The 109,629-nt window shown below is 41.4% G+C and overlaps 9 protein-coding genes and 2 non-coding genes across 22 annotated transcripts; 2 read left to right on the top strand and 9 right to left on the bottom strand.

Moving 5' to 3' along the window:
* Positions 1-11,109: 11,109 nt before the first annotated feature.
* Positions 11,110-43,734, bottom strand: rhbdf1b (rhomboid 5 homolog 1b (Drosophila)). Of its 5 annotated transcripts, none has more exons than XM_046377772.1 (20): positions 43,400-43,733; positions 26,302-26,443; positions 26,026-26,159; positions 25,533-25,679; positions 20,148-20,376; positions 19,377-19,583; positions 18,264-18,386; positions 17,877-18,019; positions 17,469-17,723; positions 17,234-17,345; positions 17,024-17,098; positions 16,711-16,872; positions 15,254-15,354; positions 14,998-15,061; positions 14,460-14,554; positions 13,864-13,939; positions 13,375-13,475; positions 13,037-13,190; positions 12,671-12,894; positions 11,110-12,116 (listed from the first exon to the last, which is right to left on the bottom strand). In XM_046377772.1, exons 2-20 carry the CDS (start codon positions 26,413-26,415, stop codon positions 11,921-11,923), a joined length of 2,712 nt encoding a protein of 903 aa, XP_046233728.1. In that variant the 5' UTR covers positions 26,416-26,443; positions 43,400-43,733; the 3' UTR covers positions 11,110-11,920. The 5 variants fall into 5 exon arrangements, with proteins under 5 accessions (XP_046233728.1, XP_046233729.1, XP_046233731.1 ...); XM_046377773.1 differs by lacking the exon at positions 43,400-43,733 and adding an exon at positions 29,998-30,221; XM_046377775.1 differs by lacking the exon at positions 19,377-19,583 and having other exon boundaries at positions 43,400-43,734.
* On the top strand, positions 13,620-13,713 carry trnai-uau. Its single transcript has 2 exons — positions 13,620-13,657; positions 13,678-13,713. It is a non-coding gene; the product is annotated as a tRNA-Ile (tRNA).
* Positions 43,735-47,866: 4,132 nt separating the features above from the next.
* Positions 47,867-49,421, bottom strand: LOC124052559 (transmembrane protein 238-like). The gene has a single exon (XM_046376965.1). It carries the CDS (start codon positions 49,113-49,115, stop codon positions 48,624-48,626), a length of 492 nt encoding a protein of 163 aa, XP_046232921.1. The 5' UTR covers positions 49,116-49,421; the 3' UTR covers positions 47,867-48,623.
* A 1,448-nt stretch (positions 49,422-50,869) lies between these two features.
* Positions 50,870-54,144, bottom strand: rsl1d1 (ribosomal L1 domain containing 1). The gene is made up of 9 exons (XM_046376964.1): positions 53,992-54,144; positions 53,582-53,721; positions 53,339-53,477; positions 52,970-53,118; positions 52,454-52,555; positions 51,966-52,059; positions 51,559-51,690; positions 51,310-51,480; positions 50,870-51,154 (listed from the first exon to the last, which is right to left on the bottom strand). The coding sequence occupies exons 1-9, from the start codon at positions 54,028-54,030 to the stop codon at positions 51,014-51,016; spliced, it is 1,107 nt and encodes a 368-aa protein (XP_046232920.1). The 5' UTR covers positions 54,031-54,144; the 3' UTR covers positions 50,870-51,013.
* LOC124053301 lies at positions 52,164-52,295 on the bottom strand. The gene has a single exon (XR_006842131.1). It is a non-coding gene; the product is annotated as a small nucleolar RNA SNORA55 (small nucleolar RNA).
* A 346-nt stretch (positions 54,145-54,490) lies between the features above and the next one.
* gspt1 (G1 to S phase transition 1) lies at positions 54,491-63,594 on the bottom strand. Its single transcript, XM_046376963.1, has 14 exons — positions 63,216-63,594; positions 62,872-62,916; positions 60,764-61,027; positions 60,633-60,666; positions 60,110-60,187; positions 59,459-59,639; positions 58,968-59,122; positions 58,636-58,776; positions 58,105-58,198; positions 56,486-56,566; positions 56,082-56,255; positions 55,669-55,758; positions 55,409-55,577; positions 54,491-55,216 (listed from the first exon to the last, which is right to left on the bottom strand). The coding sequence occupies exons 1-14, from the start codon at positions 63,409-63,411 to the stop codon at positions 55,164-55,166; spliced, it is 1,755 nt and encodes a 584-aa protein (XP_046232919.1). The 5' UTR covers positions 63,412-63,594; the 3' UTR covers positions 54,491-55,163.
* Positions 63,595-65,650: 2,056 nt separating this feature from the next.
* dmc1 (DNA meiotic recombinase 1) lies at positions 65,651-70,230 on the bottom strand. Its single transcript, XM_046378175.1, has 13 exons — positions 69,551-70,230; positions 69,208-69,252; positions 68,867-69,013; positions 68,620-68,702; positions 68,043-68,095; positions 67,898-67,939; positions 67,725-67,797; positions 67,357-67,448; positions 67,178-67,251; positions 66,843-66,957; positions 66,529-66,589; positions 66,296-66,412; positions 65,651-65,953 (listed from the first exon to the last, which is right to left on the bottom strand). Exons 1-13 carry the CDS (start codon positions 69,605-69,607, stop codon positions 65,884-65,886), a joined length of 1,029 nt encoding a protein of 342 aa, XP_046234131.1. The 5' UTR covers positions 69,608-70,230; the 3' UTR covers positions 65,651-65,883.
* Positions 70,231-71,937: 1,707 nt separating this feature from the next.
* Positions 71,938-77,698, bottom strand: tomm22 (translocase of outer mitochondrial membrane 22 homolog (yeast)). 3 transcript variants are annotated; one of them, XM_046376513.1, is made up of 6 exons: positions 77,583-77,698; positions 77,408-77,448; positions 73,910-74,062; positions 73,062-73,180; positions 72,674-72,791; positions 71,938-72,438 (listed from the first exon to the last, which is right to left on the bottom strand). In XM_046376513.1, the coding sequence occupies exons 3-6, from the start codon at positions 73,997-73,999 to the stop codon at positions 72,364-72,366; spliced, it is 402 nt and encodes a 133-aa protein (XP_046232469.1). In that variant the 5' UTR covers positions 74,000-74,062; positions 77,408-77,448; positions 77,583-77,698; the 3' UTR covers positions 71,938-72,363. The 3 variants fall into 3 exon arrangements, with proteins under 3 accessions (XP_046232469.1, XP_046232468.1, XP_046232471.1); XM_046376512.1 differs by lacking the exons at positions 77,408-77,448; positions 77,583-77,698 and adding an exon at positions 75,914-76,053; XM_046376515.1 differs by lacking the exons at positions 77,408-77,448; positions 77,583-77,698 and adding an exon at positions 75,730-75,850.
* On the top strand, positions 75,053-81,376 carry maff (v-maf avian musculoaponeurotic fibrosarcoma oncogene homolog F). Of its 2 annotated transcripts, none has more exons than XM_046376511.1 (3): positions 75,053-75,184; positions 78,143-78,226; positions 78,416-81,376. In XM_046376511.1, the coding sequence occupies exons 2-3, from the start codon at positions 78,194-78,196 to the stop codon at positions 78,857-78,859; spliced, it is 477 nt and encodes a 158-aa protein (XP_046232467.1). In that variant the 5' UTR covers positions 75,053-75,184; positions 78,143-78,193; the 3' UTR covers positions 78,860-81,376. The 2 variants fall into 2 exon arrangements, with proteins under 2 accessions (XP_046232467.1, XP_046232466.1); XM_046376510.1 differs by lacking the exon at positions 75,053-75,184 and adding an exon at positions 77,824-78,043.
* Positions 81,377-81,944: 568 nt separating this feature from the next.
* tmem184ba (transmembrane protein 184ba) lies at positions 81,945-96,760 on the bottom strand. Of its 5 annotated transcripts, none has more exons than XM_046376509.1 (9): positions 96,380-96,760; positions 96,244-96,258; positions 93,997-94,230; positions 91,618-91,783; positions 87,214-87,304; positions 86,855-87,022; positions 86,541-86,710; positions 86,255-86,449; positions 81,945-85,207 (listed from the first exon to the last, which is right to left on the bottom strand). In XM_046376509.1, exons 3-9 carry the CDS (start codon positions 94,228-94,230, stop codon positions 84,978-84,980), a joined length of 1,254 nt encoding a protein of 417 aa, XP_046232465.1. In that variant the 5' UTR covers positions 96,244-96,258; positions 96,380-96,760; the 3' UTR covers positions 81,945-84,977. The 5 variants fall into 5 exon arrangements, with proteins under 5 accessions (XP_046232465.1, XP_046232463.1, XP_046232462.1 ...); XM_046376507.1 differs by having other exon boundaries at positions 96,244-96,310; positions 96,380-96,759; XM_046376506.1 differs by having other exon boundaries at positions 96,244-96,290; positions 96,380-96,759.
* Positions 96,761-98,357: 1,597 nt separating this feature from the next.
* csnk1e (casein kinase 1, epsilon) lies at positions 98,358-109,397 on the bottom strand. Its single transcript, XM_046376425.1, has 11 exons — positions 108,778-109,397; positions 107,325-107,422; positions 107,017-107,127; positions 105,434-105,582; positions 103,201-103,429; positions 102,791-102,961; positions 102,497-102,645; positions 102,106-102,304; positions 101,847-101,992; positions 100,521-100,586; positions 98,358-99,843 (listed from the first exon to the last, which is right to left on the bottom strand). The coding sequence occupies exons 2-10, from the start codon at positions 107,398-107,400 to the stop codon at positions 100,554-100,556; spliced, it is 1,263 nt and encodes a 420-aa protein (XP_046232381.1). The 5' UTR covers positions 107,401-107,422; positions 108,778-109,397; the 3' UTR covers positions 98,358-99,843; positions 100,521-100,553.
* Positions 109,398-109,629: the final 232 nt, after the last annotated feature.

Below are 109,629 nucleotides of genomic sequence, written 5' to 3'. Positions count from 1 at the left end.
AGTTATCTGCTTTATATACTGATAATTATTACTTAATTATTACAAATAACGGTCAATAGCCTCTTCTTCTTATCAGCCAAATCAACATTGCCACCTTAGTTACTATTAGTCAATAAGATAGTAATTTTTGATAGTGGCTATTATTATCAGTACATGAGCAACCTTTCTAAATATAGCGAAAAATAAAAGTGTATTTCCATTAGTAGGGTTGAAACAGAAATAAGCTTCATTAATATCAGTGCTTCAAAGCTCAAAGCTTTCTGATACAATAACACAGAAATGCACTCGATTTTGTAATGCACCAACTAATGGCTTTGCAGTTGGAGCTGTCCTTTGTGTAATTATATCTGGTCTGATGTTTGATGCCATGGTGGTCAAATATGTTATATTTTGTGATCTCTAAAGAAATTTAGATGAGGAATGAAACTAAAATGCAGAAACGTGAAATACGTTCTGTTTCAAGGGCATATTTATCCCTGCTTCTGTACTGACAAGATATTGTCTGCCTCCTGAAGCAATTATGTCACATTTTCCGCACCTTTAAAGCTTTCATAACTTGATGGATTAAAATTTCCAACAGTAACAATAACACAGTTAGCTTTAATTTGTCCCATTAGCTTTCTTTAGTGTTAGTGACAATAACTTGTTGATTTCCATGTCAGGGGTCACTGGCAAAAATTGCTTATGTGGGTTGGAGGATGCTACACAAAACCAGGGTCGTTCATGCCGATCATCTCTTTGGAAGAATAGTTAAAGGTTGTCCCTTGGCTTTATTTGAGCAAGTTGATTTGGAGTACAAACTGTGAATAATAGAATGAATACATAATGTAATATACGCCTGAAGTCCCTCGTGAAGGCAGCTCTGCTAGCTTATACATATGTGTGCCATCTCTGAGGTGGTCGGGTATTTGTCTCTTTTCTCCCCCTCTGCTCCTCATGTTTTCCTCTGTTTTATGTGTGTGTCCTGCCCATCCTCTTCCATTCAATCCCCTGTTTACCATGACAATAGCTGCCTGCCGAGACCTTCTCCCATGTATAGCCCCGACCACCGCTGGCTACTGGCAGGGGCCCATTCATTTCTGCAACCCACCCCGGACCATAAAGAGCCTGGCAGGATCGCGAGGCCCCCTTGTAAACAGCCAACACCACACTTGTTGTGTCTGTCAGCTATACTATCAGGGAAGGAGGCAGGAGAGCTGTTCGGTTTATGTACTTGGTTTTGTCAGGGGTGAAAGAGGAGGGGTCTGGTTTTATGTACCTAATAGCATAGAGTAGCAGCTTCAATAGACAGGAAAACTGTTAAGGACAAAATGTTTGGTGTTTAACTTGAAAGGAAGAATAAAGAGAATGGTGGAAGACCAGATTGTTTCAAGACCAGACATGCTAATAGCAGGCTGAGTGCTTTTCACTTAGAGATCAGTTCACTGGATTGTTGCTCGTTATGACGTATTTGGTCAAAATTGCATTGTTTATCAAAAAACAAATATAAGATTTGTTTGTTTCTCCAGGGTGTGTGAATTGATTAGACTTGCATTCTTGGGACTTTCATTGTTTGGTCCTGTTTATCACAGTGTAACATACAGACTGCAGGATTATTCATCGATGTGACAAACACAACACAGGAGCCACTGATGACACTGCATGTGCTGAAATAACATGGACGATAAGTAACACCTAAAGGGTGCTAACTCCAGCAAGCTACGCTAACTCCACTCAGAAAGTGGAAGCTCCTTAGCATAACTCACATTCTTCTGCTTTCCAAGTGAAATACAAACTTAACAGTGTGACAGGTCCTTTGTTTGATGTGGTAAAGGAACAGACTGCTTAACCAATGTTTCCTGAGCTTCGGAGCCTTCGAAGGCTACCGGGTTATGGTCAAAGTTAACAGAACTGCAGCACACCTGCTCTCAGGTGTGAGAAACACCCACTGAAAGGACCTGAAACTTGGCACAGTTAAAGGAATAAAAGGATTTTTTCTATTTTTTTAAACCTAAAACATGCATGATAACTGCATAATCGTTATAGTTTACATTTGCCTACACAAAAAGCAAGGAGAATTCAAATTTCGGTTCCACTAAACTACCACACCACTTCATAACTATAATGATGGCCCCACAACCAGGAGATGATTATGTCTTGTGCTGATGATTGCAAAATTAGGACAAAAATGCTACCCCCCCTCTCCTTGACGATGGCTGGAGGTCAGACCGGTTAGCAGGCGACTGTAGCCTCTTTAACAGAAGCCACATATGATTGGCCTCTTCTGAAGAGCTGCATTCTCGCCAAAATCAGCAATTTAGTTGTGGGGCATTCACACGGTCTCAATTTGATTGGAGGAGAGGTTGTGTTTGTATGAATATGTGTGTGTGTGTGTGTGTGTGTGTATGTGTGTGTGTGTGTGTGTGTGTGTGTGTGTGTGTGTGTGTGCATGCCTCAGACCTTGGGAGGGCTAACTGTGCAAGCCCAAGCTTGCCCTGCCGATGCCACAAAGCCTGTCAGAAATGAAAAATGATGGCTGCTCAGAGCCAACAAGCAAAGGAGGATATTCACCAGTGATTCTTACAAGAACGAACACACATCCAACCGCCACGCAAAAGCTGTGATATATGATACAACCACGCTTATAGGCATTTCACTTTTACAAAATCTACACTTTAATTGCTCCATTGCACAGAGAGTGAGAAGAACAAAGAACATGGTGCTTATCTTGAGGAAGAGCTACATCCAACTGTTATTGACGCAGGTGACCCACAGTAAATAGACTGAAGAGTTTAAGATAAAACAGCTGACTAGTACAAGTTGCATTGGGAGTGTGTGTGTGTTCTCTCTACCTCACAAAAGCAGAACTCCCAGTAAGAAAAACTGATTAAAGAACAAACTGAAGTGGAGTTTACAGATAAGCAATGGGAGTAGAGCTGTTGATTTAACCACAATCAGCAATTTTAAACATATTGACAGAAGCTGTTGCAGAGGTAGTGATCTATTGGAGGCGTGAGGTCGCCGCTTGGGATTTTCCACAGGTTTAACCCAGCAAACATGAGGCTTTTTCTCTCCTACAAAGTCTTCCTATAGGCTGTCAGACATTTGACTGACTTGACTGATTCATCTCAGTTATCAGACAATGATTAGTTGATCGCTGAAGTTCAAGATCAATTCTAAACTCCCTGCGAAATGGCTTTTTCACAACGGAATGGGTCAATCAATACTGTAGCGCATTAACATTAGAATTTTCAAGCAACATCCAGAAATGGAAAGTGAGGGAGAAAATTGCACATTATGTGGAGTTTTGAAGATTATGGCGATAACCTTGATGACAGTGTTTAGTCTGAGCTCATCTGGGACACAATGCCTTCTAAAATTATTCATGAGACATTGATTTGGTTGTCAAATTGTATCTTGAACAGGGGAGGCTCTGATTTGCTGCTCTGGACAAGAGAGATGGGATGTTGAGACATTTAGAGAACTTAAATCACCACTGAAGTTGCATTTGCATTGTGATCAGCATAAAAGAAAAGCAGGGTGAATACTTTCTCTTTGCATGAATTTGATATATATATTAAACAAAACAAGCATACAGTATCTGATTTTTAGAAGTTTCAGAATGTGAGCCTATTTCACGGCTGTCTTATTATGGAAAACAGTGATGATTGACCAACAAAAATGTCCCTCAGCTACGCTCGGGGAAGTGGAACACTATGTCCTGCTGTGAAACGTGAAGGTCTTTGGAACTTAGTTAATATACTGTAAGCTGCACAGTCTGTCGTTCTTTAGTTAATATAATTCATTACAGGGCAAGAGGATTTCTGAGTGCATGTGTATATTTGTGTTTGTCAATGTGTACAAAAGTGCAAAGTATGGTATGCTGCATACTGTTATACCACAATGATGGAGTTTTATTTAAATTTCTTTTAATAGCTCACACATTCTGTCTCTCTCTCTCTATGACTCTCAATTTGCTGGTAGTTTGTCTGCTTGTATTTGTTTTCTAAAGTTGCAGTACATATTGAGCTTTCAGGGCCACCATAAACAGCCAATCATGCAGTCTTAATATTTTTGCTGTAAGGTGGCTGCAATAGCCCTAAACGTGGTGTTATGTAGGATTATCCTCCATAAGAAAAGCCAGTCTGTCAATCAGACAAATAAATAAAGGTAGTAAAGTACAAATATAAAAAGGCAGTAAACTCAACTGCTCAACACCGGTTGCAAAGAAAACTAACTACACAGTAATTCCAATTTCACCTTTACTGTGTGCATGTCCTTTTCATGCACCTTTACTGAGGATGGCCCATCATCACACCATCTCAACTGATATGTAACAGCCAGCAGCCACTTTTCTGTGCGGGCAGGCCCAGACTTGCCTTGTACAATGATTAGTCCTGCTTGTCTTACACCGGACACAATGGTCCCCTCCTCACACATATGCATCACTATTGACCCATTGCTAAATAACTGAAACAGAAGGAAACGAAGAAGGTGAACAAGACCGTTTCATTTTGAACAATAAAACAAGAACAATGTGGGAGAGCTACATTCCACTTATGACTCTAATGACCGTGTACCATACTGGAAATGTGACGCTGCTCATTCACTTTCACATTAAACTATCAACTGTCACCGTAAGGATTATATGTGTAACTGGGATTTGCTTATATTCAGATAAAAGTAGGTGGATGATGAAGTCATTTTGTAGGATATTGAGTCCTACAAAAAAAAAGAAAAAAAAGAGAAAAGTGCATTAAAACGATCTCAGCCTGTATTCAATACATCTGAATTTTTTGCTCCAGCAATATCTTGATATTCTAGAAAAAAATGACTTATTTAGGAGACAGGAGATGGTTTTATAGTACTCTCCAAGTGACAGGCAGTTCACATCATGGAGGGCAAGTCATTTAAAATATTCAACACTAGATACAAATGTTGAAAATAAACTAAAAATCTTTCTTCAGTTTCTTCAGTACCCTACAATGCTATATTACACTGGTTCCCAAATAAATAAATATCATTGCTGCATCTATAGAAAGTTTCTAATTTGTCTAAAAAGTTTTACCATTCTTTGATACGTTTCTCAAGATTTGATTTCATTTTTAGACCAAGATATATTTGTCAGTGTTCAAACTGTTTTAGGACTGACCAAGCAACTGTGTACTCAGCTGTTTTTGCATGTGTGTATATGATTGTGTCATCAGCACATATTTATAATTCTATGCCGTGACACTGGTGACAGATCATAAAAAACTGTATATTAACTAAATAATAGTGGGGCTCATATTGCCCCTTGAGGTACACCTTTCATGTTAGTGCATCATTAACTTAAACACACTCGGGGCATCTCAGAGGCCGGTTGGATCTGGATGGAGACAGTGCAAACCTTGCATTTTCTTTCATCTTTTTTTTTTTTTTGATATTTTCTTCTCTTTTTGTTCAGTTTCCTTTATGGTTCACGTGTGCGCTGTGTGAATATCAGATAACAATTCCGTGAAAATGAATCCAGTGAGACATAACCCACACAGAGGGGGGAGGGGGGAGGAGGGAGGAGGTCGCGTGCACTTACATACACCCAGTGAGATAGAGCACAAGAGAGTTACCAACCATCAGAGAGATTCTCAGAGGGCATTCAGGAAAAGAGTATTGTTAGAGTGATCACTAATGAGTGTGTGTGTGTGTGTGTGTGTGTGTGTGTGTATAATTAGTGACTCGGAGCCAATGAGTGGAGGATAAGAGCAGGTCTTCAGCACGACTGGAAGACACATGGAGAGGAATAGGAGGATTGTCCTCTGGAGATGACAGGGAAATGTGTGCATGGACGAGGAGGGCACTTAGGGAGTAAGTCGCGTAACAGTACTATATAAGATCTGGTTGTTGCCCCTGTCGTTCCCCCTGATGATGCACAATCTCCAAAGAATTCAGTGCAACTTGATGTTGGAGTTTCTTATACATAGTAGTTACTATCTGTCAAACCATAAACTGCACAAGTAGTGGAGAGAGATTCCAAGTCTGAAAAGTGAAGCCAATGCACAAATACCTTAAACCTGCTTTCTTTGTAATTGCCAGAGTGAGGCTTTTCTGCCTGCAAAAAAAAAAAAAACAACCAACCAAACAACAACAAAAAAAAACACAAAACAAAACAGTCCAATTGTATGTAAGCCTATGAGAAACTGACCCTATTTTGCACTTCATTTATTTCCTCAGTAAACAGTTTCCTACTTGTCTGTGGTCTCAGTAAAGAGTTTCAAGTCTTCTTGGATCCAGCATGATGTTCATTTGGTAAATCCAGGTCCTATTTAGAGTAAAATGATCAGGATAGAGGTGTAACAGTGTGCATCTTCTTCAGCTCCACCCTCTCATCCAAATATGATAACTTCCAGCTCTAAAAACACAAGGTAGCAATGCCAAACTAGAGGTTTCATAAGTCCACAAACCAATGGCTGACGATATTATTAGTTTAAATCTTAGCAAGAGGTTAATCACACCAATAATGTTATAACCATGTGATCCGTATGTGTTCAAAGACATTCATTTTTTAAAAAGTTTAAATTAAAATGACAATATCTAATAATAAAGTTTTCCAAAGATGAATTGGTACAACTATCTTTTCATTATTTTTTTGCCGGCACTAGTTCTTACAGAAGTGACAAAGTGAGCACTAAAGTCAAGGTGAGATTTTCATTTTGATTTTAAGCAGGAGTTTAAATAGCAAACGTACCTGTTATGTCATCTATATCTAAATAAACTATGTTATTGCAGCCAAACAAGCCAAAATTTAAATGCATTCATTTTCTGAGAAGTATGAAGGGAACTACGTTAATACTTGCAATAACAAAAATGTCATCAGACTTAAACACACACGCAGGCAGAAGAGGCTTGTCAGAGTCAGTCCAGGTGGTATACAGGACCCTGTGGTTTCAGGGGGGCCTATAACATTACTCTCCATCAACTCTGCCATAGGTGGGATCATCAGACAGGTGTGTGTTTGGCCTGCCTCCTCCCTTCCCCCTTCACTCTCTCTCTCTCTCTCTCACACACACACACACACACAATCTCCTCATGCTCAGCACCCAGGGCATCAGGTGAAGGAGGCCAACTAAGAGGGGTAAGAGGTTGTGTGTGTGTGTGTGTGTGTTGGTTGTTTCAGGCACAATAAAGACAGAGAATCTGTCATTGGCCACCTGTTGGCCAGCTGTCAGGGTCTCATTTCAGAGTCGCCTTTCCATGCAGACACAACAACAGCTACATCTATCTGTCTATCTATTGGTCTGTCGGGCTGTCGGTCTATCTGTCTGTTTTAGCCTCACAGTCACTCATTTTCTCATCTTCACTGTAAATGTCAGCCATCGATGTGGGAAACATGATTTTTAATGTGCTCCCAAAAAACAACCATCCATTACAAGATAAGATGAGGTGGGGAGGAACAGAGGGAAGAGGGGGAGGTCTAGGGAGTATCTATGTGCTATCTAAGTGTGCCTCGTTGATGCTGATCAATGGCTCGTAGATACCATCCTCTTCATGTGCCATTACCATTTCTATAGGAGCAGTGATGGAGAGTCGGGGGTGCAGCAAAAGTGTGTGCATTTGTGTGTGTGGGTTGGAAAACAAAATGATGAATGAGTGATAGAAATTGGGAGGCATGAAATGGACAGGAGGAGGAGGACGTGATGGGATAGAGTTGGATTGGAGAAAGGAGAGGTGTGTGTGTGTGAGGAGTGGGGTGGGGGAGTAGGAGGAGAGTGGAGAGATAATTTCCTATGAGGAGTCTGCAGGGGATGAGGGGTTTTTGTGAGCGGGGGAGGGGGGTCTAATGGCTTTGGAGGCTGCCTCCATTAGGCCAAACACACACACACACTAGGTGATGGAATAAGACAAGTCGTGAGATGATTTTTCAGGGTCTGTATGTCGGCAGGGTCATTAATTTGTCACTATGAGCTGCTCCACCAGATTTTATAGGGGCAAAAATGAGAGCATACCAACTCATGTGGTGTTGTATGTAATATGACATTTAGATCAGGCTACAAACTGTATTTTTCTAATAATGTATCACATAACAATGTAAGTGATGAATACAGAGGATTATCACCAGTGCCTTTGTAGTGTCTTTCAGCCCATTTCCTTTGGGAATCGGTTCAAGAGTGAATACTGGACTTACATTCACCAAATTGCCAGAAACAATTCACGACTCCAAAATAAATGCTAATTGTTAAACAGATGCTGGCTGTAGCTTCAAACAAAACTGGTATTTATCCTCTCATCGAACTCTTGTGTCTTTTCTCTCTCTGATTTGTCACCTCAGTCAATAAACAGCGTAGGCTTTACCCTTTTTAGCACACACGAATGTCAAGACTTCACAAAAAAGGTCACGACAAAAGCTGGACAGAAATGCCCTCAAATAACCTGATGACCAAAATGTCAAATGATCTGACAATCAATAACACTGGCTAGCCGTAACAAAGGTCTCTCATCGCTCTCTCTCTCTCTTTTTCTGTGTAGAGAAAGAAAAGGAAACGCTGCAGTCAGGGGCGAGTTCACAATCAGGCCTTTAGGGAGGCTCAGCTCTCTTACATGTAAAATTCTTTAGTAAATGAAATGTTTTTTCCCCTCTCAGTTCCTCTATTGCCACTATAACCATATTGACTTCACTACCTGTCCACTTCCTCACCTGGTTCCTCCTGCTTTCTCTCTGTCAACTCCATCCTGCTCTCTCCTTCTCTTCCCGTCAACCAAATGGCAAACACAGCAACCAGACTATTTATGACTGATGATAGGAAGATGGGGGGGGGGGGGGGGGGGTTGATATCAATTTAGACATTATTGTAAATGAATACTACAATACAGTACTGTGATCAGTGTAGTCAGGTAACATCAACACCTGATTCTCACCTGAACCTGACTGTTTTGATTTTTGATGAGGTGTATTTGTGGAAAAGCTAACATTCCTGTATGGTCATATGTGAAGTTAAAAAAGCCAACGTCTTTTCCGCTTCCACATTCATGCTGCATCTTAAACAGAGCAAAACAAAGAAAGAATTAACGAGCGTAAGAACAACTCAAGAAACATTAGATTCACCTGTCTCTCCCGTGCTCTGTTCCCTGTGCGTGGAGGAGGACTAACCCTAAGCCCCGCCCCCAGGGGAGAGGAAACACAGCATGGCCGTAAATGACAGCAAAACGCAGCACAGACGCTCACACTGAGCTGAAATGAAATGAGTGCACAGAAATTAGGCAACCAACATAGATATTATATCTAGTTTCTTTCAAGGGCTAGAAATAATAAAGACAATTATTAAAATTATTATTAGCACTAATAATAATAATGATAATATTAATGATGATAATAACATATTTTTTTGCGATGTTGAGATAAAATGTAGGTGTGTTTGAGTGCCCCTAAAACGAGTCTAAAATCACATATGATTGTAGCATTGTTGCAATGTTAAAAAGTGAGTTGAAGCATCTCCCAGAATTTTTACTTAGTGTATTTTTATTCAAACATACTGAGTGTGAGACCTCTGACCCCCATGTGTAGGAGAGACTGGAACAAAACAGAAACAACTTAATGCAGTATGAAGTGCAAAGAAAAAGCCTGAGTCCTACTGCTGTATTTTGTATGCAGACCAGTGTTGTCTGTGTTTGTGCTCTCAGAGATCCTCTCTAACATAAGTACACTCTTATTTAGACTCAATTACAGACAAGACTTAATGAATGCCAGAGCAATCATGAGTGTGTGTGTGTGTGTGTGTGTGCGTGTGTGTAAAAGAAAAAGGAAGGGCAGGGACTGAGTGAACAAGTCCAGTGGTATAATGCATAGAGAGCATCAGGGAGTGCTAATAAGAGTTCTGCACGCTAATAAACCTTCTGCTCGATTTAATGACATTCAAATCCCAAAGAACAACACAGCGATGTCGCAGTAATTCAAGCTGTGTACTCTCAGCAGCATCATGTTGTGTGTGTTATTGGGTTTGGGTTGCCATCTAGTGGGCGTTCACAAAACACAACTATCCTTTAACCAACTAACCAGGCTTTATGAGAACTTAAAACATAATTGTGTGTGACCTGTAGAGGCCTGGGTGATACACAGTTTAGGTGTTTAACCTTGGCATTTGGCTAGGTACTACTGGGAGAAGAGAAAAGGAAAGAAAAGTTTGACTGCAGCTTTACCTCCTCTTAAAGCCACTTTCACACATAAGGATATTGAGTGTTTGATATTCGGAAAGATGCTCCAGACATGGATTGTTACTTTACCCAAACTAGAACTGAGCAGGTAAAACTGCACAACTAGAGCCCATCACTGCTGCTAAAACTGTCTTGGCAAAGTACCTTCAAAAATGAATCAGTATTTTCAGTAGTAGCAGTAGTGCAACATAATGAGATAGTTCTAAAGCAGTTTCGCCTTAATGTTTTTTTTTGTGGATTTGACCGTTTCAACTGGTGGTGTATATATTTTCAGTATGATATGATTGCATAGATTATTAGGAATCTTGTTATACTTTGAGCATCAAAGGTCAACAGTCGGCAGTTTGTTGAAAAGGACACACATGCACAGCTTTACTTTAATCAAAGCAGCTGCAGCACGATGGCCAAGGCCTGTAGTCATTAAGAAGTTTAGCCACTCTAACAATCAGGTTTAAGTCTTAAGTGTTAGTCTAAAGCTACAAGACTAGAGGCTACTGTCTGCAAGTGTTTTTATTGGTTCTCCATTAACAGAGTAAACTTCTCTGCTTCAGGTGAGGCTCAAACACCCAACCTGATCATTTCACTGCAGGCTACTAACGTACAAGCACTGTGTAATGACCCATTAGGAAACAATGCTTCAGTCATTGAGTCTTACTGTCAAACCAGTGATTAACAAGACAAAAGTATTATGCATCATAGCTGCTGTAATGTTTTGGGAGGTTTGTACTCAAAACCTAAAACTTGTTGCATCTTGTAAGTTCAGCAGTTCCAGAGATTTTCATGTGAGAGTCCCAAGTGAAAATCAAAACACCTTCAAACACAGGTCAACATACATGTAGAGGGTGCATGTGCCTGTTTTGTTTTGAATTTGAGCCCCACCTGGAGTAGAGAAGCTTTGTTTTCTGTATGCATCCTCTGTGATGAGGCAACGAACACACATAAAAATGACTTTGGATCTCATCATGTTTATTTTCAGGTGGCTAAAACGCCACCACATTGAACGAAGTAACACAAATTCACCTCCATAACAGCTATTAACTACAGAACAGACGTGTGCTCTCTACTGATGTAACACAGGGTGAATATAAAAATCTATTTGTGAATGAAGTGCATTGTAGGTTTCCAGGGTAGTAAAAAAAAGTGGAATGGCATTCAAGCAATCGAAGTATAAAAACATATTTTTATGATTGCGTGGAATGCAGTTCCTTCAGTTTTACGAACAGCAACTAAAATGTCATAAACTGCGATCATAAACTGATAATTGGCACAAAAATACATTGTGTGTCTGGTTTTGTGTCAATAAGGCACATTTAAGCATTTTAGAGTCTCATTTCTTGGACAGTTTCAAATCCATAATGAAATAGTCAATAAAAAAGTACAAAAAGTTCCATTGAAGGTGTCCACTGAGGGGTGCTGTTGAGTCAGTTTTACCACAAAAAAGAGGTAAGTGATTTGGCAGGGGAAAAAAACTGTCTTTGTAACTCCTCTGTGTGACTGGTCATTGATTAGTCCAGTTGTTTACATTTTTAGTTTGGTGTGTGAATGTTTTTAATAAAATGCCTGAAGGCTGTCATGCATAGCCTTTACTCAGAATGGGCCTGTCGTACCTTTAGAAACAGTCAAACAAACAGGTCCACATGAAATCCTGAACTGCTCATCACTCCAGACGAAATGTTCTTGCTCAGTCACAAGTTGCATTGTGGCGCCACATCCAACTTACAGCTTCATCAACATCCAGCGTTTGCAAAAGTTTCATTCAAAGGAGGTGTGCATTCAGGTCATACTTCTCACAAAACTTGTCTGTGATGGGGATGCAGGTGAGGTACTCGCACCAGTCACACTTCACAGGGTAGACATAGAAGAGGACGGCTAGGGCCGAGACAAGACCCAGGAAGATTAACAGGAAGACACAGATCTGGACCCGCTTCCGGTACATGTCAGAACGCCCAAAGCTGAGGAGAAAAAATTCTGTGTTATTCATTTCATTATGGAGAATAATGATAATCAGTGCAAAAATGTTGATTATGTTGAATTACTGTAAGCTTATTTGCTTACTTTCCACAAGTTTGATGAGAACATTGATACTGTTTTCACATATGTTCATAAAGTATGAAGCTACAGCCAGGTGAAGGTTGGCTTAGCATAAAGACTGGAGGCTGAAGGAAACAGCTGGCCAAAGGTGAAGAACATGCTGGTAGACAGATTTTCTTTGTTTTGGACAGAGCCAGTGTTTCCAGTCTAAATCCTAAGCTAAGCTAACCAGCTGAGTACAAATATAAGAGTGGCATCGATCTTGCCATCCCGCTCTGGGGTTAGGAAAGCAAATAAGTGCATTTCCCCAAAATTCAAACTATACCTTTAGATCTAGCCATGTGCTCTTTAGTTATAGCACAAGAATAACCATCTGCCTTCTTTTCTATACCACTATTTCATGCCAGAGAGGTCACAGATGCATTCTCTCCTTGAGCTAATCTCAATAACAACACACATCTCTGTCTACAAATACCTGATGTAAGGCAGAAAGGCGAAGGACAGGAAGAATCCCGACACAAAACCACAGATGTGGGCAAAGTTGTCGATCCAAGGAAGAAAACCAAATGAGAAGAAGAAGATCGAGATGGCCAGCAGCTTGGCAAAAGCTCGCCACGGCCGCTCGAGGATCTGCCAGCTCTGAAACAGCTCAACAAACAGACAGGCGAGGATGCCGAACTGGCAGCCTGCAGGACCCACCTGAGATGAAAAAGAGGAATCAGGTTGTTGGTTTAAGATTAGTATTTCACAAAACACCCATGGTTTACAGTATAGTTGCAGTACCGATCTTCATAACAGCTAGAAAATGCTCCTGGGGTTTTTAGTTTCAGATATACTGCACCTCTGCTCTGTAGGGCAGGAAGATGGATGAGGCCAAGTTGCCTGTGATGCCGCTTAGCATGTAGATGATAGAGATTCTCAGCCAGCCAGCCAGCTTCTCAATGTCCCTCAACACCGTCATCTGGAAAAACACTGACACCAGACAGTGCAGGATCCTACAGACATGGAGAAGATGGTTATTTTTAATGTGGCCCAGATCCACCTGATATTTTACAATTTACTGTTTTCACTGATTTCTGATTTAGACAGATATATCTGTTCTATTTTCACATAAACCATCTTTTTTAGTTCTGCTTTAAAAACTGAGGCCTGTTGATCAGATGAAGCACGTTCAGTCACCCAGCATGAAGAAAGAGAGACAGCCAGAGTCTGGAGAACTGGTCTGGGACTTCCGGGTTGAGAAAAGGAAGCAAACCACACACGTCGTCCATGCAGGCCACCTGGGAGAGAGATCAACAGTCAGGAGAAAAGAAAACCAGTTTGAAAGTGCTGTCAGGCAGCCTGAAGATCCACTGCCACCTTGTGGAGGGAAATAAAAATGTTGCACTCTGTCCAAAGTCCTTTCCATTCAGTGCTCATCACAAGCTCCAGTGGCGCAATCGGTCAGCGCGCGGTACTTATAAGACAGTGACCTGCAGAGCAATGCCGAGGTTGTGAGTTCGAGCCTCACCTGGAGCAGTAGCGTTTTAAAATCAAATACGTATGCATGCATTGCAACACTGTTTGGACAAAAAAAAGCTACTATTGTACGAGGTTGATGAATGAAAAGCAGTCTGTCAGACTGATGTGAGGAAGGGAAAATGTTACAGATATAGAGATGAGTCCCACCTGTGAGCAGAGAGTAGCCTCCTCGTGGAAGTAGCCGCGCATGAAGTCACAGTACTCCCTTGAAGTGATTTCACATCTACAACATGAAACGCTTAATCAGCATCATGTGCGAAATTTTACTTAACCTGATAAAAATGTCAGTTGCTTTTTTGGAGGGGCTTTTGGCCTTTATTTGATAGGTCAGCTTTTGTACTGACAGGAAATGGGGGAGGGGACACACACTCTGCCATGTGAGCTATCAGTGTTCTTGTGTAATATTCTTTTCAGATAAATACTCGTCAACAAAAATATTATGGATTTTCTATATGATATAAAATCACTTAGAATTGCTTTGGTCCTAACTTCAGTGTTGTCTCACTTGTGATTGTGCACGTTTTGTTTCAAAGGCATTTTTGTCAGACCAATTAAAAGGATAGTCAACACAAACTGTTTAACATTTAAGCATTAAGACAGTAAAAGTGAGTATAGTTAATATTGGCAAATATTTATCAGCTTCAGTGTTAAATTACTGGTATTACTGTCATATATAGGCCAAGACACATCCTGACTACGGACTCGTCCTGACTCCTGTGGCGTTCAGTGGCAGTGATGCTTACCGCCCCTTGGTTCCGATGCAGCACGGCCGACCTGTGATGGTGCAGTCTATGTGGGGGAGGTTGGTGTGATTCCCGGAGTTGTACCTCGTACAAATCTACAAATCATAACCAGAGGGAAAGCTTTTCTTCTGAACATTTAATCTGGACATCTAGCTATTATGTGAGAACAAGGTGCTGCATGCAGACCTCACACTGAGGGTGGACTCGTACTTAATTTCACCTTTATGACGATGATGAGGAGATGATAGTAAGACTGAGCCGAACTATAAGTAAGGATCTGATAGGCTTCAGTGCTGTTTTCAACAAATTAGTGCAATACTTCAGACTACATTTTTACACTGGAAATGGGAAAAGGTGCAGCAACACAGCACCTGCTCATCTCAGTATGCCCCTTCATATATAAATTCATGTAGAACTACAACAGGCCTCCTTTTCAACTAAATTCTCCAGTATTACCCCCACATATCAGCTGGTAGCTGTAGTTTCCATGATCAAAGGATGTAATGTTTAAATTGTTGAAACATGCAAATGTACTTACTGGCCACTTGGTGATGTCATCAGGCCACTCGTGAGGCGAAACTGAAGCTGGCTCCAGACAAATTCTATAAAATCAAAAACAAAAGTTCAAACATAAAAATATCAGAACATAAAATAGTAATATTTATTTTTTAACAACAACACAATCTAAATGTGGAGTAAATATGTGATCCCTGCAGCGGTAGTGTACTCCATTAAAACACAAGGACACCAGCCACACACACACACAGTTTTTTGGTCACAGCCCTTTAAGTTACCTGGGGTCCTGATGGCAGACTGAACCATGTTGGCGTAGCGTACCGTTCAGATATGGAGCACTGGGGTGCTGAGGCCACTTCACCCACACTGCCAGGGTGCTCTGAAGACAGAAGGATGGAAAAAAAATCTGTTATTCTGTATTCATTTTGCTTGTTCTCTGGAGACTACAACTAAATGATGCAACAAAACAGTGCTTCTCAATTATTTTCTGTTGCGCCCCCCCCCCCCCAGCAAGTAGAAAACAATTCGCGCCCCCCCCCCCCGCCGCGACTATAAATAATAGTAATAATAATATGTAATAATATTTAATAATATGTAATAATAGGATGCTAACAATTCTCGCTGGTTTACTGAAGTAGCATTCACAAAGCGGGATGATTGTTGGCAATATTCGGCACGTTTTGGCTGAAATAACTCCAGCGGCTTATCAGCATGATTGGGATGTAATGTCTTCAAGTGGCGCCTTAATTTATTTGGCTTCATGCTGTCCGCTGCCAACATTTTTAGACAGTAAACACACTGGTCTTTCCTCGTCTCCCACTGTAGTCACAGTGAAGCCAAGCGCTACATATGCTTCGTCATATTTCCTCGTCTTAGCTTTCGGGTGAGTTACTTTTGTCTCATTATCTTCGTCTCTCTCCGCCTTTCTTCTCATCCCTGTTAAAAATGTCTTCATGTTGTCTCTTAAGGGTTCGCTTACTGCACTTCATATCGCCTGCTCGGTGCAAAAAAGCCGCTACACCATAGAGCTAATACTCCCTGCGCACACTCTGACAATGAGAGCGCCACTGCCAACTACTGTAGTGGATGTGCAATTACACTTTATTCTAGTACGGCAAAAAAAAGCATGTTCCCCAGGGTCACACGCGCCCCCCCCCCACTATTTGAGAAGCACTGCAACAAAAGAATGCTACGTGCAACATTTCTATTCAGCATAGTCCCATTTTGCATGATACAATGGCAGACAACAATCAAGGCAGCTCTGATGGCATGTCAATAACGCTTCAATAAGCCATTAATAGGTATAAGGTTTCACTTTGCTCTGTGTCCTATACTTAATTAGTTCATCGTTGGCTTACCAACGATGAACTAATTGGGTTACCACAGTTACATGCGTACAGCTGGCACAGAAGTGATGTGATATGCCCTGAGCAGTACGTCCAAAAACACACGTACCACTGTTGACTCACACAAAAGTATAGTGAACAACACACATACTGAGTACGTAGTACATAGTATGTGATCCAGGATTGAATGGGTTCTTCTTTAGTCTATGCTACACCTTTCCACCAAGTTTCATAAAAATGGGGCCAGCAGTTTTTCCATAATTCTGCTGACAAACAGACAAACCAACAAACCAAACCAAAAATATACGACCTCCTTGACAGAGGTAATGATAAAATACGAGTTAAAGAGCCACATCACAGTCGGCTTTGTGACTGTTGGTTCCACTGACCGAACATTCCTCTTGTAAAGTCTGCAGGCAGCCAGAGCGATCGTTCCTCACACAGCAGCCCGATTCTCGCTCTCTCGCTCTCTTCTCCTGGATCAGTTTGTGAATCTCTTGGTCTTGACGCATGCAGGGGGAAAACTTGGCTCCCAGGTGGATCAGTGCCTCCTGCATGACAGTGGGGGATGATGTTATGGCTTGGTGAGGTTAAATTACCTGCCCAGCTCTCACACGTGTTTACATGACCCGTCATCGACAGCATCCTTCAAGGGTTCCAGATGCATACATACGAATGGGTTATGAGATAGAAAATACTTACTGAACTTGGACCAACCCAGAAGTTTTGCTGTTGCACAAATTTAACGTTTTCATAAACTCCCTTGTTTCTTAACACCTAAAAATAAAAAAGTAGCATTACTAATATTGTTGGGTCATATACAGTATATTCCAAGGAAATTTAACGCCAGTTCACTGACAATATACCAATCTATCTGATCTAATCATAATAAAAGATGTAAAATACACTCACAGAGTCAACGGTTTCATGTTGTGAGAAGCCGAAAGGGGCAACACCGTAGATAGTGACAGCCAGAACGGTGATGAGCAAATGGACAAATGTGATCCAGTAGGTAAAAAAAGGCCTAAGGAGGACAGAGGGACAATTTAATTTATGGCTTTATTTACTGGGGCACTGGCCAAAACTCTATTTAGTTTCACATCAGAGGACAGTCATCCTCAGAAGAAAACAAGATCTGTTGTCTTACCTGTGATCATCCATGTCCTCAATCTGCCTTTTGACAAAGCTGTCAATGCGCTTGCGGTACGTCCGGTTTGTGAGACGACCGACCATGCCGAGCCCGTAGGGCCTCTTCTCTCTGGCAAACAGCTTCTTAACGGGGACCGCAATCCTCTGTCCCCGCTGGCCATGGCTGTTGACACTCACTACTTCCTGTTTCAGACGCACCTTAGGGTGGACCACAGAGCCATCTTTTGCCTTCCTCCATCCTCGCTCTAAGGGCCTGGATTGGGGAAGAAAACATTGTAAAGTAATGTGCCAGATGGAGAATGTTTCAGTCAGAGCATGACAGTATAATATGTAATATGGCACTTTCTCCCCTGCAGCATGTCAGATTGTACATGTATGAATGTAAATAACGCTGTAAAAAGCGTACAGCATGAGGTGAGTCCTCTCCAGTTCATTCTTGTCCAGCGCACTTCCTGTGAGCTCGCTCTCATCCAGCTGTTTGAGGGCAGCCTCTGATGGTGTCTCAAAAACTTCATCAGCGTAGCTGGACAACTCATCCGGCAGGCCGTCCTACAAAGACATAAACTAAGTAAATTCTCTGAATTCTAAATTAAATAAAATCCATTAAACTAAATTAAACAAAATTTGTTAATAACAGCTGTACAATAACAAATAAGAATGTCCCGAAAAACATTTTATCTGACTGAGCACTTTGAACAAAGGTGGAGATCATTTTGAATTTGATATTGTTAATTTAAGTGACAGCAAATTTAAGGTAAGCTTGGCATTGAGTGGAAGTGTGTCCACTGCTCACTCTGGTGAAGAAGGACGTGTCCAGCTCATCAGGCAAGTCCAGAGTGTCGTCATCAAAGAAACTAGGAGGCATGAAACTCCGTCTGCGACACCGCCCAGAGGTGCTGTCACCTAATGTCCGGCCCTAACAAACAGAGTCATATCATCAGTTACAGTATTGTAGAAGAGGGCAGAAGGTGTCCAACACATTAAGTATGTCCTGGGCCTGACAGTTTGTTTGGAGGAATCCCCAACTGCAATTTCTTAATGATTGTGTCTGACGGTTACATAGCAGCAGTGACCTTTGTGTGTCTGTGGATTAGCTCTGCAGTTCTGGACTATTCTGACTGCAATCCAGCAAATGGCTGAGCATTCGACGTGTATTATCACTGACCATCTGCTGGTGAAACTCCCCTAGTAACCTTTACCCAAGTCACACTAACAGATACTTTCACTGAACCTCCATCCATTCTTTTATATGTGTTCGTCTGCAGCCAAAGGGTCAGATTGAGAGACTCATCTGTACTCGACTGTAAGAGATTCCGCATGAGCTTAATCTGCAATAAGACAAGCTGATCTCATGCTTTACATAACACAAACGAGTGCACAGACAAATCCTTACAAACCCATCCATTCATATCTGCAGAAGAAAGGGATACGTCAGAATATAACAGTACTTTTCCTAGGAATCTTTTTACAGAAACATAACATAATGGAGATTTAAGATTGTACATGTAAACATACATGTTTCTTTAAAAGTTTTTAAATGTGTAAATTTAAGGCTGACTATATTCTTGGTCTTTTGAAGACTCGTTACAAAATATGTCATAAAAATGTAAAGCATTCATATATCCTGAGTTCAATTTCCTTTTTAGAGAAAAACATGACAGTCTATTAGACTGAAGATCATGATTTACTCCTGTTTGCTGTTTGTTTGCGCTGTAACCATTAAGGGTATTAGTGGGTCACAGTTACATCTGGTCCTAATGTGTGTTCACATTGTTTAGAAAAGACAAACAATGTCAGTTTGAGAACAACATGGGCTGGCAGTAGCTCTGAAGAGTGTGAAGCACATGTTTTGCAAAGCACAGAATATTTGGCGATTGAAAAAATAGTTAAACAAAAAATTAAGCACCTTCATTAAAGCTGCTGCAGCTTTGAGACTCATGACTGCAACAGACTCCCGTTTGCGTCGTCGTGGCAACCGGTTGAGTACGGAGCGGGAGCTGGAAAAGGAGCAGAGGGAAGCGGTGCCGGGCGTGATGGGAGTTTGCGGGACACTGAAGCCGTCTACCTCTTCTACCATTCGGAAGGCACGACCCCGGGCCAGGGGGTCTACAATCTGTGCACGCATACACAAACACACACACACACACACATATTTGTTGCTTCAAAGCTTTTTCATACTCAATTGCCAAGCCACAAACAGTAAACACAGTGACAGACTACAGAACAGCAGGAAAGCACATATCTAAACCAGGGTTAGATTGATGTAACAAAGAAAAGCTAAAAAATGCTTTAATGACAGAGAATTAATATTTGACAAATTTTATTCAGCAACTTTCAAGATCCAGTAATAAACATTATGTTTTATTGGCTAACCTAGGCTTCACGATGATGTGCGATGACATATTGATCAGTAACTGGAAGTGATTTTAATGTATATTTTGATCAGATTACAGAGAGTATCATGTATTGTCACTGTTGTTATCATTATTAATACTGTGTATTATTCTTCAAAAAGCCATCAGTCCAACCCTGGGCAAGATGACAGAGCACAAAGGTAAAGCAAGCACTAACATGGTGAAATGGAGCGAAGGAGAAAAAATTGGCTGAATAAAAATTTGTCTCAAAACTGTCCCATCGCTTCCTCTATTCCTTTAATGTGCCCCAGAAGCTGGCCTACCCTCTGTATGCCATAGTGATGGTGACTGGGGTGGTGGGGTGGGAGGTAGAGGGGAGGAGGGGTCTCAGTGCTGGCCAGGGAAAGGTTGTCTTGGCTGCGTAACTCCATCTCCCGTATCACCTGTGCCTTTAGACCCCCGTACAGATGGCTGCAGTGCTGCAGGCTCTTCCTCCTCCATCGCTGGGTGTTGTCGCTGTCTTTGCTCACCCCAAACCAGTCTGCTGTGCCCCTGAAGAGAAGATGCTGTAGTTAGTAAATAAGTCAAAACTGAATATATTTGTTTGATTTAGGCGTGAGATATTAGAAAAGTTCATGACAGAGAGCAACTCAGTATTTTCAGTAACAGTGGCTGAAATGTTTTGACTCATATTAGAAGGACTTGAAATTTGACCATTACGTAAAATAAATAATTATCAATTTTAAATTTGTGTGCAAGACGAAGAGTCGACAGCAATGCTAATGTCAGCATGCAGGTATAAATGTCGACCATCTTAGTTGAGCATGCTAGCATGCCAACATGCTATTGTGCATTTAAATGTACTTTATGTAGTTTCTGCTGCTAGCAGTCTCTCAAGAAAAACAAAGGTTAAGTTAAGCATGGGTTAACTGTAGTTGTTGTCTTCATTGTTAAACAACCACCATTTCCGATGAAAAGCTATCTGGCGTGACTCAGGCATAAATGTTCACAGATGACGTAATGTTTTTACTAGTGTTACATTTAGTCACGCTTTCATTTCACTGTACTGCTCCAAGGAAACAACACTACCTTATCTTAAAAAACATCTAAGTTTTACTGCATGACAATGGACTGGGCTTCAATGTCCACAATCTGCTTTAACGTTAAAGGCCCACACTGAATACCCTTTGATAGACTGAGCCCCACATCCCTCCTTATTAGTAGAACAATATCCTCATTAGTTGTTTGATTGCAGCTGGTTGTTGCGGATTAGTTGATGGGTTAATTGGTTCTTTTCTTGATTGCTTATGTGTCTATAATGATGAAGGGAATAATAAAAGTGAAAAACGGAGCATCTGGTTTTGCACTCTTTGAATATGGAGGCTCACACTTTTTCTTTTGTACCACAAATATTAAACAGAAAGCCTAAATGTATATTTAATATAAATATAGTTAATAAAAACAAATGTAACTGCAAATGCAAGACAGAAAGTTGAGAAAGAAAAAGAGACATGTGGTGCATGTAGGGTGAATGGAAACTGACCTTTCTCTCCAACACAACAAGACAATTTACTAAATTACATTTACCTAATTAGCACAACTCAGCTTAAAATTTATTCTGGATGAGAGTTAAGTGATTTGACATTGAAAACTGCTAAGATATCTTTATAGCTGCAGTACACAGTGAGGACTATAATCAGGTCACAGCAGGTCAGTGTATTAAACAAAGGTCTTTTGGATAACATAGTAACATATCACACAGGAGAAATCCTTACAAATTCAGTTCTGCTGTAGTATTTTCCTCTTTCCATCATCTTCTTAGTCCCTTTATCTTTCTCTGTGTATATGTGCAGCTTAGAGTGGGTGCAGGAAAAACAGTCCTTACACGACCTACTGCACTCTGTTCTGTCAGCAGTAAAGCAGATGTTGCTCGATAGGCTGAAGGTCTGACTCAACAGTGGGTGTCCCTCATTTAAACTCAAATGTGCATTTGGTGTGTGCATCAAGCTCCATTTTTTACCCCACAAAACAGTGCATGCACTCCAGGCTCCATGTGCAGGAGGGGGAGGCCAATCTGGGGAGACTGTTTGGAGAGCAGAGCGCTCAGTAATAAACACTTAAGCCTCATCATCAAGAAAGACGCCAGCTGGGGAAGCCTTTTAAGGCTGCACAGGGGCAAGGAGTGGGTGGTGCAGCGCTGATTGTTGCCTCTCAAGAGACTTAGAAAGAACACAGGTTTGGTTTCAGACTGGGCCACTCTGAGCAGGAGGTGTAAACAAAGGAGGCCAGAATATGAAAATAACTGAAAAACACATTACAGATAAGTTATGGTAATCTTACAGATAACAATCAAGATCTGCAAATGGTAAAACCAGTGCAAACACCAGCCCACATTATGAATGAATGAATGAAGATGAATGAATTCAAGGCCTGTTTGCAGAAAGACATTTGTTTGTGTGTGTTTGTTTAGGTAAGCAGGTATTTGTCTGTGTGCACACATGCACTGACAAGCCTGCAGGTCATATTCGCCCACATAAATCCATAAATGAAATATTTCATGACTGACGACAGCATAATTCCATCACCCATCATAGATTAAAGTGAGGTTTAGCCACATGAATTAGCTTTTATATCCTCAAGGTAAGGCTGGTACACATGAAGCAGGTACTGATTGTGCTGTAATTATAGGTTTGGACAGCAATCACTTCGTGAGGGAGAAAAGGCCAAGGGGCAATCTAAACAACTACCATAACTGAACAAACAGAGAACAGAACAAATAGAGAGTATAAAGGCAATAAAAGGCATTGACTCAACACTTGTTGAGCAAATCCATCAACAACAGAAGAGTTTTTGTGTTACTTCTCTATAAGAAAACTAGGAGTAATTGAACCTGCAAGAACATTTTGTCTTGTTGTTTGTCAAGTCTTGTTGAAATGGTCATTTCAGTGCTGTTTCTGATTAAAAAAAATATAAAAAGTAATAAAAATTGATAAAAAAAAAATTAACCAAAATAAAATTTCCATTCTGCTCCAATTTATTTTGACAGGCAATTTTTCGCTTCACTTAATAACCAACAGCTTCAGTTTCTATTTACTTTGCAGTTCCAGACAGTACAGAAAACATTGTAAAATACAATAAATATATTTAAAAAAATGAATTTTTACACTATCAGACAATATATATGAGTAGTTAAAATTAGCTCCACCTTGACCACCTACAGCATTGTGTCCTTAAGTACATTTTGCTGCTGTAATACTGCTAATACTGATATTAAACTTTACTTGGATTAAATTGCAGGACTTTCACACTTTTTGTCTAAAGTAGCAAAATCCACCTAGCAGCATTATGCACTTCGGTTTTTGCATAGATAAGACAAAGTTTTCTAGCTGCTTGTAGGCAGATTTCAGGCTAGCTGAAACCCCCCAACACACACACACACACACACATCCCTTTACCAAAGATAAGCTAAGTAATTGCAGGCTGCAGCTTCCTATTCTCTGAACAGACAAGAGATTGGTATCAGCTTTCTGATCTAAATCTTTGTATTCCCAAAATGTCAAACTTTGTATCTAAATACTACCTTCCCCACCGCAAATAGTATTATGTGTAGATGTTAGCAATTAGAAGATAAATTAAAAAATAAGTCCCAAACTAAGAGCTATTACAATATGAGCTGCCAGTTTCAGCTAAATTTTATATTTTATTTTAAGAAAATCCTCTCCTCATCTTCTTCTCCTGTTTGCCCCATTAAGCAAAATCACAGTGGACTCACCTGTCCAGAGAGCTCCGGGAGGGGTTCAGGGTCTGGGTCATACCTAATCGGGACAGGGACTGTGTAGCTGTATAGCCTTCATCATGGGCACCACCAACAAACTGTCCCTGCTTACCCCCTGACCAGTACTAAAGCCTGACCCTCCGAACGCAAACAGATCCTCCGCGGATTGCACATACAGGGCTCCATAAGGGGATTTTCTGATATCCAGGCCAGCAGTACCTTTTACACCCACTGTTATGCCAAGACAGGATGATCACCACATGTCCAGACTCTGTGTAACACCCCTGTCCTACTCAGTGAGATCCTGGTTAATCAAACGTTAGAGGAAAAGCCAGCGTTGATCTCCTCATTCAGCTGGGAATCTGAGCCCTCCAGCAAGTGCCCCGATGTTAGGACATCCACAGAGGACTTCCAGCTTCCACCAGCTGGACTTGGTTATTCAGCACACTGATGTGCGGGAGGCTCTTCAACTTTCTGACCCTCTGTCTCCAGCACACAACACAAGTTTCCATATGGCTGCGTATGTGTGAGGGAGTGTGTGAATGCGTCAGCCTTCCAGTATCCTTCCTCAAGAGTTCGCATAAAAGGATGTGACCTACTGGGCAAGGAAGACAGCCGCTCTGGTCCTTGTCAGACTGAATATTCCCCCCATCCAAAGCCCCAACGATCTCAATGAGCTCCCCTTCCCTCTCTCTCTCTCTCTCTCTCTCTCTATCTCTGCCTGGTTGAGCAGGGGTGTGTGTAAACACCAGTTTAAACACCAGTTGTACCTCAAACACACCAGTGCTCCACAGGAAATAGGAGATTAGAAGGAGGGAGAGACAGGACACCATACACATGAGGAAGGAGGGAAGGGCACTAGGACATGCTTGGACATGACACACACACACACACACACACTCTCTGACTGATAGCACCAGAGGGATTTAGCTTGAACAAGCATTACAGCAGTATATTTGTGTCAGCATTTAGGAGAAGAGTTAATATAAGAGCGGGTGAAGTTCAGTTCAAACGCCTATCGTTACAAGCATCAGTATGACTGAGATAAATTATTGTCCATGTAAATCTGTGGCCTTATCTTTCAAAAAATTTATGGCTCCATAACTTGAAAAATGACTTGCTTTTTCTTCTTTTGCCCCCAGGATAAACAAACATCAGGGCGTCCTTCCAGTCACCCTCCAAGCCACAAGTCTGCAGCAAATCACACACTGACACACACTTTGTTTGAAGAGTAAAGATTTATCGCGTATTTGTGCACTCTTTTGAGGAGGAGGCACCTCAGCTAACCTCCAGCAAGTCATGCACACAAACAAACCTCCTCTCAATCCCATTAATTCTCTCATAAACATCAAACGCATTAATTCTGTTTCTCTCACACATACACACACACACGGGGCAAGTAAACCTTGGCATGACAAAGTTAAGACATTAATGCACTCCTTTGAAGAAGTGTCTCAAGGTTTTTGTTTTGTCGCCGTGTTCAAACATTTACATTCAACGTGGTGGGAAGAGCTGCTTTCATGTGGTCCACATGCTGTGTGAGGTACATAGATAGCCGGTATGAGTAATTGCATTACTTTGTCTGCCTCAAAACAAGTGGTCCTGAATGCCACCTGGACTGACAATGATACAGCGCGTGTGTGAGAGGAGAGCTTATGTGCAGCCTTCATGTATTGCAGACATCATTCAAAGCACCACATCTGTGGCACAAAGAGGACTATTAGGACTTCTGTGCATAACTCAAAAGCTTTAGGATGTGAAAAAACATCTTATTGACTCATTTGAGCCTCGTATATATCTTTGGACACGTCTGGCTGATTCCTAGAATTTGAAATAAAGTACAGTGGGTTTGAAATGACTGGCCCACCGTTTGGTCAACACTGGCGTTCAACAGCTTCAGACTGGTGTTACCCCCTCCCTCCCTCGCCTGTACCTGATTATCTGTTTGGGTATAGATGAACGCCGTCGGGTCAGTATTTTGGGGATGCAGGAGCGCCTTCGGATGGTTGACACCCTCCTTGGGCCCCTCTGGCCCTTTGGGGGAACTGTGTTGACCCGCTGGAAGCGCACCCTTTTCTCACTTAATGCAAATTGTTGCAAGAAGAGAAGAAGGACAGGCAGGCAGTGGGGGGGAGGAGGAAAGCAGATGATAAGGTAAAAGCAAAGGGAGGAGAAGAGAGAGGAAAAGAGAGCAAGATGAATTTGTGTTAAATCAGAAAGGAGGCTGTAGCTTCAGTTAGTTTTGTTAAAGATTTATTAGCAGAGAAGAATTAATAGAATTAGAAAGTGCACAACAAGCTGAAAGAAATTAGCAGCTGGAGAAAATTAGTTGAGACGGAAGAAGAGCTCTTGTGAATGTGTCCTTGTTTGTGTGTGTGTGTGTGTGTGTGTGTGTGTGTGTGTGTGTGTGTGTGTGTATGTCTGACCTCTTGATGGACTGTGTGAAGGAGGGCAGTCTCTCCAAAGGAGGTCTGAGGTAGTTGTTGGATGTCTCCACAGCAGCGATACAGGTCTGGGGGTTTTCCCCTGGCATGCTGACACTGCGCAGGCGCTTTACTGGCTATAACACACACACACACACACACACAAGCATTGAGTAAACTCAGCAACTCAGAAAGAATTTTGGTAACACTGATTATTTCTTCTACTTGTCTAAACTGCTATTGGGAATACAGTTGTATTATTCTGACTCGTATTTTCACCTGAGTGTGTGTGGGTGTGTCGTCTGGTGTAAGCTGGATGGTTGGGATGTCCAATTTGAGCCATGGGGGCTTTTTCCTCTGCAGGCTGCTGTTCCTGCTGCCTGGCTCATCCATGCTCACTAGCTCCCTCTACGCCTGCCAGCTGGAAGACACAAACAAAGGAAATAGGTTTGTAAGACAACACATACAGTCATCTGTCAAAACACGAAAACTAAAACTGACCAACTCAACGTTGAGTCATTGCACGCGCTGAACCGAATGTGCACAAAATCAACAGCAATCCAAATGTAATCCAAATGTTTACAGCCACACATCTGCCAGGAACCACAGCATCTTATTCAAACAACATGTATCACCAGGCAGAGGGACACTGAACTTGTCCAATTTAACTCTGTGGATCAGATGCTTCATGCCACTTGATCCTCCAGTCATTACAAAGTAAATGCTGATTGCACAGTGAAAGATGATGCCATCAGTGTTAGAAACTCACTTTAGTCCTGTGTTGTCAAGCAATCTGGTTATCTTTGAAAGACTAAAACCAATTGGAAGTGCTGGGAATCCATGCGTGTAACAAGCAATAGCAGTGCATTGAAAGATGACGAATGAAGTTCTGTCGGCTCTGATTTATACAAAATAATCTCATATATTTAACTGCTCTTGACAAATCAAACTCACAGTCTCAGCTGGATGCTGTCCTATAAGTGCTGCGCACAGACCGTCTGCGCTACCGGAGCCTCTGTAGTGCAATTCAGTTGTGTTTTGTAAGAGCAGCAGTGCAGCTGTGGTACACCACAAGATGGTGCTAGGTTTCTCAAAGGAAACGCTCTCTTCTTATACTCAGACAGGCACACGTTCGGTATGCCTTCAATTAGCAGAGACAGAGTGTTAAGAGAGGCCACATAATAGCAGACAGTGTCAGACAGAGAAAGCCCGATAGATCGAACAACTGAGGAACACAAACAGAGGGAAAGCCACAGACCAGTAAGCCAAAGCCTCAACTTGTCCTGTTGTTGCTGGTTAATGGGTTTATGGGGAAAGGAAGGCATTTGGAGAGTAAAAAGGGTTTTCCCACTTAACTGTTTCAGTAAGTAGAAACAAGACGTCACCCCATCTTCTATGAAAGCTAGTTTTATAGTGGTGACCTTTTTAATATGCAGTGCTAACAAAAGCAATGATCATTTGCTTTCCTGTTGATTTTTTTCATTTTAAAGGTGCGCGCACAAATCCAGTACCAATCTACAACTTACTGTGTCACTGAGACCACATAAAGGCCTCAATTGGTAGCTTTCCTCTGTCATCGTCTTTATTTCTTTATTTCCCTGTTCACTTCTCTAACATGATAATATATGTGAAAAAAATGTCTCTTGGGCCAAGGGGAAGTCATTGAGCAGGAGTGGAAGAACGATTACTGGATAATAGGACATCTGTACTGAGCGGCCACCAATCAGAAGCTACTGTAGACCTCAGCTGTGAATCATTATATGAATCACTGCTGTGATTGAAATCACAGCCTCATGCCCACTGCCATAAAGCCATTAGTCCAACAATGATCCCCGCCATCATAACATGGTGCTGATATAGATGACATTCAATCTTCTGGCCAAAGTCTAACAAGCTGAAAGACATTCCAAGTGGGCAGCTGGAGGACTGCGTGATTCCAGCATAAACAAAAGCAATCACAGTTGCACTTCCTTCTGAATGGAGAAATCCCCCTTTGGATACTCGTACTTACATCAAAAACAATTAGTTTACCCAGTGATCTCCTGCATCTCCCAGGTGACTGTGCAGCAGTTCCTACAGAACAGGTGTGAACTTGTGGCTCTCAGTAACAGGTGGGACAAATACAAAATGTGATTACTCAGCTATTAGAGGGTGAATGCAACAAGAACATGAACTGAGCATGTGTTCCCATGCAGTTCAACAATGCAGGCAAACACATCACGGCTTGTTCCATCACATACTGATCTCCTGAGGTTAGCGGGGGTGTGGATATTTGTATTTGACAATGTGTTACTCCTTAATGTCAGTCCAAAGCTGTAAATTTACATGTAGAGTTTCACACTGGATCTCTTTAATCTCAAGAGAAAATCATTTTAATTTCCTTCTCTTCATCAGATTTTACAAATAACTGTTGTAATTCTCCAATATAGAAAATAGTTATAGAGTTAATTATGAAAGGTACTTAGGGTATAAAAGTTTCAGCCCAACACATAATCAAATTTTCACCAGGACTAAAAACTTGCCTCACTACTAACTGACTACCCTAACCATTTGGCTACACTGAACATGTATGAGAATGTTTCTTCTTATGGCTCCGAAGGCAATACGTTTCAGGTCTGTCCCAAAGCTAACCATTTTTAGCCATAACTCGAGAATCCATAGGCTAAATTACACAAAAGATAAAAATAATGATGGCATTTTATATCCAAAAGATCAAAACATCAACTTCACTGTGGCACTGTAATGTTTTCTGTCTGTAATTCAGCACCATAACTCAGGAACAGGGGGGCAGATTGTGACCATGACTCACATTTGGTCAGACACTAAATTGGTGACACTAATTTTGGGTGTCCACCATGAAGCATTTCAGACAATATAGATCTTCTGTGCTGCCGTGTTGAACATGTGGGTGAATCAGCCATGTTTTCTGTCAAGATCAGCTATTGGCCAAGTATGTGAATGCAAGAAATCTGACGTTGTCTTATTTCTCTCAGTGAACTGAATGAACTTGACTTTCAGGTCATTGTCAGTACACCATGGGATGAAGCTGTTGATCAGTCCTCTGTACTCATCTGTAAAGATAGTCTCTAAGGGACACAGCATGTTTCCCCCTGAAATGATTCACAACACTTCTGGACAGACGTGGATGTAAACTGCAACTTAAGTGGTGTACGGAGACCTAAAACGGTAAGGTTTCTATCTACCACAGCAGCACACAAACAGCGTAGGCTTGTGTGAGTCACAGGGAAAACAAGATGGGGAGCTTTTGGTTTGAGGTTGAGTGGAGGTTTGTCTCCAGTCTTCAGTTTCTGAACTGTGCATAATGCTGTCAATTTGTTGTCAAGAGTTTTTATTATGTGGGTCAGTCAACATCTGGTACCGGCACAATAACTGCATAGAAGGGTGATCAAGACCCCAAAGTTGAAGTCCTGTTTTAAATCCTTATTTACAAATCCTTAATTACAAACCAGTTTGCTGTCTCTTTTCCACAATTCTGATAGCCCAGTGTTGCAGCAGCTGCATACGTAGGCTAAGGTGATAACATCTAGTGCTCAACATTAGCTTGCTGGTATGGTGTTATGCTTTCATGACTGAATCATCATTTTTAGGACAGATATATTGATACACTGTACATAATGTATTAGAAATTAGAAATCAAATTAGATGAGCAGGTTACACAAAGTTGAATTCTTTTTTTATTCCTTTTGCCTCTCAGCTGCCCGTGTCAGTGTTTTGGTCTCTCTGTGGTCATATGTGGAAGGCTGTGTGTTTTCTTACGGTCACAGGGAATAAACACACCCCTGCAAATAGAAGCCACCACCAGAACAATCCATAACTACATCCCTTGCTTATTCTGTGGTCATGATGCTCACAGTGTGTTTGTGAGCGCAAACACACTCAGATGCACTTACACAATGTAGCATCCTGCACACACACATACACACTCTCGCATACACACATCATATAAACACTTACTCGACAGCCTTTGCTTCAGCTTCACGTGTCACGTTTTTGCAGTTCTCCATCCAAAATCAATCTCCTCTTTTATCATCTTATTTCCAACATCCGCCATTTGTTACTCCGTGATCATGACCGCTCTCTTTTTTTTTTATCTAGTTGGGTTTTCATGACAGGCAGATTAGGAGCTGTAATCCCTCCGCTGTACGCCACATGACATCGCCCTGCTGTCAGGCCACAGACGCCATGATTGAACAGCGATTTTGCTGTGATGGTGTCATCAGCACCCAGCAGGAAGTGGTGTCTCAGACACCAAGAAAGTCATTCTCAAAGTGGAAGAAGGGAAAGTTCAAATGGTCACAAAATTGTCTTATTGGGACTCAGCTAGTGGGATTGGTGTCATCTAAACAATGTCATTTTTATTCTACCTGAGGTGAGATTTATCAGCCAAAGATTAGAAAGTTGTCATACACATGTTTGAAGCTCACAGTCTGAGAACTTGAGAACCTCACCCTTCCTCTCAGATTTATATCAGCAACACACATGGAAGATTCAACAAATCTCACTTTGATGTGAATTTCTCAAGCGTCCAAGTTCATAATAAAACACTCCATTATCTATCTACAATAATCTCATTTACACCACCAACAGTGTCGAGTGATAGCTATTACATTTGGAGAACCACAGGAAATATACCTATAGGGGACTGCAGCAGAGCGGCGGTGTAATTGGATCCTTTTTGAATGAGGTGACATTTCCTGACATGCCGAGACAGAATACAACAGGCATCCCATCAGCACTCAAACAAGGCTTGTCCTGACACTGCTACTTTAACATTCACTTGATCTTTACGGTGGGTAGCCCAAAACCTGTGACCTTTAATTGTCTAAACCTCTCCCCCTCCTACACTTTCTCTCTTCTTTCTTTCTCTTTCTGTCTCCTCTCTACACTTTCATTTACTCAGAAATCTGATTGACATTGTTTTTTGTTATTTTTTTTAGTTTTTGCAAGACAGTATAATTTTTTATATTGCTATATTATAGAATACATAATAATGAAATAAGTACATCAAATCATTTCATATTTGGTTCTAGCAACTTGACAACATAGTGACTGCTCACAGGACTTGTCAGTGAAGTATTGTAGCGAGCTAACTGCGAACATGCTTGCCAGCCAGGTCATTGCTGTCAGTCACAACAGCTTTTCAAGCTTTTCTGTTTCCCTTTTTTCTGATCCATTTACTCTTCACTCTGGCATTTTGCTCACCATAAAACACAATTTCACTTAGAAAGGGGAAAATAAAACTGGCGGAGGTCATTTAAAAGCTTTGTTAGCGCTAATGGGCTAATGAGTTAAATTACTTAAATGTAATTGGACAATCAGCTCCTGTCTCACAACCGTCTGCAAAACATTGCTCTTTTATGTGTTAGGTTAAACACCATTTATAGACAGTGCAACACAGGTGAAAAGTTACAGTCGCTTCCTTCATTTCGAACTCGCCAAGTATCTGTTGCCTCAGAGGTCAGCATTGTCTGTGCGTCAGATTTCAGGACACAGTCAGAGTAGCAGTCAACATAAAAAAATAAATTTATTACTGTCTACCTGCTGAATTTCAGGTCCAAAAGATATTTCTTTTTATTTGGCCATTAATTTGTGTACAGAGTGAAGTGCCATGCTCTGTTCTTTGCTTTGTTAGAGGAAGGTACTCTAAAACTAATAATCACCAGTGCACATCCAAGTTAATTGGTTGGGGATTCAGCAGCAGATTAATGCTCAGGCAGTCCAGGTAAGCTGGAATTTTAATATGCTGGCCTTGTTTTGCTCTAAGAGGCACGGCAACCTGGCCGACAGCACCACTGGGTCCATTGCAATCTTCAGGTTAATGCAGTTTATTCAGGATGGTGCTTGTTGTGTCATCTTAAAGGAATAGTCTCACATTTTGAGAAATACTACACACTTTCCACTCTCCAGTACCTCTGAAGTTCACTTATTAACATGTTATATCTTTTTTGTCTAAAGTGAGACTGATTCATTTTTTTCTTTTACAAACAAAAAGTCAAATTCATGAGCACTAAAAATCACCTTTGCTCATTTCAATACAGTCAGGGATTTTTTTTGCTACAGCCTTACTTGTGACTTGTGGACACTAATGTTAGCTACTGTTAGCAAACATTAGCTGGTATTGCTGATATTGCTGTTTACTGACTTCATGATTTTCTCTTTTTACTTTTGCTAAATTATGTTATGTATTAGAATTTATCATTATCTGCTAATCATCACATGTAGCCACAGTTGCAACTCATTTGTAAAGGTTACACAGTCTTCCTTTAACCTACAATATATTTTACACTCTCAAACTTTGGATTTTGTGCACATTAAACCAACAAGATCTAACTCAAAACAACAATAACTGTGACCTCTCACATTTACTGTAAATCTGTTATTTCAACTTCCAGTACCTGGAAAATCCTGCACCATGTAAACTGCACACAACACACTCACACACATGTTTTCTGCTCTTGTAGTCTGTGATGCTTTGTACCAAAGGTTATGAGAGGAAAAAAGCTCTAATACTGGTCAGGCAGCATTCACATACAGGACCTGCTTGCTGCTTTTCAGAAGACAGTTAGTATTTTCCTCTTAAATCTAAATTAATTACTTCCTGTGGGCAGAAAAGTGACCTTAAAACTCATCTGGGCATATAGAGATAAATCTAAAGCTCGGAAAATGACGCATTCATCTGTCCTGCAGATCCTACACATCCCTGTCCTCATGCGAATCTTCCACAAGCTTCTAAAAAATGTACATCATCCTGTTTGCTCTGATGTAACAAAGCATCAGTAGGTCACACACACACACACACACACACACACACACACACACACACACACACACAGATTAACTCTGAGTTATGCTGTGTGCTTTTACCATCCACCCCCCACCATAGGACCATGTATGCTCTGAGCTCTCATCTGTGCCAGATGTTATAGTCGTAACACAGCAGATCATTTCTATTTGCATAGTCCTGCTGTAGTATGAGTGAGTGTGTGTGTGTGTGTGTGTGTGTGTGTGTGTGTGTGTGTGTGTGTGTGTGTGTAATCTGCTGCTACCTAAACAAGAAAACACTAAATGATTAAACATCTTCTGTAGCAGAGCAGTATCTTAGTTATGGAAATTGTCATCTCATCGAGCAAAACAATAAATGGTAAATCAACATTCATATGCAGAAAAATTCAATCAGGCAGCTAATGTCTAATTCTAAATAAAGACCTGGACCCAAACTCAGGAACTCAGGAAAAGGGCACAATTAAACTTTATCTCTGGTTCAAAATAAGAAATTCCTTCACATGTTAAAACACAACAGCCACTGACTGCACAAAACTAATTCAAAACGCCAACACTAATCTGTACTTTCAAGGGTTTGATTTTTCTCAGACAGTCTCACACTTGGAGTCACAGTGACTTGATCCCATCGCTCTTAACGCTGCTTTAGTTGTCTCGTGGCGTCTCGCCTTTCATCTTGTTACCACTGATCATGCGAGAGTGAGCAGTTCATTAGTCAGTCACTTACACACACGCAAAACCACCAGCTGCTTAAAACTATTGTATATCCAGCATTTTTCATTTGTGCATAAACATACTGTCAAATGTGAGACTTGGGTATAATGGATGCAAAATAAATAAAAAGAGAAGTCAGGTTGATTTCGAGTTTCGTACAAGCCACCATCTTTGTCACTGCTCACGTTTCTGAAATTTACAACCACATTTCTCCAGTCACAAAAAGGATCTCCAACCCATTTCCTAGTTACCCAGCAGTGGTTTTTTTTATCTGCTATTATGAGATACTCTCAAAAGCTTCAAATCTATTTTAGCTGAAAAGCAGTGCCCTCACCCTGTTTTATAAAGCAAACTCTGTGCCATAAGGCAGTCTGGCAAATTCAAATACAGTCCAGTCTTTTCATTGGTAATATCATTTGTTTCCAGTAAATATGAATGTAATGATGTTTAAACTATGTGGCTCCACTGTAGATAGGAAATACCTCACATTCCTGTGAAGTGCCCAAGCACCTTGCATCCCCCTTCACCCCAATCTCTACTGCCTGCTGCAGAAGCACAGACATCGTGGGGATCAGGCTAGTTAATAGAGATTCTTGATACCATTTCTACCATATCAGTGACTTTATCTCATGAACGTGAGGGATCTCATTTTGATTATGTGGCCAAGAGTGTGTTGTTAAGGTTGTTTCTGAAGCCACATAATGTTGTAACATAGGGGTCCCTCTGTTATGCTTGCCAGTGAATAATGAATGTTGAAAAGTACATGAAATATTTACACCAAGAGAGAATGACATATTACATAGTAGCAAACAGTACCGTGTATGTATAAATATTTGCAAACAGCTGCCTCAGGAAAGCGCATGCATAATTCAGTTAGTTCAGTTAATCTATTAGAGTGAGCAGTGGTGAAATGTTCAGGCCATGAAGCCAATTTAACATAGGGACCAAACCGTGCAATTACAGCATCACATGGCACACACAGGCCCAAAAAGACTTTTTACTTACAGTACATTGTGAAAGAAGCGCATGTAAAAGGGTGAATCCATTTTTTTTTAAAGGCCACAGCCCCCCATGAAATGACTCCTTTCACTGTAAGAATCTGTTCCATATGGTCTGATAACATTGGAAGTCTAGGAGAAAAGCATGATTAAATCATTTTATTCACGTTCAAATTAGTGAAAGGTTGATATAATAATGATGGACTGGAACAGGAAAAGCTGACATATGAGAAGTTGACCGGTGGAGGCTGTGCAGCCATCCCACGCTGTCGGAGCTGTTGGACTCTGCAATGGACTCCATAATACCTCACACTGATAATTAATAAACTAATAAATTGAGAACTTTGAATTTAAAGTGAAGTTTCCAGATCAAGTATTTACTATTTTTCCTTTACAAAAAGTGGTTCAAATTTATGTGGCTGGCTAGATGCAAGTAGAGATGAGAGGAGGAACTTCAAGCTCCTCAAATGTGACATCTTTCTGCTTTGCTTTGTCTCATTTCAAAATAAATCAAATCCCTGTGGGTTTTGGTTTGGTGTTCGGACAAAACAAGAAACATGATGACATCCCCTTGGGCTCTAGGAAATTGTGATAGACATTTTTCATTACTTTGTGATGTTTTATAGATCAAACAATTAATCCAGAATATAATGTTAGACTGAAGCATAATGAAAATAATCTTAAACTGCAGTGGTAAATATGTGATTTTTAAAATCTGGGTGAATGTGAAGCTTGTCCACTTAAGAAAGACGTTTTTGTCTTGTGGCAGAATGTCTTTTGGCCTTAATAAATAAGGGAACAGCATGAAAAAGCTGCTTAACAATACAGAGATCAGAGGCTAGGCCGACAGGCTTTGTCTGCCTTTAAGCGCAATTATTTCTCTACTCAGCTGTCCAAGTAAAAGAGACTTAACCTTCAACCTGAAGCTGGGGGAAAAGCAGAGAAAGTTCAAATCCACGGCTAGACTTCCTCCATTCCTGGTTATGCATAGTCAAAAGACTCAGATCTTTCTAACAGTGAGAAACATCTCCCCTGGAAGTAATTAAAAGATTATTAAAGGACTGGCATAGGCTGCTGCTGTCAAATGTTTCCTACTGTGGATTGACATGTGGCCTGTGGGAAAGCAGCTTTTGAATCTCACAGCATTCGAACCCTGAACCACTGCACGTCACTTCGCACCCACACATTTCTGACAAAGTAGTCTACACAGGAACACATATCATTTTGCAGGCCTTGCTATGACATTTGCAATGATCTTAACACATCAAATGACAGTCAGGTCTGCTAGCATTAAAAAAATATTCAAAGGTTCTGTATGTATTTGTTATGACTGGAAATGTCCTGCCAAAGTGTTAACATGACAAGAAGCTGTGGGCTCTGACCGCCTCTCTCTGCAGCTGACCTGGTACGTATCGACACAGACAGCAGGAGAGTACAACAGATGGACAGAGACGGAAAAAGAAAGCAGAGAAAGGACTTTATGTCATGTTGAGAGAAGATGAAAGGAGTCAAGAGCAAAGAAAACAACAGGAAATCCATAGCAGCAAAGCAGAGAACAAACAGCATGACACTGAAGAGGGAATGATGGAAGTGGAGGAGACACTTTCTTTCTCAGTTAAAAACAGTTGGCAACCTGCTACGTGCATGCCAAACAATGTCACTCCCATTTGCATAGTTTGACTGCATGGTTAAAAAATGTAGGACTATGCATGCATATGTGTGTTTAGGCATGAATGTTTACCCTTATTAATTCATACCCATACCTACATCCTACATGATGTCCATGTCTGCTCTGTCAAACAGCTGCAGTAGTCCACCTGTCTCTGAGCCATGAGATTGGTTTTGGTGAAGCTGCAGCGACAGTAGTGCATGTAGCTCTCCACCTGTCTGTGTAACATTACCCAAACGTGTGATGACACACATTACGCCAACATATTTGCTGTTAAACAGCAGCCTGCAACCTGAATTAACTGCCTTTCTGTCCATATATTAGTAGTGGAAACAAGCTGTATGAATTTTTTGGTTTATATTCTACTCTTGTTAGTACACGGTTAACACACTCATCAGATATGAAGCATCATTAGCATTCACTTGGAGTGATCTTTGTGCCCACCTGATGAATGTAACAGCAACATTCTTTCCCTTCACACTCTGTTTTGGTCTGCACCAGCTGCTGAGGAAAGCATCTGTCTCTTTAGGTGCTAAATGTTCCACTGTGTTCGCCAGCTAGTTGTTAACTTTGTCTATGTTCTGGCAAATAGTGTGCAGCTGGTATCCGTAAACAACAGTGATGAGATTAGTGAGGGTGAACCAAAACAGTGAAATTACAGGACAAAAAACCAAAGCAATGACCCAACAGACTCTAAAATTCCCCGTAGACCTGAACAGAACAGACGAGATGAGCGTGGGTTTATCACTACGACCACTTTCACACTGTGTCATTTGGTCCACTGTTGTTGCAGTTATCTATTGTACAATAATATTCATTATAGCACTAGGCAGTGAGAAATCACCGGCAGCTGCACAGCAATACAGCAGAAATGACTTAATGCAAAAACACCCTAAAGAAAAAGTCGGCGCTGCCATTCATCACTCCAACTGTTCCAACACCTAATGACACACTCGACTGCCAAAATGCCACTGTAGAGAGTATAATGGTTTCTCAGCTCCTGCGCCAGGTTTAGGACTTGAGAGGATCTAGCTTTTTTTTCTCAATAGAGAGGATGTCTGGTTCCCATCTGCCATTTGGGTATCTTATAAAGTAAAAGCCAGTGACAGAAGCTGCTACAGACTGCAGGATGATGTGAGGGAAGATGAGGATATGAAAGAGAGAGTAAGATAAACAGGTATCAAAACTCGAGAGACCTGAAGAGCAAAGGATACGAAATGCAGCATTTGGAATAAATGTAGCCTATAAATAAATGCAGGATTATTGTTACATGCAACACAGGTAACAGCAATCTTACAATCCTTTCGTTAGGCTTTTTCAGTACTTTCAAAAGGGCTGCAGTGTCAATACAATTAGCTTTACCTTTTAAAAAAAACTTTCTTAGTTCACCAATTCACTAAGAGGCTGCTAGCTAATAAACTTCAAATTAGCACAAAATGATTGCCAGCAGCAAACTGATACCTTTCAGTGTAAGTGAATGGAAGTTAGTTAGTGTTAGTTCCTACCCATTATCTTGCTCAATCAAATCAAGAGTGGCCTCATGAAGCAGGACAGATACAGTCGTTCAAACACAGAACTCATGCATATCAATAATAGTGAACTAAAAGGGAAAAGGTAAGTTCATACATGCTATTTTTACTTCACAGCTGAATCCTTTGAATAGAACCAATTCTCTCTTTCTCCTGTCCCTTTTTTTTCCACCTGGATACAGCTTCAAATATAAATGAATGCAACTGGGACAAATATTCTTAAAATATTTCCTTTTTGGTTATTACTTAATGTTCAGGGGATATTTTGTTGCCACAATTTCACTTGGTATTTTGCTCTCAGCATTAAGTGTCTTGTTACGATGTAGGATAACTGAGGGCAAAGTTCACATACACTTGAGTTTTGTCCTTATAAAATGGCAAGATTAATGATAGACTATGTACAGTAAACACCTACAACCTGGGATGTAGCACTCACCCATCAGTGAAACAGGAAGTTGCAAGAAACAAACCAGTTCTGTAAAATGAAGAGTACGTCACTGCTGAAGTTGACCTTCTGCATAGTTGCTCTGCCAACTACAAACTGACTTCCTAAACATCCAGGAAGAACGCTGAAAAGGCACACCTCCAAAACATGGTTGTAACGAAACCGCAAACAAAGCATATAATTATGTTTTATATAATTGAGGTCCAGTCTTTTTAAAGTATCTTACAAGTACTAAATGTAACATCACCATCAGAGGTGAACAGTTTTGCAACAGACTACAGGCACTATCAGCCTCACAATACTGCAGGTAACACCAATTAGTGGACAAAATGTGGAAAGGCTTGATGGACCACATGTTGACCATGTCTGTAAAATAAGAGACACTGTGGTCCCATGACTCACAGGGAAACAATGAATGAACAGGGACTGCACACTGAATGGTTATTTATCTGAGGAATGTTGCCCAAGCAAATCTACCTGCATTCAGTGGTTTACCGGCGTTAATTTTAGACCCTTGATTAAAGTCATGCAACCGCTCCTCTTCTATTATCACTTCATCAAGGTTTGATGATATATTTTATGAGTAAACATCTTTGTCTTGTAAGTCTTGTAAGTCAGCAAACCCCATCATGCTAAATTGCTTAATAGAACATAAAAATAATTTGATAAATAAACGTTAAGTCACATAGTAAAAAGAGACCGAGTGAAGAGCTGACAGACAGAAAGAGGAACAAAGAGAGCAGCGCAGCTAACCCTCATATGAAGCTGCTTTGTGTTAGCTGCATGGTGACAGGAAGGTCAGCATCACAATAAGTGTCTACTCAAGTATGGCCTCGCCTGGAGACATGAATAGGCCTCCTCAGCAGCCATCCATCCCTCCTTCCTGCCATTCCTCTACGCAGCCAGCAGACTCACGCTGCGAGCGCCAATACAACTGCTTCCTCTGTTGGCTGGCCTTGTATGAAAAACTTAATGGTAATTGCCCACAGATTCCACATTAGGGTAAGATAGTGGGGGAGAGAGAGAGAGCTGAAAAGAATATTTAGAGAGAAAAATGGAGGTCATAATTGTGGTTTCAAAGAAACAGAGAAGACTTATTCAGGATCTTCACAGAGACGTCTGGAGTCTCCCGGGAGAAGTCTGGCTGGAGGACAGCATTGTCATCAAACGGACATTGAAGAAAAGTATGAAGAGCAGTATATGCCACATAATAGGCAAATTAAAATTCCTGGCTGAAACAAAGTTTGCTATTCATCCAGGTTTTTTGTCGCAAGTTCAAGAAATAGACAATGAGTGCCTACAGAAGAATTTCTTTTGCAAAATATCAACTTGGAAAAGTTTAATGCGGAACCTATACACTATACATCTGTTTTTGTTTTTTTTCCCATAGCTTCGGTACTTTCAATCATTTTGACAACCTTAATACAAACAGCCCAATCACGTGCTGACGTTTGCTAACCAATGTCCTGGGGGAAATCCCTGAAATGATTCAATATTGCATCTCAAAGCAAATCTCATTACCGGTATTTATTATTCAGCAACCCCCCCCCCCCCCCCATGACCTCTCAGTGACCCTTCACTTTAACCCTCCACAATCCGTTCGATGTACAGTATTTTTTGTAATTCATAGACTTACAGGTCATACAGCCATCCTATTTTTGTCTCTATCTCTGGGATGAAAACAACAACACAGTGGCGAGAGGAGATTAAAATAATACTGTGTTGAAAAGAGGATTAGTGTAACTGAAAATGTATGTTTATGTCAGAGACTAATGAGCACAGAGTAACTACTGTTATAAATCATCACTTAAGTATAGTGATCTAATGTTTGGTTTTCCAATTATTTGGTAAATTAAAGTATAGTACAAATAGTGTTTTTGAACTCGCTTTGCTCTGGCAATACAGGTGCATCTTTCACGCTGATGAGACCGTTCTGGTTTTGATACATAGTGATGATATGTTAGAAAAGAGAGGGGGAAAAATGAAGACTGAGCATGACACTGAAAAACGCTTCGACAGACATGATGAGAGAGGGTGAGATGAAAAAAGAGAGAAATGAATGAAATCCCTGCCCAGAGTGCTGCAGGACAGCATCAATATGTCTCAAGTCAAGTCACTCAGTCTCAATCAGTCCTGAAACTGAAGGCATATCACACCTTATACAAAGGATGTAAATAGCAAAAAGCTATTTTTTCACCTGCATCAGTCTATCCTGGTCATGAGATACGTGTTGGAGGCAGCGTCTGTGCTCTCTAATGGCAGCGATGTTGTCGCTGTCAAGCCACAATTATGCACAGCAGATCTGTGGGTAAGTTTTGTGCAACCCGCCCCAGACGGCTGCAAAATCACCACAGATACCTCCATGCTGATGTGCACATCAAACATTCATTTCTGATTAACTGTTTTGGACAGTTTCTGCTGTAGTGTCACACAACGAGAATGCCGGAGAGCTTTGTTAGAAAATCATAAGTCGGTTAAAACTTTTCTCTCTTCTGATAACTAGCTCAGAACAGCTCATTTCTACAAAGTCTCCATCCAAAACTCACCAGGCAACCGGGACTGCATGAGCCATCTTCTTTTTAACACGTCTGGCCACAGCACGTCCTGAGATCGGTATGAGTGCAGCCCTACAGTCACGCTAGCTGCTGTGTCAGCCTGTATTTCATCACAGCTGTAGTTTGAGTTAATGTCAGCATGCTAACATGCTCTGAGTGACAATGCAACGCAGATTATACCACGGGGTTGCAGACATGTTTTAAGGAGCCACGTGCCGATTAACCACCGGTTTAAGTCATTCAGAAAGCAAAATGTCAAAGATGTGAAGCTTACAAAATGTTAATATTTTTTGCTTTTTCTTAGTATACTTTGGAAACTTGACTTCATTCAAAATTCATTTTAAATTTCTTGACAGGAAGATGAAAGAACTACTCATGTAGTGACAAGTAGCGGCATAAAACACCAGAAAGATAAACAGTGCAGCTTGTAGGCACTGGGGAAGATCCACTCATGGGCAAAGTGCCATGAAAAATGCATTGTGAAAAAGCTGGAGGGCTCCTGTAAAAACCAAACCAGTTTTCCATCGTGATGCACCCGGCAGAGAATTCTGCATAAACAGGAAGGTGCATATAACTTCAGAGAGCAGCTTCCCAGGATTAAAACTATTGTCACTGCTACTTTTTTTCTATCCAGCCTGTTCATACATGTTCAACACAGTGTCAGGTGAAAGAGACATAGAGACAAGAGCACAGCTGCAAAATGCCATGCTGCCCACAGACACCTACCGTACCTACACTTACGTATACAGAGAGACGGTTCACACCACATGAAACATCTTCCAGGATGTTGTCAGCTTCCTGTTTAGAGCTGCATGTGTGATAGCGCGTGTGACAGTGCATGCGCGTCTGTCTGTGTGTGTGTGTGTGCTTTTTACTTTTATCTTCAGACTGTGTGAAGCACTTTCAGTTATAATTTTGAGTATGCTTTACCATGCATGCTTTACCTGCGGTGCTGCTTTTAAGTTTGCGGTTAAAATTAAAGTGATTGAAGATTAGCTTCAGGTTCAGCTCCCCGACAGTTAGGATCCGTTTGACCTTCACTGTCGTCTGCGTTTTCATCCTTTTTTTCATACACTACTTTTCTAAACCTTGAATGTTAAAGTCGAAATGACTTTGTGAATAAACAATTACTCATTTAAGTTATTTTCCATGCAAAAATAGTAACTATCATATAGTTCCAATTCTAAAAGGAGGGGAGGATTTGCTGTTTTTCTGAGGATCTTTAGGTTTTGGATCAAAAGATTTTAAAATGTCACCTTGGGGCCCAGGAAGTTGTAAGGACATTTCTAACTGACACCAAACAGTTAATCAGTTAATTGAGAAAATCAGCAACAGCTTTATCAGCAAATTAATCAACAATAAAGACAAGTTATAGTTGAAGGCCTAATTATAATGTGTACATTTTTTACATGCATGTGCCAAAAAAAAAAATTATTCATTTTACATATTTTGCCAACAACCTCAGGCCCATTTAGATCCTACAAGCACAGAAAACAACCAGTGATTTAGTTAGCAAAAACTCACTGTGAACAGAAAGTCAGGAGCTGATTTGTACTCAGGGTTACTGAGAGACTTTTTCAGTTTTCCCTCCAGAATAAAACATTCATTCAACAGCTAACATTCTCTGTAGGTTCATCCATCACTTCACATTATCTCAGTCAGATCCTGTTCGCTCTGAAACACAAGAACACAAGATACCTCTGCCAGACCACATGTCTCATAATGAGACAAAAGCACTTGAAAATAATCTACAGTCACTAAAAAAAAAAAAAGTGAATTCAGTTCATGAGTAGAAAACAGTCTGTTAACTCCTCATTGACTCGACACTCGGTATCCATGTACAGCTGAGCACTGCAGGTCGCAGGTTCAATCCCTGCCCACTAATGCGGCCTCCCTCAGAAGGAACTCTGACTGGCTGTTCCAGGTGTGTGTGTGTGTGTGTGTGTGTGTGTGTGTGTGTGTGTGTTCCTGCCATCTGGCCCCAAAGTCTACTTCCTACCATCCTTCCAAACAGGAAGCCAAAACAAATCCTTGATGACATGGGTCAGTAGTTTAATTGTCTCTGTGGGATTTCTGCACAGCCAGCAAGTGAAACTGCCTCCTTCATCTCACCAGCACCAGAGCCTGGAGCTCTCTTATACCCTGTGTGAGTACGTGCGTGCAACTTTGGCTTGATTTACTCCAAACAGAGAGGGGATTCTCCATTGTACTGAATTCCCTCTCTCTCACACACAGACACACACATATGAAAACACACCCCATGAAGTGTGCATTGATAAGACTACCCACAGCAGAGCGAGACGTCAATAAATCAAGATGAATCAGGTGAAGGAGAAATTTTCATCCAAGTTTAGACCTTATGTTTGTGTGTGTGTCAGAGAGATAGCCACACACACACCTGTTCGTCTCACTTTCAGCAACTGAGTTCCGTCTCGACCAGAGGCAATTTAAAAGGCTTGTAAAGCAGTTCAAAATGTGTAGCACTGTGAGGTACACATCACGCTTTATTAACTGGCACTGTCATCAGCGGGTCTCCCCCTGGGTCTACCCCACCCCGAGACCCCTCCAAACCTGCACTGTGCCTCCTCCGTGAACAGCGAGGTGAGGACAGACTGACAGCCGGCGTGTGAAGCGACAAGCCTCGCAATGAGTGTTGCCTCGCTTACCTCCAAACTGAGTCCGCTTCCTGCAGCCCAGTACGGCACCGTCGGCTCCACCGAGTGAGAAAAAGCCGGTTACTTCATAAGTTAAAACCTGCCACACATCACGCGGGCACGAGGAAGAGTAGTTTCACTGACAGGCGCGAGCTCCAGATGTTGTAGCGTGCGGTGCTCCCATGAAGAGCAAATATGAGCCGAAAGCAGCTTCCGTTCTGTGTGAAGCACTCCGGCTCCTCAGCAGCTGTCCACCGCCTCGGAGTTTCGGTGTGACTGTAGAGGGTCTCCCGGTTCGCCCACGCTTCTGCTGCTGCCGCCTCCTCCTCCGCCGCTGGATGACAGGACATACCGGCCGACCGACCTCACGGCGCCGTCTACCGGTGCAACCGAGCAACTGCAGGTAGCTGTTGTACATCCTGTCAAAATCTGCTGGCTTGTTGTAATTACGAGGTTTTACAGCACTGTGTAGCAAAGACTAGACATCCATCTGGTTAGCTGTTAGTCTCTGTAATCTGTTTTTTGTCCTTTTCATTATCAAATATACGTTCAAAGAACATGGACTAATGAATGACTGTGCATGCAGTATTCTATTGCTGCAAATTAGCCTTAAATTAGTAACAGCTGTCCTTAGTATCTCCACTGTTAATAATAAAAATAGACAGTATTACAGTTACATAACAAGTTATTTTTAGTTTTTCATTCACGTATTAATGGATGAATACCTTAAATATATCAGCAAGTAATTATTATTTTTTTTCAATTCCATTTAGTTTATTTATGTAGCGCCAATTCACAAACAAAAGTTATCTAATGACACTTTCCAATTAAAGCAGGTCTAGACCAAACTCTTTAATTAAATTAAATAATATTAATAGTTAGCAAAATAATAAAATAAGATTATTTTTATTTTCTGGTCTTCTGTTACTTCTTTGTTTCTACTGTCAGGTTCTGTTTTTGTGTTCAGTTCTATTATTTCTCTTCAAAGGTTACTGTATCTGGAGGCGTTTGCGTCTGATAGAAAGCTAAAATCTAGACCTAAAATGTCTGATGTTCTCCTCCGAGTGTGTGAAGAACACACAGACATTTCGTCCCTGTGGAAAGGCTGCACATGTCCTGCAGGGTCAGCGTCCCTCTCCCTCAACCCCTTCACAGCAAACCACAACCTCTGATGAGTCCTCCTGAGCTCCGACTCTCATCACAACATTCAGCCTCTGCATCAATGTGGTCCGACAGCACACAGGATACGGTTCGGCACAAAGGGTCATTTTGGTGGTTATGGATTGCCTGCCATGGTGTTTGCTCACTTTCGGGGCGGTGATGAATATCTGAAAAATAAATGGTGTAACTTAGCACCCTCGTGGCAGTAGAATAAAACAACACATGCAGTGTAATGTGGCTCCTCAACTCGTTTGCATTTAGGTTTAAGCTTGCTGAGATGCTAACAAGAAAATCACAATCACAAAATACAGAAATACCCTCCTAATCCTTAATCCTCAGGAGCAACTGCAGTGATGTATTGTTTCTGCATCTGTGAAAGGATGCTGCCAAAACATTTGCAAATTATTTTCCAAGATTTGCTCGAGGAAACAACAACAACAACAACAAAAGAAAAAAACCCTCAGATGTTTCAGTGTATTTGTTCCCAAAATATTTCATCCAAAGCCTGCACATCTTGTATGTATTTGCACTGTGTGTCACTGAATATCAAACACACATTTTGCTCTTTTTATCCTCAGTTGATGTGCACGTTTAACCCCCACAGTTTTACAACAAACATTGTTGCAATTGTGTTATATTTCAAAACATATGACTGCAGAACACAGATCCTACTGAGGACCAGAGGAGTAATGGAAATGTTCCGCCTGTGGTCACATAGTTCACTTCCACCCAAAGAAAAAAGACAAAGACATGTAAATGACAAACAGTGACGTTCTCTATGTTTTCTGCAGGCATCGAGGAGCATCACCACTCACTACTTCTGGAGGGTTGACCTTAATTTTTACTGCTGAAATCAGCACAGTGAATGGGGAAAGATCTGGAGTCTCACTGGGAGATTTTCACCCAGAGCATCAGGGGAGCATTGCTTTGGTCACATCGTGTCTGTGCTGTGCGTCTTTAATGAGTGAATCCCAAAGAATCTTTCTTTTCCTACATGCAGTACTGCGTCACCTTCCAGCTTTTCTGCATGTGAGTTAGCAGGAAAATGAGAAGGAAGCCACCTGTGCTCAGGTCCAGTTTCTTTGGAGGTTCGGGGTATTTTTGTTTCAGTTTTATTTGGTTACACGTCACTTGACTGGTTGGCATTTAAGCTAATTCCTGACGCACACATTCTCACTTCACACGGGCACGAACACACGCAGCCCATGAAATGAAGGCTCGTTCCTAAATGCTATTCCTTGTTGTGTTGCACGCTGAGCGAGAGTCACATAACATGCAGGACATACAGAGAAGTGTTTTCCTTTTGTAAATCTGATTACAATGAAAGGGTTAGAGTTAGGGAAACAAGCTTTAAGGATTATCAGTATGGGCAGGGAACACAGGAAATTTGCAAGGGCGCATTTAAAGCTTTGTTTTAATTATCTCTTTCAACCTACAGTCTTTGATTCTTCCTCTTATTGTATTAAACAGATTTTTTTAAATAAATGGTTTAGGTGCAGAGGTTTTGGCGTAACGAAAAATCATCCCGAATGTAATTCAGTCATATGTTCTTGGAATTGCTGTCGCTGCCTTCTTCTTATTCTCCTCCTCCTCTTCCTCCTCCTCCTGTTCTTCTAAGTCTGCCTTCCCATGATTGAAAATAAACCCAATCTTGCCTACAGGTCCAGTTCTATGCCAACCTTCTTCAGCTGGTATTACGGGATAATAGACTAGCTGGTGGCACTACAGCAAGTGTCCCACGTTTAAAACTTTGGACAGTTTGAAAACCACATTCATGAGCCATAACTTTGCAACATTCACCAAAATGGAGATCCAACTGTCAGAGATGTTCACATGCTTTGAGCTGGCAGGAATTTAAATTGAAACTAATTGAAATTAAACTTAAATTCCATATATGAAATGTTCACTTTCTTCATCATGAAATCCATATGGAATACATATCAATGGATATTGCTGTAACAAAATATCAGAATTATACTGGAGTAAATATAATCCTTGTTTGTACTTCTACTAGAGAGAAGCTGAAAAACCAAGCAAACTGTCTTCATGACTGAGTGGGTCCTCTGGGTGTCGATACAAAGAGCTGGAGAGAATTTCTGTTTATCTGAACATGAGGAAAAACATCCATTACACAGTTTAAATCTCATGAAAAATCATGCAGTGTTAAAAGAAACCGTATTCACCCCTCATTTACTACCTCACAGCTCCACCTTGTGGACTAACATAGGAATTATATGTAAGAAGAGAAACTTTTAATCATGCTTTGGTTGTATTTGTTGTGATGAATGAGTACTGCTGTTTCTTGCCGTGTGATCTGATGAAGAGAACTCTACAATATCACCTTCCTTTTCTCCTGAAGAATTTCTCTCTACTGAGTTTCATCGATGAGTGATCAAACATCCTCTCTTTCTTCATTTTCTTCGTGACTAAGAATAAATGCTCACGTCCCATTGTGGTGAAGTGGGTTTAGCTTCCTGTAAGTCACAGAGCAATTCGCGACCTCAGCATCCCTCTGCAGGTTGTCTGTGCACCACACACTGATCGAATGGGCCTCTGCTGTGCTGTGTCACCTGTTTGACACCAGCACATAAAGACATTTAAATTTTCCACACTCTCAGATTCATGTTATGTGAACAATCAAATAAAATACCAGAATATTATAGAAAGAAACTGTGCTTACCCATAAGTCAGTGTTGCTGTAGTGCTCTGGACGTTCTCTCTGGGCCGACTGGCTGCTGTTGTCTCTGTCACACTGTGTTCGTGTTGTTCACTCTGCTGTGAGACTGTTTGACTGAACAAAGACAGCTTTGTCTTTTGTATATTTCGTCAATCCTTTCAGTGTTTGTGCGTGTGTGTGAATGCTGTTTGCTCTGCAGGTGAACTTGTTCTACTCACTGAGGATAGAACTTTAAGAGGGTCTGACCCTTCCCAACCCGAACCCTCTGACAACGCCCTATCCAGACCCAGAACACACACTTCCTGGTGTCCACACTCTAGTTTAACAAGCTAACACTGGTACATAGATTCTGGAAGCTTTTATGCTTCTGTAAAAAGAGCGCCTGTTCCTTCACAGTCTCGCAGCAAACGTACCATCAGGGAGATGATGTGAGAGGAACAGGAACCAACACAGAGTAGACCATCAACAGAACAAACAAATTTGGATTAGACAACAACCATGAAGCTAAAGCATATGAGACATTTAATTTTTCTTCCCTACAACTAAGACACCGAGTATCACTCAACCTGATCAGTGGTAATCAGAGGAGCTGATAGGTTCATCACAGTCTGCTCATATCTAATCGTAAAGTTTTAGTGTCTGCTGGGGTTTTACTACACATACTGGAGTGTGTGTGCCAAAGCTGTTTCCAAATGTCTGCACAGATAGAAGAAAATTGATCTCAACATACTTCTCTGACATGCACCTTCAACTGACTTCTCAAAGGCTCTGAAAGCCAACCACGAGTCCAGTAATTAAATGCATTCAAAACACACAAGCGCGTAATGTGAATCCCACTGCGATCTTTCAGTGACGCTTATGGCAGGTGGCATCCAGTAGGTTTCAGTTATTCAAATTTATCACAACGGACTGTGCAGTTTTAGGATGCAAAAGCAGCATTCTGACCATGTTAAGGTTTACAAAAACACCACATCTGTGTGTGCTTTATATGTTAGTTGGGTGATAAAACAGACATTATAACGTTTAACCTTGCTTTTATATCCTTTATACATTTATATGTGAAATAAATATAAAACTATGCACATGCCCGCTCAGCAAATATCTGTGAATTAACCAAACATAACTTGTAAAAAGATAGTAACTGATAGAAATTTTGTGATCTAAATCAGAACCATTTGCAACACTGAGTTGTAATGTGCAAAGTTTACATCTTATCAGTTAGATAACAACAGGTGGATCTTATCTAGATGAGACTCCAGTGTTGTCTAATCATTAGCAGTGTGTGTAAGCAGAGCAAACACAAAATTCCTTTTAAAGAATAGGTTAAGGAGTAAAGGAAACAAACACAAAAAGTCCACGCTGAGTCTCTTGGTGTCATTTACAGTCTGTTTGGTTAGTTCATACTGACAGCGTCTCTCTCACGAGTTCTTTAGACGAGGAGGTGATGGTGGTGTCGTTGACAGTGGACAGCGACACCTCTGTACCAGTGTTTGAAGGCCAGCTGCCTGCGGGGCCCTCTCTGATGGACCGGCTGTTCTTTCTGAAAGAGTCCCTGATCCTGCTGGAGAGGTGGTTGGACACTCGTCTCACCACTTGGCTCAGTCCGCGGTTCTTCACCTTAATCAGGCCCACGTCGTCCTCCAGCTCCTCGGGTGGCACGTCGATGTTCCCGGAGTACCAGAACACCCACCAAATGAGGCTGAGGAAGATGATGATGGCCCCCGCGTAGACGAACAAGTCGTGGACGACCAGCCCTCCAAACACCCCCACCATCATGATGAAGACGCCGAGTATGTCGTGGGCCACTGCGAACCAAAACGAGCACTTGCAGCGACCAACTCCCCCGTACCTCCTCTCCATGACTGGCTCTACCTGATCAGATGTTGACATGATGACAGCAGAGCTCCTCCACAACAAAAATGGTCTTCAATCTTATCCAAGAATTAATCCAGATGTGGACAAAACAACAAATGCTGGCAGCTAACGGCCCTGCAGGGCAGTGAAGTGTAAACCTCACTGACCAACAGAAACAAATGAAACAATCTGCAGTGACACTGGTCAAAGTACAATGTACACAGGCAGTTATCAGCAACAGCCACACCAGCTTTGTCACTGTATTGGATGTTTCAAAGGAAACATCGCCAGCAAAAAGAATAGTTTCCACTTTCACATTATTGAGTCATTTTCATCCTCCATTCAAGCGCCCTGACTGTACCTCTTCCGCCTCTGCTTCTCTTTCAGTATGGGGATCCACACCAGCCCCATCACAACAAACATCAGTCCTATGGACAGGCAGGCTGAGGCCACAGAGCGCGATGCTTCACTCACCCCCAGTGACTGGAGCAGGAAGAGGAGTCCGCCTGCAGCAGACATCAGAGACCCCATCACCATCACAATGATGGCCTTGTGGAGGTAGGCCCAGCCTGGGGCCGCTGCAGCACCGGCGTGACCGTCTGGACACAGACTCCCAGAGTCATCTGCAAAAGAGCTTCCTCCAACTGTTTGCATGGTTGCCTGACAGGAGAAAATGCCTCTTATGGCTTTGTTTCTCCCCTCCAAGAACCTTTAACACGTGAATAATGAAAACACCAGTCGCTGGACATCCACAGTTCGCCAGTTTTCTTATTCATTTACATCTTGAGCCGTCCTGTCTTCTCAGCCACGTCCCAGTCCTATGGAGCCTGCATGATCAATAAGAGCGTCTGTATGATGCATCTCTCATCCTCCAGCCCAGTAACCCGTGAACACACTGTCATTCCAGACGGCCCACCACACCCACACGACAGAGGGAGGGCTTGGATGAATAGGCTGACTGAGCCCACCTGTTGACAACAATCTCATCTCCACTGATTGGCTGCTTACATCTTGCTCCTCCATGACAAATTTACATTCTATAGAAATGCAAGAAAATTTCATACTTCATTATTAGTTTGTGTGTTGAATATCGATCTGACACCTTCAATAAGGACATAAAGGTGTTGTGAAGACACCAAGCCTCACGGGAGATGTTTCTGTGTCCATGTAACATTACTGCATGTGAGCAGCAGCTGTACAAGCCGGAGCATCTCACCGACAATAGGCATGTCATCTGATACAGCTGGCAGCTACGCATGCACAGCTCTGAGTGCTAAACACAACATGAGCAAACAGTTCTCAAGGCTAATGCACTTGCACACACAAACGGTGCGTGAAAACACACTGTACTCTGTACAGCCTGAGGAGTTAAATGAAGCTTTGAACTAAATTTTGCAGAACAGCTTATAAAAGTGTTTAAAACCTCAAACAGATGGTGCAAATGCACTGTTCAGTCACAAAGGCTACACTTAAAGTTGTTACTTTAACTTGAACTGCTAGAATCAATGATGATTAAATAAATCTATTACTGTCATCATTCTGACAAAAATTAATTTGCCTGAGGAATGTCTGACCGGAGGTCATGCTAAAGTTTTAAGAAACTGTCTTTTCTTTTATTAAGTAAACAATAACAGATAAATTCCCTGAGGAATTCAAATGCCCCATTCAAAAAGAAGCCAAAACAGAATATAAATCACCAAGAACTGAATACCATTTACCTTCACCACTCTGCTGTGAAAAAGGCCCTTTGTTACAAAGCAATTACTGAAGGAAAACAAAGCCACAAGCAATTTCAGTTAACTGCTTTTATAATCTACGATTATAACAAACAAACAAAAAAAAACAAAACAAAACAGGCTGAGTATTTTGGCCAATCAGTGAACAATCTGGTCCTGTGTCCTGTGTAAAAAGGTCCATGTTGGGTAATGTGCAAATCATTTCACTTTAGGCGCTTTTCTTTTTATTTTGGAGTCCGTCTTGCCTGCCTTCTTGGTTCGTTTGCTTGGCGCTTTATTTCCCCTCTTGGCAACAGCAGGCTTGGGTGCTTTCTTCAGCTGCTGCTTTTTGGATGACTTCTACAAGAAAGTAAGGAAATAAGGGTCTGCAGTTCACAGAAGACGCAGTGCTGCACAATTTCTCCCAAAACACTGGTTGTTTAACCAATATTTCGTTTGTTTATATTTTAACTGGTTCCAAGTATTTAACTCTAGCAGCTTTCAGTAGTACCAACCTCCAGTTTAGGCTTTTTGCTCGGTGTCGCTATAGGAACCAGCTGTGGGATTTCTTCGTCCTCTTCTTCCTCCTTCTCCTCCACCTTTCTCTCCTCCCCCTCCACAGTGGGAGCCGTCTGCTTTGTTTCCTCTGCCTTTGCCTTCTTTGCCTGTTTTTTGGCTGTGGCTCCCTGAAAACATATGACACATGGCTTGAATAATCTGGCACAAAGGCAAGACAAACATGCAGAAAATTAGATTATTCTCACCTTTTTCTCTGGAGTCTGAGCAGGCTTCTTTGCCTCCTGCTGCACACTAAGGTGGCCAAGACCCGAAGTGTAGATGGGCAGGGCCACTGATGTTTGACTCTTTATGTGGATGATCTTCATCACTGGTTCTTTCTGTAAACAACAGTGCAAATATAATACAGATTTTAGGGGGAAAAGGCAAGGCTATTTTGTTAGAGTTCGAGGTGGTCAAAAGATAAAATTCCTGTACAAGCACTGAAGTAACAAATATTTTGAGAAGCACAAACTCCCAAAAGGGAGCAGGAGCACAAGACAATAAGGACAAAAGCACTTTATTACAATTAAACAAAGATCAGTGATTCAAAGCTGTCCAGAGACATAAATCCATCAAACTTGCTACAACAACTCTGGTGAGCAGCTTCACTCACCATCTGTATTTTGGCCACCACTGTTTGGACGGCAGCCTCGATGTTTTCTGTCACTTCATCTGCAGTCATGCCAGAGTGGGCAACACGTGCCATGCTATAATACAGGCCAGTCATGTGAGATAAACACTGTAAACAGCACCAATACAAATGATACAAATGCAGGCATTTTTGGATCTCATGTCAACATGATATTTATGATTGTGTATCAAAGTTGTAGAGACAGGCTCCACAGGAAGAGGAGGTCCATCTGGATTTACTTTGAATTACTGTAGCACCAGCTACTGCCCATATCAAACACTTAACAGAATTGACAGGGTTGCTGAGAGGTGCAATTCATTTTATCACAAGACATAAAAACATTGCGTTCAACTCAAAATTGTTCTTGTGCTCTCCTGTTTAAGCAGTAGTGAGGACAACACATTTTCTTTGACCTAAAAATTCCACAGAAAACTGTTTGAGAACACAAAGAGCAGTAGAGCGACGCTCACCAGCAGCAGCCCTTGTTGGTAACTTTCAAGCTGGTGCCCTGGATGACACGCTGGACGTCTCTGGCCAGGTGTTTGCTCTCCAGGTTCACACACAGCGGCTCTCTGGTAAAAAGAGATACGCAGTAAGAACTCATCTGCTGCAACCACAGAACTCATCAGTAAAAAGAAACACTAAAACACACAGGTTAGAAGACACATAACTATGCATTTGATGTGTTTGATTTGTTTCACAAGTTTTACACCTGGGACATTTTGACTTGTTAATAACATTGCAATGATTACACTGTCACAGTAACAGAAATCTCCTTTTTCCTGTCAGCTCCAGAGGCTGCAGGTGTAGGGAAAAGAAAGAAAAAGTTGGACTTCTGAGACCCTATGTCTGCAGAACAAAATCAAAAGAGCATACACCTACAATATCCATAACTCACTGGGTCTGGGAAGTGAATCAAAGTCCACCTCAACTGTCTGACTGGTGCTTACAAACAAAGAGCTGACAGCACTTGGTTAAGGTCTTACTTCTTTCTCTGGTAGAAATGTTTTCCAAGGTGGGAGGGCAGCAGGCGGCGGATACGGTCATCAGAGAGGAACATGTCAAAGTTACCCAGCAGACGGCGCTTGGCTTCATACGGTTTGTACTCCGTCTTCAGGACCTTGTACGGGATGATCTGCTCCAGATACAGGGACACAGTATTGTCAAGGCAGCCATCAATAGGAGGTCTTACATGTACATAAAAAAACGTGGCTGTTAAATCACAAGTGGTTTGTAAGACTTAGGACTTAACAGCCACTGTGGCCAACCAGCCATTAATGTAGATAAAACTTACATTACATTATACATTTATCCATGCTGTGCAATGTGTTTGCTGAAGGGACTTTGGCAAATACCTCAGAGATGTTTTTGACTCCTCTCTCCTCCAGCAGCTTCTTATAAAACCTCTGGGTTTGTTCTCCGGTCATTTTGGGCTCATCTCTGGTGAAGAGGCAAATCTCATCTGTGTCAGTCCGCTGGCCATGGGGCAAGGGACTGAGGGCCGAATGAAACATCAACATCATTTAGGTCGGTTCAGGTGAGAGTTAACTACAAGCCAGTCATGAATGCAGCTTTAGGATCCTGTATGGTGGACTCACATGCGGATGGTCTGTGCCTTTCTGGGGATCTTCCAGAGGGTGAAAAGCACACTGATCGGCTGAGTGTCGTCCAGGAGCAGGGAGTCACGGGTCGACTTGGTTTTCAGGAAAGCCTGCAAGGCTTGGACGGCCTTTTTCACCTGACAGAGACATTAATTCAGAAGCTATAAAAAAACACAAAAACCTGACAAGCTCGGATTTTCTTCCGATGTCCTAGAGTTTGAGACTTGTTACTGTGCCTCTGTAAATTAGCTTCGTTCCTAACCCGGTTAGGCGAGCTAATGTTAGCTACTTTATATCTCCTGTCGACTCATAACGACATACTTTATTACAGTTATGTAAACATCTATTAACTAGCAAGCTATTTGCAAACAGGTCAAATGTACAGCAGCAAAAAAAACACATTTTACCTGTGCCCGGTCCAACACGAGTTGTCTTTCCTCAGCCATGCTGTCGGGTTCACGTGTAAACCACAGCTACGCATGCGCATTTCTGCTTCTTCTTCTTCGCCTCCTTCGACTTTTGACGACAGCTTGCATCCTTGGTGTTGCATTACTGCCATCTTTTGGAGTTATTTAAATCCTACAGTGTCCGACACGCCAGACTTTTCCCATGAGCTCTGTCCTGTTTGGACAGCTGACCAGACATTTCCTGCCTTGTCCGCTTCCGCCAGACTCCAGTTTGCCCTTTAATCCCGCTCATGCTGGCCTTGACCTTTTTATTCATTTTGATACACATTTCCTGCAATTAACAAGCACTCATGCTACTGTTGAAATGCATATATCCACAAAGCATAATTACAGGCATATATTGGTGCTACAAATGTCAGGATTTAATAGTATTGATGAATCGTCTGTTGATTTTTCCATCCCAAATGGGAATTCTTATTAAAAGAAAAACAAATACACCTTTCTGTTGCAGCTTGATCATTTATTTTCAGTTTAGATTATATAACAGCTGTGTGTGTCTGTTGGTGTGAGTATGTGTAACCATGGTTCATCCGAGTAGTATGTGAGCTCAGTCCAATTAAAACATCTCATGTGGAGAGAGACCAAATGTAAAATTTTGGTACAGCAATCCTTAAAACCAAATAAAATGTCCAGTGGATTCTTAATCCCATTCTTAAAAAGGGAGACATACTTTGCAAATTACACTTACAGGATAACCGCTGGTCTTTTGCAGGATATGAAAATCTGTTTATTTTTTCCTCCCCAATTTGAGTAACACTGCATCCATCTCCATTCTAAAAACAAATGGCGTGGCCAGCCGACAGCGCGGTTAGCCGTGGGAGTACAGAAGGGGGATGTGTAGCTACATTAGTGGCATAGCTGAGCTCTCAATATGAGAAAGCTGACACACTTGACTTGGTCTCTCATTTTATATTGTTCATCATAAAAACTGATTCAGTCTCGTTTTCTTCATTTTGATGCGATTTTATTCTCCTTCTTCACTCCTTGTTGTCATTGTTCTCCTCTTCAGCATAGTTGTGTGTAAAGAGAGAGCAGATGTTTGGGTCGGCTCTAGCAGCATTTCTCCTCGGGTAACGAGTCGCAGAACTCCATGCATGCTGCCACTGTTGCATTTAGTCCTTTTCGGGTACCAGCTTCAGCACTTTGCCGATGGCGATAGTTTTTCCTGAGGGAGGAGTATAGACAAAATGGCAATTCAAGACTTCTGCTCATATCATCAGAAAAACAAACCAGATGTGAGATCTAGAACAAATAAATTCAAAATGTATTACATCTGCTGTAACGTGTGTCCACAAACAGGTTGTGCAAAATCTATTAAATCAATGAAGACAAACAGACTCTCACACAGTGTCCTCACCTTCATCTCTCAGCGTGAATCGTCCCATCTGAGGGAAGTCTTTGAAGGTCTCTAAGCAGATGACTCCTGCTGCCCGGAGCCTGGCAATACACACCTGGTCCTGCTTGACAAAGCGTGGTCGAGTTTTGCTTTTCTCCCCCGTCTTCTTGTCCACCAGACAGATTAAGGCCTGCAGTCGGGATTTAAAGACTTGAATACTGGCTGGGCAAACGCAATGAACATTAAAACCAAATAGCTTGGAAAGCAGAACAGTAGCTTACGGTGATTTGCACTTCTTCAATGCAGGTGTGGATGTGAAGGACTGCATTGTAACCAGGACAAATGATTGATTTGTGCTCAATGATGACGATCTGAAATAAAAGGAACAAATGAGCAACATGTAAAGTTCAGAGATTTTGTTTTAGAAAGGAATCACAATCAGTTGATTTGACATATTCCGAATGCATGTATGTGTAGCAGTGCAAAAGAAGCAGGATATCTGAATTTGTATATCAGTTTGTCATTCAGTAGATGAAATGCAGGAGTGTTTGGCAGAGAGTAGGCATCAAATGGAACCAATGAGAGCTAATCAACTAACCTCTACCCTCAAACTGAAAACTCTTCCCATTCTCATATCATCTAATGACTCTGAAAATCAGGTGCAGCAACCTTTGGTCATTTCTGTGGTCATTACCTGTGCATCAAAGGTGCGACCAGAGTGGCAGAGGTTGTCAGGGCTGCAGAGGATAAAACCAGGGAGGATTTCTTCCTCCTCGATGCCCTTCAGCCTCAACTTAAGATTCTCCCCAGGACCTGCGTCGTCTGTCTCCACATCGTCACTCAGCAGGCTCAGTACCTCCACTGTGTGCTGCAACACACAGCAATTTATACATATTTTAAATAAATGCTTTAAACAAACAGAATACTGCTGTACTGAAACAGGATATGTGGCTGGTGTTTCAACTAAAGTAAATCTGGGTACACGATCTTCTTTCCATCTAGGCCGCAGTGCATTTAATAAAACAATGAGGTTATTTCTAGTAGAAGGTTTATTGGTCCCCTGTGAGAAGGAGCAAAGTCATACAGAGGAGATCTCACCCTGTTTGGCATCATGACCAGCTGCTGGGCTTTGCTAATGGATCCAGACTCCAGTTTCCCGAGGATGACTGTGCCCATGTCCTGTTCAGAAGGATCAGAGCAATTCAGTGTTAGCAGTTACCTTCGATGCACAGCAGTCATTAACTTTATGGGCTAAGTGATTAGTTAGCTTATCAAAAAATAATCAAGAAGTCACTACAGCTAAAACAAGATATGAATCCTCCTAAAATGTTCCGAAAAGACTTTCTGCAGAGCGGGAATTAGGGGTGTCACGATTCTCCAAATCTGAAATTCCATTTGGTTTAAAAATTTTTTCAGCACCGACAGCTAGACTACTGCATCTGGATTTGTACAGATTTGATGTACAGTGTACAGTTTTATGAGACGACAGTTGTTGCTTTGTTTTGTGTCTTTTTTTTTAATTTTTCTTTAATAGAGATATTTTACAACAACAGCTCGACTCTGTGCTGGTGGCTTTTTGGGATTCAACAACACAACAAATTCAACAAAAGATAGAAATGCAGTTTGTTACAAAGTTTAGTTTCTCAAATCTCTCCCAAGTAAACCCTCCACCCAAATAAATAAAGGATCTCTGAAAAAGAAAATAAACCAACATCTCTGCGCTTTGTCTACAAGTACACAGCTTAAGAGTCCAGAAGTGCAGCTGCAACTTCAATTTAGAATCATCAAAACTGATAAGAAAGGGAATATGCATTGCATTTTATGGCTGTGGAACACTATAAGCCATATAGCAGTACAGTGTATGAAACAAACTTAATGCAAAAATACGAGATGATGAGAAGATCGACGCCACTCAAAGGTTACTGAGCGCTTGTTAAAGTGAGTTTACCAAAGCATCGAACTATTCCTCTAACGATGCGTTTGTAAAGAGAACTGAGTGAATAATCTGTTTTTGGAGAGAAGGTCAAAAGTAAATGTATTTATAATTTATAATATTATATATAATTAATTTATAATTTCGATTAATACTGCCTTATCGCTCTGTTTTTAGCTATGCAGATTCAAGACAACACAAAAAAAACAACAGTTTTGTCAACAGCTGTGTGGATCTGCAGAAAGTCTGCTGCACGGCCATCTTGGCTGAGCCACCAGGCTGCAGCAAACACTTAACCGAACCATAATCTCCTTACATCAGAAGAACGCCGGTCGGGACTACTTAATCATCAATGATTAAGGCTCTTATGCAATCGCAGTGAGAGAGGAGCATTTAAACAACTTAAAGACAAGAGGATAAAGAGGAAAAGATGACGTGAAAAAAGAAAAGAGACAATGATTAATGTAGGGAACTCAAAAATTTCACCAACACTTACATGTTGAACTGCTTCCATTATCTAAACTGAGGCGAGTGCCAAGAAGCTGAATTATCTTTAAGAGAGAAAACTATGCAGAGGCTGTAGAGTGTGAGTGTGTGAGTGTGTGAGTGTGTGTGTGTGTGTGTGTGTCAGCGGGCTGGAGAGAAAGATAAACCAGAGTAAAGGGGAAAAAAAACAAAAGAAATTTTACACCCACTCAACCACTAATCATCTTCTCAGATGAGCTGCAGCAGATTTCTGATCTTCCCTCTTTAGAATGAGAATCAGCGGCCTCCCGCTGCTCACCTTGTACTTGTCTACGATAGGTAGTCTGACTGGTCCATCACTGGATCTGGTGAAGTTTGGCAAACTGTCCAGGTGGGAAATAAATGGCAAACCCCTGGTGAAGATGAAAAAAAGGAAAACATAATCACACCTAGAAGGACTCCCCCTGTGTTACATGGAGGCAGTGAACTGAGCCTTGTGGTATTAGTTAATGGACTTACTAGCCAATGGCAACATGTTTAACATGCAGCCTTTCAGGGAAAGTACATGTTAAATTAAAGGCGGTTACAAGGTTAGGAAGGTTACAACTGAAACAACACTGCGTCACTAACGTGAACGTAAGGCACAGCAGAGATGTCTGATCTCCTCTGGGAAGCATTAGTAAAACTGTGCGTGAGAAAGGTGAAACTTATCATTAACGGAACAGAAACTGCTGGCAGGTGGAACAGGTATACTGTGAAACCATCACATCAAGAAAATCTTGTACCGTCACAATCCCTACCTGACAATACTTAAATCTGTGATAGAAACCCATTCAAAGTGCTGACTTACGTGTACCAGGGGCATTCAGGTACGGGGTCCTTGAGGTTGGCACCTGTGAGTCCAGAACAAGGCATAAAGTGGATGTCTTTCTTAGGATTGAAGCCGACCTTCTTTAGAAACGGCACAAGCTTCTCCTTACACTCTTCATATCTGCAGGAAAGTAATGAAATGATGGGGATCATTTCCTAACATATGAACAGATGTACAGCATCACAGATTGTTCCAACAGAAGACCGATACTAATAATTCACTGTTTACAATACAATGTTTTGGCGTCAATCTGTCATTTCTTTAAAACAGACCATTACAGCCAATATAAACACTACATATTTCCTGCTCACCTCTCCAGGCTCCAGTTGACCGTGGGGTCGTCCATCTTGTTGATCAGCACGATGAGATGCTTGACTCCTGCTGTTTTAGCCAGCATGGCATGTTCCCGCGTCTGTCCGCCCTTCTCAAAGCCGGTCTCAAACTCCCCCTTCCTTGCTGAAATAACCTGATACGAACCAATAAAGCAGAAGCAGTTCCACTGTTTAACGACAAATATTTAAAAAACTCGCCGTCTTCTTTAAATACATTTGGTGAGTTTATTTATGAGATAAAATGCTGGACAGTGAAAAATGCTGTAGAGACGTGAGAACTTTCCGTGAATGTTTGCATATATGTTTTCTCCTGCTGTGGAATGTCTCAGTAACAAAATACTAGTAAATGTAAACATGCATAAAAACTGTTTGATTCAAAGGAAGCTCTAAGTGTGTGTGTAATATTTCATTTGTGTGTTTTTGAGGTTTAGGGACAGTAAGGATTGGTTCTGTGTTCGTGTTCATCTCACCAGGACTGCCAGGTCAGCTTGTGACGCTCCACCAATCATGTTGGGGACAAAGCTCTTGTGTCCGGGGGCATCCAGGATGGTGAAATGCTTCTTTTCCGTCTCAAAGTAAGCTCTCCCGACCTCGACTGTCTTCCCCTTGTCTCTCTCCTCCTGGTTTGTGTCCAGAGCCCACGACAGGTACCTGCAACAAAAACACTTATCTCTGAATTTATGTTGTACTGTGTTAAGAGCACTTTGATTTACTGTATGTGTCTGGCAAACAGGCCTCTTATAATCAAAACTTCTACAACATTTGTTTTGGTAAAGAAAATATCATACGAAAAATAAAGAAAAATTGCCAGGAGGGAGCTCCAAAAATAAAAAAAACACACCGGACAACATGGCCATCAGCTTTAATGGCCAATTATGTCTGCACATACAAGAATTTTTTACTGACAAACCTTTATTGACAAACGGTTGTCAATAAAAGTTGAACAAGTTAAGAATAAAGAATGTTCCAGACTGAGATGTATGCATATATGAGGAAAAATAGGAGTATATTCATCTATAAAAATCTGAGCAGAGAAATCTGAGAACTGAGCAACAAAATAAATGAATTGGAATGAATCATTTGCAGTTAAACATGTTTGACTCAACACAAGCATTTCTCACCATGTTTCCCTGTTCTTCTCCTTCGCTTCTCTTTCATATTTTTCCAGGGTTCGCTTGTCCACCATTCCAGTTAAATACCTAACAAGGAGAACACAAAGACAGGAAAAGCTGACAAAACAAAACCTCAAACAAAGAGAGAACCAAATAACTTCATATTTAATTTTATCTGTGGCATCACGGAAACTGAAGCTCAAAACTGAAAAATAATTTTGGGCAAGACTCAGCCTGTTGCACTGCAGCTGGCAGCCACAGCAGCTCTGCTTTAGTGAACGTAGCAACTGTTACAGATGAGGCAATGCAAAGCACACACGTCTTTTAGCCAACAATGAACAACAAAAGATTTTTTTTATTTTTCATTTTCTGAGACTAAAATGAACACAGCTTAAGTTAAAATTAAAAGGACGCAATGTATTGTTTAAGGGAAATGTAAGTACTTTGTATTACACTTAGATATTTTAATTGACTGTGCAGCCCTGCTTTACTGTGATCAGCCCACAGAGAACCTGGAAAATGGATTACTCACATGATCTGCCCTCCAATAGTTGATTTGCCAGCATCTGACAGACAAAAAAGCAGGTGTAAACATCACGAATAAAACCTCCTAAAATCTTCCGCAGATGAAACAATATATGCACACATACAAATGAGACGCACCCACGTGACCGATGAAGACCACGTTCACGTGTTCTTTCTTGGGAGCATCCGGTAGTGCCGGAGTCACTTTGGGCACGGGCATCTCCTCCTCCTCCTCCTCCATCATCATTTCCTCATCCTCTTTCCTGGCGGCGCCCTCCTCACAGGCTGAGCCCAGCTCCTCCTGCCCGCCGCCCCCTCCACCTCCCCCCGGCTCCTCCTTCTGCTCCCACGTCTCTTCCTCTGTGGTCATGTCCGCCTCTGTGCTTCCGTTCTCCATTGGAGCTGGAACCACAGACGTGTACTCCACCTGTTATTTCTCTGTTATATCTGGATGCTACAGACAACCCACAGCTTAGAGGGAATGGGAACTGTTTAATGATATAACAGAAGTTTGGCTGTCATGCAAACTTGCAGACTGACCACGAGTGAATGCTGATTGATTCTGAATCCTGGACTTCATTCAAGCCGTCACATCTCTGCCAGTTTTATATTTATACCAAACTTAAACCTTTTTTTCCACATTTGCACAAAAATTTGGAAAGTGATCCCCTCTTCCACACTTCAAACACGTACAGAAACAATTCCAAGTCATCTCACGCTCTTTCATTTGGATCTCCTGCACCATTACATTTAAATGCTCTACTCGACACATTATATTTCTTTTGTTTGTCATTACTGGTAATTACTATTTATAATGCAGGTCCAGTCATGACACTTTAGTCTACTATTCTTGTCTCAATTCTCAAGAATCTGCTGCAAAACTGCCTTTAACAGTGTTTACCAACCTTAACGTCACTATCCAAACTGTCACAGTGACATGAATGCAGTTTGCAGTGACAAAAGCCACCAAACCCTTTTATGGTTTTCCACTCTATGGTCAGCTATTGCTGGTGTTTCGGCATGGATATTTTAAGAACATAAATAAAAATGTGACCTGCCACAAATAAAAGTAGAATTTGATTTCCGGGTGCACCAGCTGCTACTGGATCTCTGCCTTGAATCTACATACTGTCTAATATATGTTGTAGAAAGGATAACACATGCAAAATTAGCCTTTACAGATAATCTGGAAAGAGCTGAAAAATTTTGGCTCATCAAGCTTTAGTCCTGGTCACTTGTCAGAAATGCAATCAGGCAATGAGCTGTCGAGCAAACAAATACATGTCAAAAAAACAACAAGAGCACAGTGAAATCTGCTGAGCCCTGCAGAAGAAGCTTCTGCCCATAGCAACACACAAATAAGCTTCCCATTTCCGTAACTATGAAATTATGCAGCCCAGCAGTCATGCACAATGCCTATTTTCTTCTCAAACCTCGTAGTTTATAATCAGCCTGTGAGATACTGCTGCTGGCAACTCAGAGAGCCATTTGTGCCTTGACTTTGTCAACAGTCTCATCAAGCGATAATTATAATTTGTCTTTCAGACATGTTCAGAGCAATTTAGACATTCAAGGTGTTTGAACAAGCAACTCCATGAATATGCAGTCTGTGGGAAATGTGAAAAGGAAAGCCTTCTCTGAGCCACATTGGCTGTCTCTGTCTCTCATACACACATCATCTGGTCGTTTTTGCTTTGCCTCCCTTTGTCATTCAATCTGCTGCAGCTGAGCTCAGCCACTCTATTAAAAAACAAAAACACCACCAGTTCTCCGTAACTTGAGTAGAGACACACAGCATTCAGGGTCAGGGCAACAATGTGAATGGCTCCGCAAATTAAAGCAACTATTTTACTAGTATGATAAAATACATTCAGATTGCTCCGACACACGGTACAGCAAGGCCTTAAACGTGCGGCACTTGACACATGTCACAGTGCGAGCCAGTGGATATCTATTTCAGGCATTGACAAGTGAAGTTGCATCATATTAGAAGTAACCCTGACCACATGGGGTTACCAGTGCCAGCAATCTAAATATGGCTCAGTAAGTGAACCTACAAGCAGAAACTCAGAAGTGAGCATCCAACCTTTCTTAGAGCGCATGGGATTTGGTGTGAGATTTCAAATGTGGCTGCAGGTAAATGTGCACACCTGAGCCTGTCCTGTGGTGACAACCTGCCTGACAAGCAGATTAGCAACTTATTAGCCAGAACATGCAGAGCCTGCACTAACACTGTGGCTGCATACCGACTGTTTCTGTCACCTCCATGCTGGCAACTGGATCAGAGGAACCTTTGAGGAGAGAAAAACACAGCACATGTCAAACTTTCATAAATATTTATTAGACAGTCATGGTCACGTATGGCGTTTTGTTGTGACTGTTACTGTGTTATAAATGAGATGTCGCACCGTTACAACACTTGACTAAACACTCAAGCTGACTTGTTGACGAGTTAGTGGAAATGCGATAACTGTGACCTGGCTGGACTGAGCACAGCGAGTCAAGTAGACAGGAAGGCTAACTTAGCTGGATTAGCGAGCAAGCTAGCAAGTTAAGCTAACTTCCAGCCAGCTGCCTGGCATCCACCTACCGTCTGAAGCCGGCATTTCCACGGCGCTGGCTTGAAGGAAGCTCGGTACAAACACCGGAGCGTTAACGTTGGGGACAAACGGCTTGGCGTTGACGTTAAGGGCGGCGAAGGCGGTCGGGAGCCCCGCCGCTGCAGCCGGGGCCTCGGCATCCTCCTCCAGCTCCCACGAATCCGGGGCTGTGTCTCTCGGGTCCATCGCTCCTTTTTCCAGAGTTGACAAGCTTTCCACTACCGGGGAATGTGGACGACTTTTATGGTTCTGTCAAAACGAGTTTAGTTGCTGGTGTGTTTCAGACTCTTAACAGCACGTTTGGTGAAGTTCCCATAGCTTTGTTAAGCCGTGCTTTGACAAGCATATGGATCCCGTATCCGACGAGAAGTGGCTCAGCCTGCAAACACCGCTAGAGGGCAGCACTTGATATCTGCTTACTGTACATGTTTGCTCTGTAGGGGATCTGAGCAATCTCACTGTCGTTAAAAGATAAAAATAGTTAACAAATTGTTTTTTTTTTTTTCTTTCTTTTTTTTACAGTTTTTTTATTTTAAAACCTTTGAAAGAATACCAAAAAGTATGTAAATAAAATACATCAAAAGTACCACAGTATAAGACTGTCAGTTTAACTAACATTCTGAAGTCATTAAACTCAGTAACTAAGTTTATTAAAAATAAGTTCTGGGGACCGTGCTGACATGTGTGTCTCTATTCTTTTTATCATTCACTCTTTGGCATCATTTACTCCTCCAGCAGAAGATATGGCAAAGATAGCCTCATTCTCTGGCATATTGTGACTGGAGGAAATCAAGAAGGAGAAATAAATGAGAAGAGCAAATGTGAGTCCCATGTGTACAAAATCAAGGCTGTTTTGACACCTCAGACAAACCACAAACCAGATCCATGACCTTAAAAATGTCTAAGCGATGAGTCTAAGCAACACAAATTTTGCTCCAGTGATTCTACTCATTTTTTTAAAAATCATCTTTTAATCCATCATGTTATCAGGAGGTATAGGAGGTATTTTGGTTCACATGAATTGTATAATTCTTTTTTTTTTAAACAATGCAATGAAAGATCATCATCTAATGTTTTATGCATTATCACAGCATCAGCTAAAGGGGAGCCTTTAAACTAATATTCAAGCAAACTTCCAAGAACAGTTATGTCAGTCCATCTCAGATGACCCACAGAAGTCAGCGCTGTTTCTGGATATTGTTGATATATGGCTTTTACAGTACATGGTGAAGTCTTAACTTGTATTTTAAAGATGCAATGATAAGCTGGCAATGGTTTTCTAAAGTGTTCCTGAGCCCATGTAGTAATATCTTTTATACAGTCATGTCGGTAATTATTGCAGTGTCTATGAATATTTTGAAGTATTGTAGATAGTGTGCGGCCGCTGCACGTCCTGCAAGCACCGCTAGAGGGCAGCACTTGACTACTACTACTACTAATATACCTGTAGTTCTTCGACCGCCTGTTCTTCTTCTTCTTCTTCTACGCAAACCAACTTTTAAAGGGGGACACCGCCACCTACTGTGCCGGGGTGCGCCAGATTAGGGCATTACATTACATAGTACTGTCTGTATTATCTAACGTTTCAGCTCCGTAGTGATTTTAAACTCCATGCCTGTTTCACTTTTCCCCCTTATACAAAACGACAAAACTTTAATCACAAACTTTGATCTTGTAAATGAACAGAGGACATTTTGACACAAGTTTAACAATCCTCCGAAAAGTAATTGAGTCTTTTCACAATCATATTTTCAATTAATTTACATAAATGTGCTATTAATACTATCTTTACCCGGTTTTCTGTCTGCTAGAGAGTTTTCTTTCATTCCAGATCTTGCTCAACAAATCTAAAACATTCAAAGTAATATCAGGCACTTGAACACACTTTCCCCAGAAAATTGTCCTTTTCTTCATTACTTATTGTTTACCTTCAGCTAGAATAGAAATTTCTACAGATGCCCTTTTCCCACTAATTTCCTTTAACATCCATTCCTCTTTGGATTTCCCCTCATATACTTGATTCCTCTTTGTTGATTTAATAACTTTCCACAGCTCTGTTACTTTGATAACCAATACCAGTTTCTTTATTAAGATTCTTTCTCACCATTTTAAAATCTTTACTTTGGTCTTTTATGTTGTTTCCTTGACATCAGAATCCTCACTCTTTCAAAGTCAAAGTCTTTTTCCTGTTTCTGGTAGTGAACCTGTTACCAGTCCATTCAAATTCTCTGGCTTGATGTCCACATTCAGAATACGCTTGTCGTAAATCCAAATCTTCCAAAATTGCTCATCCTTTGTTCGAGCTGCTCCAACCATCCACCTTTCATCACACCACTAAGTTTTCATTTATCTTTATCTCTGTGGTTGTATGAGCAAGTTCACAGTTATAAGGATGATCTGTGAAAAAGAACATATCAAACTGTTGTCTTTTTTCGCTGTTTTTTATTTGAACATCTCTGAAACACAGGAAGGATACGACTAAATATATAAATAGAATAAAGACATGAGAAGTACCACAGAACAAGATACTCAGTTCACCTGTAAGAGGTTATATGAGGTTAAAAAAGTCAATAAATAAATTCATTTAAAATATTTTACATAACTTTAAATGGTCAGGCTCTGGGAATTGTGCTAACTTGTGCGTATTCCTTTTATTATTCACTCTTTGGCATCAGTAACTCCTCCAGCAGATATGGCAAAAGTGGCCTCATTCTCTGGCATATCAGGACTAGAGGAAATCAAGAAAGAGAAATAAATGTGAGCCCTAAGTATTCAAATTAAAGTCCAAGACTGTTTCCTTCATGCCTTGAGGTTGGAGATACGAGAACATAAAAATAACATGTTGTTGCGTCATCACATCTATTCAGGAAGGAAAAATCACATGACAGTTTGCTTAGCTGATGTTTATCTCAGCTGACTACATGGGAACAGGAAGCAAAACTTTAACTGTCATTTGTATGTGACATACTTAAGTATTTTGCTTTATGTCATTATTATAGACAATACTTTTGTGTATTATGACTTACCAAATCAAAACATGCCAAACTGTGAATATTACAAATAAAACTACCTGTCAAATATTTTGGCGATTCTCATCTCTCCACGCCCTTTCCTCAAACTGATCCTTGTGGTGGAGGCGTGGGCCAGGATGTGCCCACCAATTGGCTTCTTGGGATCAGCTTGAAACCTAAAAAGAAAACAAAAAATAAATAAATAAATAAAATTAAAAATAAAATCTCACCAAAGCTTCAAACAAAGCTGCATTCAAAACAGTATTATTCAGAATTTTTTCACATCTCTTACGTCATTCCTGCGCCGGGATCAGCTGTCATTTGGTTGGTCACAAACACGGCTACGTTGTACTCTAAGAAAAACGTACACGAAAGCCAAGAAGATATATGAGCAAAATCCTAAAATAACTGAGAATATCACTCTTGTATACTTTGCAACCACCATGTAAATAACTGAAAACACACAACTGACACAGATCAGCCAAAACATTAAAACAGCACTGACTATCTCTTAACAAAGCAACACTCTGCTGGGACCCTGTGCTTCCCATAGGCGTATGGCTGACGTTTGTGGCTTTCACATAAATGCACACTCATGGTTAAGACCTTCAGAGATCTTCTGCAACCTGGAGAGCATCTGGGCCAGTTTCTGCTGCCGTTCAGCCAGCTCACCTCGACCAGAAAAGTCTACTCTGAACAGAGCCATTATGGAGTCGATGATCTGGCAACATGAAGGAACAGACAAGAAGGTGAGTGAAAGGCTGAGAAAGCCAGCAAACAGTCCCCACTACTTTTAAAATGTATGTCTGTTGTTCAACATTTTGAAAAAAACGATTAAGTGTTCATTCTCAGATAGCTTCACACAGAGAACGGCTAACATGGATGTAAAACCAAAGAAATGAAGATGTGCAAAGATCTTTCAGATTCATTCCTGTACTCACCAATAGTTTGAACACTCCTCCTTCCTCGTGGAATTTGGCTGCTACAAAGTCCAACAGCTCCATCTGATGTTCACCTGAGGAGCGAGAAAGACAAAAGAACAATATATCAAAATGTCCTCACAAAATGACCTCACCCGAAGACCCTGTGGTCTTGGTCCGAATAAACCGTGTGTTCGCACTGGTATAGGCCCGGGCGTACAGCACGTTGTCCAGCACAGCATCGTGGTCCAGGTTAAACCGGTCAGCTATGTCTCTCAGTCTGTCTGGACGACTGGAACCACATGGGTACAAGTGAAGGATGATGTGAACCAGAAGAACAAGAGGAAAACATACAGATGCACACATGAACAGTCATTGTGTGCTCACATTACGACACTTACTGAAGAAATCTAAAACATGTTCGGCAGATCAGCAAATGGTACACTGTCATGCATAACAACAAAAAAATATTCAAAAATATTCAAAAATATTGAACGCAACATTTTTGAAGCATCAGCTTAACTGCACTTGAAATGCTGTTCGGTTGCTGCTGCTATTGTGAGGATACAAGGTGTTCTCCGTGTCAATGAAGATGACTTTCCCGCCTGTGTAGCCGTCTTCCCCTGGCAGCTGAGCAGTGACTGGGCAAAAGCAAATTGTTTTATTCAATGCATTCGACCTGTGCAGTGTTGTTTTATTAATCAGCTATCAGCAGCCATTTTCAAAAAGCTCCTTACTCACCACAGAACGTGTGAGACAGCTGGGTTTTCCCTGTGCGGAACTCTGTGGGATGAAATAATGTTGGTAGTTTTGAGTCAGTGCTGTGTGACATTTAAACTGTCTAATCATACACATCATGTTTAACTACAGGAAGTCATCTCCTCACCTCCAAAGGCCTCTGTGATAGCCATACTCTCCACTCCTCCACCCAAAAGTTTACTGCAGAGGTAAAACATAACTTGTATCATCTTCGATATACTTAAACAGATTCACCATCAGAGAAACTAATTTTTTCATTTCCATCCACCTAGCCACAGTATCAACCAAAGTGGTCTTCCAAAACGATATTCTGATGTTTTTGAAGCATCATTGTATCTTGTAAAGTGGAATAATTTGTTCCTTAACATCAATAATGTGACAATATTTTGGATATGACCATTGATGGTCTAACAAAACAATCATTAGTAATGTTGATTCAAGAATCAAGCAAATCCGGGTGTCTGATAAGTTAAGAAAATGACATCAGTAAACTCTAAAGTAGTCTTTAAGACCACAATGATAAATATATAGGTGTATCACAATATTATTATACTATTATACTATTATTATATATTATACGAGGCCACCACATTAAACCACTATATCTCCCACCTCCACCATATGGTAAATGTAATTATAAATGCCCAAATCACAGGCTGATGTAATATGTTCACATGTTATCAACATAATGAGTAAATCTTAACTCGAACTCCTGGCTCCCAGTTGTGATGTGGAACACCTGCCTCCTCTTTGCACTGTACTCAAAGGCGGTCTGGAAACCAACATTCTACAATGCAAAGAAAATGACCCAGTGCATAAAATCTTCCGCTGGTTATTCATCGTAATTTTATTACCTAATTAAGAAGAATAAGAATCTTCTTAATTAGGTAATAAAATGACCTATTCATCGTAATTTTATTACCTAATTCACAGTAGAAGATAAGATTTTACCAGCATTTTCCCTGCAGCCTCCTTGATTTTTTCCACTTTTGCCTCTGACAGGCCCTTAATGTTGCACAAAGCCTTGCGAGTAGTCATCTGGATGCCCTTCACAGTGCAGATACCCACTGACTTCAACTTTTTGATGTCTGCCATATTCTGCATTCACAGGAGGGGAGGGACAGAGACATGCTCACATAGACAACTCTGGTCTGACAGGATACAGTTAGTTTGCATTGTAAACATGAACCAAACTGCACGTCAGATGTTGTACGGCTGTTCTCATCATTGTGAGGATACAAGGTGTTCCCTGTGTCTGTCAACAGTATGTTTCGGCTGCGCTGTTTACTCACAATGCCATGTTTCTGCAGGAGGTCAATGTCTTGGAAGAAGGACTCCTGTAAGGATCAGGGAAAAAGATTACATACATGAGGTAGTTGCTGAGGCGTGAACTTGATTAATGGAGAATACTGATTTTACCTTATGAAAATCCATAACACTTACAGAGAAATAATCAAATATTTAGATATTGCCACCACAGTTCGTATCAATTTATTCATGTCATGTTTTCAGACGGGCTCATAATTGACACTGATGGTAAACAGTTAACATTTTTACAGATGTGGACGATGTCTTCTTCATGGAAGGCGACTGTAAGTCAGCAAGGATTAGACTTGCTTGATTTTAATATCTTACCTCATCATCCTGGAAACCAGTGTCATCTTCAACAACCTGGTCCTCTGCAGCTTTCATTTTCAATGGATTGTGTGATGAAGATAAAACGGATCTTGCCGGTGCAGTTACTGTCAATCAGCAAGGCTGTGTAGCCAAGCTCAACGAGTTAGCTTGTCTGATAAGTGTGCTAAACCGTGAGCTTAGCTCCCTATGCTCATGGTTCAACTACACACGCATAAAAAGATTGTCTATCAAACTATTAAACCAAGAGCATTTGCTTGTTCGATCATGTACACTGGAAAACAGAGGAATATCGAGTTACTGACTAAACAAATAAAAAGACGATAACCAGTACATTAAAAGGTTAAGTGCTCTTTAGCTTTTGAAGCACTTCGGCAACTGGCGGGAATTTGTGTATTTTGTCCCATTCGAGTGCAGTCGGAAGTCATAAATGTAGTGGTTGAGTAAACGTGAACAATTAATGCATTATGGCATAATCAGGACTGACCCCCAACACTTGATAATAACTATTATTTTGAAGTGCTAATGTCGCACTTGATGTCTTAACTCACATGACGAACTCCATAAAGTGATTTAGAACAAGACTGACTTTTAAAAGTTACTCACTACTTACTGTTAGTTTAAGTCAACGGGAACACGTTCCCACTACAAACCTCTGAACCAGGTGTTGAAAAGGGCAGTGAATGCAGCATTGGACAAGGGTATTTAAAGAAATGTGCGTATAGATATTCGTTATTTTCAGGACTGTCTGTAGGTGTGGGTGCTTTGGGTGTGGCGTCTTGTAAACCCATCTGGGCTGAGAATAGTGGTGTGCAGGACACAACAATAAAAAGTTGAGCATCAAATTTAACTTTTTTCACTGCACTAAAATATGGTGACCTATCACATCAGCAAAAGCACAGGTGTTATTAACATGACTGCATTACATTTACACAATTACAGCTCTCATTTAATCATAATCATTATTAGCTGCACCAGTCAGAATTTCTGCTGTAAAGAAAGCATTCTTATACTACCCTACGATCATTCTAATATTAGAAAATGCTTAAACCTCATTGTGTACCTGTTCATATCTTTAATAATATTATTCTTTAGCCTGGTCTTACATCCATAAATCTTTAATGCTTTATGGGCAGTTTCATAATATCACCTCCAGAGCCATTAGGGGGCAAACATTCTGAAAACAGACACTTCACTTGCCATTTCATTTGGTGTTTTAATTACTGTCATGTTGGTCACAAAACAGACACGGGTTTGTAAATTGTCACATGAATAACAACAGACAACAGAACATTCTTTTATAAAAGAATGTGTCACGGTAATAATGAAACATTTAGCATCAAATCTTCACCATGACCACATTTATCAGAAAACCTATGTCATGTTTCCTGTCTTAAATGACAAAACTATTTTGCATTTCACATGCTTTCAGTGGACAGTCTCTGAATTATTGAACAAAATGGAATCTGGTAGTGCTGCATTATACAATCCATGGTGTAAGAAGAGGGAAATGTAATAAAACTTAACATGAGAGGCATTGCACTATGATATACATCCATAGCACAACAGTGAACTATGGCAAAAAGAGTCTACAGAGGCCATTCTGTAGACCACATTCCTGTAAGGCAGTGCTTCTCAAATAGTGGGGCGCGCCCCCCTGGGGGGGCGCGGTGCGATGCCAGGGGGGGCGCGTGTGACCCTGGGGAACATGCTTTTTTTTGCCGTACTAGAATAAAGTGTAATTGCACATCCACTACAGTAGTTGGCAGTGGCGCTCTCATTGTCAGAGTGTGCGCAGGGAGTATTAGCTCTATGGTGTAGCGGCTTTTTTGCACCGAGCAGGCGATATGAAGTGCAGTAAGCGAACCCTTAAGAGACAACATGAAGAAATTTTTAACAGGGATGAGAAGAAAGGCGGAGAGAGACGAAGATAATGAGACAAAAGTAACTCACCCGAAAGCTAAGACGAGGAAATATGACGATGCATATGTAGCGCTTGGCTTCACTGTGGCCACAGTTGGAGACGAGGAAAGACCAGTGTGTTTACTGTCTAAAAATGTTGGCAGCGGACAGCATGAAGCCAAATAAATTAAGGCGTCACTTGAAGACATTACATCCCAATCATGCTGATAAGCCGCTGGAGTTTTTTCAGCCAAAACGTGCCGAATATTGCCAACAATCATCCCGCTTTGTGAATGCTACTTCAGTAAACCAGCGAGAATTGTTAGCATCCTATTATTACATATTATTATTACTATTATTTATAGTCGCGGCGGGGGGGGGCGCGAATTGTTTTCTACTTGCTGGGGGGGGGCGCAACAGAAAATAATTGAGAAGCACTGCTGTAAGGTAACACCGTGTACAGTATGCTCCACAATGCACAGGGCCAGTCTGTCACAAGTTTTATTAACAGAATTCTCCACATAGAAGTGGAAGCAGCAAAACATACAACTGGTAACCTCCAAATGTTCCTCTTTCACTCGATCCACCTGCTATCCCCTAAAGAAAACATTATTATGTTTATATAAGTCTTTATTTTAAAAAATAAATGAAAAAAATAGCAGTGCTCCTGGAAGTCTCTGTATGATGCTGCAGTAAGGAGAGACAGTGAGAGAGAAGCGATATAAACGCATCACATCCTCCTCCTCCAATTCCAATCCAATACGTTGGAGTGGGTCTAATGTTGCGCTGTTTACTTTTATTTTAACTGCAGTTCTTTGCCCTTCCCCATGGTCTCTCTCTGTCTCTCCTTGCGACCGGCCACGCAGTATTGCAAAGAGCCAATCTCAGATTCACCAGGGCCGTTCAGTCTCTCACATCTTGCCAGGTGCAGGAGGCATCATGCCTGGCATCCCACCAGACATTCCGGTGTTGGGCCCCAACAGGATCTATAAGAGAAAGGGTTGATCAGTCACGTCGATCATCAATGTACTTGTCATTTTTCTGTTCATACTGCATTAACTTTCAGCCAGATCAGATCAACTGTCAAGATTTGCTTCCATGTTTGAAACGCCTGCCAGGTCTCTGCTCTCTCAACTTCTGCTGAACATAAATATACATATATTTAAAGAATTTCCTCTCAGGGATAAATAAAGGAATTCCGATTCTGATATGAACACCTACCTGTCTCTGCTGCTGTAGCTGCTGCTGCTCCAGCTGTAGTCTTTCTGTCTCGAACACAACAGGCAGCACCAGGATCATGAAGGAGGTAGTACCCACCCAGAGCGCCGTGCGGGAAAAACTGAAGCAAGTTAACAATCAGATTAGTTGCTGCTGTTTTAGATGTGCCCATCCAATTTGTGGTCCAATCACTTCTAGTTCCAGCAGTTTACAATGAACAAGCATTTGGAAAATGTGAGACAGAATCTTGAATTTCCCTTGGGATCAATAAAGTATCTATCTATCGAACGGCTGCCGCTGGAATCAAACCCACTAATTAGCAGTTAATCTCTTTATCTACTGGGCTGTCAAGGTGCACGGAATAAACTCAGAAAACGTTGAAGAGATATACCTGTAGAACTTCTTGGCCAGCGAGAGAGAGCATTGTGCAGACACCTCTGCAGCGGTGCGAACTGTGTCAGGAAACATCTCTGTCAGGCCCCACAACCTCTCTATCAGTGTCTCATCCAGCTTCAGGAGACAAATACAAATCAGAGAAAAAGACTCTCATGAATAACAACATGCAGACAAAACATTCACTTAGAAACTTAGTAAATGTAGTTAGTCCTCCCTGAAGTTTCCAACAGCTGGTGAGAATACAGTAGGATATCCTCTTGCTACTGTGATAGCAGTCAAGACAAAAACATGACAGTGAAATGAACCCACTAACTAAGATACAATACTACTTTTTGACTACTTAGCAATCTTATATGATTAAACAGACAGGTCAGAGAAATGTATCAGTGCTTGCGAAAGTTTTGGTCTGGGAGGACATTCTGAAATAGGATTTCGCCACGTTGGTGCAGTAAAAAGAAAATTATTTGGTACCCCTTACAAAAAAGTGGATGCCATGACTTCAAGGAACTAACGTGCTCAGGATTTAGTGTGGTGGGAGGTCAAAGCTCGAATAGGACAAAGAGTAACGAGACAGCCCTAATTAAAATTAAACTGGAAAAATGACTTGTGTTTAGAGTAGACAGTTATGTGCAGTATACAGAAGGGAGTGAAACGTAAAGCACACAGCTCATGGTAGCGCAGCAAACACACTATGTAATTAGCCAGCGAATTAGCATAAGTACAGCCTCATTAGCTAGTCGTGCTTAGTCAGAAAAAATACTGTCTAGAAACAAGACAGCGCAATGTATTCAATATTTGCTCTTATTAACATTATTTAATACCCCAGAATGACCACCCACTTACATCTTCATCTTCGTCGTCGTCAATCTCGTCCTCGGGGGGCCGAACAGACACCGGGCCCGCGGAAGGGGAAAGCTCCTCAATTCCGGCCATGTCTCCTGCTAGCCCTTTCGTCTCTGTCGGATTGGTTCAACTGTGTGCACGGCGAGCGAATCACTATAAAACAAGGTGAGACCGATAGTCAGCTTAGTAAATTTCAGATGCGCCTGGCTTTCATTAAGGCTAAAGCTAAGAAGCGTGCATTGGTCCAACGACAAGCTGAGGTCACAGTGGGAAAACGTGAGGTTGCCAGCGACGAATGACGAAGGCAGGGCAGGGGTCAGGTTGTAGTTCACCAAAGATTAAACTACGCCACCTGCCGCCGTGGCTGTCTAATCGCACTCTGTGATTTTGAAGTCTTTAACTGCCTGAAATACTAATGTGTGTGCGTATTCAGTACTAGTATATTAAGTAACACCCGTATATTGTTAGAACACTAAATATACATTGGTAGAGCACTAATATATAGTCACAACACTGATGAAGGATTGTTAGAATATTACAAAATTGTTATTATGTTAAAAAAGCAGAGGAATACTAGTGCGTTGTTGGAACAGTAATGAAGCCCAAATACAGTCTTTCGGTCATATTGTACTGTACTGTATGTACTGTTCTGTGTTTCGCCAATAGACTTTCAATTACATTTTTTTTTTATTGGCTGCTGAATAGGGTTCCTTTAACTTGAATATCCTGCTGTATATAATACAACTTGCGACTAAAAATGAAATAGTCACCAACAGACACATAATGGAAGTTTATATGAGTGTCTATAGTGCAGTGAAATTAACTGTACTAAAAACCTATTTAACATATGCAGAAATTATAACGTCTAACCCTTGAGCATGTGCGTTTGTGTGTGGCGTAAGGATTTGTCTTCACTAATCGCATTCAGCGTTGGCCTCTGCTGGATTTTTAACTTCATATTCGTGCATCTCCAAAATTCCAAATAGTCAATACAGGGTGACTCTGAAGCCACATTTTTCCAGGGAAGTTGTTGTTGCTGAGAACAGCGAAAGGAGGGGCAGTCATGGAAAAGTTCTGGGATGCAGGGAATCCTTGTTTACATCCTCTCAGAGTACGCCGCGGGGGCGGGGTTGGCTCCGCCCTCATTCTTTAGGCCTGACGTCATTGTCGCTTGTGTTTTTTATGAATGAAGGAATCCAGGCTCAGAGAGAAGCGGAGTAATTCCGGGAAAAGGCGGACTGACATTTTGTCGCCAGAGTCGTTTCGACCCAGCAGGTAAATAATCACTTTAGCAAAATAATAAACGTTAATACATGTAGCCGAAATTTGTTGATTGTAGTGAAACACTAGAGGACTTGTATCCGCATGGGGCTTGCTAACCAAGCAAGAACAAGGCAGCTGTTTGCTTTAATCCACTTTAGCTCGCTGGAAGCCGTTGATGCTAGATGCTAACAGTTAACATCACTGCGTTATTAGCATGTTTAAGATGAAACGGATAATTTGGCCACGTTTTACGTATTTATGGCTCCATATTTAACTGCCAGAGGGGGTTCACTTCCTTATTTAAAGATATACTTTGAAATTATTTCTAAATTAAATTTCCAATTACTAAAATGGATGTCGAGTGCACTCGTGATCGCTGTTTACTATAGTAGCAGTGTCTTTGCTCCAAGTTGGCCAACTCGCCTCCCTATTGGGGTGGATTCTGGATGTAGCCAGATGAAGAAATACAGTTTCCTTGAGTGGTCAGTATAATGTATTTGTTATTTAGCTATTTAATGTTAAACAAAATAGCCATCGGGGTATTGGTTGTAGCTTACGTTTGGCAGTGCTGCGTTCACTTGTTGCGTTCCACTGTGATAGCGTTATTCAAGAAGTACTATGTCCTTTAAAGCGATATTTATAGCAAAGTACAAACGTGGATATCCTGTTCTGTTTGGACAAATACAGAAAGACGTGGTCACAGCTGTTTTCTCCTGGGTTTGGACTGAGTGACAGTCTTACCGGAGCTGAGCCGACGGTTTATTGCTGAATCACCCTGACTTTACGAAACGGCGGCGGTCTAGTCGGTTTACAGCCCGAGTCCACCGGCTGGTTGGACAACCACTGTTGTTGAAATCTGTACTTCCCACGCATTTCGGGAAATGCAGTTTATTCTCAGCAAACAGCAGACCATTTTAACCGGTGGCCGATTTAGCTTATGTGGATGAACACCTGCTGTACATGGGTTGGAGGCCTACATGTGCCGTTAAAGCCTGTTTTGAAGTCCAGTTTTTACGTAAAGTTGGATTTTGGAACTGAAGGTCACCAAAAACGGAGCAGAGGAAATGTGATTTTGTAACTAAAATGACACCCTTTGCTTGTATGGTTCCTCCTCCTGCCTGACTGCATGGTTAGCTTGTTAGGAGTTCAGTTGTCTGAAATGTTGCTGACGAGAGCACAAGTCTTCTGTTTATAATGTAGGTTACTACTGTCAACACAAATATCTACACGTTCTTAGGTTTGACAGTTTTGAGTCCTGGAAGAAAAGAACTTCAACTCTTTTTATTTGGCAGGCAAATATTGGTTAAAGTGACAATATATCATGTATAGAAGTGAAATGCCCTTTTATATTTGGGGACTATAAATGTTATGAAAGTCAGCACGTTTCATTTGGGAGCCAGTAGGAAAAACAGATTATCTTAACTTGATTATTATATTAAATAATTTGATGAGATGAACAACAGATTCCACCAATTCCAGCTGCTACATGCTGTTTGGAGAAAGAAGGATCTTATCTTTAAGATTTTGTGGTTCTAATTATTATTATTATTATATGTTGTTACATGTTTATAAGATAAAAGAATTTATTCATGTCATAGATCATAAATAACAAATTTGTAGCAGCAAAGACTAATAAAAAGGCAGTGAAGTTCTGCTTGTCAAGAACAGTCTGTTTCTCAAACTGAAAGTGCAAGGAGTTTGCTCATCAGTGAACCAGCCAACCACTGGACTGTGTTTTCTTGTCACAGCTTTGTTTGTTCACATTTTTTTTCTTTTATTTTTCTACATTTCTGCGCTATAAAGAAACTAAATGAAAGGCCACTTTCTATAAAAAGGGAAAAAAAAAACAATGTTGCAGTAAATATGAGAGTGAACACATTCACTTTCCAAAAGCTATGTGGGAAATCACCCTGTGGTTTGATGATGTTAAGGCAGAAACCGCCGGGTTTCAATTAAATATTAATGTCGAGATATTTTTGCTGTACAGTCAACACAGCGTGACTTTCTCATCAGCCTGCTGCGCCGTTGTTTCTGTCTTGTGTGCTTTGATCAGGATGGAGGTTAACATTTAATACAGCAAAAATGGCCTCAAGGTAAAGTGCAGAGTCATTTTATACAGAGTGATCTGAATCACACGGCCAAATCAGGCCAGAAGTGACGAGGGGAAAAGTAAGTTCAAGTTGGCCGAGTGAGATGTTGGACTTTAATCCCACACAACAACATTTGTGAACTGACCTTAAAGGGAGTGTAGGAAGTCTCCATGCAGTCTGTGTGAACTGTTCAGCAAGAGGAAAGGGAGAAAATTTCCAAATACAGTCTTGTTAAGGCCGTACAGACTTAAACAAACACTCACACTGCTGTTATTACAGCTTGTTACTGGGGGCTGTAATTTAAGGGTGGGCAAACTTACCCAAATGTTGCCGTTTTAGTCTCCTCTTTTTGATTAAATGTCAGAAAAGAGCAACTTCAGAAAACACAATTTCAAGGCACAAATAATGACTTTTTTGTGTGTCGAGGAATATTGTGATGGAGGCGTGAACTTAAATATAGCTTGACACAGTGAGCAGCAGTAGTTTTCTGACCTTAGACTTTTTCACATTGAAAGTTTTGAACCGTTGGTGTTGTGCTGACAAGGGGAAGTGTTGAGGGAATTGGTTAGCACACCTGCTTTGAGCAACCAAAGGGCAGACACATGATAACTTCCTCCTCACTATTCCAGCAAACAGAGAAAGGCATGTCGCTTTCAAAACCTCCTCTTTCTTTCATATCAAACCACAGAGTTTAATGAGAGCATGCGTTTGGAGAAGCATGAGAGATCTGTGGCTTCTCCTTTTCTTTATCGTGCATGACTGGCTGTCTTGTGAGCGGATGGTAAATGTCAAGCCAGAATTTGACAAAAACAGCATGATGCCCTGAGTGACATGTGATAACATACCTTTTTTTCTTTGCATCCTGTTTCTGTTCTTCCAGAGTTTCTGTATCTGTGTTTGGGTGGGGAAAAAAGCTGAACGGAGTCTCATCATGACGACAGAAAGGAACAGCAAAGCCCTGAAGGTAACACACTCAGCTTTATTATCTCTGTTTTCCAAAGAAAAAGAAATGTCAATGTTGAAAAGAAGTTTTAATCTCCTCCCTATCAGTTAATTTTTAAGATTACTGGTTGTTTTTTTCTTTTCTTCTCTTCTTACTACACACTTCCTCCCTTCCTCTTTCCTTCTCCTAATCTTTCCTATTCCTCTTCAGGTCAAGCAGGAATGTGGAGAGAACGTTCCCATCCTGTCCGACAGCGAGCTCATGTCCCTCTCAGTACGAGAGCTGAACCTCCACCTTCGTGGCCTGTCCCGCGAGGAGATCCAAAAGCTGAAGCAGCGCCGTCGCACCCTGAAGAACCGGGGATACGCCGCCAGCTGTCGGGTCAAACGTGTCTCCCAGCGCGAAGCCCTGGAGCAGCAGAAAATGGAGCTCCAGAGAGAGGTGGAGAGGCTCGGGGCCGAGAATGCCGGCATGAGGAAAGAGCTTGAGGGGCTCGGTGCGCGCCTGGCCGCCCTTCAGAGGTTTGCCAGAGGCCTGGAGGCCGGAGGGGGCCACCTGCTGGCCACAGCCCCACGCCTCAACACAGCCTCAGTCATCACCATCGTGAAGAGTCCGCCACAGCCTCAGCAACAGAGAGAGCAGGAGCCGTCCTAGAAGGAGCTGCTAAAACCAGACTGGGGGGGGGGCGGGAGACACACGACCTGCAATGCAAACACATACACACACACACACACCTACAGGCATATATATATATACTAGCGACATGCATGCAGAGAAGAGGAAGATGATATTAGTAGGACAATACTTAACACTTGGTGGTGTTACGCCTCATTCACATTTCTAAATTCTGTTGGATTATATATGCAGGAATTATTCATTCCTGTGTGATACAGTGTTGGCAGAGTGGTGTGTAACTTCACCAGACAACCGCTACACTTAGTTTTCCAGAGCAGAAGCCAGGAACAGTCAAAACATTATAGGACGAGTGGAGGTGTCCTCTACTTAATGTCGTTTAGTTGACTGAAACTTAGCAAAGTGTGTTCGTTTAGAAGCTGTCCAAGATTGGAATGATGTTGAGAAAGATGTAGCAGGTTTATGTAAGTGAGGCATTGGGGCACTGACGTGCGCACACATGCACAAGACCCTCACACTCATACCCCTGACCCACGTGGGGCGTAGACATTGACTCGCTGACTGAAACCTGACCAGCCCAGGGTTACTGTGCATCCTCACTGCTCAGCAGATTCAGCGCTGACGCTGGAGCTCCCACAGAAAGGCCCGCGGCTTCTCTCTGCTACCGTTTATGGCACTTGACTAACAGCAAAATGCCAGGTTGTTAAACGTACACCTCTACACGTTTCTGGTACAGTTGTAGTCCATAGTTTTGAGCTGTTTGTTATACCAGCCCCGGCACATTTGTCCCTGCTGCTGTGCAAGAAGGTGTCCCAAAGTATGAATTGTTTGTGTTAGTCATTAATGAAGAGTTTCTCAACCTCAGTGTCACTTGATATGCTGGCGTGGCCATAGGAGAGGCTTTTATTGTGAAATGTTTTGCTTTGTCTTTTTTTTCCCCCCAATACTTTTAAAATTCTATTTTCTGTATGATCAATTTGGAGCTTCCACTAACGGTATGCCATTCGTAAAGAGCTTTGTTTGGATTGTGGGGATTTTGGGAGCAAAAATGGCCACATGGTCAGGAGAAAGGTTGAGAAACACTGCATTTGTTGATTGTGAATTTCTTCAGGCAGTCCATTCAATGAAGTGTGTTTTTGGGATTCCACTACTTCCTCCCTCAAAACCTATTCTACCCCTCCATGTGAGGGGAAACTAGTTTTGTACTGCTTGTGTACGCATTTCTCACATTGATGCAGTGCCTTCAGTCTATGTTGGAGCAGTAGCTAAGAGGAAAAAGGTTCAAAGCAGACTGTAATCGCTCCTTCTTGACTGTACACAAATGCACATTTGTTAGTGTAGGATTTCTCTGGTTTCTCCTGTTTTCAGAGCTATAATCCTTCATTGCTCATCTCACAGTCCCCACTGTGCAGCTATAGTCTGCTGTGACTTCCTTTTCTTTCATATTTGGTAGACTCCCAACAGCTGATGTTGGTCGTTTTGCTACAAATGTGTACAAGAGTGGCAACTGGTAGGAATTCCGCTCACGTCGATGCGAACCCTCCACATACATTCCTGTTCTGTGTTCTTATTTGTAATGTTCATGTGATGCCGTTGAGAGACAAAAATGTTGAGTGACATTTATCAGAGATATATTCTATATTTTATTTGTATTTAAAGGTAGATATTATAAAAAAGACAAGCTAACGAGTGCTGTGATGTTCTGTATGTTTTCAGAAGTACTTACTTATGAATAGTCCGGGGATATTCTCACGTCTAATTATTGTGTTTTGTGGCAACGATGATTACTTTACAAAATGTTAATTATTAGCTATGTAGAAATATGCTCAAAGCCAATGGCCATATTGCTGTATGATGATTTTTTTTGTGTGTGTGTTTCTGCAATGTTTGTACTGGCTTGTTGTAGTGGATTCTTGGAGGGATATTATTTTTCTATGATCATTTGTATGTCATTTGTGTGAAAAATTAAGGTCACTTCTGAATTGGCTTGGTGGGCACATCCACGGGATGTTTGAGGAAAACAGAAAAGTGTGGGAATAAACGATGGAGTTGAGGAGGAGGAGATAAGAAAGTCGAAGAGTTGTTGAACGATGGAGAAAGAAAGTAAGGCAAGGAGGATGAGGGAGAGGAAGAAGAAGAAGGTGGAAAGAGGTGGTGCTTTTATTCACTTGAAAACCTCCATTGATCGCAGGCCTGTTTCAGCCAAGACATGCTGACAGGATTGGATTTCATGGAGTCGAGGCCACTGAATAGTGCTAGCAATATCATTTATAAACCGGCATTGTAACGCATAAGACTGTGTTAACTCCTACAGATATGAGGTATATATTTAGCTATATGAATACCAGTGTGGCAAAGCATTTATTCTCAATATTTTAACGTCTCACATCTGTCAAAACTGTGCTGGATGTTTTGTAATACTTGCAAAGCAAAAAAATGGTTTTTGTATTTATTACTTTTCTATTGTGAAAATTTAAGTACATTGTCTATTTTATATATTAATTATAATAAATGTTGTACATATTGTACATAAAATGGTGCGTTTGTGATTGTGGGTTGGATTGTCAACGCACACGTGGTACAGAAAGGAAATGGATCTACAGGATGTGTTGCACAAGTTATCTGCATCAGAAGATAAACTCGAGGTTAGAAAGTGAAGAAACCCCCGATCAAAGTTTCTGATCAAGGGTGGAACGTAGCGAGATCGTAAGTCGTTTTTAATTGCACGCTAATGTTCTCAGTGTGAGAAGCACTATTTCTCTTAATGCTGTGACAAATCCAAAGCAAATAAATTCTCGGTCACGTTCAGGCATGTCTTGACTTACGATGCAAAATAGTCCTGACTCGTATACCAACACACTACTGATGTTTACTTCAACGCTGCTAAGGCTGCTAAACCTGCATGTGCGTTGATTCAACAGGAGAACAACTGAATACTGATGATGACATTAATGGTCTTAGAGGTCAAAATAAAGCTGCCTTTCTGCAGTGCAAACCTTTTCACAGTGAAACTTAGCATCTGAAATGAATGAATATGAAAATGAATATTTGTAAAAATGAATATTTGTAAATTAACATTTTTCAGTGAAGTAGATACAATTCCAAGAATATTTAATCATTTAATAGAACTTTATGGAAAAGTCCAACCTGACACAAATTATTTAATGCAAATATGTCCTGAAACACATCTGGAGGGAATCTTTAAACTGTGGCTTAATATACATTACAAAGCAAAGCAAAACAAGCGGTTAACTTACGTCAGACTAAACATCTTTTATTATTTCTTCAGCTCCATTTAACATGAAATAGTAGCATCAAGAGCAGCTTTATGATATACAAAAAACAGTAAAACAAAAGTCACTGAAATAAAATAAAAAGACAAGTCATGAATGAAAAATACAAAACTAGGTCTCTTTTCTCCTCTGCTCCACCTTTACAGCATATATGACTATTTCAACATACATCACTACTGCAGACAGCACTTCAACCTGTATTTACAACGTTAGTGTACAGCGTCATATTCATATATGTCTCACAACGTGTCTCACATCTCGCCAAGTAACAAAGAGAAAGTGGACGAAAAGCGTCCTCGGCTTTGAGGTGAAGTATGGCATTCAACGTGACTATCACGCCATCTGCTCTGCTTTTAAATTGTAAATGATTTTGTTCTCAAAGAGGAGACCTGCCTTTCGGGGCTTGTATAGACAAGAAAGTGAATGCACACACAGAGTACTGTAAACGCGATGAACTGACCAGTGCTTTCATAAGGGGAATACAGAGTCCCATTTGTAGCTGGGTGAAGCTCAGTCAAGGTCAAAATAATCCAATTTATATCCAAATACCCAGACAACTCTTAGTAATGTCTAAAAATAAGCCGCAGCTCCTGCGCACAGACGTGGCCTCTAACCGGTTTAAAAGCAATATTATGTCAGGCAAAAGCAGAAATAAAACAAACACCCATGACCAGTGTCTGGGGTTGGGGCTCGCTTCTATTTATCCATGCAAGAAGGAAAAAAAACAAAAAAACAAAATAAAAAACAGATTGATGAGAGGATAAAAAAGTGACAGACTGGTGCTCAGACAAAGCTTTCTTTTTTGTTACATGAAGCTTGAAGTGTGTGATAACTGCCTGCCTGTAGATAAGAGTGTCAAAGTGCTCATGTCCTCTCCACACGCAGCCCCCTGGTGTTCATACGGAGCGACAGCAGGGCAGTGAAAGTAGTTAAAGTAAACGTGTCAGCAGACTTGGTGTGACTCACTCGGATGACTCAAGAACTTCAATTATGTGTACAAAACAACAAGCTCCGACTGCGGTGGAGCTAAAATCCAACGCTGACTGGAAGAAACAGGGGAGCATCCAAGTCAAACAAACAACGTGAGGCCTATGCATCATGTTATTTCTGAGAGAAAACGACCGTCTGACATGTTATAAATGCGTGAAAAGGAAATATGGTGTACAAAATATGTTTTCCAATAATATTGTGCTAATAATCAGTTTGCTATGTTTTCTTTTAAGCTTTCAAATATACCACAGCTCAGAATACAGTTAGTTAGATGTGGTTAAGCTTACAAGCATAAAACTTACAATAGGGAAACCTGACACTACAGTGGGTGAGTTGGCACAAATGCAGAAAGCTCATTTGCTTTGGACAAATTTTAGTCATTTTTAGTAAGTTGGAGCCAATGAGGAACATCAGGTTATGAGATGGGTGGGTTTTTGAAAACGCAGTTTGATGTGAATTTAAAATTCAAGGACATCAGCATGTATGTATATTCTGTGTTTTTACTTTTTTGTTTGTCAGATTTGATCTACTGATCTCAGGCTACTGACAACCAATGTTATGCATGTTTTTAGCAAAAGACAGAAGAAAAACATCCACCAACCAACAGCTTGAAGCTAAAATGTTTCTATGTGCAAAAAATCTGTTTATTTTTTTATATTTACTGAAACAAAAAGTGAGAGGATTTAAGTTTCACTTTGACGGTTTAACATTTGGAATCAAACTAAGAGCGGAAAGGTTTAACTCCTGAACTGGAGCTCCCCTACTGAGAACAAGCATCTAAACTTAGCTTTAACCTATATTCCTCTTCTGTTTTACCTCAATCCAGTTAACCTACATTGTGTTCTGCAGGTCTACTGCCAGAGTGAACCAGCTTGAGCTTTAATCCCATCCATTCAAATAATGCCCCAATTACAACCAGTGTAATCCTGACCAGCTCTGTCGCTTCCCTTCACTCCTGCTGCCGGCTGGACTGCTGGAGCAGATGTACCATATAATCTATAATCTGCTCTGCCTCGCTCTCATCTGTTCCAGTATTATCAATAACAACAATGATCCATACAGCTTGCATCCACTCATAGTTTTGACTTTGCTTCCCTTTAAATCCTTGCACACACTGCAGTGAGGGATAGTCCTCAAAACCCCACAGTAACACCAGGGTCACAGCAGCACACAGAGAATTAATCTACACATTCATTTTCCATAACTTCCGACCACTTTTCAATGACCGACACTGAAAACAGCTTCTGTTTGAAGCACTGGAATGAGCTCGGAGACCAACTAATTTGTCGAACTGTTGCAAAATAATATCTAAATATTAGTTTCAAGTTCACAAAATTATAAGTTAAAAACTTTTATAAAACTTTAAGGGTATTTCCAATTTCAAGTCATGAAAAAAAAATCAAGTTAAACATTAAGATTTTCATGACTGAGGAAAACAAAATGCAAACCAATCCAGAACCAGAGCAAACATCCATTAGGATGGTCTCATTGCCAGTCAGAAAAGAAAACATGACTGAGCTGAAATGTGAAATGAAGCTTCTATCCAAGCTGGAAAAATTGCGTATGTACAAGTGTGACTCACAAACTTTCCAAAAACAGACACAGCTCTTCTCACTTTTATACCAAATCAGCTTCAAGTGTTTCCACCCAATAAGACGCCTGGGAAATGTGGGCGCACAAGTGTTTCTGCAGGGAGGTCCTCGCATTCACGATCAGTCTCAAAAACAGGAAAAACAAACGCACACCTCTCTAATCACTCACACATTACCGAGGGCTGGCTGCACGCGAGGATTAAGTACCATCGGACAATAAAAAAGTCTGAATCTGAGTCAGCTGGAAACGTGATGTTTCCTGCTCTAGAATTCATCATCGGAGCTGAGCAGCAGGGTCTTCTCCGTGTCGCCGCGGCCGCTGACAGCACTGTGTGTCCGCGAGACGGGCGGCGGTGCCCCCTGCTCCAGCGTGGACTGCTGAGTGTATTGCTGGTAGGCCGGGGAGAAGTTGTGGATGGCGTCCTGGACCATGTCTCCTGGGCTCATGGTCTCCTTCAGGCTGCTGGAGATGCTCTTCATGGGGGCACAGCGGCCTGCGGGACGAGGAGGAAAACACAGAGTTAGAGGTCAGGAGAGGAGGTGAAAGAGAAAGACAGTAAACAGAGTTTAAAGGAAGAGGAAAAGGGTAGAATGGGACAGTGTGGAGAGGAGAAAAAAGATGTATAGAAAGGAATGAGAGTGATTTAGAGGAGAGGGGGGTAAAGAGAGGAAGGAAAGGGGCAAAAGGAAAAATAAAACATTAAGGGAGGATGGACTGATGGTGATTTAAGCAGAAATGTGGGAGCAAATCAAATGGAGAGGGAAGGAGGAGGAGGAAAAGGGGGAAAAAAGAGGGAAGGATGAGAAAAGACGAGAGAGTAGAGTCAGAGGACAAAAGGATGGGATAACAAAAAGACAAAAATTATGGAGAAGAGAAGAATGGGGAATCTGTGTGATTTAAAGGGTGTTAAACAGCCAGACAAAAGAAAGGACTGACCGAAAGAGAAAAGAGTGCATGTGATTTAGAGAGTGGGATGAACGGGAGAAAAGGATTCACTTCACAGGCATGAAGAGTGATGAGAAACAGGAAAGCCAGTAAAAGAGGACGAGAATGATTTGAGCAGAGGAACAGGAGCAAAACAAAAAAGAGTCAAGGATAAACAGAACCAAATTACATTCAAAACCTTGTATTAAAAAACAAACATAACGCATACTGGAAGGATGTAACTTGCTATCTAAACTAAAAACGGTAGCTGCCCAAAAGAAAAAGGGGGGATTGAACATGGAGTAAACAGTGTTTAACCTACCAAACTGTCCATATGTAGGAAGAGGTCCTTTATGACGCAGCAGAGAGGAAAAGAGACAAATAAAGATGGATGTGCAGAAACAGGAAGGGAGCAAGCCCAAACAAAAACATGAGTGATGGTCAGAAGAGCGAAAGAATAAAAAGGTAAAGTAAGAGAGAAGAAGGTATAAAAAGGGGAAGAACAGATGTGGAGAGACTTTAGAAGATTTTTCCTTTTGCAAAACATCAAATGTTAGTAACCTCTGACATCATACCATCATACCAAACATTCGCCGTAACCTTCCTCCTCTCTCACCTTGTGAATCGAGACTCTTGTCCATGTAGACTTTGTACGTGAAGGCGTGGCGCAGAGCCAGAGCGGCGAAAAACATCTCGATGCAAATGATAAAGTTCTGGTAACCAGCGGCGACCGTTCCCTCGCCGACCGACACTTCCACTGATTTAATCTGAGGGATGGCCCCGCACTTCTCCAGGATGGCCAGCAACATTCCTGATCACAAATGAGTAGATGATACTTCCTGAAGATAAACCAACCTTTGTGTATACACATTAATAAAAAGCATGTACTGTAGTCTCCCTACCCTGCCAGAAGGAGAGGAAGATGACCGACTTGACCATCAAGAACTTAAGCATGGGGCTGTAAGGGCTGAGCAGCTCCCTGGTGGAGAAGTAAAAGAGGAAGAGGGCGTACAGAGACAGGCTCACTGAGATGTTGTAGATGATGGTGACGTAGAGGTAACCGCTGGCAACACTGCAGAGGGAGAGACAACAATGTTAGAGGTGTTGATTTAGTACACCTGTACTCTCACCAATCAGAGGCGACATTTTAAAACTAAAATCTGCCCGGGCTTAGCGGACAGATCTCTACAGCTACTTCCCTGTTTGCACAACTTACTTGAAGTCTCCGTCCTTGTATTTGCCGTATGCCTGCAGGATGACAGTGATGATGGCCATGAGGGGTTTGATCACGCAGAACTGCAGAGTGGCCTGCTTACAGAAGCGCAGGAAGCCGATGGAGTAGGCCTTTCCCCTCAGACAGCAGGTACCGTACATACAGCTCGACCTGACAGGACAAAACACACTACAGTTTACACTTAATTCCACACTGATTACTGAACATTAAGTGTTTCAGCAACAAAACATGCAGGACATTTACGTACAATAAATGCAAACTGAATTAACAAAAACCCTAAAAAAACAAATATTGTCTTAAAGGCCTTTTAGAGCCTTGGATTGTGGAAATCTGAGACTCACTCGATGGGTTTCCCTCTGATCTCAGCCATGATGGCGCTCTCTCCTCCCAGGTATTCATAGCACAGACTGAGGAAGTTGTAAATCACAAACGCTGTGGAGAAACAACGAGAGAAAGGCTGTTATCCCTGTGCAAATTTTATTTACTTAATCCAATAATCACACAAGATGTTTGCTATCTGGCCCGATTTTGGAATTTTGTAGTCCCTTCATAATAAAACAGAATAGGCAACGAAGTACACATGAGAAAATATTTGTAAAGAAAGACTAAATCAACATTTTTTATTTTTTTTTTTGAACAACTGATGTTTTGTTGTTCTGATATGCTGCTTGTGACATTAATAACTGTCTTCACTTTAAAACCTATTTAAGACATAAATTTAAGACCTATTCCTGGTGTTTCTCTTTTCTTTCTCATGACTTGTCACAGGGGAAAATGTTAACGTCTTGGTTAACCGCGTGACAGTGAGGCAAATACAAATACAATTACACTGCATGCTGCCATGTGAAAAGAGATTTAACAGCATGTGCTTTATATGAAAGGCTCAAGCTGCATTTGGAAACTTTGAACAACGTCAAAGACAAATGGCAACTAGACATAACTGTGAGAAAACTGTTTAAACCGTAGCACCATAAACTAAAAAGTACTGCAGACTGAATCGGTCGCCCACAGACCCCAAAGCACACAAACAAAAAACACATCGCTTCCTGTCACACTTGTTTTGACAATGCCAGACTGAGACATGACCTCAAAGTCTGAAATCAGTTTACACACCATCACTCAACTCAGCGTTACACTTGTGCCAAAATGAATATTACTGTGAAAATATTAACACAAAGCGAGCATGACTGAATTTTTTTTGTATCACCTAACATGAAAACGGTGCGATGTTGTTAAAGGGGTCTCTCGTAGTGAAGAACCTACAGAGAAATTTAACCCACACAGGCAGCCCTCCTTGACTCTACAGAGATTCATAATGAGTTTCAGCTCATTCTTTAGCTAAAGCATCTATTAGTAGATCTGGTCAGGAGGATGCTGCAGCTGGATGCAGACCTGCGCATCAAACCCTTACACGTTCTGCAGCATCCTTTCTTTAGTCGCAGCCTCCCCCAGAGCCAAACGTCGGCTGGAGCCTTCTTGGATGTCGCAGGGACACAAATACAAGAAACTTTCTTGTGGACGAAGCTTGAGTCAAACTTAATGACACCGTCAAGGGCCAGAAGGACATGAAAGACGCCGACGTCCTGCCTGAGACCGAAGCTGAGAAGAACGGCTGCTTCGGGCGAATTGACAAAAGCATTACAGCAGCCTTCAACTTTTCTCTTATAATAAGAATAAAACAGACAAAACCTCCTTCCCACAGTAAAGGATAACGTAGTTGTTTGAGAATAGCCTTCACAGGACTTCATGTGAACCAATCATATCACTTAAAAAAAAAAAAGTCAGAACAAGACACAAAAACAGATGTAAAGCAGCTTTTTTCCTGGATTGGTTGAATATTGCTCATCATCACTATTTCACACATCATTTGCACCACAGATATAAAGCAGTCAAGTAGTTTCCTCAGTGATAAGTAGTAGTTTCAAAGTAAGTCCTTAGAATGAGTTATTGATTAACATGACTCCCTGTGTTACCAATTTAACATTTACAGCAAGATCTAACCTAAATTTGTAGTTTTATATGTAAATGTACTGTGACTAAAATTTTATTGGGTCACTTAAATCTTGCAACAGATTGGCCTTGATTCCACTGGAGTCTTATTTGGTTATGTTATGATTATAAGAAAATCATTTCTCAGTGCGGAAACCACAGTAAGATGGCTTTGTCTTTAACCTGCGGGGCAACGAACAGCTTAAAAATCCTTGGGAGCAATAACTTTCGTTAAGTTGTAATTCAGTCACTAGAGAATGTTGATAAAAGAGGGCTGAAATCTGTGGCAATTTCGGGCAGTCCAGACTACATTATAGACCCTGATAACCGCTACAGCTGTATGTTTATTTGCTGATTCACTGATGTGTAAAAACTACTGTTAAGAGCTAAACATAAATGTGATAATGGATTCAGATTCAATAAAATGCTAATAAAAAAAAAACGCAAAGCACAGATCACTGAGTGAACCGATTCTCAAACTTACGGTAATGTAAAACTTTGTTGTTCTATCCTTCTGAGGACGCGTCATTTACACAAGATTACACCAAACTATAAATCTTCACTATAAACACTTGTGACCTCAAACAGCAGAAACATCCTCAATTTCTGAGCAGCAAACTTGGTTCTCACCAAAGCAGAAGATAACACCTCCCTCCCCCCATACACAAACACACACTCCACACACACAAACACACACCTCTCCCCGTGTGACTGATTTTCACCTCACTGTCTCTTGTGACCAGTGGATTATCTCTTCTCCGTGCAGCTTCAGTGAGGGTGATGACGGCCAAGAAGCTCATAAAAAACACAGTCAGGCTAATCCTGTTAACACACACCCTCTCGGGGCGGTGTGTGTTTGTGTGACTGTGCACGGCAGGTAAAACGAGGCGTATGTGATGGCTGTGTATCAGTTAAGCGAGAAAGTGCGAAAATGTGACATATCTTTGGTGTGCGTCATGGTGTTAATGCGTGTGTCTGTGTGGGTGAGGGGTGTGTGTGTGTGCGCATGTTGCAGTGTTGTGTTACAATAGCGATCTCAAAGCAGCTGTCTTGCTGGTAGGGATTCTTATCAGTTGGGTGAATATATTCTCCTTTTCTCACTCTGACTCACTCTGTCACCTCTATTCCACCCACATACACACTGGAGCTTCGTCACTGCATTCTGCAGTCTGATGTCAGGCGCCTGTCAGACAATACTTAGGTAATACGATGCCCTACATGCCAGTTCACTGTCTGACATAAACACAAAGCAGGTGTTAATAGCCAAGTGACGGAAGCTGGCTGATCTGCTCTGAGCCACTCAGTAGGTGTCTCTGCTGTTTACCATTACGCTCTTTCGCTTCTCTCCAAGGACCTTCGTCAGCAGTGCTAGTTGCCATGGCAATACAGTAGGCCTACATACAATGAGAATAGGAACTTTGCAGCAAGTTTGGTTGAGCAATCTCATTATCTGACGCAGCCATTCTGGTTAATGAGGAAGATTTGTGAGCACAGTTGCCATGCAACAGGTCAGTCCAACCTCGCTGAGGAGAAGATCTGGGCAGGGCTCAGGGGCGCTGTGATAATGGGAAGTCAAAAAGGAGAAAAGGGATGGGAAGAGGAAGGAAGGAGAAAATGTGCTGGAAATATCTGGTTGAGAGTGAAGTCAAAGTGTGAAAAAAAAAAGCTGTGGAGGAAGATCATGTCGAGAGATGAGGAGAAGAAAAAGGTGGAGGAGGAGAGCCATCTGTCCGAGGGAGTGTAATGACGACTGCAGTACTCAGAGCGCTTCCTGTCAAAAACAGAACCATACACAGAGCGCCTCCGATCCACATTCGAATGATTGTGAGGTCATCAATTCGCCGACACAGGAAGTGACACATAAGATGAGTGTCACAGTGAGCAGACTATTTCTATCCTGATCGTCACAGCTGACTCTGGAGAATAGGAGTGGGGGCAGTTTTCACTGCTTTCTAAAAAATTCAAGAATTCAAAGCCTCATACAGGATCTGTTTTGTTTGCGTCATCCATCTGCTCAACAAAGCTGCCAGCTGACTATCTCCTTCAAATTTTCTTATCTGAAAAGCCGTAATATACTTCAGACCGAAAAAAGGCCTAAGTTGATATAAACTAAAACTAATTTGAGAATAAATAGTAACTTCAAAATACATGTAGACAATTCGGAATCGGTGTACGTATCAAGAAAACTCTGAACAAGCAGGACAAGACTTGGCATAAGTGCAATATTTAAAAAGTTTACAGTAAACTGTAATTTTGGGGATTACAAAACAGACTGTGGGGCCATTACAGTTACAAACTGAATTCTAAAAATCCAAGTCAGGAGAGTAAAATTCTAGAAAGCAAAAGACAGAAAAGGCAGAAATCTAATAATAATGAGAGAACACTTTGCAAAATAAACGTTCATCGTGTGGGTGGAGTAATCTCTTAAGGAGGGACAGATGCGCTGTCGATCACCAATCTGATTTGATCACAATGTGATTCAACAACTCAACTGGAAAATTTGGACACAATGCCGTCGAAGAGATTTTAATAAGTAATTTCTATTCAATCAGTGGTATCAAAACAAATGCCACAGTAAGTATGTCTTTGCATATTCGAGAGCTCACAGCTTTAGCCCGGATGGAGTCTGGGTTTGAATAAAAACTACTAAACAAGGCAATGTGGAGAGGCTTTGGATATTTTGTGATGCAACCACAATGGCTATAGCCTATAAGAGAACGGCATCATGGCTGCAGGCCACAGATGCATGTCCTTACCCTCGTAGCAGTCCCTGACGGTGTCAAAGTACACGTAGTACTGGTCGTTGGTGAAAAACAGGAGGCTGAGCCAAGAGTCGAAGGCATAGATAGGAACGATGAAGAGGATCCTAACAATGTGCCGCTGCTCCCTTGGTGAGCTGTAGAAGCGTAGATGCATGTAGATCTGCAAGAAACAGGAGAGACATTTTAAATGTTAATGGATTAAATATCAAAAAATGAGACATCTTTGAGAGACGATTTGTAAGTTGTGGAAAAGGTTTAAAACATCATCAGTATGCCAGAATAAAATAAAGCCTAAGTTAAAAGGACCATATTCCAGAGCTTTGTGGCATGAGTAAGAAAAGCTGCTTTGCTCCTCTTACTATGGCTGTAGACTAGTAAGCCTGCATAAAAGGGTTTAAACTCGTGTAGAAAGAAAGTCTGCAGAGGGTCCACAAGTGCGGCTTGAAGAGAGAGTCTTAAAACTAAAAGATAAGCTTGTCATTGTGTGGATACACATTCCAGGGAATATGCAGATTTTTATTTTGTATATCATTAATATTTCTACAGTGCATCCAGAAAGTATTCACATCGCTTCGCTTTTTCCACATTTTGTTATGTTAAACAAAATACCTCATAATGACAAAGTGAAATAAGTTTGCTTGAATTTTTTTGCAAATTTATTAAAAATAAAAAAACTAAAATATAAAATAACGTACATAAATATTCACACCCTGTGATCAATACTTTGTTGAAGCCCCTTTGGCAGCATTTACAGCCTCAAGTCTTTTTGAGTATGATCCTATAAGCTTCGCACACTTATTTTTGGGCAGTTTCTCCCACTCTTCAATGCAGAAGCTCTCAAGCTCCATCAAGTTTGATGGGGAGCGTTATGGTTCAAGTGTGGGCTCTGGCTGGGCCACTCAAGGACATTCACAGAGTTGTCCTGAAGCCACTCTTTTGTGATGTTGGCTGTATGCTTAGGGTCGCTGTCCTGTTGGAAGAAAAACCTTCACCCCAGAGCAGGTTGTCAGCAAGGATGTCTCTGTACATTGCTGCAGTCATTTTCCCTCGACCCTTACTAGTCTCCCAGTTCCTGCTGCTACAGAACATCCCCACAGCATGATGCTACCACCACCATGCTTCACAGTAGGAACGGTATTGGCCAGGAGATGAGCAGTGCCTGGTTTCCTCCAGACATGACGCTTGTCAATCATGCCAAAGAGTTCAATCTTTGTTTTATCAGACCAGAGTAAGAAAGAGTATTGTTTCTGGTGGTCTGAGAGACCTTCAGGTGGCTTTTGGCAAACTCCAGGCAGGCTTTCATATGCATTTTACTGAGGAGTGGCTTCCATCTGGCCACTCTACCATACCACCAGTTCCAAACTTCTTCCACTTATGGATTATGGAAGCCACTGAGCTCTTTGGGACATTTAATGTGGCAGAAATGTTTCTATGCCCTTCCCCAGATCTGTGCCTTAACACAATCCTGTCTCATCTTGTCTACAGACAATTCCTTTGACTTCATGGCTTGGTCTGTACTCTGACATGCACTGTCAACTGTGAGGACTTATATAGACTGGTGTGCGCCTTTCCAATGCCCAATCAACTGAATTTACCACAGGTGGACTCAACTCAAGTTGTAAAAACCTCTGGAGGATGATCAGTGGAAACAGGAAACAATTGTGGAATTGTGGAAACAATTTTGAGTGTCATGGCAAAGGGTGTGAATACTTATGTGCATGTTACATTTTTTGTTTTTCATTTTTAATAAATTTGCAAAAAATCCAAGCAAACTTGTTTCACTTTGTCATTATGAGGTATTTTGTGTAGAATTTTAGGGGAAAAATGAATTTAATCCATTTTGGAATGAGACTGTAACATAACAAAATGTGCAAAAAGTGAAGCGGTGTGAATACTTTCCGGGTGCACTGTACATCAGTCAATGTCACTGACCTTGACAGTCAGACCTGACATCATGTTACAGAAATGTATGAAAGGTAAACGCTCATTCAGCTTTTTCTTTTTCTTTTTACCCAGACAGATTTCATACAGCCTTTTCATCCACCTGGATCAAGTTTCACCTTCGTGTGTTTGTGTGCATGTTTGTGCACATTCATGCTCTGTATCACAAACACCTGTGAGGAATGTTGCCAAGCAACCCCTTCCCTTCTCCGGGCCTGAGCAGTTTGCAGGATCACATCACCTGTACATGAAATAACATGCACACCTGCCTTCCTCCCAAATCCAGTTAACATCTTTGTGAGAACTCTGCTCAGTCAAATCTGAATCGTTATCTGTATCTCCAGCTGAGTAAATAACAGAATATCAAGCAGAATTAAAGACCTGATGTTTTAACTCCCTCTTTTTCTCCTCATCCTGTTTGGCAGTGCTTACCTGGTGGCAGGTGAGGATGAGCGCGGTCCAGACGAAGAAGCCAGACACAGCCTGCGCGGCCGGAGTCATGAGGAAGATAGGCTGGTCTTGACTCAGCAGCGGTGCTTCAGGGAGCCATGAAATATTGGGGCCCGTCGGGGCTGCCGATGGCGGGGGTCCGGGTGCTGGAGCCATTGGAGAGTCCTCCCCCAGCCTCTCTGAGAGCGGCACGTCTCGTCTCCACAGCCTCAGCATCTGGATGTGACAAAGAACAGAGCAGATGTCAGTCATATCAGTCACTCTTTGTACCTGTGTGTGTGTGTGTGTGTGTGTGTGTGTGTACATATGGAAACCACAGAAACTCAAACAGTGACTATGCTGTGATGCAATTCTTTAAGTATGAGCATCAATTTCCACAAGTAATCATCAACCTGGAATATCGATCACACATTTTTTCATGAATTTAATGTGTAACCAGAGATAAGAAGGCAGAGCAGGACAAACACAGATTGAGGCTGACATTTTGTGAGGAGGATGTGTGAGGGTCTGTAGTTTGTACAGTGGCATCTGTGCTGGACTTTATGGAAAGAAAACAGTTTGGTAAGTTACTACATCTCCCAGAATGCCTTCTGACCACTGCCAGATAACATGTCCAAACATCTACACTTCAGGTGTGGTTTTAGGTGGAGCCAGTGAGCCTGATGGCATACTGTGTTTTTCAAGTTTACAGAAAGCAACCTATCATTCAGCTGCAAGGCATTCTGGTATTTTGAAGCTTTACCGAATCCTGCTTGTATGAAAAATGAAGACTGTGGTGATATTGTGACAGCTATAAGTAGAGGCTTTAAAGCAAACGTTTTCTACCACCAGATTTTTCTTGTTCCGTTAAAGATGTGTTCTAAAAACCGAAACACAATGCAAAATGATCAAATTTTGCCATGCTTCTACCATCTCCTATATTCACATATCTTTCTGTACATGACTTGTGAGTCAACCAAGGATGAACAGCCAACAGCCTGACCAAATTTAGGTGGAGACGAGCAAAAGACGTCACAGACGCTGCCGTATCCGCTTCCTGCTCCTGAAGATGACTGGACTTGAAGTGGCCAGAAAACATGTTACATAAGCAGCAGCTTGTCACTGTCTCCAAGGTGACACAGACAAGTCCTCAGGGGGTGTTTGCTCCGTGCACAGACTGACAGGTTTCATATAAGACTGAGCTTGGATGAGACAGAGACTTTGATGTCATGGAGGTGGAGTGGGAGGGTGGCACAAATGCATCTACGTGCATTTTAGATACAAAGAGAGAAAATAAACAATGAAAGAGCGGAAATGGACGCTAAATATGGTCACTGAATGAGAAACAGACAGAGCGTGAGAGAGGGTACCCTACTTCATTATGCCCTGTCATGGCTCATCTGCCAAAGAAGCATGGCAACCAAAATTCACACAGCACATTACGCAAACAACATGGACAATGACAGGCTGACATAATGCTACACACACAGGCACACACACACACACACACACAGACACCACCACCACTCAGTTTCTTCAGAGCATTAATTACGTTAAACTCGAGTGATTGAATTTGGTGGGTCAATAAAATTAATTAGGCTGCTGTCACAGTCTTATATGTGAGACTAAGAGAAGCTATGGCTTCGCTGTTTGGGTGAATGTAACCTGTGTGTGTGTGTGTGTGTGCGCGCGCGCGCGGGTGTGACAGAGAGAGACAGCAGGTCATTTGTATTGGTTTGCAAGGGATCAGCACATCCACATGTTAACAAGGAGAGGTGACAGACACACACACACACACACACACAATACCAGTGACAGCAAAATGCTGTGCTGGAGCAGAGGGACATCTGTGTATTTCATTTGAAAGGCAAAAATGGTCACTGTGTGAAGGAGCTCACACATGCTCACACACTCTCTCTCTCTCACACACACACACACACAGGAATAATATCAGGGAGGCAGGGGGTCAGGAATAAAGCAACAGATGGAAAGGGGTGACGAGGGCAGACAGGGTGTGTTTATAATTTATAATAAGTAGGCCTAATGGGTAACAGCCAGACTAGATTATCATACTGGCTAAAACAACAGGAACAAAAACAATGGGAATTATTCAGCAGAAAGCCACTAAAACATTTTGGCACTTTGATTACAGTTGTTGTATTGTGATGTTGCAGGTAAATCCGATTAAACAAGTTTAAATAATATGTAAATGACGCTCACATTCAAACAAATAAAAAACAAAAGACTTACCTTTGCAAATAGTCGCTGTAATTCACAGATTAGTTGATATTTTAAACCTGAAACTGAGAAAGAGACACTTAACTCGGATATAAAGATGTTGTGCAAAGGAAAAGTATTTAAAATCTGTTTTACAGACTAGGCTCACCTGCTAATTATATTGCTGCTTTAAAATCCTCCTCAACGAACGCACGACCAGAAATAACCCAGAAACGGCCTTAATTCCTCCTCAGAGCTGCACCGTTGCTCCCCTGACATCCATGTTTAGCTCTGAGCGGACAGACCCGTCAACCTCTGCGTCTCCCTCAAAAACTGTCCTCTAAAGTTTGTAACTCATGTTAAACACTTTCTAAATGATCCGTTTGTTACTCCTGTCTGTACATTAACCTTGTCTAGAGTCACTGGTTTTGGAGTTAAAACAGTAAACTCCCTCATTCCTTTCCGCTCTTTCTCCACTCCTCCGTTCCCGTCACACCAATCCCTGCCGGATTAACTACAAATCACAGGAGCTCCGCCCATCCCGCGAACGCCAGTCTGTTCAGCCAATCACACAAAGACTATCATTAATAATCCGGAAAAAGGCGGAGTTTGTCTATTGAGCATTGAGCATGCGCGGGTCTATTCTCGGTCCGGCAGCAATGGGAGTGTGGGTGTTGCGCGAGAAATGGTAAACACCGCTCCTACACTGTCAGTGATAAATTATTTGTTTTCTTGTGTGTGGGCAACAAATGCCAATAGTTATCACTTTCATTACGTTATAGTTCCTTTTCAATCTTGGATAAAACTTCATCTTTTTCTTCGAAGGATATTCAGGGCTTCTCTCTTCATAGTTTAGCGAATATTGGGGGCGTTTTTGAGCTTTGATGACATTAAAGAACATTCACTGCAGCAGTTTAGTATTGAACTTAAATTAATTTGGGGCCTTCGCAAAAATACAATGTAAAAACAAGACAATAATTGGAACTGGAAAAACAGAAGTTGATATAGCCTACTGTATATACACAGGTTAAGATGTAATCATTGCAAGCAAATATTTATTTGTATTTGTATTATTTGAAGCGGCATATATTTATCACAGAGGGTTTTTAAGGCTAACTTTAATGCTTTTTTAGACTAATATCTTTAAAGATGGCTGTTTTTAGACAATAAATAAAAAAATAAATAAAATAAAATAAAATAAGAGGCCTTTAGTATTATTCACCAGAATTATATACTGAGAACATTTAGGCTATAATGTACAGAGCCAGCTAAAATTTACAAAAGATGTAATTACCATAAATTAATGAATCAAACCTAAAGATTTGTGGTGGAGCTTTGCTTTTGTTGTTGTTGTTTTGGGTTTTTTTGTTGTTGTTGTTGTTGTTCAATAAAATTGTACAGGCTTTTGTTGGTGGTTAGTGAGAAATTTCTCAGGTGAGTGTTTCTACTTTTAGATTTTCCTAAAATCCTGACTCTCAGACGGTTTAGAACGGGTATGCTTCCTGTCCCCTGAGTCAAAACTAAAGCAGCATTCAGTAGTTAGGTATCAAGTATCTGGAACAAACTCCCAGAAAACTTGAAATCTGCTCCAATTCTCAGTTCATTTGAATCAAGGCTTAATATTTTCGCTTCGCCCACTGCGGGATCAATAAAATTCATCTTATCTTATCTTAGATGCAATGGCTCTTAATTTCTTAAGAAAGGAAACACAACTTAACCGTATAAAAGTCTGTGAAGTAACCCTTGATGCATAAAGTCAAATTAGGGGAGTTGTGGTGAACTTGACAAAAAAAAACAGATAGATTAACACATAATTACTAAAGAATCAGACCATAAAGGTGTTTTAGGTCATAAAGTTCATGTATCTCCGTCTCCACAGTCAAATATAAGCGAAGCACCGTAACATATCACTGAAAAAGAAAATCAACTTAATAAGACTATATAAACTAGTACCATTACATTTCTAAAACAAAATGTGTTAAATGTCTAAAATGACATTTCAAGTGGTTATTGCCATTTCAATGCCATTCCAAAACTCCAATATATGTAGTCTAATATCAGATAATGAACATGAAATATTTTATGATCAAATGAAAAATACAATTAAGTCTTTGTAAGTTGTGTATAATTTTATTGATTCATAAAATATACACAAATGTCATAGTAATAAAGTTGAAGCATGGTAAAGAAATGCACAGGACATCAGACAGCTCTCTCCCATCGGTGTCACCCGTCCGTCCTGACAAGCCCGGGTCACAACCCTCCTTGAAATATTAACAAGAACCTTTCTGTCATTGCCTGCCACAGTGGAAACCAAAACACACACTTCTGGCAGACTCTAAAGGTTATTGGTAAAAATCTCTGCTTCACCCCCCACCCCCCTCGCAGGGCTGTTAGGTAATAAACAGTACATTTCTCTCCAGCCCCATCTTTAAACAATCTGTCACATTCTGGCAAGGGTTATCTACACATTTTACACGTGTCATAAAACAAGTAAACAAAAAAAAAGCAAAAGAACAAAAATACAAAACTGTAACACCAGACTTGTTCACCACCAAGATCTTATAACTTTCTCAAGTCCTTTCATACCTGGAGTTACAAGCTGGACTAAGGCTTTATCATATCATACAATCCTTGCGGTTCTCCCTTTTAGTCTGTCCTCAAAGCAGCCTTCCTCCTCCTCCTCCTCCTCCTCCTCCCTCTCTTTCCACATCGAATGAGCACGTTTTCCTGTCACTCTCCCACAGATAAGACGATAATGAGTTTGCCGAAGAAGAAGAAGTTTTAGGTGGGGGACTAGTTTTCTGTTTCTGAATTTATGGTTAATTCATCAACAGAAACTTCCCCCTCCCCTGTCCTTCCTTTCTCCGGGCCCTCTAAAGCAACTCTAAAGTTAAAACGAACTTTTAAGACGGTAACACAATGAAGACACACACTGACAATTATTGACAAAAAAGCAGCCTCCACAAAGTCACATTCACTCTCCTGGTCCTCTCCTTAGTCCATTTTAAGCATTCTCATGTCTCATTTTATGTATGTATATATATATATATATACACACACACATATCCACTACACCTCTGTGTTTGTCTCCACGGGCGTTAACATATTTATTTAGAATCAAGAACACCATAAGCAGCGTTAGCAGGTTCATAGCTGAATTTTTTTTTTCTTTTTTAATCACGTGTAAACCACACAATTGAAATTTTGTCCATTTTGTGCACTTGTTTTGTTTTTGTTTTGTTTGGTTTCTTTTTCTTTTTTTTTTTGCAAGTTGAGCCTCTGAGTCGATGGGCAGGTGAGTAAGAGTAAAGACGGGGTGGGACCTGCGTGTAGTTTCAACCCCACCCTACCTGTGGCAGCACCCCAAAATGCAGTACCGACCAGTTCCAGCCAAGAGTTAGTTTGTCCCACTGGTTTCTATGGTCTCAGCGTTTTCCTTCGGCTCTTCCTGGTCACCAGCGTTCACACAGCATACCGACAGACACATGGATGGCCACAATCCCCCACCCACCCACCCTTTTAAGGGTCTGCAACGTCTACTCCCACTCCTCATGTCCTCCTCCACTCATTCATGTTTTCATTCATCCATTTGAAAAAGTAAGGGGCATTTAAAACCCTGCAGCTGCTGAACTGCAAAAAACAAAGCAAGGAAGAGAAACATCACTTTTTTTGGTGAAAGGATAAAACTGACATGCTACATTTTTCTTAACAACAAATCAAACGAAAAGATCAAAACCAACCATGCATTAGTCTGTCTCTCAATACTTTTTAACTTTTCTTCCCTGTCTGTGGCCCAAAGCCCATTGGTTCCTGCTGAAGACATTAATCTCTAAAAATAGGTCATAAATATTTACTTTCAGCTTTGAAAAAAGGCTGAACAGCTGGTAGTTTAAAGCAAAACAGTTTTTACTGCTACAATTGTTGCTGTAAATACTTGTGCACTGATCAGGTCAGTCGATCAAAACATTTAGTGAACTAACCAGCTAAGACTCCAGCACTATGAAGAAAGGCAACATCCACAATAGAGGAAGCAGAGTGAATGTCAATTATCAAAAACGTCATGTTTTAGAATCAAGCAGAGATTAGAGCAAATGTAAAATATACCTCCTTTCCTCTGTGATGTGTTTTAACACTTTCTCTGGCTATTAAAGCACAGTTTCACCTCTTTTAGCTGAACATCAAGCATTTCTTTGTCTACCTGGATATGGTGGTTGGGGGTGAGGGTACATCAAGGACTTGCTGTTCGAGCATGCTGTGTGTGTGTGTGTGTGTGTGTGTGTGTGTGTGTGTGTGTGACATGTCCATACCTGCCACTGACCTGCAGGCCAGTCAGGAGAAACTCACTTTGCCAGATGTTCAAACGGCACACTGACCTGAGAGTGGAGGGAAAGATGAGAAGCTTGAAGCAAATCAAAGGGACAAGACAGAAACCTGAAGAACACACTGTATTTAACATTTGAGCTCCAACAGAACCAAAAGCTGTAAACTTTCGTAGCTCTTGATTTACCTCCTGATTTTAGTCCGTTGGGCTGTTTGGTTCATAAAGCCATCTTATTAACTTGCGTAATCAGTGGTGACTGAATAGAAAAGAACTATTTACAATTGTCAAGATCAGAGGGGGGAATAATGTTATTATATTTCATAGTTAATTTATGCCAATGAAGTGCAAAGCTTATACTGAGATTGTATCTATTTGAAATTGGAACATCTGCTCCACCAAATAATTCCAGTGCATGTTAAGACTCTTTGAGTGGTGATGTAAAGACATAACACAATCAGTGTGGATATTTAGGCTGCTGCCTTACTGCAGGATGCAGACATGATCCTCAATAAATGAAGAAGCAGTGGAGAGAGTCCAATTATAAATTATAAAGAGGCTTTGGGACACAAGGGGCCTGGTGGATTAGACTGTTTATATCATGTCAGACTTAGACTGCATAGTAACAAAAGCTCTTCACATCAATATCCTGGTGGTAGTAATTACGACTAGATTATGTATGAATATTTTCCCAGCTCTAGTATTTCCAAGTTGGCATCATGAATTACGACTTTATATCAGCGTGACTGGCAAGCGTGACGGGGAATCCAGCATTATCGTTAGTCCAAGGAAATGAGAATTATTCTGATCCATTTAAGTTACAAAATCATCACAGTATAAGAAAAGAGAGTCATACCTGCTGCAGTTTATTTATGGTTGATTTGTGATCATGGTCAAAAATAACAAGACTTAAGAATAAACAGCTATGCTAGCACCTCTGCAGGGTTGTACTTAGACATGGCAGTGCTTTAAGCAAAATGCTAACATCATACTGACATTGCTAACATGCTAATGCTGAGCAGATACTTAGCATGTGCCAGTTAGTCCTTAAGATATTATACAGGATAAGCAAAAACTTTCACCTGGCAATGTCACTAGAAAGTAAGATGAATGTGATTAAAACATTACAGAAACCCACCAGTCAGAGATATTTTGTTTGTTATCACTGCGTTATATGAAAGTCCTCCTTAAACTGAATGCATTTACTGTCAAAGACAAGAACACTCTCTGATGAAGAATGTGATGTGCGTAAAACATGCAGCTACTTCCATCACAATGAAGTCTCCCTGAACATGCAAAGCCACAGTCTTCTCACCTGTGATGCAGTGATGCGTGATTGGTCGAGGCGTGCAGTGAGGTCAGACGAGGAGACGTTGGCGGGGGCCCCGCGGTGGAGCCTCATGGCCACCTTCCTCTCGCGCTCAGCTCGCTCTGCTCTCCCTGCCTGAGGAGAGCGGTTACCTGCACACGCACAAAAATGCACACTTGAAACTGAAGCCTTAATTCCCATTAAATGTCTTATAGTGATATATCACACTTCCATCCACATCCAAAACCACAAACAACATCCCAACCTGACTGCTGGACCCCACGTGTGGCCGGATTTGATGGAGCAGCGTCTGCCTCATTCCTCCCTCTGTTGGCTGCTGAAGGATTTGGGCCAGGTGGCAAAGCTCGACCCCCGGCTCCTCTTTGGCCTCCTCCTGCTCGCTCCTCCCCCTCTTTTCCCTCCCTCCTCTCCCTCTCTCCATCCTCCGTGTTCCTGCTGGCCCCCTTGAAACACAGAGGAACAGTACAGATGTGAACATATACTGGCAGAGGAGAAAAGGGTCAGAAACACAAAGGAAAAGATTTTTGAACCTTCTAGCGAGATCCAGTTTGCAAATGCAATGTCACTCATGGTGTTCTGCCGAGTATAACTCTCAAAGAGTGCGATGGGTATGAATTTTGGATTAGCTCACTCACAAACTTCAGCATGTTCCAGTCAAAGACGTAGTCGTAGGAGAAGCCCTGTCTGTGGAAAAGGTTCCTGAAGAGCTGCCGCAGATATGAGTAGTCTGGCTTGTCATCGAACCGCAGTGAGCGACACAAATTTAAGTAAGTGGAGAACTCGGCTGGGGAAACACAAGAGAGAAAGTGAAGTGGACTTAAAGCAAAGATGGTTTGGAACCTTTACAGGAATGAATGAATGAAATATTGCAAAAGCCCTTTTAAAATCGACCTTTTAGCTTTCATAAATGTCTCTTTCTTTTTGCTTACAGGGGTATCCCTTGCAGAGCACCTCGATGGGGGTGGACATTTTCTTCTCACTGATGCGTTCATACTTCTGCCTCTTGGTGGCAGCTTTGAGCCCCTGCCAGGGCAGAGAACCCAGGTTGAAGTACATGAGAACGTAACCCAGAGACTCCAGGTCGTCTCGCCTCGACTGCTCTGTGGAGGAAAACACAGAACGGACAGAGTGAAAAGAGGAGCGCGTGAAATGGCATAAAGGTTAGAAGAAGAAAAAGGAAGACGGTGTGACAACGAAAGAGGCAGAAGAATCCAATCCTGATCAGTAAACATGTTGCTGACATTCTGCTGTGAACACACACATAAGCCACAGTGGGGTTGGCAGAACACACACATTCACACAGATATCTAGGCCAGCCCTGGTGTGTATGCTGTCTCACCGATGCCCAGGTGGGTGTTGATGGAGGCATAGCGGGCGGTGCCGGTGAGGTTCTTATTCTCACGGTAGGGGATGTGCTGGTGTGTTCGGGCGTCACGGTATTTCTTGGCCAGGCCAAAGTCAATGATGTAGACCAGGTTGCCCTTCTTGCCGAGCCCCATCAGGAAGTTGTCGGGCTTCACGTCTCTGTGGATGAAGTTCTTGGAGTGGATGTATTCAATCCTACTGATCTGGAACGTAGGGATGAGGAACAAGATTTAGTAGAGCTTAACAACAGCCTGTTAATACAAAATGCAGTTCATAAGTGTATACTATGAGTTTTTGGGTTTATACCTCACAGGAATTCGCTGGGTTGTTTTGTGTCACTGCTATGATGGTCAACTTACAGAGACATTAAACCTGGCTTGAGCCACAAAATTAATCATGATGAACATTTCAGGCTGCATCAAGTTCTGCTCCAGCAATTTAGAGCTGTACTTTCATAAATTTGCCACAAGAGACAAAAATTGTCAAAATGGGGGTAGAAATGTTTTGACATTTTGTATAGGATTCTACAGTTCCAAAAATGCAACTCAAGAGGGTCTTTCATTAAACCCTTCTTTTTTAGAAATCCCAATATCTTCAACCCCAAGTTCATGATGCAGGATGCAAGTGGAGTCTCAAGCCCATTCAGGTACCCTCAGTTACATCAGGGTTATTTTCTCACACGTTAGAAAGCTCCCTCCTGAGCTTGCCTTTTATCTTTTCTCATGTTTGGCATGAGGAACTCCCTTAAAAATCTAAAATCAAAGATGGGGAGTTAAGAAAAGGCAAAAGACAAATGAAAGGCACTCTAGTGAGTTATAAAATGATAAAATGGAAGCCAGAAGACAAAAACAAAAAAAACAGAAGGACAGTTTAAAAAGGATCTTACTGCATCATATTTGGGCTTTTCTTGAACTGAAAAGATTGTCCAGGAGCAGGCAACTATAAAATCTCAAATGTCATAGTGTCCTTGAATGCATCAACAGGGCGGATTTTTTTTTTTAAACAACTGCATAAAGAAACTACAGTTACAGTTTTTATTATAAAAAAAGAAAGCAGTGAAATCATTGCAAGTTTCACATCTCTGCGAGCTGATTTTCATATGGTATTAAAACATGTGGAGGTTAGCAGGAAATTAATCTGATGCATTTGTGTGGTACGGTCCTTTAAAAATTCAAAAATTTGCATCTACCTTTCTTCAGGTTTCCAGATGAGTGAGAACATTATTCTGCCAACAGTCATTTCTTTTCAGATAATGAACTACCTTTACTGGTAGTAATTGGTGGAGTTACAATGCTGGGAGTCTTTATATTCCAACAGTTACAGAGTGTGTGCTCTAAAACTGGAGGTGAGTTTTAAAGGCCACAAGTCTCATTGCCTTGTGAAATAATAGCTGAGTCATTGGTATTGATCAATGATTCTGTCAGCTTCTCTGCAGATATATAGAGGTCATTTTATGTCATGTTATGGGACAGTTAATATCTCAGTTATTGGGCCCTTAGAGGAGAGGAGAGGAGAGGAGAGGAGAGGAGAGGACAGGAGAGGAGAGGAGAGGAGAGGAGAGATGTTACAACAACAGCAGACAGAGCGATTAGGAAGGGAGATCAAAGTGGACAAGAGGAAATGGGACAAAAAGAACAAATGTGCCAGATGTAGACTTAAGAATGACATATGAGGGATTAAAGAGGCTCACAGAAGACAGCACAGGCTGACCCCTGCAACAAGGATTAGGCCATCTTGCGAAGTTTCCACATCCTAGATTTGAACTGACTTTTATGAGGAACTGAACGGTCGAGGACAGTGAGGGGATAAGCTTTGTCTCCAGTCAGGAAACAAGCTTCTGAGGTTTAGATGAGAATTATTCTCTGATTTCCAATGATCCATTTAGTTACAGTCTAAAAATAGCCACATCCATTTATTGAAATGTGTGTAACTTCCCATCCTGAGGCTAGCTTTATCACATTATGTGCAAGTTTAGATGACTGTTTCATGTGTACCATTCCTTTATCCGTAACTATCACTCTTCATATATTGTTTCTCAGCCCCGGGTGCATTGAGAAGCCTCTTTATGAACCCTTCATGAAACATCATTCTTCAACCAGCACTGAAGTTACTACAGTGGGATCGTATGAGAATTATGTGCTCTGAATCTCAGAAGAAATGAGCTACTGTGTTTTATGGTGTCAACTGAGTCATCCAGTCTGTCTCACCATCTGGTCGGCCAGCAGCAGGACTGTTTTCAGACTGAATTTGCGGGAGCAGAAGTTGAACAGGTCCTCCAGACTGGGGCCCAGCAGCTCCATAACCATAACGTTATAATCACCTTCAGCTCCGCACCACTTAATAGACGGGATTCCCACTGTTGGGTAGGAGGGGAGGAGGAGGAGGAGGAGGAGGAGGAATGCAAGGGTTAGGAAACAGAAGTGTGAATGATAACACAGGGCTGAGAAACTAGTGTATAAATGAGTTTTCACATTATTTCACCTCACTTGCATTTATACTACTGCCACTACCAAACTGTTTATCAATTTCCTATTTTTCACACGCTCTTAGTCACAAATCGAAATATAAGATAAGATAAGATAATCCTTTATTAGTCCCATGACTGGGAAATTACAATATGTGTTCTATAATATGACATTCTCTCCACATACGACAAGGCAACTGCAAAAGTACCTGCTGGGGTATAAGTACACCTGGTTGGGAATCGTTGCTCAAGACCACCCAATATTTGGCCTTAACGCAGGTGTAGGTATAACGTTAGTAGTTATAATAACACACTGAAAGAAGCCGTCCTGCATAATGAGTACTTTTACTTTTGATACTTTGTCAATAATACAGCTGTGCTTTTACTTTTACATTTAGAATTCAGGACATTCACTTGCAAGGGGTACATTGAGACCACGGGATTTATACTTTTACTTAAGCAAATGATCAGAGTACTTCTTCTACGCCTGTGTATACATACACTGATATTACAAATAACATGCACATCATGTCTGCCATAGTTACAAGATTGGATTTCTGGATTTCTTTAACAAAAACACAAGGTACAGGTTTTATAGTATGCTGCCCAGTCTTTTGTCCCCTCTGAGGACCAAAACTGAAACTTACTGGTGAGCCACTGGGGAAAAGGAAACACCTACTGTACTCTTTCTTTAAGATGCCAAACGGTACCAGCATCCCAAGGTCCCTTAATTGACTGACCTCCTGTGCACCATGTCAAATAATTAATAATTATGGATCCTTCATATTCAAAGAGCATTTTTTCCTCATGGAAAAATGAAACAGCATAAATAGCTATTTGTATTTTAATTATTTTATGTGGTGTTCTATCTATCTATCGTTTTTCTCTCTATACTATCTATTCCATACTCCTCTTATAGTTCTTTATTAGTTTTATAACCTTTGTCTGTGTAATGTGAATCAAACATCCAGGATTAAAAAGTCTTATTTTATCTTACATCTTTTATCCTGTCATCTCTTACATGACTACACCTCAGTGCTGCTGGATGACCATTAATATCTCTCAACAACCCTAAACTGACTTAAATGCTCCTTTATACCTGTCAGAGACGCATTGTGGTGTCCCTGAATGACCCTGAATGCACCTCAAATATCCTGAAATGTCCTGAAATATCTCTAAATGACTGTAGTGCCTCCTATACAACTGTTATCGCTCTTAAAACCACTCAGCAGTTTTAAATACCCCTCAGTGCCCTTTAAACTCATCACCAAATCTCAGTGCCCACTAGTAAAGCTTTCAAAAACCCTGAAACACTTTTTGTCTCACCTCCACCCTGCATCATCTTGTAGAATTTGCTCTCAATGTGGAGTTGTGGATGTTTGGTCTTCACACATTCCAGTTTAATGGCTACTTCCTCTCCTGTAGCGATGTTAGAGCCTGATTGGGAAAACACCAGAGATGTAGTGACATTGCGTACAGTCATTTCCAACACACAAAGGGTCTTTTGATGTGTGAAATTTAAAAGTGAAAGTTATTTGTGGACATTTCACAAAAACTGGAACATGTGTCATAACCGCTTCTTGCTATCTAAGAAGATAAGAAACAGTGTTAAGTTTGCACAGACCAAATCTCACCCAAGTAAATATCTCCAAAGGATCCGCTCCCAATCTTCCTCCCAAGGCGGTACTTGTTTCCCACCCTCAACTCCATGGCTCCTGAGCTTTTCAACTCACTGAAGGGGAAAACACACAGCGATACAAACACACACACAAAGCCGTCATCAATCACTGGCGATCAATAGAGTGAAAGGACAGTGGTGCAAAGCTGCAGACGTTGAACTCGAAGCTATGAGCCATAGGAAAACTGGAAGCTTCGGACAAATCGACGGGAAGGATGAGAAAGAATGAAAAGTGAAGAGTGCTGAGCCACAACGGTGACGTAGTGCAGCCTGAGTTGAATCACTGGAACTAGGAAGGAAAATGTTGCTCACTTCCAGCTATAAAATGACTGTATGTGTATAAACCCACTGTGGATGCAAAACATTTTTCAACACACAGGATGTAGTGTAATCACTCTGCCCCCAACTGCCATGTTCTGCTGAGTTAGAGCTATTACACCTTCAGAGGACGAGATAATAAACTGTAGCATCTTAGAGGACAACAATGTAGGCCAATGAAGTGTTTATGAAGTGCACTGGGAAAGGGTGAGAGCAAAGAAGAACAGAGCGTGTAGTTGTATAACATGATTTATTTGGCGCTGTGGGGATGCGGGGAGTGGGGGGGGGGTCTCGATTAGCATCTCACACACTCTTCCCAAACCACTTCAATGGAGTCTGGTCCTGTACACAAGAGATTTGCATAAACTCCCAATTTCTGACTGGAGTCCCTTGACAAAATTCGAATGAGTCATGTTTTTCCTCACCAAAACCCTGCCTGACTGAGCAGCCATGAAATAAGGGCTTAAAAGTGGGAAATGACTGAGGGGTTTTTCCAACAGGGGTTAGGCTTCACGGGCCAGTTTGACATTGCACTATAAACGCTGACTAAGTTCATTCCTCTAGTCTTGTCTGCATTGTAGACCTACATACACCACATACACACACACGCGCACAGACACACACCAAGCAGGGAAAATAAGGCAGAGCAAGCCACTGCTGCACATTGCCAAACCCTGTGTATCAGGTCTCTCCAGCCCATCTCCTCTCTCAGCCTCATAAGAGCTGCTATAGAGCCAGTGTTACAAAACTGACACACTCTATTGCAGCAAAGGACCGCAAAAACAGCCGACACATTACATTATCAGAGAGAATACCTCACGCAGTTGCCCCAGATACCACAAGAGAGGAAATGGGGAAGATGCTGCATGCGAAAACACACCGTTCATCCTTCACCAATCATCAAATGTGGTGATAATTCCCATAACCGCACCCTCCTTATACAGGTAGCACCTCTGAACAAGCGCACCCCAGCAGGACTCTAGTCTGTTCTATCTAACCCAAAGCACCTCACACACACACCGTCACACACGCACAAGCCACCAGACACCTTGACCAGCCAACATACAGCCCTCACCCCACCTCCTCCTCACCGGGTTATGTCAGGCTCCGTGGTCGCCCGCTGGCTCTGTCTCACTCAGGACCCTGGACAGCGACGCACCGACGCGGCTTCGGACGGCTCATAACCTCGGACCCGAACGACGCACTCCAGAAAAACACGCTCCTAAAAAAAAAAATATCCCAAATCCCAAAAGATACAGCCGATCCGAGCCGCGCGACTGTGGGAGATTCTCGCAGTCACGATTTCTTTCTTTATTTATTAATTTTTATGAGGATAAACGCCGAAGCCAGACAGTGAGTTCCTTCTCCCCCTCTCTCTTCTGTGGCTGCTCTTCTGTCTCTCCCCCCCTCACACACCCCCACCCAGCGCCCTCTCAGTTTACACCATTGACAATATCAATGATGTCATCCACAGACTTGAAGAGATGCCCGGATTGTCTTAAAGCTGCCGCGCCGCTGCTGGATTTTGCAGGCATGAATGAAGCGCATCAAGCCAGCAGCAGCAGCAGCAGCAGCTGCTGCAGCACTCAGACCCCTCAGCTGAAGCTTCTACATGGATACACATAAATGCATCTCTCTGAAACCAATTCTCAAAGTATAATATAGGAAAATGTGATGTTTATAGTGGGTCAGTGGCCTGTGCGTTTATTTTATTTAAAAAAAACATTTGATCAGGGGTCCGTGTTGTAGTTCTGTTGCCGAATTATACAGCAATGGCCAACAAAATGAAAGAAAACTATTGATAACAGTTATTTAATCGGTGTCCTAGTCACGGGTATCATTTAAAAATAATTCTAAGAGGAATAAATCAGTAAAGTAAGACAACAACGTGAGGAGGTTGTGTTTCTGTAGCAGTTCTTCACCAGAGGGCGACTTCCTCACTC

The sequence above is a fragment of the Scatophagus argus genome, chromosome 21 (genome assembly GCF_020382885.2).
Source record: "Scatophagus argus isolate fScaArg1 chromosome 21, fScaArg1.pri, whole genome shotgun sequence".
Lineage (NCBI taxonomy): Eukaryota > Metazoa > Chordata > Actinopteri > Scatophagidae > Scatophagus > Scatophagus argus.
Note: the sequence above shows the minus strand (reverse complement) of the source record. Positions and strands in the feature narration are given on the sequence as shown.

What these genes read in the sequence shown, in the direction of transcription:
- rhbdf1b (XM_046377772.1), bottom strand. Translation starts at nt 26,415, where the DNA reads ATGGATGAGCCAGGCAGCAGGAACAGCAGCCTGCAGAGGAAAAAGCCC. An exon ending in ATCACTATGGCATACAGAGG is followed by an intron (nt 19,584 to 20,147) that starts GTAGGCCAGCTT and finishes ATGCGTGCACAG; the next exon opens with ATTGTAGACCCCCTGGCCCG. An exon ending in TCTGGGTTGGTCCAAGTTCA is followed by an intron (nt 16,873 to 17,023) that starts GTAAGTATTTTC and finishes ACTGTCATGCAG; the next exon opens with GAGGCACTGATCCACCTGGG.
- LOC124052559 (XM_046376965.1), bottom strand. Translation starts at nt 49,115, where the DNA reads ATGTCAACATCTGATCAGGTAGAGCCAGTCATGGAGAGGAGGTACGGG.
- rsl1d1 (XM_046376964.1), bottom strand. Translation starts at nt 54,030, where the DNA reads ATGGCTGAGGAAAGACAACTCGTGTTGGACCGGGCACAG. An exon ending in AAGGCACAGACCATCCGCAT is followed by an intron (nt 53,478 to 53,581) that starts GTGAGTCCACCA and finishes TTCGGCCCTCAG; the next exon opens with TCCCTTGCCCCATGGCCAGC. An exon ending in CTCAGACTCCAGAGAAAAAG is followed by an intron (nt 51,481 to 51,558) that starts GTGAGAATAATC and finishes ATATGTTTTCAG; the next exon opens with GGAGCCACAGCCAAAAAACA.
- gspt1 (XM_046376963.1), bottom strand. Translation starts at nt 63,411, where the DNA reads ATGGACCCGAGAGACACAGCCCCGGATTCGTGGGAGCTGGAGGAGGAT. An exon ending in GGAGGTGACAGAAACAGTCG is followed by an intron (nt 61,028 to 62,871) that starts GTATGCAGCCAC and finishes CTGTGGTTCCAG; the next exon opens with CTCCAATGGAGAACGGAAGC. An exon ending in GAGAAGAACAGGGAAACATG is followed by an intron (nt 59,640 to 60,109) that starts GTGAGAAATGCT and finishes TTTTTGTTGCAG; the next exon opens with GTACCTGTCGTGGGCTCTGG.
- dmc1 (XM_046378175.1), bottom strand. Translation starts at nt 69,607, where the DNA reads ATGAAAGCTGCAGAGGACCAGGTTGTTGAAGATGACACTGGTTTCCAG. An exon ending in TCCTGCAGAAACATGGCATT is followed by an intron (nt 69,014 to 69,207) that starts GTGAGTAAACAG and finishes CTGTGAATGCAG; the next exon opens with AATATGGCAGACATCAAAAA. An exon ending in ATCGCCAAAATATTTGACAG is followed by an intron (nt 65,954 to 66,295) that starts GTAGTTTTATTT and finishes GATTTCCTCTAG; the next exon opens with TCCTGATATGCCAGAGAATG.
- tomm22 (XM_046376513.1), bottom strand. Translation starts at nt 73,999, where the DNA reads ATGGCCGGAATTGAGGAGCTTTCCCCTTCCGCGGGCCCGGTGTCTGTT. An exon ending in ACGACGACGAAGATGAAGAT is followed by an intron (nt 73,181 to 73,909) that starts GTAAGTGGGTGG and finishes TGTCTCCTGAAG; the next exon opens with CTGGATGAGACACTGATAGA. An exon ending in CTGGCCAAGAAGTTCTACAG is followed by an intron (nt 72,792 to 73,061) that starts GTATATCTCTTC and finishes AACTTGCTTCAG; the next exon opens with TTTTTCCCGCACGGCGCTCT.
- maff (XM_046376510.1), top strand. Translation starts at nt 77,957, where the DNA reads ATGAGAGCATGCGTTTGGAGAAGCATGAGAGATCTGTGGCTTCTCCTT. An exon ending in GGCTGTCTTGTGAGCGGATG is followed by an intron (nt 78,044 to 78,142) that starts GTAAATGTCAAG and finishes CTGTTCTTCCAG; the next exon opens with AGTTTCTGTATCTGTGTTTG. An exon ending in GGAACAGCAAAGCCCTGAAG is followed by an intron (nt 78,227 to 78,415) that starts GTAACACACTCA and finishes ATTCCTCTTCAG; the next exon opens with GTCAAGCAGGAATGTGGAGA.
- tmem184ba (XM_046376509.1), bottom strand. Translation starts at nt 94,230, where the DNA reads ATGCTGAGGCTGTGGAGACGAGACGTGCCGCTCTCAGAGAGGCTGGGG. An exon ending in TCATCCTCACCTGCCACCAG is followed by an intron (nt 91,784 to 93,996) that starts GTAAGCACTGCC and finishes TGTTTCTTGCAG; the next exon opens with ATCTACATGCATCTACGCTT. An exon ending in ATCAGAGGGAAACCCATCGA is followed by an intron (nt 87,023 to 87,213) that starts GTGAGTCTCAGA and finishes TTGTCCTGTCAG; the next exon opens with GTCGAGCTGTATGTACGGTA.
- csnk1e (XM_046376425.1), bottom strand. Translation starts at nt 107,400, where the DNA reads ATGGAGTTGAGGGTGGGAAACAAGTACCGCCTTGGGAGGAAGATTGGG. An exon ending in CTTTGGAGATATTTACTTGG is followed by an intron (nt 107,128 to 107,324) that starts GTGAGATTTGGT and finishes TTTCCCAATCAG; the next exon opens with GCTCTAACATCGCTACAGGA. An exon ending in CACGCATCACTGCATCACAG is followed by an intron (nt 100,587 to 101,846) that starts GTGAGAAGACTG and finishes CTCCACTCTCAG; the next exon opens with GTCAGTGTGCCGTTTGAACA.